This window comes from Callospermophilus lateralis, unplaced genomic scaffold (genome assembly GCF_048772815.1).
Source record: "Callospermophilus lateralis isolate mCalLat2 unplaced genomic scaffold, mCalLat2.hap1 Scaffold_112, whole genome shotgun sequence".
Classification (NCBI taxonomy): Eukaryota; Metazoa; Chordata; class Mammalia; order Rodentia; family Sciuridae; genus Callospermophilus; species Callospermophilus lateralis.
In genome coordinates this window covers 4,254,144-4,376,039 of record NW_027511460.1, presented here as the reverse complement: position 1 = coordinate 4,376,039, position 121,896 = coordinate 4,254,144, and the positions used below count along the sequence as shown (strand labels likewise).

At 39.5% G+C, this 121,896-nt stretch overlaps 1 long non-coding RNA gene and 3 pseudogenes across 1 annotated transcript; all 4 read left to right on the top strand.

The window, feature by feature from the left end:
• The first annotated feature begins 289 nt into the window (after positions 1-289).
• Positions 290-61,647, top strand: LOC143640078 (semaphorin-4C-like; annotated as a pseudogene).
• A 9,476-nt stretch (positions 61,648-71,123) lies between these two features.
• LOC143387564 (small nucleolar RNA U13) lies at positions 71,124-71,232 on the top strand (annotated as a pseudogene).
• A 30,944-nt stretch (positions 71,233-102,176) lies between these two features.
• On the top strand, positions 102,177-108,587 carry LOC143387510 (uncharacterized). Its single transcript, XR_013089855.1, has 3 exons — positions 102,177-102,294; positions 103,133-103,235; positions 108,518-108,587. It is a non-coding gene; the product is annotated as an uncharacterized LOC143387510 (long non-coding RNA).
• LOC143387528 (ubiquitin carboxyl-terminal hydrolase 21 pseudogene) lies at positions 104,212-105,616 on the top strand (annotated as a pseudogene).
• Positions 108,588-121,896: the final 13,309 nt, after the last annotated feature.

Below are 121,896 nucleotides of genomic sequence, written 5' to 3'. Positions count from 1 at the left end.
CCGGTGTGCTTCAATAAAGGTTTGATTCAATTATATGTGAGTGGTCTAGAAGTCAGTTTATGAAACCTGGGACAAAGCTTTAACTATAACACTGGCATGTATAAGAAACTTAGCAACTTCTGCCTTGTGGTGGTATCAGGCAGAATGCAGCTGTTTACTTGAACAAACAGGTATGGTCACTCTACCTCAGCAAATAAACTCAAAATGGAGAAGCTCACAGCAAACTACTGCTTTGCAGAATGGAGTAAGAAAGGTTTAGGCACAGACTGAGACAGGTGTTCTATACACCATGGAGTCATTAGGGCAGGCACAGACTGACAGCTGCTGTTCTACACTCCATGGAGTAACTCAGAGCAGTCACAGCATGAGAACTACTGTTGTGTACACCATGGAGTCACTCAGGGTAGGCACAGCCTAAGAACTGCTGTTGTGTGCACCATAGAATCACTCAGGGCAGGTGCAGCCTGAGGACTACTGTTCTACACACCATGGAATCACTAGAAAAGGCACAGCCTGAGAACTACTCTTTTACACATCATGGAGTCACTCAGTGCAGGCACAGCCTGAGAACTAATATTTTGTACACCATGGAGTCACCAAGGGCATGCACAGCCTGAGAACTGCTGTTGTGTACACCATGGAGGCACCCAGGGCAGGTACAGCCTGAGCACTGCTTTTCTACACACTATGGGGTCACTAGGGCAGGCACAGTCTGAAAATTAATAATTTATTATTACCCAAATTAAGATGTGAATTACAACTCTGAATAGGGAACACTTGGAATTTAGTCTTTGAGTGACTCCTTTAAGCACATTTTGGTGGCCCTAATGGGGAGAATCATAGCCTCTGGAACAGGAGTCCACTATATTTTTCCTTTGCTAGCAAAGCAAAAACTTATTTTTCCTTTTTCTCAAAACCATGTTCTCATCATTGGATTGGAATCAGGGATCAGGACTGAGCTTTCAATAATAAAATGCCACTAGGCAACTGAACTCCAAAAGGGGGGATATGGCTGTTTATTTTCAGAAGTATCTTTGCTTTGTTAGTATAAAAAAAGGATATTTTAACCTTATCACTAAAAGCTACCCCACTGAATTAATGTTTTAGTGCACTTTACTACCTAAGAATATACCTACCCTAGTTCTTCCTTGGAAACTACATCAAGTGCCTGAACTAGAAAGAAAGTTCCCTTTAATTCTGGTGAAGTGCTCAGATATGCCCAAGAAATTATTGCTACATTAATATATATATATATATATATATATTTAGTTGTAGATAATTTTATTCTATTTATTTTTTCTATGTGATGCTGAGGATCAAGCCCAGTGCCTTAAAATGAATGTTTTACAATGCATATTTTTCTGTTTTACTACTCATTTGGGTGTGAACAATCTGTTAATCATACATAATTTTTGAGAAACCTATAGGATCACTTAATAAAACCCAAACAAACTCATTATGCAATACTAAACCTAACATTACCACCAGAATGGGAGCTATTTCCAATCCATGCCTGTATATTAATATGAGATTACATGTACACTTAAAACATAATTCATTTTTTTAAAAATTTGTAAGAAATACATTATGTATAAGTCCTGAGTTATATTCATGAATCAACTGGAGAAAAATTAGTAAACATATATATTTCCCTATCAAAACACCATAGTTATCAAAGTTTTTAAGAGGTATAGTGAAAAAAATGCATGTTATCTGATATTCATATTCATTTCATAACAGTAATGTGACTGACAGATAATTCAATATGAATCCTCAACTTATGTTAATACCAAAATTGAATTTGTAGGACATTTCAGTATACCTATGAACTCCTATGTGTTTCTTGAGTAAAACATTGAATATCCAATGCCAATGGTGACTGTAGATTTTGTGTCTTCTTCATCTTCTATATTCTGCCATTCTCCATTTAAAAATACTAATAATCATATAACATATGAGATACATTTCTATATCTCAGAACTTATATATTTTTATCAAATTTCATACATATTTTCCAATGTGCCTGCTTATGGATTCTCATTGGGGGCTGACATTATCATTCACTACATCACTCAAAACCTACTGTGAAAGATAATTCATTATTAAGCCTAAACTCTTTGTTCTCCCCAATAAACCTACATACTGTGCACATTTAAGTGGATGTTGACTAAGACATTCCATTATTAATGGTACACTTACTGTGTCATCATTTATTGACTTATAGGATACATCATTGCATCGCAGAATTTATATATATATATACACACACACTCTCACATACACATACTATGTATCCAAATTCCCCACCTAATGTCCTTCTGTGATTCAGATCATACATGATGTTATGTTTTGGTCTAATTTTTTCACTGATACATTCTTATGTATATTCATGTTTCCCAATACTGGTATTTTTCCTCTAGAATGACTCCTCACCCAACTCAAAATTTCATGTTAACTCTAAGTTTTTTCTATTAACTCAATTGAATTTCACAGTATATATAGAGTTGATGTTGCACGATCTCTTGGCAAAACCCAAATAACCTTATTGTACAATACTAAACCTAATATTACCTCAAGACTTAGAGCTATTTTGAATCCGTGCCTCTACATGAATATCAGATTCCATGTGTATTTAAAACATAACTTAAATTTTCCTGTTTAAATTTGCATGAAATATATTATGTATTTGTCCTGGGATACATTCAGAAAATCCTTATAATATGTCCCCATTGAGTCATGTGCTAGTACCAATTTTCAGCAGCTAGCAAGAGCCAACCTTTAACTTTTCATGAATTTTACAAATCAGTGTTAAAATATAGTCATTGGGCTGGGGATGTGGCTCAAGCATTAGCCCGCTCGCCTGGCATGCGTGCGGCCGGGTTCGATCCTCAGCACCACATACAAACAAAGATGTTGTGTCCACCGAAAAATAAAATAAATAAATAAATATTAAAAGAATGCACTGCTGATACCCTTCATCTTTAAAAAAATAAAAATAAAAAATAGAAAATAGTTATTATTTGAAATTAAATTATGACCCCAACATTTGCGGCTGATGAGCAAGCACGTTTGGCACAGTGTTTGCTGCAAGCTGACCTACCTCTGGAGCACAGGCTTGGACTTATATGGCTTGGGATCGGATGTCCTCACTTGGTGCTTCTGAATGCCCTGGAAACCCAGTGCCCAGACCTTCCCGCAGGGATTTGAGGACTCAGCCCCACCCCCACCAGCGCATCTCCAACCTAACTGCAGGGCAGCATCTTTACAGCTCCATCACGCTGCGGTCCCACACTGGAGTCCTGAATACCAGCAGCCACCCTACTTTCCACCGCCCTAGCAGCAGTTGGCTTACACTCAGTCCGTGGATCCCTACTCACATTTGAGCAAAGCCTATGCTGCAGCCATTAGCCCCCTGCACCAGCCTGTGGCCGCCAACAGTCAGCAATGGTCCTGGCCTGGCCGCCAGAGTCAGGAGGGGGCCGCCCTGCCTTTACAACTAGGGGGCCTGGCCGGCCTGCTTCCTCAACTCTCTGGGATAGAGGGAAGTGCTGTGGGCATCCTCGGGGATGCCTACAGCCACCCAGATCTGCTGTTGCCCCACATGCACACCCTGAATGCTACAGGCCTGGCAAAGAACCTGGGGCTCCACAACATGGCTCACCAGATAGAAGAGGTGAAGAATGTCAACCCAAACCTGCCTGGGCATGATCAGATGGTAATCTGCAAAGGTCCCATTTTCCATGGCTTAAAACTCCCTGGGTCTCCCCTGTCAGAAGGAGCTGGTGATAGCCCTGATGAATCCTATAAATCTCCTGCTCGGGTTCTGGGAAGATTGTCTCTCTTCAGCTCCACATCCAAATGTAAGTGACTGTGGCTGAAGTGCAGAGGTGATTGTCACTTTCTGAATGCTTAAAGGCCTCTCTGCTGGGAGGTGTTTTCAAAAAACAAAGCCCCAAACTGGCTGATAGTTGTGGGAAAAGTTGGACAAGACTGGCCTGAAACTTCCAGCTGGGAGACAGAAAGCTGCTCTTGTGATCCTCCTGACATTCTTGGTGGAAGGAAAAGCTGTTCACTTTGCTTGGGGCTTTGCATATGGCTGTGAAGTGGAGTTTTCTGGTAAGCCAGTGGCCAAATATTTAACCAGGCCTTACCTAGGAGAGTAAACCAAGATGGCAACAAGAAAGAATAACACTGTGGGAGGTCAGCAAGTTTGTAAAGAATTCACGAACCTTCTCAATCAAGACCAAACACACAATGGCAACAAAAGGCACTCCCTGGTCTTAGAAACCTACAAACAGAACTGCTTGTCTTATTTTAGCCTAATTACCCACGGGTTTGGCAGCCATGTCATCTGTACTCCTGTATCTGGGGTGCGGAACTACATCAAAGAAGCCCTGATTCTCATTGACAAATCCAATATTAACCCCAGAGACCAGAGTCCAGCAGATTCTAATAAGACTGGAGAAAATGGAGAAGCAGAGGGAGTAAAACGGAGGTGAGCACAGGGCCAGAGGGAAAAGGACAGAGGAATCCATCTCCACTGGGACAGACTGGAGGCACCCTTGCTAGGGGAGGAGATTCCAACCCCTCTTATCCAACTATCCAAAGTCCTCTGTCATTTGAGGCATGCAGGATCTTGACCTGCCCTCTGGGATCCCTGCGGATTCTCTAGCACTGCAGTGTCTGTCCTTGAACACATTATCCCAAGGTGACAAGTATTGGTTTTTGTTTTGTTTTTAATTGTTCAGCCTTTATTTTTTGGAACCCCATCCCTCCTTCCTCTGAAAGTGGTGCTACAGAGTTTTAGAACCTTCTCATAAGTTCCCCAGGGCTGACAAGAAATCATATGCCTAGCTGTTGAAAGTTTAGATTAATGATATTCAGATTATCTACCTACCTCGGTGATGGTGCACTTCAGGAGGAGGCAAAGGTACCATGTGCTCTGCTGCCAGTGAGCAGGTGCTACATTGGGGCAAACCCAGTGCACAGAGGGGCCTTCTGGTTGTAGGAAACTTGTAGGAACAATTTCTACTGACATTTCATTTTTATTTTGTCTGGTTTTTTTTTTTTTAACTTTGTAAGTTAACTCTTTAAATGGGTGACTCTTTGGAGTGACACATTCCTGTAAGGAACTGAAAGTTTTATTTGCATATTTATTTCAGATCTTGATTTTTCAAGTAAACTTGAAAAGGGTGAGAACTAAGCATCTGCTGCTGCCTGTCACCCCGCAAACCCCTGTGGAGTCTCTGTATTTTGAGAAACAGTGTGTTGAGTGTACAGACTTATTTATACATAGTTTAATGGGATCTGTAAATACTGGTGCACTACTTACAAGTTTTTGAGAAATAGGATTCGATTTTAATATTAACTTTTAATGGTGGTGTGGTAATTTATAACATGTCTTTAAATTTTATTAATCTGTACACAGGGTATGAAGAAGCAAGAGGATACACAGTTTTGTTCTTGGTTTGAAAGATTCTGTTTAATCAGGGATCTCTGTTCAGAAAGCAATAACTTCATATCTCATTCTTGTGAGGCTCATTCACTGTAAGGTGAATGTGTGTTATACTTGATATGGATGAAATGGAGGTTTAGAATTGAACTCCCTGCATGTAAATATTCCTCAAAGCAAAGTGTGCATATGATACCTGTATAATAAAAGTATTCTTGATAGAATATGTGCAAAAATAAAAAAAGTAAAATTAAATTATGTAAATGTGAAACTAATCAAATCATATTAAAAATACAGGTAATAAATTATCAAAACTCACCACTTTTGCTTTTTTATGGTGTCTTGCTATGTTCCCTGCACTTCAGGCTGTTTATGTGTCTTCTGTGTGTGTGAGATAGAAGTGTTCCGTGGTGTGTGATTTTGTGCCTTCCAGTCACTTCACACTGACTTGGCCATGATGGGAATAGTTATAATAGGATAATTACAAAGACTGGAAACTAGGGTTTTTATTTTCCTTATTAGTCTATTGTCCAGCAAAGACTAATAGGCTTATGACCAAGATGGTTCAAATTCTAACCTCTTAACTAAAAAAGAAATGAGAGAAGGAAGGAAGAGGAGAAAGGAGAGCTTCTCCCATTGTGCTAACCTTCATATGTTGCTTTTCTCTGCAGACATCTATGATGCTCTGCTGGCCTCTGCCTTGCCTTGGGTGTCCTTCAGCAGCTCTTCAGAGATGTTCAGTAGCCATGGCCTTGGCTTTGCAAGTCTAAATCAGCGAATGGTGAGTCAGCTGTTGTCTCTGCTCCTTCATCAGAGAGAGCTTACATCTTTATTTCTGTTCCTATAGCTCAAAAATTAATTATTTGAGTTTTAATGAAATTGAAGAAATTGGAAATTTCATGTTTTTTTATTTTAAATTTATTTTTATTTTATTTGGATAAATTTCTTCCTTATTGGTTGCCAGTAAATACTCATAAAGTAAATTTAGTCAGAATGAAATTATTGGAGCTATTCATTATTTCCAGTTCTACCAAATCTTTTTAGTTTGAGAATAGACTATGAAAAGGTTACTATTCCAGTGAGCTGATCATGAAAAACTAAAATATGTAAATAAGTAAAAGAGCCAATGTCAGAGCCAATGGGATTAGTCAGCAGGCCACCACACAGTATCTCTGTGATGAAAAGAGTCCATGGCTGCCTGATGGGCAATGAGCACCATCCTGGGACATCATATGAGAGGAAGCCAGGGGAAGGTTGTTCTGAGAGTAGGGTATTCCTTCCCAGGTAGTATGAAGGAAGCTGTGAACTTGCTTTTTGGAGATGTATCATTCCATCTTAGGACTCCAGTATCATTGAGTAAATTACTTTTTTCTGTTGCACAAATAGTAGTTTAGAGGATTAAATAAGTTAATACAATTAAAGATAAATCTTTCTACAAAATTCTAAAGAGGTAGACTGATTTTTCTGTGAAAGGTTAATTAATTCATTCAGGAAGTACAATTTAAAATGAGCTCTACCCCTTCTAAGTACATCATTGTAAGTATTGGTGATGTAGCCTGGAGTTGAGTATTTGCTCCCTTTATGTAATATTCCAAAGATCTGGGTGAAAGTACAGCCTTGAGTTTCTTTATCCCTTTAAAATCAAGCATGATGCTTAGTTTTCAGATACATTGATAGGAAACAGTCAATACAAGAGGAAAACCCAGAACGTGATATTTAAATATAAAATATTTAAATTGCCCATGATTGTCCTCTCTCATTTTTTAATTGTGCAGGAGCATTCTGTGGCCTGAGAGTTAGACTTCAAATCTCATTCAATATATTGTAAAATATACTGTCATTGAAACCAGAGTTCATTTATTATTTACATTATCAAATTAACATTTTTTGGTCTGGTGATTAATCCAATACCATATTAACACCTAAACTTTTCAGTGGTTGCAAAGATTATAATAACTAAGTAAACATTCAATTTTTTATTTTATTTTTAAAATTTTTAAAATTTATTTTTTAAATAAATGATAGCAGAAAACATTACAATTTTTATTGCACATGTACAGCACAATTTTTCATCTCAAGTTGTATATTAAATATGTTCACCCTAATTTGTGTCTTTATACATGTACTTTGGATAATGATTTCCATCACATTCCACCATCCTTGATAACCTCCTGCCTCTTCCCTTCTCCTCCTACCCCACTGTCCTATCTAGAGTTCATCTATTCCTCCCATGCCCCCCCTCCCTACCCAACTATGAATCGGCCTCCTTATATTAGAGAAAATATTTGGCATTTGTTTGGGGGGATTAGCTAACTTCACTTAGCATTATCTTCTCCAATACCATCCATTCACCTGCAAATGCTATGATTTTATTCTCTTATTGCTGAGTAATATTCCATTGTGTATATATGCCACATTTTTTGTCCATTCATTTACTGAAGAGTCAATTCAATTATTTTAAAAAAGCCCAATGGTCTTGCATGTTGTGTTTCTGATCTGCAGAGACAAAAAACTGTTATGATTCAGATTTCCCTGCAGTAGGTACTTTGGAGGTCATAAACATATAGACGAAAAAGTCTTCTAGTTTCAAATCTACTTATTTCCGTTACTAATAATTTAAAAAAGTTAACAGCTCAGAATATGATAAGTAGTCATTACAAAATGGTAGTACTAAATTCACCATGTATATTTAGATTACTTTCACTGCATATTTAAGTTAATTTTTCCTAAGAGAGTAGCATTCAGCTGATTAGGTTTAGTGTTTATGGTTGCAACTCTAATTGCATGTAATGTGTGTTTCAATGAATATTCCTTGATATTGCTACCAAACTTCATGCTCATTCCTGAAGTGTGATTTGCAAAGCTTAATGTATCAATACTTCTTCTGAAGGATTATTTATGTGTTTTCTGTTTTATGTGTATGATTTTTCTTTTGTACTAATGCATTTTATTTATTTCTGTATTTGTGTTGTTTTCTATTGATTTTTGAAAAGTAATAAAGTATTTCTTAGCAACACTTTTATGACAAATAAAGGAAAGGGGTCTTATGAACTGACTGGGAAGGCTGAGTATCAAAGTCTGGGCAGGTTCAGGTGTTTCCAGTGACCAAAGACAGAGAGGAAGTTCCCAAGGGGCTGAGCATCAAAGCAAGTGATCTTGTGGCCATATTTGAGTCAGTGATTTTTTTGAGTTTCTTACTGGAAGAGAAAAAATATTGTAGCGATAGTAATGGATTTGTATTATCATTCAACATAGAATTAAATGTTCTTAAAGTTCATTTATTTTTTTATTTATACATGACAGTAGAATATATTTTAACATATAAAAGCAGAGTACAATTTCCCATTCTTCCGCTTGTACATGATGTGGAATTACATTGGTCGAGTATTCATCTTTGAACATAGGAAAGTGATGTCAGATTCATTCTAGAATCTTCCCTATTCCCATTCCCCTCCCTTCCCTTCATTCCCCTTTAAATAATCCAAAGTACTTCTATTCTCCCCCTACCATAATGTGAGTTAGCATCCACATATCAGAGAGAACATTTGCCCTTTGGTTTTTTTTTTTTTGGGGGGGGGGGGGCTGGCTTATTTCACTTAGCATGATAGTCTCTAGTTCCATCCATATATTGGCTAATGCCATAATTTCATTTCTCTTTATGGCTTAGTAATATTCCATTGTGTATATATAATACATTTTAAGAGTTTATTTTTAAAAGCTCTGCTTGTGGTGATTCTTCTGGAATTCCCATTTAAAGCCTGAGGGTAGGTTCCAGGTATATATTTAATAGAGTGGCCCTGACATGATATGCCTTACATTTTTATTTCAAAAAACATAAACTTTTTAAAAGTTAACATCTCACAATGCCTCCCCTAAAGTTTTTTAAATTGATAGATTTTTTAAATACCTTCATTTTGTTTATTTATATTTATGTGGTGCTGAGGACTGAACACAGTGCCTCACACAGGTGAGGCAACCGCTCTACCACTGAGCCACAACCCCAGCCCCAAAATTGATAGATTTTAAGAAGTAAAACTTATTCCCAATTAAGAAAATTCATGTCATTAGATACAGGTAAAATTCATTTATTTAAAGAGACACTTTTTATTGTTGTTTACTTTCAGGACAAGTTTAACTGTAATTAAATATCCGTCAATTTTAATGCCTTGAACATGACTATCTTTTTGCACCAAAATATTTTCCTCTTTAATTAGGGATTATAAGTTTACTTATTTGGATTCCCCATTAAAGAAGTACTCTCAATTATAGCTGACCAGAAATGCATATCTAAGGCATTGTTACTGAGATGTATTTGGACTGACATGGTCCAACAAGAATCATATTCTTGCAATTTTTAAAATTATCTATTATTTTTTAATTAGTTGCTCATGACAATGCAATGATCTTGACATATCATACATTTTAATCAAATGGGGTATAATTTCTCATTTTTTCAAAGTGTACAGGTTGCAGAATCACATGAGTTATATGGCCAGGTATATACATAAAGCAACACTAGTGACTATTTTATTCTTCTGCCTTTCCTATCCCCCCTTCCCCTCCTGTCTCCTCCCATCACCTCTCTCTACACAATCAAATGTGACACATTTCTCTTCCCCCCCTCACATCATCATACATGTATTTTGTATAATGTGAGGGTCTTCTTCCACCTTTCGTGCAATTGATACAGGTGAAATTTCTAACAAAATTGGATTTGACTGTTTACTTTGTTGCCATCAAAATTAAATTTGTATTTTCTAAAATTAAGAGTTAGTATGTTTCATATAAAAGCATATTGCTGAATATGCATTCTAAATAAAAAACATGCTATAATATTAATTTTCACTTTTTCTTTTCAAAATCGTTCTTAAGAAACTTTCTACTCCACATTTATCCAGTTAAATGTTAAAAAGTAAAAAATAAAAAAAAAACAACACAAAAAACTATCTCTATATAAGATTTCACTCCACATTTTACTTGTTCATAAACTCTAGGGACCATAGATAAAGCTGACTTATAGCATTCAAATGCTGGTGCCTTCCAGCCTCATTGGCACCTTCTCATTCTGTCAGTCATGGGGGCTGTAGGTGCAGACCTAGATATCAGAGCCATGATCTTGGCAGAGGTGGTTGAAATTGACTAGAAAATCATACCAGTGTTTTTTTTTTTTTCTTTTCTAATTCCCCAAGTGCTTGCATAAATGCTCTTTTACAGGAAAGGACTGCTTTGTTCATAACACAGATGCTGAAATTTTGAGCTCTAAAGCTGAAAGTGGCCACGTGAATTTGTGATCCCATTGGAGACAGTGGAAATTGTAAACTTCTTTGATTGCAACTGAATCAAAAGTGGCATTGAGAATGCAGTATCAATTTTTGTTTTTGCAAAGCAAAAGTAGATAGAGACATATGGAACTGATTTGATTGTTCCTCTTTTCCTTGTAATTCTCAGCCTTACCAATGCCATTGAATATGTGTCCACAAAACATGGACTGCACTCATCTGCCTTCATTTCCCTTTATCTAATCCAAAATACTTCTATTCTCCCCTTACCCCATTGTGAGTTAGCATAAGCTAATCTGTGTTATGCATTCTGTAGAAACTGTACTTTGAATTTTGTATTTTAACATTTTTACCTCATATGTTTGTAGATCCAGGAAAATATTTGCCTAATACTTCCAATACTAGTCATTGCCAAGCATTTTATAAACTCTTGTTAACGCTAAGATACTTATTTCTCACTTCCATACAGTTAGTAGTATATACATTTATGTTATGGGCATCAGGAAGATAAATAAGAAAATAAAAATGATTAGATAAGGGAAAATATTTAAATTTGTCCGTAAGATACTAAATAGCTTTTTACAACATGAATATTTACAATTTCAATTCTGAAATTTCCCAAATAGTGTATGATATAAAATTTATTGGCTTTTAATTCAAGAAATGTTTTTTAAAAACTTAAAAGAGTAAATGATAATTTAAAATATCTGAAAGTATGTCAATCTCTGATACAAATAAGAATATTACTAAATATTCAATGTGAATCTTACCCTCATATTTTTTCCATAGAACCTAGGTTTTTTTTCTGTTTTGTTATGTTTTGTTTTTTATTTTCATCATTATGCACAGGCAGATGCCTAATGGAATTGGCCTATGTTCCATCAAGTAGGTCAATTCAAATCACAGCAAAGGGACTTGCAAACTAGATTTCTATAAGATGAATGAAATACAGGGATGATTTTGCCTTTGCACATCAGATATTTAATTCTATTTACTTTTTTAAAAATTTTAGACCTATGAGGGCAAAGAATTTTTTTATTTTTAAGCTAACATTATGTTTTGTCCTGAGATAAAAAGGGTTTTTTTTGTTTGTTTGTTTTTAACCCTGCAAGATGCACTATGGGTTGAAGTGCTGTGGACAGGCCAAAGGTAAAAATGTGTGTTTTCAATATGTTCATGTGCTAGCACACAGCCCTTTCTTGGTAGTTACATAGCTTTATTTAGTCAGCTTTTACAAACTGCAAAATGGTAGCATGGGGAAGCACCTTGAATCAACAAGGTTTGTACAGAATCTTCCCTGGAGTAATTATATGGAAGGTAAACATTCATCTGCTCTTGTTCTTTTCTGCTCCTCCTCTAGTTTAAGAGCCTCCATATTCTTTATAGAGCTTAAGTTACCAGATGAGATAAACAGAATAAACCGGCCAGGTTTGTTGTAGTCAGCAGCCTTCGGAGAGGCAGTGTTAGGTGTGACTTTGTCTCCAACTATGTCAAATTATAGAAGTATCCTCAGAATCTGGACTCTGCTGGACTCAGTTGCCTGTTTTGGATGGTTGAACACTTTCCAGGAATTCTTAGACTTATTAGTGCTGTTCCTTCCTTGCAAAATGGTATTTGGATGCACAGGACAGTCTCCTGCCCTTGTGGAACTGTATAATAGGAGGAGACATCATGGTATACATCAACTCCTCATGCTGGTCCTTGGCTCTTGCTTGTGCTGAGGAAGTTTGCCTGGCCTTAACCCTGAAGACTAATTAATTACATCTTCTCCTGAAGCCTGTGGTGGACTTTCTAAGTGTTTCCAGGGAGCAGTCATCATCCTGTGCTAAATGTGTCCCATGTCATTTGGCTTTTTGCTGATGGTGGGGCCTCCCTGAAGTCTGTGAGTTTCATTTATGGCCTGAGCAGAAAGTCAGGGCCTGAATTATGTTTACTTTGCCACTGTCATGTTGACCTTATGTGTAGATTCTGTTAGACTCAGCTTACTTCTTTGCCTCCTTTTGATGACCTTTTGATGGAAATTCTGAGTCACTCTGAGCCAGTGGAAAAAAGTACTGATTGCTTTGTCCTGGCAGGTTAGCCTCAGAACTGACCTATCAGCTCAGCTGCAACAACTAGTCACTTTGTCCAGTGAAACCACAGAGGGCATGGAAAATGAAAGCTTTACATGACGAGGGAGTGTAAAACCCGGAACTGCAGACTGTCTCTGACTTGGCATGGTCCAACATGTGATTTTTCAGCTTTACTATGGTGTGATAGTGATTTGCATTCTGTAGAAACTGTACTTTGAATTTTATATTTTAACATTTCTTGGGCCACATGATCTTATATTAAGTTTGAACAACCTGTCCTCTATAGCATATTGTGGTATTTGATAGGTTAGGTGTACTTAATGCATTTTTCCATTTATAATGTTTTTAGATGATGGGTTCACCACTTTGCAATGCCATGTTAAGTGAAGGAATATTAGTATTTGGAAAAGGGTGGTAATGGCTGATGACTACTTTGCCCCTACAAGATCATATCCCTAAATTCCATAGGGAAACAAAGCAAAATCCTGCTTGTAAGTTTCTCATATTCTTCTGACTTTTATAATCTTCTGGGCCTTTGTTACTGAGCAAGGAGTGTGGATTTACTTTCCCACCATGTGTTAGGCATTTCTTTCTCCTGAGCAGCCCAAAGTCATCACATCCTACTTTCCTCTTTTCTGAATTGTTTATACTCTCCCTAGATTATCTGGGACTTAATAGTACAATGATCCCTGGCAAACAGCAATAACTAAAGATGAGGAATGACAATTAGAGCAGTTTGTTTCAAAATTATTTCTGTGTATATGATCTGTGTGATTAGTATATCATGGTGACCACAATTTTTCCTTGAAAGTTTTTTAATCATCTTAGAGTAAGTAGTACCTAAGGCTCACTTGGTACCTTCCCAAATGTTGCTGGGAGGCCTTCTTGGGACCAACCACATTCTAACCTGGTTGGGTAGCAAATTCTATTTCTTTTCTTTTTCAAAATAACTATTCTTATTTTTTTAGCTTCTTATATTATTCCTGATACACTGCAGTACATTGAGAATATTAGTGTGTGCTCTCTTTATAACCAAGGTGTCTTTGTTTACTTAACCTGTTTATGAATGAAATGCTTGTCCCTATGGAGGTGTATTTTGCCCATAGCTTGCCATACTTTCAATGGCTCCTCATCCATGCACAAACAACTGCTTTGCCTCTTCTGGGGAATGAGAGATTCCCCTTTTCCCCATTTAGGGATCCTGGTAAAAGGCCTACCAACAAGGAGGGCCTTCATTCCTGGCCAAAGGCTGAGGTTGAATTAGCGACCTTTCATGAGGCAATTTGGATCACTACAGTGCATGAATCCTTTTTAAATCAAAGCACATGGGATTCCTAAATAGCAGGTCTAATTTGTGGCATAGCAATTGCTCCAGACTAATGGAATGTCTCATTTTGCTGAAAGTTAGTGGAGACCTTCCTGAGTAGGGGTTGACTATATTACTGTTTCTGGGACTCCCTCATCTCTCTTCCCCATAATCATTGAAGTTTGACTCCTATGATGTTGCTCCATGGAAATAAGGTCAAATATCACACTACGGGGACAGATGCCCCCTCTTGGAATGTTCTTTATCAGTGGAATTCACCATTTGTGAAACTTGGACTTCCTCTATTTTGCATGTGTATTAGAGCAATATATATCCTATGACAGGGAATCTACTTGTGCCTCTTCTCTCCCAAGACCCTCACAGCACATTTACAAATTGCAGGTAATTAACCTATCATAGTATCCTTAAAGAAAATGTTTTTTCCATCAATGGGATTTCTTTCCCAGAATCATTTGGCAGACCATACCAATAAATAGAGTATTTAGTTCTCATAAAATTATTTCTGAGGGCCTCACCCTTGAATTTCCTGCCATGGATGTATACTACATTTAATTTTTGAAAAAAAAATAGTGACTAACTAACTTCATTAGAAAAAGTAACAGAGAGCTTTCAGCATTTGGGGTATCTGGCCTCCTGCTTTGCTGGGCAGACTACTAATTGTTATGAGGACAACAAAGGGACATACTACTGTTCTGATCTCCTGTGTGGCAATATGAAGTCTTATGTATTGAGGTAACTCAGAGGACCTCTGGAAGATGCACACAGATGCTTTCATTGACCCTGATCAGATCTCTGAAAAAGACCTCACAAATGTGAGGATTTTACATGATAAAATCAGCTTGGTGGCATAACTTATTCATGCATAAATTACATACTGTATATATTCAGATTGTCTATAGGCTTTCTAAGCAATTCTAACTTTATTTTTAATGTGAAAAGTTAGCAGAACTGTTTTAGAATTTGTCAGTAAAGAACTTCCAACAACTAAGACCTGAAAGCAACAGATCAAAACAGATCTTCAAAATGTCATGGTGCCTCTCTGGCCTCTTTCCTTTCAACTTGTCCAGGAGACTGTGCACATGAAAAAACAGAGTAACATACAATAGTGGTCATTTTTTTTTTTTTTTTTTACGTAGGAAGAGCTACATAAGTGCGTATCAAATGCCAAAAGGCACTGGAAGCTGTCGCTGGGGATTGTACCCACAAAACTTCAGGAAGCTAGTGGTGACCTCTCAAGCTGAGTTCCCAAACCAGGCTCCTTTGCCCACCATACAGCATGCTAGTCACTGAAATGAGTTTTGTAAAAGAGCAAGAGTTTATCCATAAGGTAGCCAAACATGAAGATGGGAAGCCTAAGTCTCATATTGACCTCCTGAGAACAGGGTTTGAGGACTTTTATGGGATATGGAAACAGGGTATTTAAGGCATGGGCATGATTGGAGGTGAGGTAATCAGTGGTTTTTATAGGTGTAATTAACATTCATGGCTCTTCCTGGGTTGTGTGTTCACAAAATGTCAGCATTAGCATGATATGAGGGTGGAGCTTTGGCCTTTTAACATCAATAGGACACCCATTACATACCTGAACAGGCCCATGGAAAGAGTCCTTTTTAAAAAAACAAACAAAAAACAAAACAAAATGAAAAACAGCCTCCTCATGCCTGAAAAGAAACCTAGGTAACGATTATCATTTTAAAGCCTGTGCCAAAGGTACTGGCTACAGCAAGGCTAGTAGGAGACTAATATTATTTTGCTAAACTGAGTGACCTTCAGAGTTAGTGATTTTTAAAGGGAATGAAAAAAAGTAACTAAGCAAGGAGAATAGGGTCTCAGAGTCAGAGAAGTACAAAGGCTTGATTAGTTTAAGTGAGAGTAGGCTAGCTGTGTTTGCTATGGGCAAGTAATTGTCAAATTTAGGGTTCTTTCTTCCCTTGAAGGCTTGGGAGAAAAATTCTTCTGATGATTAAGTTCTTGAGAATGACCTGAGTGGGGAATAGGAGGTTGACCTTGATGGAGCCTTTGTGCTTCAGAAGTTACATATTTACTATTGTAGGTCCTTCTTTTACTATATGCCCAAGGGATGATTGTGGCCCATCTAGCAAGGGTTTGATTTTAAATATACTTTAATTGCCTCAGTATTACTGACATTTAATGAACATCTCAGATTGACCAATATAAACATATTTTCAATTTATTTTTGAGTTGCTTATTTGCAGAGCCACTATCGAGTATGTATGCATTTCATTAGAAACTGTTTTACCATTAGGTTTCCGAGTGTCATTTTTTTTAATTATGGATGCACTTTTTGGGAAATTGCACACCAGCTCAGGCTTCTGGAAAATTTCAATAAGCATGGGGAAAGGAGTCAGAGCATACCTCGATGGCTTTGGGATAAGACTGCATTTTCTTCACCCTGGTAGCTAGAAAGCTTGCATATAGATAACTGGAATTGTTCACTGAGGAATCAAAGCTAAAGTAAATACTTTTGTAAATTCCAGGGTTATGTTCAAAATCTCAGGTGTAAATCCCAGAGATCTCCGAGAGAGTGAGCAAGTAGCATGCATCCAGCTGCCGGCATCTTCATGTGAATACTGCTTATTCTTTGTCCTCCAACTCACACTGATTATCTAGAAACCCAAAAGAGACACTTGTGAATTCAGATGCAGTTAAGTGAGGAAAGAAACAGAGCTGGTTCCAATGCCATTAGAAAAAATGTTAACAGTGATTTGGGGGAAAACTTACCTTGGCTACAGTTCCAATTTAGTATTTATTTGAGTGACATTGGGATGCCCTGAAGTTGGGCAAATCTTTTAATTTATCTGTGCTCTCATGCTTGTTAGTGCTTGCTTTGCAGGCACAAGGCCCTGGATTCAATCCCAGTACCACACACACAAACAAAAATGAGAAAGCATTCACTTATTTTCACCTTTCATCTCTGAGTATTTTTTTTCTCTTGAAAAAGCTGACACTCCAACAGTCTTTAGGGCAGTGTATTCACAGGGGCCACCAAAGCATTGATCAGTGTAATCATCTTTGGCCCGAATAATGAAGGCAGGGCAAGTCGTGAGCTTTTCACATGATTGTTGCTAGTTTAGTTTTCTTCATCATCTCATCTTCTTCTGCAAATTATTCAGTATTTTTTAATTACCTCCTGAGGAACCTGTAGTAAAGCTGGCAATGACTGATGACTAAGTCATGGAATTGCTACAAATTGCAGCACTTGGTGTGACCTCTTGATGTAATTGCCATGAGGGCAGCAATATCTGGTGCAGGCAGCCTGACTGTCTTTCATCAGGTGGTTGTACCTGGAGGGGAATTATTAGGCACTTCACACATCTTCTTATTGTATCTTCACACAATCCTGAAATAAACTTATCCTAATTTCTTATAGGGGGGAACAATGTTTCTGTGGAAGATGGCTTCCCAGACTTTTGAAGCTTGCTCTGTGCATTTGGGGCCCTGTGGACATGTTTTTATTTCTATAAATAGATTTTTGTTGTTGATGCTTTTGTTTTGTTTATTCTGCCAAGCTTTCTTTGAAGAGGCTGAAGATGGTGAAGAGGAGGCAGGAGACAAGTAGCTAATGCTGTGGGCAGTGGGAGAGCAGTGGTGACAGAAATAGGTAGTTTACAAAATTTAAAAAAAAAGTTGTGTTAATAAGATGTTCATTTCTTCTTACCCATGAAGAAATGCAAGATACAACAGTGTGCTACACAAAACATTTTCCAGAACTCTTGCATAGAACAGTATTTTCCCAAAGGTACCATAGTAAAAACTGCTTTTCATTTTAAATTTGTGCATCTTGTTTGAAATTTCAGATTAAAATGTAAATAGCATATGAGATCTATGATATCACAGCATAGCAAGAACATAAAACTAAAGAAAGAGAATTATAAAAGAAACAAAAGAAATTAACATAGCTGAATGCCTGGGGGATGCCAGAACCCATGCTCTGTACTTTTTGCACATTTATTCACCAAATTCTCACATGGGCCCTGCTATGTAAGAATAAAGAAATTGTGTGAAAGATGACACCAGTTGTACAGTGTAACACAGATCATTATGAAGTCACAGGCCATCAGCTGCAGGATCCACACAAAAACTGCCTTGTCTGAGCCAGCAAGGGGGATTCATGTCAGAAATGCAATTGTGACTGTGAAGTTAAGATGATTCAGCACGGGGATCCTCTTCCTCATTGCACACGGGAAGCAGTTTCTCTCAATGTAGACAGGGGCATAAAATGACTAAAACCTTTCATGGATGTTTCTATGAAATTAAGTCAATGTCTAAAACCATTTACTGTATTTTAGTTCTCCAAGAAATGACAATCCAAAAGGATTGTTTTTTGCAGGGCTATGGGCCTGTACAGGGCCTTGTGCATGCTAGGCAAGTACTGTACCACTGAGCTCTACTTCCAGCCCCAGGATCAGTGCTTTAAGTTCCCTAAAGATACCATCTACACCACATGACACACCCACTGTTTTGAAATTAATCACAAGGAGATACTCACAGAGGTGAACAGATGGTGTGTGCAAACTACTTATTGACTCATTCTTTTTTAAAAATATTTTTTTAGTTGTTGATGGACCTTTAATTTATTTATTTGTATATGGTGCTCAGGATTGAACCCACATGCTAGGCAAGTGCTCTGTCATTGAGCCACAACCCCAGCCCCCGACCCCATTGCCTCATTCTTTACAATCATTATTCAGCTCATGTAAATAGATGAGCACATGACACATCACTACACCTTTGTTTTATGGAATACTGGAATATGCAGGCCTTTTCTGTTAAAAGAATGAAGTAAATATACTTATTGATAAACAAGCTTGAAGAAACTTTTGGTAAAGCACAGAAAAACAAGGTACTACTGTTGGGAGCTGCCACATAGGAAATGAGCACCCCTTAGCCTTGAGTGATGAGAATGTGGAGAAGTGGCAAGCCAGCCATAGGCTGTGTGTATGTAAACTATGGACATTGAACACACAAAGTGGACTGAACTGTTGTTGTCCCTCTGTTCTTTGTTCTTTTCACTTGCTCTGCCATAATCCCCAAACTCATGAGATGGGTGTGGCCTCCCTAGATGTGAGTCAACCTGCTGACAGCAGAAATCATGAGGCTAGATTCAACCCCCTGAACCCTGACCCTTTGCCTTATTTGAATGTCTTCTCTCCAATAAAAGGGTTAATCTCTCTCTCTCTCTCTCTCTCTCTCTCTCTCTCTCTCTCTCTCTCCCTTTCTCTCTCTCTAATTTCATGGACCCCTAAGGTCAGAGGAACCATCACAGGATCCAAATAAAAAGGTATTTGTCTGTCTCTGTGTGGTTATTTCATGCATTCCAGTTCACCTGGAGTGACCTTGAATGTTTAGTTGTGAGATACATCATACTACATTGTGCAACGATTTGAAATTCTTGGGATTAACATATATACTTTTGTGCACATAAATATATGGAGTATTTCTGGAAAAATATTTAAGAAATTATTAATGGAATTTTTTTTTCTGGATATAGAAGTAGAGCTAAAGAACATGAAATTATTTCCAGTTTTAAATAACATGCAGGAATTGCTATTCAATTAAATACTAGGATTTGAAATGAACAGAGAAAAAAAATACTTTAGAGAATTTTTAAAAATTATGGCATTCAATTTTCTATTTTAACCTTTTTTAAAGTATGTAGTTCAGTTGTGTTAAAAATGCTTACATCGTTAGGCTACAGAACTCTGGAACTTTTTTAACTTGCAAAACTAAAATTCTGTACCACTGAATAAAAATTCCATCCCTTTGTCTTTTGGAAGCAAACTTTCTTCTTTGTTTTTATGATTTTGAATATTTTAAATACTTTATACCAAGTGAAATTATACAGTGTATATCCTCTTATTACAGACCTATTTTGCTTACCATATTATCTTTAAGGTTTATCCATGTTACGGCATGTGATTACTTTTCCATTTTTTATAAAGCTGCCTGTATTCTACTATATGTACAGTCCACATTTTCTTCATCCATGAATGTGTTCATAAATATTTTGGTTGTTTCTACTTCTTGGCTACTACAAATAATGCTTTGGTGAATATGGGTTTACAAATATTTCTTTGATATCTGACTTTCAATGTTTTTGGGATATATACTCAGAAGTAGGATTGCTGGGTTAGAATGTAGTTCTTTATTAAATTTTTTTGGAGAAACTTTCATGTTTTCCATAGTGGCTGCATTATTTTTCTTTTTTATCAACCACACATATGGATTGTAATTTATGTGCACTCTTCCCATAAAATTGTTTTAATTCATTTCCTTTACCCATTGAAATATAGTAAGTAGTTCTTTCTTATCCATGTTTCTCTTTCTGTGTCTTGTTACTATGGTCAACCATTTCTTAAAAACACTAACATTTGTTTTTAATCTTTGAAGAGAGAGATACCACAATCACATACATAACATTTATTACATATTTATAATTGTTCTATTTTATTATTAGTTGTTGATAATATCTTACTGTTTCTAATTTATAAATTTAACTTTATCACAATTGTGTATGTATAGGCAAAATTTATATTATTGGGCATCCTCTGGGGTGTCCAAACTTGGATCATTTTGGGATGAGGGGACAATTGTACCCTTAAGATGTGTAGGGAGAAGAAGTCTTCCATAGACCCTAATTTCTTGTTGCATTTTCTTGTTGGATTTCCCAGAAACACAAGGCTCTGGCTGAAGCTTATCCAGGCAAGGTGTATTTGAAAGAATAATCCTGAGAAGTGAGGTGCTGTTGCCCCTCAGATGAAAGTCAGGCCTTCTGCTGCTGTCCTTCCTGTGACTCAGGATTCCTCTGCTGTGGAGCACCCTGCTGTGTGCACCAACACACATGCTGCACTCTGGGTCATTACTTAGGGAGGCCCAGGGAACCCACATGATCTTCACTGAGCCTACTCTCCTCTGTTGTGGGATGTTTTCTAAAATCCTGCCACTGTCTAGAGAGTTTCCTGGATTGGCAGAACTAGAGCTTCCTTCCTAAGCTTTCCTTTATGCTTATAAAGCACTTTCAGTTGTTTTCTTTTCTCTGGGTCTTCCACGTTGATCTCTTCCTTCAAATTACACCTTTTGCATAAATTCTGTCACATATAGCATGTATATGATAATGGCTAGAAGACATTATTTCTACACTTTTTGCAAAATTTAATGAATTAAAATTAATTTGATACATTTAAAAAACTCACTGCTTTTATAAATTATTGATTAAGTGATGATTTAGTCTTGAGTTTCCTTCATATCAATATAATCTAAATCATTTATCTCTGCAGTGAATATATTCCTAATACAAGCTCTTTGACAAAAAATAAAAATAAATACCACTGCATTTAAAAATAAATGTTTTTGTTATAGTACCAGGGATTGAACTCAGGGGCACTCTACCACTGTGTCACATCTCAGCACTATTTTGTATTTTATTTTGAGACAGTGTCTTTCAGAGTTGCTTAGCACATCCCTTTTGATGAGGCTGGCTTTGAATTTGCAATCCTACTGCCTCAGCCTCCTGATCTGCTAGAATTACAGGTGTTTGCCACTGTGCCCAGCTACCTTTTTAAAAATTAAATTCATACATTATCATTATAAATAATATTAGGGTTCATTTTGACATAATTATACAAGCATGAGTATAATTTGCTCCAATTCAAGCCCCAGTACTCCTCCTTTTTCTCTTCTCTTCACTCCCATTTCTTTTTTTCTACTGGTTTTCTTCTACTTATTTATCATTTTGTTAAAAATAGTCTTAACAGATAAAAATAAAATATATTTCTACTTGAAAGATAAAATAACAAGTCCTCTAGAGATGTATCTAGCTATTAAGTCTGATATGGTGTCTTCACAAATACCGACAAGGACAGCTCCAGGACAGCAGCATGCAGCTCACCTTCTGTTCATATCATAAGTACCCTCTGCTCCCTGATTTATGATTTTCAAAAATTCCTTTAATTTTTTTTTTAAGAAAGAATACAGATCTTCCCTCGCTAAGAACTGAGGGAGAGCACAGTTTAAAAAAAAAGTATTAAAAAATCAGGGCACATTTCTAAAACTAAGCTGCAAGCAAAGAAGAAGGGAAGACAGAAGAAATGCCAGAACTTGTCCTCAAAATATGTCTGCAACACACTGAGCAATGCTCAAAATAAATTACATTTTCTGTGCATCAGGGAAATGAAAGTTTTTTGGTTTGAGCAATTGTCTTCTATTTTATATTTGTTTGTTCTTTTTGGAAGTTTGAATTTTAAAAATTCTATACAATAATGTATTGCAAAAAAGTTTTACAGCTATCAAAAAGATTCTAAGACATGAATACGGGGACTGGGGTTATGGCTCACCAGTAGTGTGTTCACATAGCACAAGTGAGGTGCTGGGTTTGATCTTCAGCACCATATAAAAATAAACAAAAATAAAGGTATTGCGTACAACTAAAAACCAAATATTTTATAAAAAGAAGTGAATACAAAATTTCTGTGGTAATATTTTTTAATCTGTGCATCCCTAAGTAATGAATGAAAGAGTTAATTAGCTCTATCTTCTTGAAGTAGATCAATAAGTGTGTACAATCAATTAGCTTTCAGCAATATCCAGACTTTATTGATACACCTGCCTGTCAGTCAGAGCAATGAATCTTAAAACTGAAAGGAAAGAGTTTTGTCTCAGTTTCCTAGGGGTCCTGTACCAAAGTACTAGAAACTGGGTGGTGTGAAATGACAAAAATTTATTCTCTCATAGTTCTTGAGGTTAGATGTCCAAAGACAATGTGCAGGAAGAGATGTGTTCCTCTGAAGGTTCTAGGGAAATATCTGTTCTTAGTTTCTGATACTGTCAGCAATTATTGGTGTTCCTTGGTTTGCAGATGCATCACTCCAGTCTGTCATCATGTGGCATTCTATTTCTGTTACATCATTGTTTTAGTCAATGGTGCTTCACTGTGACAAAACAACCTTAAAAAAACAACTTAAAAGAGGAACAGTTCATTTTGGCTCATGGATTTAAAAGCTCAGTTCATGGTCAGATAACTCCATAGCTCTGGATCTGAGGTGAGTTGAACAATATGGTACAAAGATGTGGCAGAGGAAGTCAACTCAGGACACAGAAATAAGGAAGAAGGGGGAGAGGTCTAGTCACCAGGGGAAAAATATGAACTCCAAAGGCACATCCTCCAGTGACCTACTTCTTCCAGCCACATCTTGCTGTGCCTAGAGTTATCACTCAGTAAATCCATACCAATGGATTAAACCACTGATTAAGATAAAGCTCTCACAATCTAATAATTTTATATCTCAATATTCTTGTATTGTCTCACAAATGAGCTTTTGACTTCATGTCTAAAACATAACATTCAGCCCAAACCCCTAAAAGCTCATGTCTATTTCACAATGCAAAATAGACTTCAGTCTATTTTAAAGAGACCCATAGTCTTAACAGTTTTAGCATTATCCAAAAGTCTAAGTCCAAACCCTCATCAGAGATTCAAAGCAAACTCATGAAAGTTTTTTTCCTGTAAAGATCAAAAGTAAGTCACATATAACCTATATAAATTTGCATAGAGTAAATATTTCATTTCCATAAGAGAGAAATAGGGACATAGATAGAAGGGATGGAACCAAACAAGAACAAAATCCACCTGAGCAAACAAGTTCTGAAGCTCCATGTCCAATATCTGGAACACATGGCACCACAATTTTTCCCAAAGGGCTTGTATAACTTCACATCTGGACTTGCTGCTTGTAGCCCACATGGCCTTCCTCTTTGATTTTTTTTCTGATCTGTTTCTACAGTTTTCCTCAGCAGATGCTCCATGTTACTAACACCCTTGAGGATCTCCAGTGCAGCTTTGGCTTCCTTCTTAAATATTCCTGTATCATGTCTCAGGGCTAGCCCACTAACTCTAAACCTACTGCACTTTGCTGGTCTCCCAGATCTTTCTTAGAAATCCCAGTGGAAGCCTTCATGACCCTAACTTTATCATACTATATTCCTTCATTAAAAAAGCACCACATGCTTGAAGCCAAGGTCTGCCATCATCTTGAGCAGTACACAAACCTCTTACACTATTGGCTACAGCAGCCTCTGAGTGCCTGGGCAATTGAGCATGATGAAACAACTTCTTAGACCCCCCCCACCCTGTGCAAGAAGAATCTGCCCATGGCTTCTTGTCAATGAAATTTTTGTTTTACATCCTTGAATCTGAAATGGGTATGCTCTTTCCAATTTCCAGGATGCCCTCAGTCAATCTTCCTGTTTTCTGTATGCCAATTACTTAGCATCTCTTTAGTGACTATAAACTCTAACAATCACAACTACCTTAGTCTTAGTTTTATTCACACCTTTCTGGCCAAAGTCCAAGATTTTGAAATCTGTGTGCTTTGCTTTCTGTTTCTGATTATCATGATAAATTGGCTAAATTCCACCAGCAATATCCATGCCACCACCTGAATGCTGTACTTCCTTGAGATTTCCACCACCAGATTAATTTAATCACATTTAAGTGTCACAGAAAGTCTCAAGGCATGGGAAAAATATAGCCAAGTTATTTGCCAAACTATAACACTAATGGCCCCTAGTAAAATTTCCAATAAAATCCTCCTCTACTGAGACTTCATGAGCCCAGTCTTTATTTTTCACAGTTCTATCAGCATTCTGGTGTTTTAAACTCCCAGGAGAATCACAAATTAAATTCTGTTTACAGTATTCTAAAGCTTTTCCAGCTTATGTCTCTAAACTTTTCAAAATAATTCTCCAGAAAACCAGCTTTGTAAACCACAGGTTCACAGCAATGCCCCACTCTCATTACTGATTTCTCTTTTAGTCAGCTTTGTTTCACTGTGATCAAAAGATCTGACAAGAACTACTTAAAGTAGGAAAAGCTAATTTTGACTCATGGATTCAGAGATTCAGTCCATCATTGGACAACTCCATAGCTCTGGGCAACAGTGAGTTCTTGCTCTCATGAGATTAGATTAGTCAAAGGTGAGGAAGAGGTGAGGCCAGAGATGAGGCAGAACATTATGGTGGACAGGCATGGGAGAGGAAAGCAACTCATATCATGACAACCAGAAAAGGGAGGGATAGAGGGGGTTGGTATTTCTGATTTTTTCCCAAGGGACAAAATATAAATCCCAAAGGCCCACCCCCAGTGTTTCCTTCAGTCACGTACTACCTGTCTACATTTACCATCTAGTTAATTCCTATCAGTGGATTAATTCACTGATTGAGTTAAGACTTTCATAATCTAATTATTTCCCCTCTGAACTTTCTTTATTGTCTCACACATGAGCTTTTCTGGGACACCCCGTACCTAAACCATAAGAATTCTTTTCTATTTTTGTTTTTCCTCTTCTTATAAGTGCATTGGTTATACTGTATTAGAGCTCCCCTTAGTCACCTCACCTTGATTATATCTGCAAAGACAATTTTTTTTTTCAAATAAAGTGACATTTAAAGATTCCTGGAGTTGCTAGGGTTGAAAATATTTTGTCCTCACCAAAACTCTTGTTGAGACTTGATCCTCAGTGTGGTGGCCTAAGGCCTAAAAGGTGATTAAATCCTTAGGAGTAATTAATGCTTGTCTTGCAATAGTGAGTTCTTGCTCTCATGAGATTGGATTAGTCAGTGAGAGAGGGTTTATTCTAAACCAAGTGTTTTGCCTCTTTGCATGTACCCAGTCATCACTCTCCCAAGTGATGACATCCTGCATGTTATAATGTAGCATAACTTTATTTTGTACTTTCTAACCTTCAGAATTATGAGTCAAAATGAATATCTTTTCTCTATGAATTATGTGGTCTTTGACTTCTGTCATAGCAATAAAAAGAATAGATTAAGGCAAATTCTTAACAACATGACAACACTTCAACATGATAGTGGTCACTGTAATGGTTAATTTTATGTGTTAAGTTGACTAGGATAAGGAATGCCCAGATAGTTGTCAAAATATTATTTAAATATATATTGGAGGTTGTTTTTGAAAGAGATTAGCACTTGAATTGGTAGACTGAATAAAGAGGATTGCCCTCAACCTCATCCAATCCATTTAGGGCCTGATCAGAATGAAAAGTTGTAGGAACAGCAAGTTTCCTTCCTGTTTGAGCTGAGATGTTGGTATCCTCCTGCCCTTTGACATTGAGGCTGGTTCTGAGGCCTTTCGGACTCAGATTGGACTTAAACGTTTGGCTTCTTGCTTCTTAGACCTTCAGGCTTAGATCTTGCACACAGCAGACTGTGAGACTTCTTGGCTTTCATAATGTTGTATGCCATTTACTAGAATAAACCTCCATATATCTTCATCTGTTTTATCTGTTTTATGTATCTGTCATCTGTCTGGATTTCCTGTTGATTCTTTCTCTGATTAGTCTTGGAAAATATAGCCAGGAAAGACAAAGGTGGCATAAGTGATAGTTTTCTAAGAGAAGAGGTATTTTCTCATTTTGTTTGATTTGTTTTTTAGAAGAGACGAAGAACTAAGATCTGAGATTTAATAAGAAATTTATTACAAAATGCTTTTGGACTCTTCATCAAACAGAATGTGTGTGTGCATGAAAGAACAGCAACTCTGAGGGTTATGTGGCATTAGATACAGAAAGGAAGCCCAAGTTTGAGTCAAGATGAAGAACAGTGGCATATAATATTCTGTGTATCAGGCTTTGTTTTAATCATTTCAATAGTGCCCAAGCATGAGGACAGTGGCCAGAGGTGTCCCGGGGCATTGCTCGTGTGAGGATGCTGAGTTATGTCATTTTTCTGGGCTCCTGTTCATAGATGCCTGTCACCTTTGTTCAAGTTTTCACATAGAAGCAAAGATCCCAAACTGTGCAGTGCCTATATGGTTTCTGTCTTCCTAGCAAGGGTGAGACAGAGAACAGGCATGGTTTCCTAAGTTCAAAAGGCAGCATTGAGTAAGCATTCAGTGTTGGGAAAAATGCTTTCTTTGTGATTGATGCAGGCAAAGAATCAACAAGGCAAAGGGAGAAAGGATGAATTGAGGATACAGGTGAGAAGTTGGAGGGGTATTACCCACCTTTAGAAGAGGAGGGAGTCCACCTGATTTCTGCAGCCTTATTTCACTTGGCCTCCTAGCTGGTGATCAAAGAATATGCCTACACTGATTCTTATCTATTTATAATTCACTATATAATTCTCAAATGCCTTTTTAAATTTATGTTCTCATGTAAGTTTAATTTGCAGTTGAGTTTGCTTCGTTTTTGCTTTCTGCTTTGTTTTCTTTCTCCTGATTTTAGCTTTATTATTCCAAGTTATTTCTTTATTCAGGTACCATTTTACTGATTAACACCATTTTATTCTGCATGCCAGAGGCTGATTTTGTAGTCTTCATATCTATTTCATCTATTTGGCATCTCCATTTTGTTCCCAAGGGATCCAGTCTAAAGGTCATTCACCTGGGAAACTCTGCTCTCAGTGTTCTATTAACTGGATGATTTCAGTTGTAGGTGCTTTCAATCAAAACCAACTGACTGTAGTTGGTTGGTGTAACATCCAAATCATAGGTTAGGAGGCTGTAGATCCTTACTTTTCCTCTCAGTGGAATCCTGGGTGTGAAGATTTCTGGGTTTTGTTTGTTTTGTTTTGTTTTTTGGTACCAGGGTAATTTCACCACTGCGTTATATCCTTATCCTTGTTTATATTTTATTTTGAGACAGGGCCTCAATAGGTTACTGAGGCTAGCTTTGAACTTGTGAACCTCCTGAACCACTGGGATTACAGGGGTGTGCCACTGTACCCAGTGATTTCTGTCTTTTATTATTCATTAGTTTAAGATGGAAATATTTTAGTAATGGCAATATGTAGATGAAATAGTGGGACTCTTACTGTGTGAAATTTTGATAGGTAGAGAAAATCTTGTTTACATCGCCTGGTGGGTATGTAGGATGAATACCTGTGTTCCACCACTGGGTGGCTTCATATGAAGTGTAATGGCAAGTGTCCCGATGGCCTGCAAATGGGGATGAGGACAGATGGCAGAGGCCCAGAGTGCACAAGAAGTCTCTACTTGTGTGACCAGGTGGATGGGGTCCCATCACCACAGGAAGTTTATATGCCAGAAGCTCTAAACTTCTTTCCGTATCACTAATCACTGTGGGCTTCACTGGCAATCTTCACATTAATGAAGATGTTCCTTTATTTGTTTACTTTTTTATGGTGGTCAAATACACATAATTGACCATTTAAAATCAATTTTCAGTGAATAGTTCATTGGCATTAAATACATTCTCCTTGCTGTTTCATCATCACCATTATCTATCTTCAGAATTATTTGTTTTCCCAAAGGGAAAATGCATAGCCATTCAATACTGACCTTTCTTTTCTGAGCTCCTGTGAGTACCATCATTCTTTCTGTCTCTATGAATTTGGCTACTCTTGATACCGCATAAAAGTAGAATCATATGGTATATGTCATATCATGATTGGTTTATTTCACTCAGCATAATATCTCTCATGTTAGAGAGAGAGAGGGAAAATATATATTTATCTATTCACTTTATTTTAATTAATTTTGTCAGCTCTTGGTTTAATTTGTTCTTTGTCCAGGCACTTTCTGTATAAAATTTTGGCATGATATCTTTTTATTTTCATCAACCTCATTATATTTCTTTTGCAATTTTTTTCTTGGCTCATTGGTAATTTATTTCAAGGTATGTTGTTTTATTTCCACATATTTGTACATTTTCCAATTTTCTATCAATCACTACTTTGTTTTTTTTTCCATTGTGATAAAAAGATACTTTGTATGATACAGATACTTTGAATTTTACAAAATTCATTAATTATTCTCTTATGATTTATGGTGTTGGAAAATGCTGCATGTGCATTTGAGAAAAATGTATATGCTTATTTTTAGGCCGAGTGTTTTCTATATCTTGTTCGGTCTAATTGGTTGATGATATTGGCTAAGTTCTTTTAATTCATTTTGATCTTATTCTATTCTGTCCAGTATTGAAACTGTGCTACTGAAGTCTCTGACCATTCTTTTGGGTATATCTAATTTATGTTCAATGTTTGTTCTTTTCATATTTTCATTTTATGTTCAGTGTCAATGATTTCTATTTAATTGAAGGGATTTAATGTTTGCTACATATATATTTATTATGATCTTTACATCATTTTGGTCAATAGATTATGTTACTATGTTATTTGCCTCTTGAAACAATTTTTGGCATAATCTGTTTTTGACTGCTCTTACTAATAACCATGCCTGGCTCTCCTCCAAATTTCATAAACTATCTTGTGTACTTGAGTCTTAAGTGAGTTCCTTGTAGGGCATTTAGATCAATCCTGTTTTTTTATTTAAACCATTACAATAACGTGTACCTTTGGATTGGATAATTGAACCCTATTTTATTTAAAGTAGTGACTTCTACTGATGGCCTTACAATTGTGTGTGAGGATACCGGGGATTGAACTCATGGACACTCAACCATTGAGGCACATCCTGAGTCCTGTTTTATATTTTATTTAGAGATGGGGTCTCATTGAATTGCTTAGTGCCTCAGTTGCCATTTGGTAATTTGTTTTCTCTGTTTTACATTTGTTTTGTTTAGTGGCTTTCTTTGAGTTTCTGTTGTCCAGAGCTTTTTAGACACTTCTATTTTCCCTTAGTGTAATTTCTGTAATTTTTTTGTAATTATCATAGATTTCACATGTAACATCCAAAAGGTAAAACAATCAACTTTAAATTGATACCAGCTTAATATCGTCACATACAAAACTCTTTAGTACTGCTTCCTTCATTTTTATTATTGGTGTTACAAATTACATCTTCATGTATTTTTTTACCCATCAACATATATTTATAACTATTTTATGGCTTTGGCTTTCAAATATTATAGGGAAATGAATTGTAGCTATAACTAAAATTTCAGTAATTACTGGTGTTTAATTTATCCATGTCCAATTTATCTACAGCCCAAGTGTGCCAGAGTAGTAGGATGGGTTACAGACAGACCAAAGAAAGTGACTGAGTACAGTTTGGAAGACATGTGGTTCACTGGAGAAAGCTTGTGAGAGATTAGTGACTGCTGTAAGAATAGTTCAGTGCTGACAGGCTGACAGCAATTCTGCCCCTCACAGTACTTTTCTAGCTAATAGCTCTTTTCTCTCAGTGTTTTGTTCACTGGTGGCTGGCTGGACAAGTGATATATATCTATTCCACAAAGTTCTCTTATCCATGTCTGTCCCCACTCAGAGAAGGGTTTTTATTTTCTACTTTTTTGATATGTTAGGCTGCAGAAGCAGTGAGGTCATCAGCGTTAGCAGGCTTAGCCTGAATAGATCCTGAGGAGCAACTCTCCTGATGTATATGCAAGAAAGTAGCTTTCTACACATAGAACTGTTGTTGTTCAGTTTCCAGTGTGCAAAAAAGAATGCCAGTGTCCTTTGAGACAGTATGCATCCAGACTTTCCAGTTTAGTCTTAATTTCATTATTCCCTTAACTTGCTGAGGTATTTTGGGAACAGAGAGGGGACATTCAGGGACATAATGTATCATTGAACCTCTTTGCTTTAGAAACAATGCACCACGTACTTAAATTTACTGGAGAACTTGATACTCTTATATTGCTTTGAGTTACTTGTTAGTATTCTTTTATTTCAACTTGAAGAACTCTGTTTAGCATTTTTTTTTGTAGGGCAGGTATAATGAAAATGGACTCTTTCAGCCACTGTTTATGTGAGAGAATGATTCAGAAGAATTGCAAGTTCAAGTCTATCCTGGTAAACTTAGTGATGACATGTGACTCAAAATAAATTCCAAAAGGACTGGGCATGTTAGAATACTTTGTTAGAAAACTGGCCTAGCATGAATGAGGACCTGTGCCCCATCCTCAGTGCAGCAAAAAAGGAAATAAAAACAACTTTTTCTAGTAAGTCCAAAACCTATGATTTCAGGAGATTTATTTTGTTCTTTTGAGTAGACCAAGTTTTATTGTTTCTTTGCTTGTTGAAAATTGAGCATTAAAGAAAACAGCCACGACACTAGTTCTGTTCATGAGTAGACCTCACTAGCCAGCCTCCTTGAAGGCTTGTGCCTTCTGAGAATTCTTATGCAATATCTTCCCTACCTGTTTCTCTCTCTTGCCTCCTTTGCATGCCTGTTTGTGCTTCCACCCTGTTTGAATTTCCCTGGGAGTCTACCCTATCTTTTTTTATAGGGACTTTGAGCTGCCCTATCATATTCCTCAGTCAGTGGTCTCCTGCTTTAGGCATCTGTAGTTTCTATAAGAATGTTTTCCATGAATTCTACATATTACTTCCAATGGTTTCTCCTATTCTGAGCCACTTTTGGCTCTTTGAGCGCTTAAGTTTTGTGCTTCAGGAACCAATTGCTCAGGCAGAGTTGCAAATTATTCTCTGCTGTCTCTGGGTTGTGGAAGTAACTGAGTATCCATCTGCTGTACTCCCTAAACTGCAAAGTAGGGCAGGGGCAAGTAAGAATGAAAAAAAAAATTCTTACCATTTTAAATTCAGCTTCTTTTAAAATTTCTATTATTCTCCTATAAAGTTCTTTTAGTGTTTCTAGTTGTTCAATGTTTCTGTTAGAGATAAGGGCCTGGAGTTTACTTGTCCACTGTCTCATTGCCATTATTTTTCTTTATTTTTAAAACCATAGTTTTAGTAGCAAATCTGTTGCAAAAAGTGCACTGTGTATATTTTAGTAATCTATATTTTTTATTTGCCTTTTTTCATGGTTTTAAACTAGAAACAAAAAATATAGATTCCAGTCAGTGATAAATGAAGAGCATTTCTGTTTTGCCCAACTATCATGTACAAAGAAGGCTTTGGGGGCTGCATGTGGTTAATATCACTTTTACAGAGAATTAGTAGGCTGTCCTTAACTGAACCTGCTTCCTCCAGACAGCTCTGCTCACCAATGAGAGACAGCTCAATTCCTCCAGATTCTGCTAGAGACAGAACATGTTACCATTGAGACTTCAAGGGCACTGAAGATTCTCAGTTACCCAACCCTGAAACCCTTCTCTTCCCCATCTGTGCTCATTTTCTAGTCTTTCACTTACATTTTTTATCCAACTTTCCCTGAGGTGTTTATGCTTGTGAATTTCACTCAGGGCTAAGTGAGGCCATTTCATGGACTCACTAAATAAACTGTATCTTTTTCTAAAATTTTCATTTTATTATTTATTTATTTTTTAACTTCAGTAATGAGAGTGGAAGTAACTGAGGGTCCAGCTCTAGTGCTAGGACTCTAGTGCTTCACCACTGCTACATCCCCAGCCCTTTTCATTTTAAGAAAGTCATGCTAAATTGCCCAGACTGATTGTAAACTTGTAATCCTTCTGCCATAGCTACATGATCACTTTTGCCGGGCAATGTTGTCAAACCCCAGTGGCACTAACAAGCCTCAGGTCCAGGCTTCTGGCAACTGTAGTTAAGATTGAGGGGCCCTGTTTGGGGTGGCTTCTCAGGTCTTGGTCCACATCTCTTCCCAGCAGATACCTGGAGTGGGAAAGGCAGGCTCTCCTGAGCAGAAGAGTCTGACTTAACCCTCTGACAGGTTGTTGAAGGACAAGGGGCTCAGGGACCTGGACAGGCTTTGCAGGGCCCAGGTGATGAATCCAGTTGACACATGAGGCAGAAAGAAGGCTGGCCTGCATCCTGCCCCAGGAGGAAGAGTGGTAAACACCATTTTGATATAATTTTTGGGAAAGAAGATAACACAAAAACACAAAATGCACTTGTGCTCCAGGAACTCAACTTGGAACTGAAGAAGCTTCACAGAATTGTATTCCAAGTGAAAGGGTCTCTGTTGCCACCCATTCTTGATTGTTCATTATCTCATCTTCTGATACTATAATCAAAAGCAGTGTCCTATTCTCTTTTTATAAAACACCCCCTCACTCTGCCTTGCTCCCTGCAAGCCCTTCCTTCAGTCCCCACCTCTGCAGGACCCCTTCATGAGTACCAATTCTACCTTTGTCCATAAAGCCTGAAAGATTCCCATAGCTCTGCATTGCTGTGGGATATGGACTATCATTCTTATTTTGGTATTAAAGAGTTGCCATAGTGTGGCCCTAATTCACCTGCCTGGACTCAACTTTCTCTTCTCTCACTTTCCTAAATAACAGTGAAAATCCATATTTAATTCACAAAAGACTGAAAAGTGGTGACTAGATAAGCATATGATTAATTTTGTAGCTCCTAAGAGCATATGGATCACTTATATCTATTTTAAGTAGGTTCGCATTTAAGCTGCACACATACTGTCTACATCGTGGGAAAATCATGCCCCGAAAAAGATGTTTCTGGCAGCGATGGACCATGTATACTATCATGGTTCCATAAAATTATAAGGAAGCTGAAAAATTCCTACTCACCTAACAATGTGGTAGCTGGAGTACTGCAATGCTTTACTTACATGTCAGTGGTGTTGCTGTTGTAAACAAAGCTACTGCTCTGACAGTCTATAAAAATGTGACATATACAAGTATACAGAAAGCATAATGCTTAAGAATGATAATCACTGTGTTACTGGATTATGGAATTACTATACTATACTTTTTATTATTATTTTAATGTGTGCACCTTTTGCTTGCTTTTTAAAAAGTTTACTGTATGACCTGTTAGGTCAGCAGCAGCCTCATACAGCTCCTGCTTATCATTTTTCTTGATTGCATCAAGTGGTCACATCAAAGAATTTTTCTATATCATCCATTTGTGTAAATGCACTCTGTGATGTCAGAACAATGATGGAATACTCTGTGACACATTTCTCAGAACATGTCCCCATCATGTACTGACACAGGACTGTGTTATGATATACCATAGTATTGTAGTTAATCAAATTTAGTAAATTGAGGCTTAAAAATCTATACAAGTATGTGTTGAGCAAAGGTAAACATAAATCTCTTCATAATAATAGAAAAGTGATAGTAGGAAGTCTGATTGTCTTTTTAATAAAATATACCAAAATTATATAAATGAAATTACATTCACTTGGGGAAAAAATGTCTTTTAGTAAATTGTAAACACCAAAAGACATAAGGCAGGCATGTGCACAGTTTTAGTTTTATATTCACTTATGTATGAGTGAATATCTTCAACACATCTTTTATAAAATTATTTTGTGTTTTAAAAGAATGTAGCAAAAAGATTCCTTCTGCTTAAATTACTTGATGTGTCAATTCCTCATTTAGTGCTTTTTTTTTCTTTAAACAGTAGGATTAGTAGCCATAAACTGTAGCTGATGAGCATGAGCACCAAGGCAAATGTGGGATTGTAAGTAAAGGTGGCAGAGAGAACCTGAGTCATGGGGAGCCAATGCCCAGGAGACTGCTTCCTGATTGATACCTTACTCGATATCTGAGAATCAGAATAATCTTCTAGAAAGACTATCTAAGAAAACATCTAGCCTTCCCAAACTGCATTTATTTGGAATTAAAAAACTCATTTCCTGCTAATATCAGTTTTTTCTTTCTTTTTTTTTTAGTCTCCACCTTATTTTTCTTGCACAGACCAAGAGGTATTAAACCTTACTCCCTTATTACTCAGCACAGTTCCAAAACATACCCACCTTAGTTCCTGTAAATTAGGGAGGTGAACTGTTTTCTGTTAGCTGATGGTGAACCCAGCACTCTACTGAGGTCCCTAGGTGTCCACCACCAGCATGTGGAAATTCAGGCCTTGGAGTACCCAGCTTCTGGTGCTTTAAAAACTCATATGTATTTATTACTGTTACAGAAGATGACACTTCTCTTTCTGCTGTTGTTTCTTCTTTCACAGTGTTCCTCCTTTGCCTTATTACATGAGTCCTAGACAATGGTAGTCATGTGTAAAACACTATCTCATCTTCCCTGGTGGTGGGGAAAGGAGATGGGTGTCAAGGAAATCATGGTCATATCTATTTCACCCAGGAAAGAGATTAAGAGATTAATACAAAGTTAGAGTTACAACAGGTCAGGAACACTTAGATCTTCTGGCTTAAAATATAAAACATATATGTGTATATAATATATATATATATTGTGTATATAAAACATATATGTGTATTTTGTTTTTATATAAAACATATATATATATATATATATATATAAAACTTGTTTGTATATAAAGTTATATATATATATATAACTTGACTACTTATGAATTTGCATGAAATAAGCTGACATAAATAGAAACAAGTTATATTATAAAATGTAAACATTTTATGCTCCAGGAACCATTTGTCAATATATGAAAGTAATATAAAATAATATATATCAAAACTATTATAGGAATGCTATATTCACATCCATTTTAAGTAATTTTTTTTCATAAAGCTTGTACAAATCATGGATTTTACATCGATGACATTTAGTCTCTGGGACTCTCTTACTTACCTATCCTCTCAGTGTCCCCATTCCAAGAAAGAAATGATTACTTTTTTTCTCTTTATTTTCTCTTTCATCATGATGAAAATGGTTGAATAATTCAGACACAATATATTATTATTGTTGTTGTCATTATATCTCTAATTAACAAACCAAAGTATGATTTCTTTTATTCTCTCCCCACTAACCCCTTCAAATTTCATTCACCTTCATCTACATTCCAAAATATTTCATCTTTGTTTTGAAATCCATTTGTTAACTTAATTAGGTTGGAGAATGATGTGTTAAAATCAGCCATATATAGGTTAAAATCCATGGAATATGAATTATGTGTTCCACAAATGATATTTATTATTATATAATTTATTAATTGATGAGACGTATATGAAATAATTACCTAGTAGATTATACCATACTATGGTAGGATTGTAGAAAGAAATACGACAAGTCCTTGCTTCAATAATCTTTCTATCGAGTGGACACAACAGGGATGTGAGCAGGATATTGCCATATAATCCATGTTATATAAGAGGATGGTTCAGGAACATAACATGTTTGTTGAGGTTTTTTTTAGTGGTGACTACATATGCTGACATTTCTCCTTCACACATCTGACTAGCTTAATTCCTTTAACATTGTTTTCCCTCTAATTTGAAATTGGCTTATTTTCAAGTGAATTGTCCTGTTCCTGCCTGCATTTATACACTCTCTCACAAACTGTGTTAGTTAGCTTTCTGTCACAGTTACAAAATACCTGAGAAAAACAACTTAAGGAATGAAAGGTTTATACATTGTTTCTGGATCTGTGTTAAATAAGAGCATCATGGTGAGAGGTGGAGCAAAGCTGTTTTCCTCATGGCAGCCAGAAAGAAAGAAAGGGAGGGTGGGGGGAGAAAGAGAGAATGAGCACATAAGAGAACACAGAAGAGGAAGGGGCTTGATACAAAATATATCATTTGAAAGCCTTCCCCAGTGAATTACTTTCTCCAATTAGGCCCCACTTCCTAAAGGTTGTTCCACCTCCTTATAGGACCATAGGTTGGCAAACAAGCCTTTAGCAAATGGCCTTTGCACAACATTTTATATCTAACTCTTAAGAGGCCTAATCAAACCTATATAACTTTGTATCCTCTATGAGTGTCCTCCTTTTTATTCATGGCATTTTTCAGACTACTGCCTCCATCTCACAGTGTGGGGCAACCTCTAAATTCCCATATCCCTTGCAAACCCAAGCATACTTTTATCTTAACATGTGTAACAAATTGTGAAAAATGAATACAGAAGCACTAACTTATTTACCCAAAGAAAAAACAAGTATTTAACAGTTGAAGGTAGTAAATAAAGCCTGATGCCCAGAAGTTTCTCCATCTAAAATGTAGAATTGCTATATCCAAATCGTTCTCCTTTGTAGGAATGGGCAATGTGAAACTAAACTCGTGGCTGTCAGATATGTTGAGCAATTTATAGATAATACTGACCACAGGTCACATCTGGTTTTTTTCCCTTGGCTTTCTTAACAGCTTAATCTCACTGAAGAATAATTGTGCACATAAGTTTAGTTTCACTATTACTTTTATCCCTGGATTACAACCTCAAGTTAGAGTTCTTTGAGGTAAACATCAATTTTGTTGGTGCTCTAAGGGAGTCATGGTTGGGTTTTGGTGGTGCTCAAGGAAAAAGGCAGAGTTGTTAATCACCCTAAGGAGTAAAAATCTGCTGCTATAATAGAGCTTTCATATGTTTAGTACCTTGTTAACATATTGGCAATATGGAAGAACAAGCTTGCTCCAGAGAGCAGTAGACCACTAACTTTTCCAATTACTTCACAGATGACTTAAGCCATAAATTAAAACACTTAGGTGGGGCAGAAAGAGAGTTTATTTTGAATTTGAAAAAAAAAAAAACAGAATGTAAAGAAAGATGTTTTGAATATGATGGAAAAAATCAATGCCTGGGTTTTACACTGCTACATGACTCAGACAGACGAACTCAAATACTCCAGAGACCAAGTGTCTCTCAAGGAGTACTTCCCCATCTAGGTGGTTAATTAAGCCTTGCTGAACATCTACCAGGAATTGTGGTGACCTTCCTTTGAGCAGGTGACAAATGTTCATGTTTGGAATAAAATTGTTAAACTTTACACTGTGAAGGGTAAAGCTAATGGAGAAGTGTTGTGACAGTTCTGCTTGTACCACTATCCAAGTTTCTGAGGATCATATTGCTGGAAAGGACTTAAGGGATTGGATTCAGCTACTACACAGTTAAGACTTCTCCCTTCCACATTTCCCATGAGTGATTCTTAGTGGAGGTGTTAAAAATGCAGGCTCTGAAGCCAGAATGCCCTGGTTTCATCATTTCTGGGCAAGTAGCTTAATTTTTCTGTGCTTCAGTTTTCTTAACTATATTATAGATCTGATAAAATGGAAATTCTTGTTGCATATTCTTTGCAGGGTTATTGCAAAAATCAAGATGATCAGTTAACTCCAAAGCATTTAGAAGACTTCCCAGATATAACAAGAGGTTTTACATATATTGGGCACTGCCATCATCTATTGTGTGATCCACATTTGTTGAATTTAAAATTAACCCCAGAGATGTTTATTATTTGGATAATCTGTTTGCCAGTGCTCTTAAGTCTATGACCAATCCCTTCAGTATAGCTAGGAGGTGGCACAAAAATAGTAGTAATAGCAAAATATTTGTAGTCAATTAAACTTGAGTTTGAATGCTTGAATGACATAAACTTATTGACACTGTTTGCTTCTAGTAGAGAACTGATAATCCCTTTACAGAGTTGATTGTCATTAAAGACAACATATGCAAATTACGCAGCCCAACTGTCAATCACTGATTAGAATTTCTGTAACATGTGGCAAATGGACTCCATGATTTTTCATCTAAAACACAAAGGTTTTTGATCTCTTTCTCCCTAGTTGAATTTATAAAACAAAGCCAAAATGTCACAATTACTAATTCACTTTACTAAATAGACCAAAGGAAATTGTAGCATCACTTTTTTTCACTAACATGTAAATTTGTAGTCCACTGACTGGAAGGGGCTGAGTACATGAGCCATCCAGTTGACAAGCACAGCTGTCCTTTTATGTCCAGATTATCCCACAGCTTTATGAATTAGGACTGAATAAAAAAGGCAGGAAGTGAAGTGCAGTTGAACTTAAAAGCTCCATTATGCTGCTACTTAGAACAATAAAGTGTCTGACAAAATAGCCACAATCACACTTAAGATTCTAGACTGCTGTTTAAATAGTAAATACTGCTGCAGAGCTTAAGAAAGGCACATCATTTTTGTTTTTGTTTTCCCAAAGCAAACTAAATCTAGCTCAAGATCCTCATCCCCAGACTTTTCAGTAAGTGTAATATCACTGTTTACAAATCCACTTTTTAAAATAAAATCTATACAAAGCTTGTAATTGAGGCAATAATTTTGCCATGTGCCTTTTTGTAGTCTGTATTGGAACATTTACAAGATCTCCTGAAAATCTTTGTGCTCCAGGACCTAGATGTCTCCAGTATGGTAGCCACATGTGGGTGTTGAGCCCTCAATATGAGGCTGGAACAGCTGAAGAACTGAATTGAAATATATATATATATATATATATATATATATATATATATATATATATATATATATATATATTGAATTATACTAATATATTATATATTATATATAATTGAATTATACTTATATATTATATAACTGAATTATACTAATATATATATATATATAATTGAATTATACTAATACATTAGAATAATTCAGTTTTCAGCACCACATATTAAAAACATAAATAAAATAAAAAGGTTCATCTACAATTATAAAAAAGATTCTTAAAAAACTGACTTCACTTATTTTTTTGAAGTTTTAAAAATGTAGTTAGCAGAAAATTAAAGTTATATACATTTATCTCATATTTCTATTTGACAGTACTATTCTAGAGTTTATGAGATGAAAACTTTATCTAACTTATTTCTTTCTGACTTAGGTCCAGGCTGATGTTAGATGATATCCTGTGTACAACTAATAAGTTGCAAGTAATTTCTATGCATAACTAAAATGCAAACCAAAAAGTTTCAATTGTATGGTTCTGTAGGGTATTATATAGTTTTGCAGCTAAATTTGTAGATATTATTCATGTTTTAATTTCCTAACAATTTAACTAAATTATCTGATGGTTGTACTAAGCAGAATTTTGTTATAACTCAAAATTTTGATTATTTATTCTCTTCCAGTTTTCTAGCATATACTGGAAAGAATAATTAGTCCTACCCCAAGCCTGGTGGCTCACACCTGTAATCCCAGTAATTTGGAAGACTGAGACAGGAGAATCACAAATTCGAGGCCATTCTCAGCAATTTAGTGAGGCTCTACCTCAAAATAAAATATAAAAAGTGCTGGGGATGTGGGTCAGTACAAAAAAAAATTAGTCCTACTGATCAAATTATACAATTAATGTAAACTGAAGTGTTACTCTGTAAACTATTTATGTGTGTATCTGGAAATAAGTTTCATTGAATTGTCTTGCGTTGATTCCCTAAAATCACAGTTTCAGGAACTGAAAGTACTGATTATGAGTAAAAACTGTTTTCTTTTTACATTATCTGCTCATGTGTTTATGTTAATAAAGGCAAAGGAACTGTAATATTTTTTTAAATTCCATCCCTAAAGAAAACTTTGCAAAGGTCCTCATACCAGTGCTGACCCCAGAATTGCCTTACTGTGGACAATGTGATATATTGTTCTCTCTATCACATTGTCTAAGAAAGAGTCTTGCATGTTTTATTTGTGATATTTTATGAGCTAAAAAAAAACCTGAAGCCAGTTCATAGATGTGTTACTATTTCCAGGTATGCAGAACTCCATATTTGTAGCCTTCTGGAACACTTGCTTTGCTAACTTTCCCTCCCTTTTTTGTACAATACTGGGGATTGAACCTAGGGACCCTCAATAACTAAGTTATATCCCCAGTTCTTTTAATTTTTACTGTGAAACAAGGTCTTGCCAAGTTGCTGAGGCTGGCCTGGCACTTGCAATTCTCCTGCCTCAGCCTCCTGATTTTGTATCTTGTATTAAAATCTAAATTCCATTTCAGCACACAACAATTTTTGCATAGTTGACAAATAGAACATAAAGTAAGTTCAGGCTGTGTGTGTGTGTGTGTGTGGGTGTGTGTGTGTGTGTGTGCGTGCACGCAAGCGCACATGTATGCAGACTGGGATTAAACCCAGGGGCACTCTACAACTGAACAAACCTTTTATTTTATAATGTGAGACAGAGACTTCTTAAGTCACAAAGGCTGAACTCAAACTTGTAGTCCTCCTGCCTCAGTCTCCTGAGTAACTGAATTTAATGCCATGTGCTTCCTGACCAGCTAGGCATCTTTTGTAGGGGTGGGTACTGTTCTCATTTTTGTATTCACTTGTCTAGAGAAATATTTAAGTGAATATTTACTTCATGATACATTTCCAATTATTCCAGTAATTATCTGAAGCATGGACTAGGCTCAATAGCAAATAATCTCATTTATTTAGAGGAAATGCATAATTCCAAAAATATTTTGGAGATATATTTAACAACAAACATATGTCCTCAAAAGAGACTTGCATACATTAAGCTGCTTCCCTGGGCTCAGCTGGCACCCCATGTCCCCACGTTAGCATCTCACACTCGCCTACTAGCACTCGCTTGGGGCTGGTATAGGCCTCCTGGGCATGCATATGCATGGTCCATGGCTGTTACTCTATTTTGGGCCATTGAAGAACGCAACACATTTTATGGCTTCATAAATTTCAACACATTTGACACTGATAAATACAAACACTATGAAATAGCAAAAAATTGAGATTTAAAATGGAAAATATCAGACCACCTTCTGCAGAATTTATGCAAGATACACAACATTCTCCTGATAGTAAAACTCAAAATGTTACTATAGGTATTTTCTGAGTAAAAGGATATATGTTGCTAAACTCTTTGATCACCATGGTTTTTTCCTTGTGGATGATAGCACCCCAATGGATGCCATTGTAAAATAACTTCTTGGTATGTATTAAAATGTGGAAGGTGCCATTTCCATGCACTGTAAAGTCTGCCTTGATCTAATGTCCACTCAAATAGGCCACATCATAAAGCATTATGGAAGGAGAGCAGCTGAGACTATTTCCTGGGTCCAAATCTGTAGACCCAGCTCAGAGATCAGGCCTCAGCAGAAGGATTTGGTCATGAAACAAACCAGTGTCTGGCTGGATATGGACCATATTCAGCAAAAGATAGGGAGACAGAAGAATGGAGCACACTAAGCAGCATCAATCTTCACCAGACTTCTCTTAGGTGGTATTTCAACAAGCAGTGTGGAAAATCAAGACAATCAGAAACCTGAACAAGGTAGTGATGGTGACATAATAAATGGAGTTCCACAAGGTGATGGAATTGGGGCCTTGAAAAGCTGAATACCATCAAAATCTAACATTATATCACCCATAGTAATTCTTCATTACACACTTCACAGTTTTAAACATTTGAATGTAACTTTATTAAAACAACCAAGTAATCTGCTTTGAGGAAAAGCAGTTTTAGCAGTCCCTCTTTAACAAGGACTAATATTTTTGCATGAAATAAAAAGTTGTGATCAGAACTGAAGAAAGAATCTGGGAATAGAAAACTCTGAAAAGATTTAGAAAAATTTCTTTCAGAACTGCCACAGTCTGGCTGGACAAGAATAACCGAGCCGCCACAAAGCCTTGTAGGTTCAAACAGCAACTACTTTATTTCAACTCTCATTGGCACTGCAGTCACGTTTTTCTGCCAACGCCACCCACGCAGCCCTTCCAGAAACCCCCCACATCAGAAATCCTGCCTCCGGCACTTCCCCAAACAATGGGAACTCTCCTGGAATCCCCACAAGAACTCCAAAGTAGCCGGTGCCCCGAGGCATCAAGAGCCGCCCCATTGCCTGATGGTAAAGGTCAAATATACAATACAATCAAGCCAGCATCACAGCAATTATATATAGCTTAACTCAAATCATCATCTAAATTGTTTGCTGGCATCACCTTTCAAACATTCCCTCAGGCAAATGCTAGGCGTCATTATGACTGACCTGGCTCTCAACACAGAACAAAACAAAATTTCAGATGCTTTAGTTGCTTTCCCCCTTAGAAATTTATCTGAACAAGAAAAGATCCACTAGAGTTTCAGTAACTCAGAGTCTGAGGTTTGAGCAGTGACATGAAGGGCCTGATTCACTTTTGTCTGAATTAAACCACAAAAACACTGTTATCAACTTACTTTCAGGTGAAAGTAGCGCACATTTCACCATCCAGAGTGTTGCCCAGTCTGTGTGGTGCATTTTGTCCTTCTGCTGATAATTATATTCACTGATGGCCCTCAGAAGTGTATCTAATAAGAGATTTTGATGTTCTTATTTTTTATTTACACTGTGACCCCAGCAGATGCTCCTGCCATGGATCTTTCCAAATGGGATACTATTCAATTTAACCATTCTGCCTTTTCTCTTTGAAATATTGTTGTGAATTTCACTATATGAAGTACTCAACTGATTTCCTTTCAAAAAAGCATGATTTACAAGAGAGAACCTTTGAAAATGACATTTAAACACTGTTTCATATTGTAACACCAAGTAGTACATTGCCAGGGAACTTTTATGGATACTATAGAAAACTTAGGAGGCAGAACTGTTTTCTAAGTTGGAAGATGATTGGTACTGCTTACTCCGGGTTGTTTTCCACTTAGTTTTTGTGCATACTAGTCTCAGTGGCATTCCCAGTGTTCTCATGTAGCCCTATTGTCTGCTTTGGGGGCTTGATGCAGACATGCCGGCCACACAGAATATAAATTTTCTGGAAGCCTTGTGCCAAGGAACTTCCTTTTTGATATTACTTAGGGACCAAAGTATCAGAAGGCTATTCATTACTGGGTATCCCAGTCAGTAAAATTAAAATTTTGTTTTCTTCCATGTATGAACAAACACACACACACACACACACACACACTCACACATACACACTCACACATACACACTCACTGTTGGGCTTTACCTCTGCAAAGAGCAATCCCACATATGGTGGCTTTAAAAAGAAATAATATCAATAGTTTTCATGGTCTCCCTGTACCAATTTGGATTATTAATTCTGTGTAATCACACTGAAGACATTTCAGTGAAAGTCGTTAATTTTGAGCTACAGTTGTTGGCAGTGACAGCACTTAATTGTTGAGTGCCTTCTTTCTTAACCTTCCTGGAACACAGCCAGGTGTGTGATGCACAATTGTCAGAGAAATTATTCATATGCTGCTAAAAAAAACCTGGTTTTTGTAATTAAAGAATATTTTGTAACCACATTGGTTACTTCCCTAAGAAGTGAACACTATCCATCCATCGTAACCATGCTGTCCTCTCCTAGTCTGAATCCTGGACAGAGGTCCTTTTGGAAGGCAACACCAGGCAATGCTTTTCTTTTCTTTTTTTTATTGTTGGTTGTTCAAAACATTACATAGTTCTTGATATATCTTATTTCATAATTTGATTCAAGTGGGATATGAACTCCCATTTTTACCCCGTATACAGATTGCAGAATCACATCAGTTACACATCCATTGATTTACATATTGCCATACTAGTGTCTGTTGTATTCTGCTGCCTTTCCTATCATCTACTATCTAGGGGGTAGAGAGAGAAGAAGGGAGGGGAGGGGGGGAGGGGGGATAGCAGGCAATGCTTTTCTTCAAAGATAAGGTGAATGTGTGAGGAAGACTGAATGCACAGAGCTGCCTTTTTTCAAAGTTGTAGCAAGACAGGATAAATTGTCCTTGGATTGAAACATGACATGAATGGGAACTAAGGCACAAGTCAGATGGCCATATCTTTATGGGCAATTCTTTCTGCAGTAGACTCTGAGCGGGCAGGATCTTGCCAGTTTCTTAAACCTGGGGACTAGATCAAGGAAAGCAGTGTATTCTTGTCCCTGAGGCAAAAAAAAGCTAAGAGCTTGGTGGAAGGAGGACCATTCCATGTGCTGTTTCATGCTGAGAAAATACGAAACACTTGAGCTGTGCCCAGGACTTAACTGCTGTGACTCAGGGTGAAACTTGTAAAGGCCAAGTCCTCCATAACTAATCTCAGTGGATGCCAATCCATATGCCCACCTGCAGCAGATGGTTATGTCCTGTAGCAGAATGAGTAGATGTTCTTTACACCTCGGCTCATGCCATATTCTGGCCCCTCATAGTGCACAGCCATCTGGGGACTTGGTCAAAACTTTTGGTAACCACAGGGCTTTTCTCTAAGTTGCTTTTTTGGGTTGGCTCCTCAACTTTCCAGCTAAAATCACTGTCATAATCACTGTATGTAAGTAGTTGACTAAATCAGTCAGAAGACACTTTGGATTTGTTGAAGGCACATTCCTTCAGATTCCCAGATGACTAGTGCTATTACATCAAAAGAATTTCATAGCAACAAGATTAAGCTTACTGGGAACATGTGTATGAACCAGAAAATTTCTGGGTCTAACACATGGAAAGTTCCTTCTTCAACAAATAAGTGCAAACTCCATCCAACAGGAAACCACAAAATACACAAATCTTCAAGGATTGTAACTTGGAGTCCAGGTAGAGACCTTCCTTCTATAGAAAATGAAGGAGTACATTTCAGGTAGAGTGATTCTGCTAACTTATGGGCCTGAAATACCTTAAAATATACACCAAAAGCACTTCCACTAGGATTAAAATTAGAAATAAATATTCATAGGTGCACTTCACTCAAATCATCAACCATCAGGAAGAGTCCCAGAGCTGAGTGTCTAAAAAGTATGCTCCTCTAGCATAGAGAAAATCATGGTGTATAAAAGACACTAGAACACTGTTCTCAACAACAGAGAGGGTTGATGGTAAGCCATGCTTCATTCACAGGCACCCTTGCCTGTGCTGAGTGGTGGCTTTAATTTTCTGTAGAATTTTCCAGTTATAAGCTTGAGCCTTTCAACTTCCCCATTTGCCCCAAACTCACCTTGCTACTGCTTACTAAGGGTTGTTTTCCACTTAGCTTTTGTGCAGACTAGTCTCAGAAGCATTCCCAGTGTTCCCATGAAGTCCTATTGTCTACTTTGGGGGCTTGAAGCAGACATGCAGGCAACACAGACTGTAAATTTTCTGGAAGCCTTGTGCCAAGAGTACCTTGAGTCTTTGCTTTTATTGAATTGCCATCCATGACAGATGAGCAGTGCACACTTTTGGTGTTTTCTAGAAGGAACCACATGCTTCTTTTCTTTTTCTTATTTTTATAGCATTTAAAAAGTAATGATTACCAAACTTCCCCCGACCCCCCCCCCAAAAAAAAATTAATGAATAGTTCTTGTCAACTAAAATGTTCTAGTGAAGCTCACTGCTGCTCTTCCATTTCTTCTTAATTTGAATGAACAATATCTCTACGTGCAATTACTATGGGGTGTGTTTAAAACATGGAACAATTTGCCCATACTCTGAAGGAAGTTACCTCCTTATCACATGGAAGAACTGTCATAGAAGAGTAATGCAGTATTATATTAATAATTTGCAGACTAATAATCTGCAATCATGAACAGATTATTAGTTTTAAAAAATAAATGGTTAATCAGTCTTTGATCATTGTTTTGATTTTTTTTGTTGCTGTTGTTTAAATGTTTCTTATCATACTTTTAAAGCTGACAGAACTGATTGAATGTTGATTATCTTGAAAGTATTTTGAAGATAGCTTTACAATGGCCTGTAAATTGTGCATATATATGTAGATTGATACATATTCTTGATTTGAAAATATGGTATATTATTACTGGTTTTATACAAAATACTGAATAGTAAAATTGTATAATTACATAATTAAAAGTATTACGCCCCAAAATGGGAGTGGCATAAGTTGAGGAGTCTTCTGAAATGTTATTCAAAAGCATAACCTGATTTTATTTTAAATAATAATCATTCATTTATTATAATCATTAAGAAAATTTTTTACCTTTTCTCTCTCCAAAAAATTTCCATTCCTTCTTAAAAAAGTAAATTTTCATTTTTATAGTTTTTATACCTTCCCTTATTATTGGATAGTGATAAATAATTTATTCCCTGCTCCACTGAATATTCTAGGGTTTGATGAGAATACATTCTTGAAAGAAATAAAAATATCAAGTTATTTCACTTACTACACTGTGATGAATATGCTCCACAAATATATGAAATTTTACCAACCTGGGGAAAATAGCCATAAGCAGTATGAAACAATTTCTGATAAATTAGAGAAGTGAGGAGAAAAAAATATCAATTGTTAGAACATTAACTAAAATAGTCAAGATAAACATTTATATTCAAAATTTTAAAATTCCTCAAGAAAAAAAAATTGGATAGGACCAAGAAAAATAAATGAGTCATTTTTATAGATACTTCTATTTGGTTAAAAGTTAAATTCTTATCAGATGTTTTCCAGAAAGGAATTGGAGGCAAACACACATAATATCACCAAGACCCTGAAACTTGGCTCATCACCTATCAGCAAAATTCATTGTAGTCTAACATTTTTGGAATAGTTAAAGAAATTTGACTACAGTGAAAAATTTGCTAAAATGTAAAATTTGTTTAATGCAACTACAGACTTGTTATTCCCATGACACTACTGTTCTCTTTGATTCATGTGCTTACATTAACAAGAAAAAATGAAGTTTTAAAACTCATTTAAAACAGTATATTCTGTCTGGGTATGGTGGTGCATACCTGTAATCCCAGCAGCTTGGGAGGCTGAGACAGGAGGATCACAAATTCAAAGCCAGCCTCAGCAAAAGCGAGGTGCTAAGAAACTCAGTGAGACCCTCTCTCTAAAAAAAAAAAAAAAAAAAAACCAATATATTCCATCTTACTCCATTTTTTTCTAATTATTGAGAAAGTGGATATAGCATTTTAATATAACTCAGGATCTTTATGAAAATTAGTAGATATTTTACTTGTGTTGTTTCACCCAGTACATTTGTGAAAACTGCAATTTAAGAATAAACATTGAGGGCTGGAGATGTGGCTCAAGCGGTAGCGTGCTTAAGCATGCGGCCCGGGTTCAATTCTTAGCACCACATACAAATAAAGATGTTATGTCCACTTAAAAATAAAAAATAAATATTAGAAAATTCTCTCTCTCTCTCTCTCTCTCTCTCTCTCTCTTTAAAAAAAAGAATAAACATTGATGTTCAATTTTCTAAAGCTATCTTAAAACAAAGAGTATTGTGCCGATAGAATTATGAGAATTTTCTCAGGGTTCATGGAGAGACTTACTAGGCAAGATATATTAGCTTTCTGATCTCCAAAAGACCCCAGGATTCATCAAAATTAATTTCAGTCAGCCACACTGGTTCATGTCTGCAATTGCAATAACTCTGGCGTGAGGCATGACTATTGCAAGTTCAAAGCAATGTTCAGCAACTTATTGAGGCTCTGAGCAACTTAGAAAGACCGTGTATCCAAATAAAAAGTAAAAAATGGGCTGAATATGTGGTTCAGTGCCTAAGTGCCCCTGGGTTCAATGCCTGTTACCAAAAAAAAAAAAATCAGTTTAAAACTACACTTAAGACACAACTATCTTCATCATTTCATCATAATTAGTTTCTTAACAAATAAACCTAACAATTGATAACTGTTTTTATTGTCCCACAGGAAATACTTGGCAAGAATTCTTCGGGAAAGAAATGTCCTTATAAATGTTGCAAGAAATCCTTTGATACAACATAGTTCCCCTCATAGAAGACAGGTAGAATTGTTTTATGTGTGACCAGAAAGCAATTGTTGAAGTGTCCCTTCCCACAATATACATTATAGAAAGAAAAAAATTTAAACGCTTAAAAACACCCTGTTGAAACTTTCTTTCTGTTATACAGTGCACTTAATGTTTTTCAAGCTTTAAATATGAATAGGAGAAATCTTTTTCCTAATGTCTGTGATATTATGAGATTAATATTTTTAAGAGGATAAAATTATATTTATAGTGTATGCTATATGTGTATGTCCAAGGCCTTGTGTTAAATCTCTGTCATCAAAAATGTAAAATAAAAACAGAAGAGAGATGGGCATGGTGGCACACACCTGTCATACCAGCCTCTAAGAGGCTGAGGCAGGAGGATCATGAGTTCAAGGCCAGCCTCAGGAACTTATCGAGGCCCTAACAAATTCAGTGAGACCCTGTCCTGAATAAAATATTAAAAATGGCTGTGGATGAATCCTGAAATCTAGAAGTCACAAAGTTAATCTGCAGAAATGCTAAACCCAGGGGCTAAATGTTTGTAGACTATGTAACTCAGGAGGTACCTGAGGACCCAAGGTAGATCTGATAGGGATCCATGCCAGGGCTCAGGACAGGGAGTAGGACACAGTGCTGCTTCCAAGGAGCTTTCAGTTAGTGCAGAGTGCTTCAGCCCTGGCACTATTGATATTCTGGGCTGTCCCAGCTGTAAGACATGGCGTGTGCATTGCAGGAGGTTTAGCAGTGTCCCTGTTATCTACTCACTTGATGGTAGTAGCACCTCTGCATAATTGTGACAAGCAAAACATTGCCATGTGTATCCCCACAGACAAATCAACTCTATCATAAATGACTGTCATAAGACAAAATATTGATAATCACTATTAACAAGAACTATAATATGCCAAGTAGTGAGGAATTTTAAAATTCTCATGGAAAGATAACATCCATGGAAATTTCTATATCCTGACAGGCACAGTGGTTTACACCTGTATTCCCAGAAGTTTGGGAGTCTGAGGGAGGAGGATTGAAAGTTTGAAGCCAGCCTCATCAACTTAGTGAGACCCTAAGCAATTTAGCAATACCCTGTCTCTAAATAAAATATATAAAAAGGCTGGAGATGTAGATCAGTGGATAAAATGCCCCCTGGGTTCATTTCCTGGTACAAAAAAATAACTTGTGTTTCTTGCTGGTCACAGTGGCACATACCTATAATCTTAGCATCTTGAGAGGCTGAGGCAATAGGGTGACACATTTCAGGCCAGCCTCAACAACTTGGGAAGACCCTGTCTCAAAATAATAATAATAAGAAGAAGAAGGAGAATCAGAATAGGCTGTGGATACATCTCAGTGGTAGAGCACTTGCCTAGCATATGCAAGGCCCTGGGTTCCACCCTCAATACTGAAAAAAAAATTACATATCCTAGGTGATACTTATAATCAGAAGGAAAATGATAAGCAATATCTATACTGTTCCATGACTGTGAAACTGCTCCCAATTGTATTGGGATTCAAAGATGACCAAAATCTATCCAGCAGGATATTTTATTGAATGCTCACAATAGTCTTCCAAATAGTTATTATAGTATGTACTGAGTGGAAAATAAACCAGAATACCCAGAAACATTATTCCTTTCAATATTACGATGCTGAGGTTGATGCTTAATGTCTCCAAGACTCACGTCACCATCACCACCACCCACATCCACCAAAATAATACTATCTATGCAGGGGACACACATATGTATCAACTACCTACTGTTCTAAGGTCATCAAATTATTTAATGCTCATAAATCCCTATGGTATCATTCCATTTTACAGAAGGATAAGAGAAATTGGAGATTTAGCCAAAGTTAAAGTATTATAAATTGGTAGGTGAGGGATTTTTCACTGCATCACAAAAGTGATTCCTCTTTCCAGCTGCACACACAGGGAGAGAGACATTCAATCCTCATTATTAATAGTTTCTATCTGTGCAAATTTTCCTACCCACCAGATTTAATTTGTAACCTCAAAAATCAATGCTCTTGACACTTTCATGGTCCTTTATGAATACACACAGAGCCATAAAAACTTTTAGCCACCAAGTGTGCATGTACCCACCTAGATCATGCCCCACCTTCTTATTATTTTATGGTCACTATCAACATCAAGCAGCATTGATGGTGCAGGACTGAGTTATGCAAAAGACATAAGACAGGCTACAATTGGGGGCATGCGAGATGACCATCAATAGATAAAGCTGCCTGGGCATCACTGATGTGAGGCTAAAATACTGACATGACAGTCACGTTACCCAGAGTGAGAAAGATGTCAAATCCTTTCCAGCAGCTCTTTTTTTTTTTTTTTTTTTTTTTTGGAGGGACCAGGGTAACCCGGGATTGAACTCAGGGGCACTTGACCACTGAGCCACATCCTCAGCACTATTTTGTGTTTTTTTTAGAGACAGGGTCTCACTGGTATGCTTGGCACCTCACTAAGTTTCTGAGGTTGGCTTTGAACTTGTGATCCTCCTGCTTCAGCCTCCTGAGATGCTGGGATGACAGGCTTGCACCACTGTGCCTGGTCTACCCTGTACACTTCAGGGTAAGAAACTATCACAGGTGAATCTGTAGGCAGCTGTGCACCCTTCAGAGGTGCAATAGTTCTACCCTTTGCTTCAGGCCACTATAACGGTCCACCATTAGGTAGAGATAATCCCTGGACACCACTGCCCTTTTCTTCCTGACCATGTCCATCCTCTGTAGTGTATGCCAGATGGATAACACAACCCAGATTGATGTAGCAGAAATATCTACAATGATCCCACTGAGAGAACAAAATATCAACAAAGAATGTGTCCTACATTGCAGCGTCCTGATGGTTCACAGTGAGAAGAAATGCCATTTCTTTGCCTAGAATGACCAAAGGGAAAAATAATCTTCAAATTAAGACATTTTCATTTTAAAGGCACTGATCTACATTATTTGGTGACAAAAGGAGCACTCCTATTAAGAAGAGGGCCCTAGGGGGTAACTTGAAAAATAACTCAAAAGTGTACAGTTGGGGTGGAGTATGAGTGTCTGAGTGATGGAGGGGGCTGGGAATGTGCTAGGGGTGGTGGTGCATACCTGTAATTCCAGCAGCTCAGGGGGCTGAGGGAGGAAGATGTCAACTTCAAGGCTAGTATCAGCAATATAGTGAGGCTTTAGGCAACTCAGTGAGTCCCTATCTCAAAATGAAATACAAGAAAAGGGCTGGGGACGTGGCTCAGTTGTTAAATATCATTGGGTTCAATCCCTGGTACAAGAATAAAATAAAATAAAATGGCTTATATAGTGTAAACAATGTGATAAAGGCAAGTGTTTGGTTCCTCAGAATTCCACAGTGGCTGATTCCAGGGAGAAAATTAGCCATAAGGTAACACTTAAATATGCTTTTGGAGGCTCTTGTAGACTCCTGTATGAAGAGAGTGATGTATGCTTGGCACAGTCTGGGGAAAGAGGGATGCCTGTGGGAGAGAAGACACAGCCAGGAGGAGTGTGTGGCTTTCAAGGGGTAATTCTGGACACTCAAAGGGAGTGAGGAACCTATTTCTCCGACCTACAGCTGCACCTGCTTCCAAATGGGACAGAGCAAGAGGATTAGGCAAATTTAGCTCTGATTTAGACTGTGCTCTTGTGTGACTTTTTCTAACTTAAGGAAACTTCAGATTAGCAATGTTGAAATTTTGCTGAGAGGTGACAGTATAGTTTTGAGTCCACAGCATGAACCCTGAAGCCAGGCTGTGTGGGTTCCCATGGAAATTCTCTCACTAACAGCTCATGTAACCTTGGGCTAGCTTCCTGAACTCTATGAACTTCAGTTTTCTCCTTTCAAAAGAGGTTCTATGCCAGGCATGGTGACACACCAGTAATCCCAGCAGCTCTGGAGGCTTAGGCAGGAAGACTGCAAGTTCAAACCAGCTCAGCAACTTAGCAAGGCCCTAAGCAACTTACTTAGCAAAACCCTGTCTTTAAATAAAATATAAAAAAGAGCTGTGGAAGTGCATCTGTGGTTATAAAAAAAAAAGAGCTGGGGACATGGCTCTATAGTTAAGTTCCCCAGGGTTCAATCCCTGGTACCCCCCCCCAAAAAAAAAAAAAAGTTACAGTGATGTTTAAATGAACAAATATGCCTAAACCACTTAGCACAGTACCCATCACACAAGGGTTATTAATTAGTTGTGTGAGTTTATAAGTTTGTACTGGGTCCAAAGAGTCATATGCTAACATGTCTACCCAATTCCAAACTGAGTGTTATCAGTCATTACAGCAATAATTTGTTATACGTTTATCAGCATATGGCACATCAAGAATTTTAATATGTAACTAACACAGACTAGTTTATGTCAATTCTTTGCTTTTCTATAGATGACATAAACTTTTAGAGGTTGTCCCCTAATCCTCAACCCACTAACCAATACTCGTGCTCTTCAATCTACAATAAAAGGATGCCCACAGGAAGTTAAAAACATTGTATTAAAATGCATTCAATACACTTAACCCACCAAATATCAAATCTCAGCCTAGCTTGCCTTAAACAAACTCCAGTGGTGTGAGTCTGCTGCAGAGCAAAATCACTGATGCCATACCTCTTTTTGTTGCGAGGGGGTACTGGAGATTGAACTCAGGGGCGCTCAACCACTGAGGCACATCTCATCCCTATTTTGTATTTTATTTAGAGACAGAGTTGCGCTGAGTTGCTTAGGGCCTCGCCATATTGCTAAAGCTGAACTCGAACTTGTGATATTCCTGCTTCAGCCTCCCAAACTGCTGGGATTACAGGTGCAGGCCTGCACCCCTGTGCCCAGCACAGAGCTCAATTTATAACACAGTGTTGTAAGGCTCATGGAATTCACTGAATATTGAACTCAAAGTGAAAAAAAAAAAAAACAGAGTGGTTGCCAAGATCTGGTCTCACATCACTGTAAAGTTGAAATATTTTAAGTCAACCCATCATAAGGTGGGGGCCATCTCTATTTATGGAGTGCTATCAATCTGTCTAGCACAGACTCGCTCATTATGGGGTACAGAAATATCCTGAAGGTCCAAATAACAATCTCCCTAACATATTTCACAAAGATAAAGCCATGAGGAAGAATCAAACTCACGCCCACTCCCTGCCCATCAACCTCTGCTCATCTCTTAGCTTAAAGGAAGAGCAAGCAGGAATCTGTCACCAGCTAGCTGGGGAGCATTGCTTTCTCTGGAATCATGCTTAGTACCACCAAACTTTATCAGCTACTGTTTGTTTCCTCCCCCAGGAACCTCAGGTCTTTTCCCAGATAATGTGGATAAATACAGCCTGGCCCTGAGGCTGTATCATCTGCTGCTCTACCTGTACTCCTACTATATACAAACCTAGCAAAACCATCATGGATCATAGGAGGGGCACACAGAACCCCATTCACGATCTGAGTAAGAATGTATCAGGACTCCAGAGTAAAAATGTATCAGGACTCCAGAATGTGTCAAATTGCTTTTTCTACCACTTTCTACACTGGGGAATATTCATTTCACCCTTTTTAGCTGTGTCTTATGATGTAAGCTACTTGAAATTGTGCATGATACATTAATCACAATATCTAAGGATTATAGAGAATATATTCTTCTAAGCACTTTTTCTAACTCCTCTTTGCAACCCTGTGAAGTATGTTGGTAATACTCCACATGACAGGAGGAAAATCTGAGCTTCAATACATTATATTGTGGGCTGGCATTGTGGCTCAGTGGTAGAGTGCTTGCCTAGCACAAGTGAGGCACTGGGTTCAATGCTCAGCACCACATAAAAATACATAAACCAGATAATGATATTGAGTTCATCTCTACCTTAAAAACTATTTTAAAAAATGTCTCTAGTAAGACTCTAACTCACACAAATATGCACATAAAATGTCTCTGTGACTTAAAACTGCTTCCTAGCTGGGCATGCCTGTAATCCCAGCAGCTCAGGAGGCTGAGGCAGGAAGTTGGCAAGTTCAAAGCCAGCCTCAATAACTTAGCAAGGCACTAAGGAAGTCAGGGAAAACCTGTCTCTAAATAAAATAAAAAAGGGACGGGGCTGGGATGTGGCTCAGTAGTTGAGTGCCACTGAGTTCAATCCCAGGTACCAAAAAAAAAATAAAGAAAGAAAGAAAGAAAGAAAGAAAAAGAAAAAAAGCTGTTTTCCAACTCCCTTCCTCTTAGGTAGTGAAAAATTTCACATGTATTAGAGATAACTTTTTTCCCACTTGAAAAGTGGCTGCAGCATCCTTCAGAGCAAAAGTACTTCACCTCCCCAAAAATGTGCAGGCATATACTAGATTCACTAGGAATCTGTGCCTCAATGAAACCTGAGGGGGAATGTGATCATACTTTCCAATTCACAAAATGTTTTTATGTCATCTGCACAGTCAAATGCAAAGAAAAAAACTGAGAATTATCCACACAACAGACAGCAGGCTTTGGTGTGAAAATCCCAGCTCCTATCCCTGCCCCCCCCAATAAAAATTTATGGCAAGAACTTACATCAGAAACTGCAAGATTCTTGCTGAAACTGTATATGCTAACCATGGATAAACTGAAAAGTGATGACATGTCTAACCATTTGCTTAAAAAGTCACCAATCTTGTTTGTGTTTACCAGGGGCTAATCTGCAGGGTACATCAGTTGAGGTCACATTGACTTTATACACCCATGTGTAGAAGTGGAATTAAAAAGTTACATTTAGCTGGGTGCAGTGGTGCACCCCTGTAATCTCAGCAGCTCTGAAGGCTGAGGTAAGTGGATTGCAAGTTCAAAGCCAGCCTCAGCAACTTAGTGAGATCCTGTCTCTAAATAAATAGAAAAGGGGATGGGGATATAGCTCAGTGGTTAACTGTCCTTGGGTTCAATTTCAGGTATAAAACAAAACAGAAAAAAACTTGTTTAAATATGTGGATTGATAAAATAAAAACAACAATCATTCTTCATCTTTGAAGAGGGGAGAATCCTTGTAAAAATGCTAAGCAGAGTGTTTGTGACGGGTGAATAAGAGGGGATTTTCTGGCTTATCAGACCACAGTACAATTCTGCCCAGAAATTCATTTTACCAATTAATTAAGAGATGCTCAGATATTGTGAAAACAATTTCCTAGAAATGGATATCAGAGAAAACAGGTTTGTAGCTGTAACTCCATTCCACTTCTTTGAGGCACAAACTTCTGGTACATTTTCTCCAGGACAAGCACTACCTAGCATTCTAGCTTTTAACAAAATGATTCCAATTCTCTTTATGACTATGGAATTATAGAAGAAGGGAATCAATAAATCTTAAGTAATATGCCAACAGGTCATGATCATGTATAATAAGTTCCTGTCTTCTATTTCAGTCTCAATTTATGTTAGGTTCTTAAAAAGTGTTTACAAATATTTGTTTCCAAGCCAAAGGGACATGACATAAGCCCCCCACCCCCAGCTCCATCTGTTGGTGGTAGACAGAGTCTTAGTTCTGTGGCAGGCTTGAAAGTTTCTTTCTTTATAGGATTCATGATACTCTGATTGATATATTTCATTCAGGGTACCCTCCCCTTGCATCACTTCAACTCTCCCTCTGACCCCTTTGTCTATACTACAGTTATGGTATATGCAGTTTCAAATATACCACAACAAAACCCACTATTCTATATAATTAGCATACACAAAAAATCCCCCCCCTTTACAGGGGATTGAACCCAGGGACACTGAACCACTGACCCACATCCCCAGCCCTTTTCATATTTTATTTAGTAACAGGGTCTCACTGAGTTGCTTAGGGCCTTGCTTTTGCTGAGGCTGGCTTTGAACTTGCAATCCTCCTGCCTCAGCCTTTAGAGTCACTAGGATTACAGGTATGCACAACCACGCCTGACTTGGAACTATAGTTTTTAGGAGAGGGATCAAGGTACTAGAGTGCATGTTACAAGAGCAGCCCCTTGTTCTTCTTTTGATGACATACTTCGGTGTGCTCTCATTTCTAGCAGCCCTTACTTGCAAGGCTTTATGGAATCAGCCAGGTTTTGACAAAGCCATTACCTAAAGTCACCACCAAAAGGGAAAGGAAAAAAAATTCCAGTTTGCTCTTTGCATTCCCAGGATTATCCCTTGCTCTGTTCCATGTGTTCTCTGGCTGAAAGGCTGCCCACAGAGCAACCTGCTTTATAATTCAGAGACTGGGGAGGCTTCAAGTTGCAAGTCACATATTAACAAAGAGGATTTATCTCATCACTGCAGCCCAACAGATGCAAACAAACTTCATACTTACAGCAGATGCTATAAGTGTGCTCCCAATTTGCTTTTTTGCTATTGGTGCCTAATGGAGAGTAGAAATAATGCCACCAATATTCTAGGGTCACACTACCTAAGGATTCAAGCAGGCTGCTGGGCTCCATCTCCAATGATAAAAGGATGGGAAATAAGGAGGAGAGAAACATTCTGAGCCTGTGCTGTCTGATCTCTGCCACAAAACTTCAACCCTGCCATCAGCTGCAAACACGTATGGGCACTGGAGATCCAGTGAGATACTGTGATATTCATTTACTTGTGTGTGGGAAGGGTGGATGAAAAGCTACACATATTTAGAGTTTCAACAATAATTTAAAAAGTGGCATGACATCCTTGGAAAAAGAACTCCTTGCCTCTAAACTTAAAAGACATGGGAAGACAATTGCTTAGAATAAATCAATTTGGATGGGTAGAGCCACTCTGGAAAGCAATATGGAGATTCCTCAGAAAGCTTGGAATGCAACCACCATTTGACCCAATTAAACCACATGGTATCTCATCAAATAGTGTGCCCCCAGGCCTTCCCAACCCCCATCAGGATCAGCAACTCTCTCTTCCCTTCTATGGCACTTACTGGATTATGCCATGATGAAGTACTATGGGACTCCCCCCAAACATACCCATGTACTTGAGCTTAAACACAGGGACACTCTATGAGCTGCATTCCCATTCCCTTTTCAAACTTTATTTACATACAAGTTCTTACTACGTTGCAAGGGCTGGCCTTCAATTTGTAATACTTCTGCCTCAGCCTCCTGAGTGACTTGGAAGACAAGTGCCAGGGCTCCTTGCTGGTGGCTAGGGGCTTCTGTCCTCTACTGAAAGAAGCTTCCAGAGGATGAGGATCAAGGTTTCCCACAGGGTATCATCCTTCTCTGCATCTACTTATGACATTACCATATTCCTTGTGCACTAGATCTTCTGGGAGGCACCAGCTGAGAAGAAGATCGAGTGTTCTGAGAAAGGGAAGAGCAACCATGTGGATGCTCAGGCACTGCTGGCCTCCTGGGCCTCACAGGGCACTCTTCCCTGGAGTACTGTCATTTGAGGGCAGACCTCTCTTTAGCCTCGGCACTAGTGGCCCTCACCTAGGGGTCTCACTGACTGATCCCTTTATCCCCAAGATGGAGTGTTTCAACTGCTTCTGCTTCCTGCAGCCTTACAACATCTCCCATCTGTATGTCTGTGATACCTACGTCTTTTAGCCCAAGTGCACCTACATTGTGAGTGCTGCCCCACCCTGGCTGCCTGCCACCCTGGCCTCCAGTATGGGGTCCTGCCCTCATGCTCATCCTCCTGACTGGCTCCCTCTGCCTCTAGAACATGCTCACCTTCACTTTGGAGCATGAAGATTTTGATGACGGGAAGGGGAATTGTCCCTATGACCCAGCTAAGGGCACACTGGCCTTCTTGTAGGTGAGTGGCTGTGCCTGGTTTGGGTGAGTCCCTTGGAACTTGACACACTCTGGGGTGTCTACACCTTGTTTATGGCCTGACTATCCTTCCATTTCCCACAGATGGTGAGTTGTACTCAGCCACCCTCAATAACTTCCTGGGCACCCAGCCTGTCATCCTCCAGAACATGGGGCCCTATCACCCCATGAAGGCAGAGTACGAGGCCTTATGGCTCAACAGTGAGCAGGGAGAAGGACTGGGGAAGCCCAGGGTGGGAAACCTGTGAGGTCCTTGTCACCTCATGACTGAACCTCCTTGCCTTGCTGCAGGGCCCCACTTCATTGCCTCTGCCTATGTCCCTGAGAGTGTGGGGAGCATCACAGGGGATGACTACAAGGTGTACTTCTTCAGTGAGAGGGTGGTGGAATACGACTGCTGTACCAAGCAGCTGCTGGCCCAAGTTGCCCATGTCTAAAAGGTATTGAGCCCCCAGCATGAGCCCTGGGAACCCTGTGGGCTGGGCAGCGGCTGACCCACTGCATCCCCTTGATATCTGCCAGAGTGACATTGCCGGTGCACGCACACTGCAGAAGAAGTGGACCACATTCCTGAAGTCACGGCTGGGGTGCTCAGTGCCCTACCAGCAGCTCTATTTCAACCAGCTACAGGCTATGCACACCCTGCAGGGTGCCTCCTGGCACAAGACCACCTTCTTTGGTGTATTTCATATGTGATGGTGAGTTGGCCAGGAATGCTGGGGTGGGGATGAGCAGGTCTTCAGGTCAAGGGCAATATGTGGGTGGAAGGGCCTGAACCATGCTGTCCTATAGGGACATCCAAGTGGTCAGTGTCTGGAACACTGAGTACTTGCCCCTTTTAAAGGCCCCTGGGGAAAGAAGGCAAGGCCTTGCCTGGTGGCACCTTAGATCTGCCTGCTGGTATATTCTTCTGCCCATGAGCATTTTCTGCTGATCCCTACATTCCTGCAGTCTCTGGAGCTGGGGTGAGATGTTAAGGTGGGCATCAGACCTGACCCTTGAGATCCCTCTCTCATTGCAACAGGGGTAATGTGGACCTTTCCTCAATCTGTGAGTACCAGTTGGAAGAGATCCAGTGGGTGTTCCAAGGTCCCTACAAGGAGGGGGACATGGTGGGGAATCAGCAGGTCAGGCCCAGAGCACCACTGGGGACTAGGCAGAAACCAACCCTGGGTTGTTTGAGGAAGTGCAGAAGTGGGGTCAATACACTGACCCAGTACCCAGCCCCCAGCCTGGTTCAGTGAGTCCTTTGGGCAGGAAGTATTTCCTGTCAGTTCCAGTGGCCTCCTACCAGCTGATAGCTCCCCTGTCCATACCCCTACCCCCACAAGTGCATCAACAAATGGCACCATCACCATGGTCACACCAGTTCTCTGGAGCTGGTTGACAGAACCCTCATCTTTATCAAGAAGCACACACTGATGGACAAGCAGGTAGAGCCTTCATGGGGCCAGCCCCTGCTCATGAAAACACCAACTTCACCCACCTGGTGGCTGACCAATTTACAGGATTTGACAATGCCACCTATACACTGCTGTTCTTTGGCACAGGTAGGTAAGCTCTTGGGTGTGTCTGGGGCTGGGAGACACCCAAGAGCCTCATTCCCTGTCATTGACACTCCCTTCTCCAGACTTTTCCAGGAGATGGCTGGCTGCTCAAGGCTGTGATCCTGAGGCCTGGGGTCCACCTGATTGAGGAACTGCAAGTGTTTGATAAGGAAACTGTGGAAAGCCTTGTGCTGTCACCAAGCAAGGTAGCTAATTAGACTCCATGCACTGCCATTGCACCCACTCCACCATCCCCAAATCAGGTTGGCATGGTTGGCCAGTTCAGCACACCTAAGTCAGCTCAGGGCAAGCCTGGGAAGTCAGGGTGTGTGCTGTCAGGATTGGCACTCCACAGGAGCATTATGTATTCCCTGGTCCCTGCAGGGCTGCATTCCCAGAATTAGTCCTGGAGAAAACTCATGTTTTTTTTTAGACACCTCTATGTGGGTCCAGGACTCTGCTTACAGCCTCCTCTCTTATCCTCTCCATACTCGCCAGACTTCCCCAGCTTTGACATATTTTTGGTGCCCTCCCAGCTTTGGTTTCTGCCTAGTCCCCAGTGGTGCTCTGGGCCTGACCCGCTGATTCCCCACCATGTCCCCTGAAGTGTTGTCTTTTTCCTTAACCCTCATACACATTTGCAGCATCCTCTGGATGATGATTTGTTTGCCTTTTGCAGCTATTATCACTTACAATTGTTTCCCAGAACATGGAGTAATAGCAGAAAGAATATGGGGTTGTGTAAACACTCAGATTGGCAGTTACCATTCAAACAGAGAACACCTTATGCTGTGCTGGTGCTATTGTGAGAGCCAAGGGCACTGGAGGAAAATGTTTCATGCCTTCTGTGTGTATAGCCTCCCTGTTTTCTTGAGACTTGCACCTTCCTTTGCAGTGCTGTCTTCTGCCTCTTCTTCATGTGGACACCTGTCCTGCTTGTGCTCCTTGGGGTCTGAGCAGCCCTGGGATGCATGTGGCCCTACCAACCCTCTCACTCCTCTTCTCCCACAGAAGCTGCTCTTTGCTGGCTCCTGCTCTCAGTTGGACCAGCTGCCCCTGGCAGACTCTTTGAAGTACCACATCTGTGCAGAGTGTGTCCTTGTGTGGGACTCCTACTCTGACTGGAGCATCAACACTAGTCACTGTTTGTCTGTGGCCAGCTACTCTGGGTGAGCTGGGTTCTGCAAGGGCTGAGACCAGGAAGGTGTGTGGATATGGTGGTTGGAACCACGCTTCTGATACCCCTTTCCTCTGCCAGATCTCTACTTGTTCAGAACATGGGGATCTCAGATACCATATGCTTTTGTGACCTTCATGGCACTAAGAAAGGTGAGCTTTTTTTGTGTTCCCCTCCACTCCAGATGGGCTGTGGTCCTTAGGTGTATTTTCCACATCACACCTCCCTGGCCCTTGGTCTCTTGCACTGACTCTGCTACCTTCTCTCTCTGTTGCTACAGTCAGGTGAATGCTGAAAAACATCACAATGGTAGTGGGCACAGACTTGGTACTTCCCTGTCCCTCTCCTCCAAGTTGGCCTATGCCCGCTGGATCTTTGAGGGCCAGGACCCACCTGCAGACGAGCCAGGCTCCATCCACTATGATGCCCATCTCCAAGCCCTGGTGGTGATGACTGCCCAATATCACCATGCTGGGGCCTACAACTGCTTTTCAGAGGAGTAAGGGACATGGCTGGCTGTTGAGGGGTATCTTGTGGCTGTGATAGTGGGCCCCTCAGTGACCTGGAGGTTCAGGCCCCCATGGAATGCCTATGGCTTATGTGGCTGGCTGTGGTTGCCCTGGGGGCTCTGTGCCTGGTGTTACTGGTTCTTCTGGTTTGGTTGCTTTGCCAGCGGCTTCAGGAAAATCTGGAAAAAGATATCAAGGCAGCAGAGAGGATCCTGTTGTACCCACTGGAGTTGCTCAAAGAATACATCAGTCCCCTTTCCAGCTCAGAAACAGAAGAGTAATTTTGAGATCCTGTTGGATACTAGTAATTGGATGATCCCCTCTAGATTGTGCCTGGACACGCTGGGGCCAGCTTGGAGTTTGGTCCCTATCTGCACCTCCTGGCATCCCAGGCCAGCCCCTGCCTTCTTGAACACCTCTTTCTAGGGCCCTCAGGAGCAGGCCTAAGGGCCTGTGATTTTGTTTAGAGACACTTTTGGTTGTTAAAATGGCAGGTGTTGTCTACATCCTTTCATGCCCAGGTCAGCTCCCACCCTAAGGACTGTTCAGGCTCAGAAGTTCAGTTGTGCTGATGTTGAGAAAGAAAACTTGCCCTGTCCAAAGCAGGGCCCTTCCCCTTCAGGTTGCTCTGACACACCTCTCATCTTGCTCTCCTCAGAACACTGTTGTCACCTGACTCCATTTTGTTTCTTTGTTTATGTATTTTCTAATTCCACAATGATAAAGATCTTTTTCAATTGTATTGTGTGAATTATTCCTCCTTCAAATGATACCTTTTCTCTGGGGTCATTTTGCTTTATTCAGATGTATTATTTTTTGTACTGGGGACTGAATCCAGGGTTGCCACATCCCAAGCCCTTTTTTTTATATTTTACTTACAGACAGCATCTCCCTGAATTCCTTAAAGCCTCACTAAGTTGCTGAGATTGTCCTTGAACTTGCGATCCTCTGCTATCAGCCTCCAGAGCTGCTTGGATTACTGGTGTGCAACAAAATATGTGGTTTAATTGTTTAATAACAGCTTAATAGTTTTTTTTTCAGGGAGAAAGCTGTCCTTTCCTGCCCCTACTCTAGTTATAGTTTAACTAGTCATAAATCTCTAGAATGACAGGTTGTTGTTGTTGTTGTTGTTCAGTCCTTTGGAAATCTCTTTTATCTGCTTGTGTCTGCAGCAGTTGTTAAATCTTCTGTTAATCTGATTATTAATCTTTGATGCATAATGTTCTTTTGGGTTTCTTTTAGATGTTCTCTTTTTTATATATATTTTAATTATTGTTATTTTATTTTTGGGTTTTGGTACTGGGGATTGAACCCAGGGACACTCTAACCCTAAGCTACATTTCCAGAATTTTTATTTTTTGTATGGGGTCAGGTTCTCACTAGGTTGGTTAGGGCCTTACTAAGCTGCTGAAGCAGGCTTTGATCTCCAGATCTTCTTGCCTCACTCTGAGTCATTGGGATTACAGGAATTCACCACCACACTCAACTTAGATTATAACTTTTAAAAATTGCTATATTGTAAATATACATAATCATAGGATTCATTATGCCACATCTGTACATGCCCATAATTTGGTCAATCTTGTATATAATATTCTTAACTTGGGATTTTTTTCTCCCTGGGTTTAATGTAGATTTCAGTCCTATAACTCCAAGTTGATAAGTCAGTGTGTCTGATTTTGTGAGGGAGTTTCTGCTGCTTTTATTGTCTTTGTACCTCTATTCAAATGGTCCCTTTTCTCACTTTTATGTTTTGTTCATTTGTTACCTTATCAGGGAGGCCATCCCTGCCCACTGCATTATAGCCCTTCACTGACTTCAGAGCACTTAGCACCACCATTATATGTACATACACACACACACAGTTTATGCACACAGATATATTTCAGACTAAGCATATATTTATGTATAAGATACACATATATGCATTATTCTTACCTTTCCATAAGCTCCTTGTAAGATCCATATAGTATCATGCTGGCCTGTAATCTCAGTGACTCCAGAGTCTCAGGTAGGAAGATTGCATGCTCCAGGACAACTTGGACAACTTAGTGAGGCCCTGTCTCACAAAACAAAAAGGGCTAAGGAATAGTTCAGTAGAAGCACACCCCTGAGTTCATTACATTAAACAAGTTTCTTTAATTTTTCAAATTATTATTTGCCCAAATCTACGAGTTGGAGGTAAATATTGATATTTAGTATTTTATACTAATTTGGGAAGATAATTCTTGACTCTTATTTTATAAGTCAGAAGAAAGAAACCAAGCTTAGCTTTTCAAAAATGGGTTACCCTGACAAAAATGAAATTCTAAACTTGCACTTGCTTCCATTCCCCGAATAATATAAAAGAATTGATTTTACAAGAAGTACAAGAAACCTGAAATTCCTTGAAGCACCAGTTTAACAAATTGATCCCCACAATAATTCTGAAAATATTAATTTAATTAAGGCAAATAATTGTGTCTTGTCAAATGGGAATATTGGACCTCTGTTTGTTTATTGTTTTATATTCCAAGGGGCTTCAAAGAAATGTACCAATTTAAAATCTTGTTAATTAGCCATTATTTAATGAGATTAACTATCATTATTTTGGAATACTAAATATAGTGAAAATAATAGCTGAAGAATATAACTATGCTAAGCAATCAATAACTTGGTTTATTTATCCTAACAACAATGCAAATTTTATAAAGAAAGACAAGAATTAAAAAAAAAACAATGTTTGTCTGTTTGTTTTCCACAGATACATCACCATGTATCTGTGGAACACAATGCTGGTTAATGTTCAAAACATTTATTGAATGATTGATTGATGGATATAAAACCAATCTAATCATATGGAGGACCTATTTCCTCAACATTATTGTTAATTTCCTCCAGGTTCCATTGGGAACATAGATGCTGATCGTTATTCCTAAAGAAATTGAGATAGAGAACTGGTTAGAAGAGGATATTCATATCTTCTGAATTTACTGCAAAATAGTTTCACTGATTTACAATAGCTATATAGTGAATGAATAAAGGTATGGAAAGAAATGTTACTTGCTGAGAATGAATAACTCAAGGTGCCTTTCTTTGTTTGGGGCCAAGCTCCAGATAAGACATTTACTTTCCTCAACTAAAAGTACCATGAGTTTTTTTTCCAAAAATATAATTTATGAAGTGAATAACTTCAAATTTATCAGAGTTCATATTTATCTCAAATATATATATATTAAGGAGTTTGGTCAAGGTCAATTTGGACAATCAAGGAAAGAAGTACCACCATTGACAAGATGTGAACATACACTTTTATACAAACCCATTAGAGATGCCAGCAACACTGTACTTTTTTATCACTTTTGATATATTTCTTCCACTGTATGCCCCAAATATGGCTTTACTTATATATAAGGAAAAAGCTATGTCTTTGGATGCTATCTGGGTTAGTGAAAGTTGAATCTTCCCTCTGATAAAATGACTTAAGCCTGAACATTGGTTGATTCACATTAAGCTATAACCACGGGCCAATAACATCAAGAGAGTCTCCCTATCACATGTTTCTATGCTTTTGGTTACTCATCAGCATCTAATAGGATATCATTACAGGGAGAGAAGTCCTGTTAGTTTGAACATATTTTGATCACTATACCTGAAAAAAAGATATGATCACTTGTTTCTTCTACATCACAGGACATGATTTTTCTTCCAAGCTACCTAAACATGTCCACATTTGCTTATGGTTTCCTTATTCCTGAAATGTGTGATTCTAGAATTTAGCTGTGCCTAGTAATGGGACACACTACCAATGGAAAGAAAACATAGCAAGACCCACTCAGTGAAATAAATCAAGGTGCCTTTCTTTGTTTGGGGCCAAGCTCCAGATAAGACATTTACTTTCCTCAACTAAAAGTACCATGAGGTTTTTTCCAAAAATATAATTTATGAAGTGAATAACTTAAAATTTATCAGAGTTCATATTTATCTTAAATATATATTCAAATTTACTTTAGTCCAATCAGTATGAAACAACTAAAACTTCCACTAATTATGTGCAGATAAAATAGCCAACTAGCTGATATTTTTAATCAATAAACTCCTTGGGGATAGTTACCTATTCTTTGTAAATTTTTATTTCAATGAAAAAATTATCACTTCAAATAATAATTTCAATAAAATAATTTACCAAAAAAAGTACATACAGATCCGAAATCACTTATACTAAATAAACATTGGAAACAAGATATACTCCATAACTTTGTGTCAAAACACAAGTGATACCAAATTGACCTGAAGCAATTTACAGTTTATAACTCATTTTCAACCCCCAGCCCTATGTTGCAGCTCTGCCTACAGGAGTGTGTCTTCCCCACCACACTGGGTAGGAGCTAGTGCTGACAGTTAGGGCACCATCATATTTGCAGAATGCTTTATACCTGATCTGCCTCCACTCATGTGTTTCATGCCTTTTCCCTGTCCCCACAGAAACTGCAGGTCAGGGAAGAGTATAGAGCCACCTTCAGTGAGATCAGTAAATCAGGGTACTGGCTGCTGTCAGAGATGGAACTGCAGGTGTTACTCATCATTACCAAGTGCTTTGAGGACATGAAGGTGGCTGCTTAAGCTGTGGATGCCAAGAATGTGGGTGCCTGAGTAGCCCAATGAGTGGGCACTGTGGGAATCTCCCAAACTAGGTAGGGCCTTGCCCCTGACTGCCCACCCACTGTTCCTTCCCCCAGGACACCCAGATTCTCATAGAGGTGCACAAGTCAGGTTATGCCCGCCCTGGTGATGTAGAATTTGAGGACTTCAGCCAGCCTGTGATCTGTGCACACTCAGAAAATGGCCTGGACACCTGCTCAGATGGAGAGCCTAAGTTCCAGGGCCCTGGCCATAGTTGTGCCAAGTGCTGGCCTTTTGGCAGGAAGAGCAAGGTGGGGGCCCAGAATGTTGTGTGAGAAGACAGTGAGTGGGGACAGCTGAGGCCCTAATGAATTGAGCCCAGCCACGGGAACGCTGAGTCCTGGACCATACTTTTCCTCTTTGCTACGTTCCTGGGCTGGAGGGAAGGAAGGCAAGTCAGTAGCACATTGGCCTGGGAGTCCCCTGAGACTGAGGAGGGCAGGATGTTGTCCTGTGGCATCTGTCTGCTGATGCTCGGGATGCTGAGAGAATTTCTGCTGGTGGAATTCGTGCTGGACTGACAGTTTGTGTTCCTTTCTTTTAGGAGTGCCCCTAACCCCAGATCTCTATCCATCTGATGGATTCTTATGCTCTATAGTTTTGGTATTTTTTGTTTGTGTGTGTGTTTTCAGCATCAGACATACACCCTTACACCACCGGTTTACATCTTGGACAGCTCCTGACTCCCTAGTATGCCTTAGACACCTCCCACTGGCACCAGCCAGTCTGGTCTTCAGTCCTCTCCTCCTAAGCTGTAACCCCTGACCTTTCCTGCCTTCCACAGCCCTCTATGAGTGGCATGCCACTTTGGCCTGTGTCTGAAGACTTTCTTCATGCAAATGCTTCCTGTACCTCCTTCTAAACTGAGTCCAGAAAGCCCAGTGGACTATAGCATCCTTGTTCCAGCCCCTAGACCTAATAGTCAAGGGATGTAGGAGATGGGGTAGAGAGAGGTGTGACCTCTTTCTCTGAGTCTAATGTCCTCCTTGTTACCTATCAGATTTTGTGTTGCCCTTACATGTATTTTCTGTGTGATTATGCATCTTGATTTGGGATATTATTACTATTTTTTATTTCTTTTTTGCTTTTGCTCCTCTGCATCCATACTTATGTTTATCCTTCTGTCCATCTTCATTTTCTGCCCTTGCCTCCTCCTTGCCTGTCCCCTCCTGGACCCAGCTGGTAGTCACGCCCCCCCAACCCTCTTCCCCCTAGAGGGTGTCATGTCCTTGGCCTTGCCTAATGGGTTCCCTTACCAGCTATGTCTATGATCCCTTGGTCTTATTGAGTGAGATCAGTAAGTCAGTCAATCTGTGGCTATCATCCTTCCAGATCCTTCCAGGAGGCCATGGGGGTAAGTGAGGACTGTGGGAGGAGGGATGGCACTGGCCCCCCCATCAGCAAGGTGGTGGACCGTAGGCTTGCTTTCTGCAGCCAGCTGGGTCCCACTCCTTCTTCACTCTGTCTATGACCATGCTCCCAAGATATTTGGAAGGGGAGGAAGGTGGACTTGAATCTTCAGCAGTGTGCAGCACCTGGAAGCTTCAGCTTCAAAATCCCAGACTCAACCCTCTCTTTCCTTTGCAGACTGTGGCTTCAGAGGATTTTAGCCACTTGCCCCTGGAGCAGCAGAGAAAGCGGCTATAGTATCAGTTAGAAGAACACAATCAGGAGCTGCAGAAGAGGTGAATCAGAGGTAGGGCCTGGCAGAGGGGCCAGGCAGGGGACTGAAGAGTGCCATTGGGTTATATTTAAAAGAATGGTGTGCTCAGCAGTAGAGTGCTTGCCTAGCAAAGACAAAAAGTAACCATAAAATATTTACACTCAAATGCACCCAAAAATGTCACAGAGACACCAGCAGGGAGGTTTTATAGGTGATTCTTCATGCGCCTGGAGGAAACTGTTGCTTTCGCTCCCATGCAAGGATTTCTAGCAAACAGAGTGAAAGCTGGCAGCTTATTTAGAAGGCTGGGAAACCTGGGTTCCCAAATCAGTGAGCAAGAATTCAATGAAATTATGGTCTCATTTTTCCTCACTTCTGCTTTTAGATACAAAATCCTGACAAGAAAATTTAATGATGTACTACAAAACAATACATGGCATGGTGGTGTTTGTTGGGTGCCACAGAACTGTATGCTTCATAGTAATCACAAGAGGAAATTTTGTGTTATGTCTCCTTCACCAGAATAGGAAAAGGTTATTTTTTAAAGAAAAAAATACATAATCAATTGGGCATTATCCCAACAATGCAAACATGGTTCAATATCAAGAAGTCTTACAGTCTAATCCATCACATTAGAGAGCTAAAAGGAAATAAAAGCATATGGCTAACTATTTAATAATTCAAACATTTAAATATTAAAAATAAAAATCTGCCAGGTTAAAAAGAAAATCAATCTATTTTGGATATTGAAAAACTATCTATTTAGATAGAAAAACTATCTATTTTGGATATTGATTATATCAGTATAATTTCAAGGAGTATAACACACACACACACTCATAACAAATACTAATATATTATTAGTGGCACAGAATGTTAACTTGAGGCAGCCCTGCTCATGTGGGGCAAGGAGTATATAAAAAGTCTCTGTAACTTCCGTCAATTTTTCTATGAATCTAATTTTTTCTCTTAAAATTAAAAAAGAGAGATCCTTATATCTCAAGACATAAAATAAATAGTATCTACATCTTGCTCAGAAAATCTTTAAATATGTGAATACTCTAAATTTATGTATACAAAATTAATACTTAAATAAAAATTTAGATCATTGAATTATTCTGAATATAAATGAAGTTAAATGTAATATATCCTTTGTTCCAGTTATTTTACTCATAGATTTAAGTTTAGAGCAATTCTTGAAAAAGTTTGGAAAAAAAACATAGACATGATCACTTTATTTTGGCATTGTTCACAGAAATGCCAGAATTAGAGATAATCAGGAGAAGTTGGAGACAATGTTAAGATAATTATACTGGATTTGTACAATTTTAAATGTATAAAATTGAATTATAGCTATAGTAATTAAGCACAGAAGACTTATTTAGTGAGACATATTTATATTTATCCATGTACATACATAAAACTCATTAGAAATCTGCATAAACAGAGAAGTGGGCATTAGGGATGAAGGATAAGAAAAAGGTGAGTTAGGAGAATAGCATGAGACAAAATGCAGAAAATCATGAGATGACTCCTGTGCACCTGAGATGAACACAAAAGAGAAACAACTACAAATTTATTTACCTAAATAAAAATCATTTCACCATTTATTAATCATTTTATCCTATTAGGAAAATAAAGTATATACATTTATTTGTTTATTATTATTGTTGTACTTAAGATGGAGAAAGAAAAGAATGAAAAGACTCTTTCTCAAGGCAACTCAGAGAGTGGAAAAGCATAAATAAAGCAATGATCATGGATGACTTCTTGAGTAATGGTTCATCACCATTTTCTCTCATTAGAGTAAATACAAGAGGGAAAATGTTAGGAAATTAATAAAAGTATAAAATCACCCCAGAGGAATAATACACAGTGAAAATAATTCTTCTATTTATCTCTAGTGGCAAATGTCAAGGAATTATTTTACAAAGAAGAAAAAAGGAGGAGAAATATCTGAATTTTCTTTGACGGATTTATTTTTCTATTTTAACTTGATTATGCAGCAGAAATGGATTTCTCATTTTGAAACCAACAAAGGGTGGCATTTTGGCCTTCTCACTCTGACCTTGTGTGGATTTTCTATTTGCATATTTCATCTCAACTGCAGAATTTTTCAGTATCAAGGACTAGATACACAGCAGAGCTGTGCTGCTTAATGTATCATCTGTTCACAATGGTTTTGCATAATGGCTCTAAGTTGCTTAGAGATGTGCACTTAATTGCAGCAATCCATACAATACTCTGTAATGCTCCACACCTTAATTAGCATATTAAGGGGATGCAAGGAGAGGGAAAATTCATCTAGATGTTAAAGGAGAATTCACATAGTTTTTCCTCAACTGATATGTCATAAAATATTAAATGACATTTCCTTTACTCTTAAGAACTTTTTGAAGAGTAAAGTATGAATAAATTCTACACATCTTTTGCCACAGTGGGAGGGGAATAGTTTATTTAAAATAAGGGCAAACTGAGGAAAAATTATCCTATCCTAATGTCAAATTTAATGCATGTGCTCTTTACCTTGGCTTTCAAAATAAAAAATTAGCATAAATATCTGGACATACTATCTTAATAAGAACATCATTAATTATAATATTCTTTAAAGATCACTGTAGAGCCACAGTTGGTTTTAATTTCATATTTAGAAATATCAATTTTAGCTGTTTAATTTGATAAGGTAAAACATATAGAGAAAAAAACTATGATGATAACACAGAATTTTTTATTAAAATTTTCAAATTTATTAAAATTTGTCTATGCTCAATCTTTGTCAGTGCTAGATTTTTTTCTATTTTATAAAAATAAATTTTAAAACATATTTCTGATAGGATTTAAAATGCAAACAAGTAATATTAAAGATACACCAAGATATTATTGACATATAGTGTTAGCATCTCTTTGAGGCACTATATATTCTAAATAATTTTTTATTTTATCCAAGTCTCAGAACTACTTTATGATGTAAATATTTTTAAGCAAAATTCATAGAAGGAATCTATGGCCTCAAAAAGGTTAAGAAACTTGATTGGACATAAATACTAAATGGCACAAATACTAAATCTGGCACTGACAAAGACTGAGCAGAGATATTTAGTTTGATTCTGAGTACTGAAAGGAGAATAGCAATAAGGATGGTCATAATCGAGAAGGACATGGAAAAGTTTATATAACTTCCTGTTTTACACTACAGTGCATACTTCAAGTGAACTTCTCAAGAACATTTAGTTTGAAATATATGTTAGAACTTCATACATGTCCATTGATAAATGAAATTGATAACTGAATTATAACAGAATGAAAGGTTCAGAAAAAAATGGAAAAAATAGCAGAAAAAAAGTATTCAGACCATTCTTTTAGTTATTTTCCTGACATCAAATTTCTTTGTATATCATGAAGTTATGATATGATTATGATAAAATTATGATATGACTCAATTTGTTATACTAACCAAGATATAATTGCATGGATTTTATGACCTATATAAAAAGAATTAAACTTTAATCATTTATTTCATCATGACAACAATCTTTATTATAACTTATAAAAATAGAATAAATATACTTTTGGTTTATAAGTGTGATGATTATTGGGTGTTCATGTGGCTGGTGTGGGAGATGTGCCTTGCTCTACATCTTGTCACTACATCTGCACATTACTTATCTGTTGTCAAAAAAAGCCTAAGGAAGGTATTTTATTAGGTAAATTTAAACTCCTTTCTTCTCTCTTGAGTTCTTATTTCTTTTTAATAAGTGATGTAATTCCACTTTACTCTGATCTCTCCTCCTGGGATCCATGAGCCACCCTAGAAATTGTCTAAAAAGAACAAAAAGAATTATCTTTCTTATTACCTTTGAATACATATCACATACAGTCCTGTTCAATTTTCAATTTAACATACTGTCTTGTTCAATTTTCAATTTTTTTATTTTTTTTTTTACAATTCTATACCAACTAAAGGATGAAGTCTAATTCTAAATAATGACAGATCTGAACTTTCTTGATCTCTTTACCCTCTTCACATAATTCCAGTATATTATATTTTCACTTCCCTGAACACAGTTGCTTCAAAATATGTTCAGGCCTCATCTCCTGGATGAAAATTTACAGAATAGCCCTGAAAAACTACCCTAAATTGTTTAATTATTGTATTTTGCACATAAAAGTGAACACAAATTTTTCATTATGTGGATTCACCATTTTCAGAATGTTAATAGTATTTGTATGAAAGTCAATGATATTTTTCTCTTACAAGCATAAATACCAAAAGAAATTGATAAAAAATTCTTTAAAATTATTAAGATACCAACTAATTAAAACAAAACTAATGTTTCATTTACACTATTTTTATTAAACAGATGGAAGTCTGATGGCTTTGACAAATAGATAACATAGAAATCAAGATTCAGTGAGGGAAGGAGAGAAAGAGAGAAGCATACAGGCAACTTCACATAAAAAGTAGCTTTGAAGGCTGGGATTTGCTCGCCTAGTATGGGTGGGACCTGGGTTCGATCCTCAGCACCACATAAAAATAAAGGCATTGTGTTCTGTCAATGTACACCTAAAAAGTATATATTAAAAAAAGAGTAGCTTTAAGTACTAAAAAGTTAATTTTTAACCAATAAATCTCTAAGACAACATGGATCTGAAAGTTTTTATAATTCTTACACTTTTTAAAAAAATTCTAAGTCAAGAACTTTCACACACACAAAAAGAATTCTGAGCTAGAACAACAACAACAACAAAAAACTTTAAAAAAATGTTTAGGAAAACTGAGAGCTACCAAAGTTTTATATTGCACCAGAGCCAGTAAAAATGTGTTCAGGACAGCAAATATTTTAGTATATGAGAAGATAAATCTATGCACAACATACAGAATTAACTTCAGTTTCACATAATTCACATATTGTTATTGTTTGTTGTGAAGCTTTTAAGAAATACAAATATCTTAAAAGAAACAACTGAACCTTACCAATATAGTAAGAATTCTTGCCAAAAATGAACCTATGTAATTCTAACTCTTTAAGTATATTCTTTGCCAAAAAGAAAAGATGTATACTAAATAAGATTTATTTAAGATTTCTAAAGTTAAATAGCAAAAATGCAATTGAATAAGTGATATTCTAAAATTGTTGGATCTTGAAATATGCATCTTTTTTAACAAATTGAATTAGGAATAATGAGATTTTAGAAAAATCTTATCAATTTTAAGGAAGCTTGCTACTTTAATTTAAGTACCTTTTAACTGAAAAACTTGACAACTCAGAGATGTCACATGACTCAATTATATGCATGTTTAAGAACTGTATCAATTCAACACACACTCATTCAAATGCACATTTTACTGAGCACTATACCAATATCAATGGAGGTCATAAAAGCATTAAAATACTGTTGCTATTATGGAGGATTTTATAGTCTAGTTGGAAATTCAAGACCCTAGAAATAACAGCAAACAAAAGGAAGTGCATAAAATTGTAGCTTAAAAGAGAGTCACAATATTGGTGGGTGCTTAAACAACATTTTTGGCTATGAAATAGCTTGAGTATGGCTTCATTATTGCATTAGCATTCTTCAAATATAATACCATGCATAAAAAGAGCATAATTTCATTTGGAAAAACAACAACAATAACAAAATAATGGAAAATAACTTTATTCCCAGAGAGTGTTATTAAGGTCAAAACACCGAATAAATGAATCTATACAAAGTATTCTTTCATGTAAATGCTAAAATTAATTAAAACAAAAAGGTCATGTTTAGTAAGGGGAAAGACACCAATAAGTTGTAAAAACATTAAAACTAACATGAATAGAGAAAATCATCAAAGAACAGCATTTGTTTTGATAAAAAAACCAGTTTCTCCAATTAATAATTATTTTGAGTTTTGGTGAGTGGGGAAAAGTTCCAAATATCAGAGCTAAGGAGGAACTTTTTGATAGCGTCATCATTAGAGAGAAATGAGGAAATCACAATATGCGACTCTTTCATTAGAAAGGCCTGGGGACTCATCCAACCTGAAGGCAATGGAGGAGCCTCTGCCCTGCTAAATGAAACTCTCACAGCATTCAGATCTCACAGATCTTCTCTTTTCATTTTCATCCATTTTGCATCTTCTTTTTCTTTCTAATCTCATTTCTACTAGAATTTTAGCTTTTCCAATGAATTGTCTTACTCTTTCCATCTTACATATATGGTTTGGTTTCTTCACTGGAATTTTGGTTTTGCTTTTATTCTAAGATGCATTTCTCTCGAATTTATTTCTTAGCTCTAAATACTACTCTCAGATTTTAAGCCCAGTTGAGCTAATTTTCTTTTTCTTTTTTTTGCTTTTGATTTCTATATCTCCTATCAATATATTTCTTCTGAATTTAATGTCAGAAAAGTTAGGGGGTAGCCTCCATTCTGCTTAGTCTGAAATATTGACATTTCCTCTTGCAAGCTTGTGTTTTTCTAGTGATCAATACAAAAGAGAAAAAACAGCAGAAATAATAAATTGATAACTCATTGCTATAAAATTTAAGTTCAGTCTTAAAACCAGTTCCAAAATAAAAATATAGTGACATAAATATGTACAAAAGATTTGATTTTATTATCATATTTTAACTGACTCATGTTTTCATCTAAAATATTTTGAGAGGTTTCCAAAAAAATCAATCAAAGTATACATTTATATTAACATCAGAAAACTCTTTCTCTCTATTTAAAAAGATGTCATCCACTCAAACTAATTTCTACCTCTAGTGTGGTGCCTTAAGGCCATCATATTCTATAGTCCTAAGAATAAATTTGGGATGCTTTCTTGAGAACTTTTAAATACTAGAGATATATAGAAATAATTTTGGCTTTGAGCAAAGAAGCCTATTCTTTATTTTACTCTTTAGAGAGTACAATTAGTCTACATTGCTTTTCCCCTAGGATACTATAATTTTGGCAACTCTTCCATTCATTGTTCTTACCCAAGGTACACGTGGGCCACAGACTTTGAAATAGAAACATATGCTCCATTTGAAGGACAAAGGTATGTCCTAGTCTAATCTCAGTGAAACTTACAAATATGGGGGCTGCATCAAGAAAATTGGGCAAAAAACTTGAAAGAAAATAAAAACCATTCTCAGCTCACTAATGGAATGAAGAAATATATTTTTGTGTTTTATTTTTAAAATGGGGACTATCTCATAATCTCTGAAAACCAGCACAATGTCAGAAAAAAATTATTGCTTAATAAAACCACAGCAACAATCACAGCTTACCAACAATAACTCTGAGGTTTATTTTTACCCTTCTCTAATCCAAAGAGTCTCTCTTATTTTTGGAGCATAGTGCTGTCTCTGGCTAATACAAGTTTCCCTAGCCAGTGTCTCTCACAGGCAGATAATCTAAGAATGGCAGAAGGCATGAAGAAGGCATGAAGGAATGAGGAGGAGGAGGAGGAGGAGGAGAGGGGTATCGGGAGGAGAGGGGATACAGCTTTAGTTTTAGGCATTTGCTGAGATTGATAATTCTAAAATCTGCAGAGCACTCCTGTGGGCTAGAAAAGAGATGATGATGTAGTTTCAGTCTAAAGGAAGTCTGGCAGCAGAATCATGCTTCTTTAGAAGAACTCAGTCTTTTCTCATAAAGCCTTCAGATGATTGGATCAAATTATGACAGGTATTTTGTCTTACTGAAAATCTATTTAAATATCAGCCACATCTAAAGAAATCTTCATAGCAACCTCTGTAAGGGAATTTCATCAAAATTTTGAGACTTATTCAAGCCAAGTTGACACATAATGTCAAGCATCACACTTCAATGTAGCAAGCAGTAACCACATTTCAAGGCAAATGCAATCAATATATTCTATACTCTTGTATAGCAGAAAGTATATTCAATTTTCTCAAAAGTAGGTGGGAAAATTCAAATCATTGGATAATGAAACCACCTTATCTTAATGTAACTAAATTTGATTAAACATTTTTATTGAACATTTTGGTAGATATTCACCTCCTAAAATTAATTGGTGCATCCTTTATTACCAGAAAATAGGAGGAAGTATGTGTTACAATAGTTTTCCTTATTTCTGTAATAAGCTTTCTTTATCTTAACAGAATCAGATAAAGTTTGGGAAGTCAGGAAATGTCTCACTCAGAAGATCCTATTTAAGATTGGGAATCACATAGGGCTATATGTTCATTACACTTTGGAGGTGGGTTGACACAAACTAATATCCTAATAAAGGAAAAGCTTATACGTAGAATCTGAGGCAATTGTGAGCCAGCAGGAGATGGGGATAAAGAGAAAAAAAAGAGCCTTTCCACCACTCCAATATTAAGAAAAGGAGTCAGAGCAGTGGAAGGTGCTCTGGGAAAAGCTACAAAAACCTGGATTTTCGTGAGGTTTTCTTCTTTGAGGAACCAAATGTCTTTTAGGACCTGTCTGCTTTGAGCACCACTTCAGTGACTTCAGATCATTACCCCTGCCCCAGGGTTTACAATTGTTACCTGCAGATAATATCATTACTAGAATTATAATGAACAACGTTCCTTTTTTGAGAGAGAGAGAGAGAGAGAGAGAGAGAGAGAATTGAGAGAATTTTTAATATTTATTTTGAGATTTTGGTGGACATAACATCTTTATTTTATTTTTATGTGGTGCTGAGGATCAAACCCAGCACCCTGTGCATGCCAGGGTAGTGCTCTACCACTTGAGCCACATCCCCAGCCCACCAATATTCTTTTTTTACATTTTTTAATATAAAATGTTTAAATAATTGGAAAAGTAGGAATAATATGACTACAAATACCTGTGTTCCTGCTTCTTGGCATTTAGGATCTTAAAATTTAGGACAACATTGCTTCTAAGCCCTTTCATTAGGCAGAACAAGGAAATACATTTGAAAAGTCATGAATTCTTAGAATGTCAAATCAAATTTATTTTTTTTATATTTTTATTTTGTCTCTAACAATGAAATCTGGGTTTCTTATAACAATAACATGTAACATGATATATTCCAACAGGTTTGACTTTGATTCCGTTTCTTTAAATTTATTCTCTGTTCCATTATAGGTAATAGTTTATATTTATTTTGTTTTTTTTATCATTACTTCTTTTTTAATATGAGTACAATATACATGTATTCCTACTTACTTTTCCTTTTTTAAAAAAATGTTAAAATATAGCTGTGACCCCTGCTTGTAAATATAATTATGGATATTTTCAAAATATGGAGATAAAAGGCATGCCTGCACATCATTGAAAATGACTTACTTATTGCTGCTTATACAATTTAGTATTTACCTTTGGTCTAACAATTTAAGACAAAATTACTTGTTAAGAATTTGTTTGCTCACTTATATTAAAAGTAGTTATCATGATTGTAAGGTTTATAATTTTATGGTTCTACTTTTAAATTATGCATTGTTTATCTGTCTTTTAAAAATTTTACAGATTGTAAATCCAGGTTGCTTCTGGATTATTATTAAACAAAGTGAATTGGACTATCCATAATAAAATACTGCAGTGAAAGACTTTTATAACAGCTTGTGTCTAGATACAGAAATAAAGCCATGCATACTGGAAGAGGGGCAGTTATGTTCTATATGTGCTTTATTCACTATGTCTTGGAACACTACTCACAATGTAGAATACTTTGTCACCTAAGGTGTTAGGATTTTCAGCACAAGGTAGAAGATAGCCATACAAAGACTAGTTGTGTAAGATCAATGTTGGGAAATTGGAAATGGCAAAACATCCAAATCCAGGCATTAGAGTCATAGTCTAGGGTATTGGAATGAGAAAATTATATTAAATCCTCAGCCAGTGTAGACACTTCAGCAGAGGGCTTGGAGTTCTCAGTCTAGTGCTGACACCTCCTTTTTGGTTGCTTTAGACTTAGGCCCAATGCATGCTTCTGTATTTTGCTTACACCATGTTATGGCCTGCCTCTTTTTGACTTCTTGCAATATCAGTGCCCATTGTCCACTGTGTGATGCCTCAACCAGCATAGCCAAACTAGTAGTTTCCAGTGAGGGACAAAGAGGGATGAGAAAAATAAACACACACACACACACACACACATGATTTTTAGGCTTTGGATTATCTGTTGAGTATGATGACTCTGTGTTTCAGTCAGGATGTTGAGGAATGTCACTTAATTGGAAGTGGTTCCCCTTAAGAGAAGCTGGTGGAGGCCATCCCCCACTCACTGTCTTGACAGGGTCACAGTGAGAAAAAGTGTTGGCAAAGCCGCTCTCCCACTGTCTTGACAGGGTCACAGTGAGGATGAATGCTGGCAAAGCCATGCTGGTTGGTGGGTAACCGAAACCATGAGTCCCTTTTTTATGTAATTGGGACTTTGTATTTTCATGCTTATGTTTCTCACAGGAGGCATAGGTATGTCAAATGCCAAACAAATTAAATTTCTGATGGCTAGAACATAACAGGTAGTTCATGCCTTGGAGACTGTTCTACCACCACTCAGCATATTTAGGACAAAGTAAAAGGCTATTATTCTATCTTAGTACATTGTGGACAAACCTAATTATGGACAACAATCATCCTCTGATAGGTCATGAGAACTAGTGCACCTTGACTGAGAAACAAACTCTTTGAAAACCAGTGTACCTTAAGTGAGAAACAAACTCTTTGAGAACTAGTGTACCTTGACTGAGAAACAAAGAAACTCTTCGAGAAAGCAGCTCAACCAGTTTTATGAGAATAAATTTAGAAATTAATTAAAATAGCTTTATAAGACACAGTTTTAGAATAATGTAAGAAATATTATTTTATTTAGATTCTTAAGTTTAGAAATTCTTAAGTCTTTAGTTGTATAGGTTTCTGATATGTTTTAAGGATGATTCATATAAACTTTAGAATATTTTAAATATAAGATTTAAAGGGACTTTTTTAGATGGGAATTTTAAATTAGAAATAAAGTACAAGTGTACTTTAGGTTAATGATTGATTAAGAGACTTAGAGTCTGTTACGTAGTTTGGCATTAGTTAATAATAACATATCTTGGGAAAAATAGTAAATCTTGGGGAAATCTGAAGAATGTAAATTAGTGACATATTTTATTAATTGATTCTGTACTTTTTAATAATTATATAACTGAAGGTCACATCCTGGAAAAATGTAAATTAATGTACCCTCAATCATGGTTAAGGAAATGTCATGTCTTGGCAAAGTTTTAAATTATATAATTAATGACGCATTGTGAATCTATAATAACGAGAAAAATTGTAATAAAAGGGGACCCAGAGAAAGCTGCATTAGCTCCCTCTCTGGAGATTGCTCAAACAGAACGACTCCTGTCTCATCTTTTCGCCGATGCCACTCATCCTTCAGGACTCCCTGGACCCCGCTGGGGCTGGACCCCGGCAAGAAGCTGCAAGTATTTATTCATTCGGCCCCTCAATAAGAGTTTTTGAAGACTTACTATGTGCCAGACACTGTGGTGGGTCCTGGAAATATAGCAGTAAGCAAAACAAATAAAAATACACATCTTCATAGAGCCAAAATTCATTTGTGACAGGATGTAAACAAATTTAGAGGGTGGAAAAAGCCGTGCAAGTGAATGGAGAGGATAACCGTGTGGTTGCAGTTTTATATCAGTCTCACACATGACATGACTGACAATCATTTGTAACCTTTCTGATTTCAGAAGTTAAAGCAATGCATTTTTAAATTTTTACTTTCTAAAAATTTTCCTTAGTTAAGGAGTCACAATGATTTTATAGTACTCCCCGTAACCTGTGGTTATATGTTCTAAAACCCCAAGTGAAAACCTCTGAATATAGGTTGGGTTTTTCCATGTACATTAATATTTATGATACTTTAATTTATAGATTAGTCACAGTAAAAGATTAATAATAATATGTAAAATAATAATAATAATACACTTTAATAGTTTGCACTTTGGGGCCATTAATGGTTACTTGAACATAAGCACCTGCAATATCAATTCTATAATGGATATGGTTACTGAGTGACTAATGGGTAGGTGGCACATGCAGCATGGGTATACTATACAAAGGAATACTTCATGTTCTGGTCTTGATGGAACGAGATGGAAGGAGATGGTGAGATTTTATCAAAATACTCAGAATGGAGCATAACGTAAAACTTGTGAATTGTTTATTTCTGGAATTTCCTATTAATATGTTCAAGTTTTATTTAACCAATGAGCACTGAAACTGTGGATGAGGGGACTACTGTAGTAAGAAAAACAGTGGAACAGAATCCGGGAGACCTGTATTCCTCCTGAAATTCTTTAACTTGGAGACAGTGTTTAGCTTAGCAGGTCCAGATGGTGACATCTCTCCTCTTCAGTAAGGTAAAATGTAGGCTGAGATGGTTTCCATAGGGAACTTTTGGTCCAATTATGTGACTAGAGATTCTTGACATCAAACATAAAAACCAAATCTTCCTTTTCTTTTGTAAGTTTGTGTGGTATATTCCCAGGAGCCAAAGTGGTGGTGAAGGGCAGCCTCTCTCTTCTCCACCTTCCTTCCTGGAAAGGGCATATGGGTTTGGGCACTTTGCTTTGCATCTCCTGGAGCCTTCACCAGCTGTTCTCTGTTGCATTTCCTCAGTTTTCTCCTGTGATGGGTCAAGTCCATTTGGGAAGGGTGGCTGCAAGAAAGACAGTAACAGGAGTAGAGAGAAATACTTATCTTCCCAGAAGGGTAGGTTGCTGGTCCGGCCTCAGGTTGCAGAGATCAGATTGTGTGCTCAAGTGTGTGTTCCTTATTCTCCTGCTTATCAAAGTGGCTTAAGGTGGAGAGAGAGATCATAATGAGCTGGTAACTGGGTGGTGACTGAGTAGTCTTCACTGACTCTGGGGCCACATGTCACATTTACTAGAAAACATGAGCAACAAGTTAGTCTCAGCCTTTTGTGATAATGTTTCTGATTTCCTTCTCAGAGTAAAAGATTGTCAGTTTAATAAATAACTATGAGTACTCTTCTATTGAAGGAGGAACAATACCAAGTAAACTTCAGTTGCAATAGGAAGGGTCTCCTGAATAGAAAGAACAATGTGACAGCAGAAATTTCCAGATATTGGGGATTTATAGGTATTTAAGAAAAAAGTAGATCCTTCTCCAGCTTGTAATTTTGCATGTTTATAACCACAATTGTTATTAAAATAACTTGTTTTTAGCTCTTGGGGACTTTTTTTGTAATTTGGTATTTTGATCTAGGTGTATTGAGACAGGAGAATAAGATGATGAAATTAGGCAATCACCTTTTCCTAAACTTTATGAGACAAAAGGTGATGTACATATAGGCATGATGAGGATCCAGGGAAGGGACTAGTTCACATTGAAATAATCTGGAAAAGTGGGCTGTCATTTGCCTTAATCTGAAGAAAAAAACATTGTACTTTTTTGGTATTGGTTTTGTTTTGTAGTATTGAACCCATACATGCTATCCTCAGCCCATGCATGCACTCTATCACTGAGCTGCATACCCACCCCCAGCCTGATATTGAACTTATTATCCAATCTCAGTATTTTATCTCTTGCAAAATTGGCAAATACTAATTATTGCAAAATCCATCAATTTACAGAAACTTTCATGTAATTATGGTCTCATACCAATGTTGATATTTAAAGATCATAAATAGAATTTCTTCACAGATTTGTTCATTATGTCTCAACCACCAAATCCTCATTGAAACACTTTTTTTAAAAAAAATTTGGGGGCTTCTTTGTTGAAATTTTCATATCAACATATGCTCACCATCAATTTATGTACTATATGTATATTTGTGCTTTTTACATAAAAATAAATATTTTTTTGTCATTCTTCAAGAAAGAGCTTTTGCCTTGCCTGTAGTAGTGCCATTAGAAAAAAAATTTTGTATGTGTTTTGTTTTACATTAAGCATAATAATTATATAGGTATATTTTAAATGAGTATATTATTCAAAATTTTTGTTTGTAATGGAACTATCTCTGTTTCACTTTTAAGAATCCAGGTTGATGTAGAATATTTTATGCAGCTTCCCTATAGAGCAAAATAATTCAGACAGTATTGCACAAAACTATTCTGTGAAGACAATGCTGAAATTGTGTAAGTACAGCTTCTTCAATAGTTTGAATCATTAAAAAGTCTTATATTAAGTGTTTATTTGAAATCTGTTCCTTGTCAGGAATGCTAAGAAATTCAGAGGTCTCTGTTCTGCAAAAAGTGGCTTCTGAGTCACTGCCAAATCTGGCTGTGCAGCGGAGTCCCCTGGGATGCCCCATCTCCAGAGGCTTAAGTTGGGGTGAGGGAATGAAGAGAGGGCCTATGCTGCTTGCCCTTTCTAGTATTTTTTAACTTATAAAAAGTAAGAAGTTATGTATGAAGAAAATATACAACACAATCATGGCAATGAAAGGTTTATTAACCAGGCATGGTGCTACATGCCTGTTGTTCCAGCTTCTTGGGAGGCTGAGGTAAAAGGATCAGTTGAGCCCATGAGTTCAAGGCCAGCCTGGGCAACATAGACCCTGTATCAACTAAGCAAAAACCAAATATTTACAGTATTCCTCTCCAGACCTGTGTCCATCCTCCTATGAGGACTTGTGGTCTATTAAGCATCTCAGTAAAAAGATTTATAATTTTCTTCTAGATCAATAAAAATTTTTAATGTATTATAAATTTGCTGTAGCTATTATGAAGGCAATGTTTTTACCTATATGTTTTTTCCTAACTGGTTATGATGAATACATACATAAAAAAACATTTATTTCTATATGTTTATTTCTTATTCAGCTACTTATTAGTGCTTCTATTTATCACTTGCTTCCTGACTGGAAATTTCTAGTCCTGCCTAAAGCCCACAGGTCCCATATGTTAATGTTTTAATTTCTCTGATTGTCTAGCTTACATGATTATCAGCAAGTCACTAAGTTGTAGGTTTTATGCTTATATTCTTCTTGGATGGATCAGGAAGCTGCTGTCCTCCTACAGAGGTTGAGTCTCTATGGGGGGTGACAGTCCCTGGCAAGGTAAATAAAACTCTCTTTTGATTTCTAATTCAAACTTACAGTGTCTCCTGGAGTGCCTCTCCATAATACTTCCATTCCAGCAAATGCCATAATTTCATTCTTCTTTATGGCTTAGTAATAAGGAATATATATTTTTGTTACAATGTATTTTTACATATTAATTAATACAGCTTCATACATGTTCTTTTAAAATCCCAACATGATTTGTTTAAAAAATGAGCACTTTGTGCAAAAACTATAAAGTTTTTACATTAATAAAATTCTAAAAATATATAAGAAGGAAGAATAACAGAAGTACAGAGTAGACTAGAAGTTACCAAAAGCTGCAGAAAGAAGGGGGGAGAGATGGGAAAGGTTGGGAAAAAATAAAATAATAAACATCCCAAAGTCATTTTTAAATGAAGAAACTTCACCAAGTGAAGCAAAGCAATTTATTGAATAACTTTTTTTTTAAAGAACAATTCACAATCCAGCAGCACAAAAGTAGAAGAATAGGGCCACAGGATCAGGAGGCATTTACAAACAGAAAAGAGATGTGAGGTACAAAAACAACTCAACTGGTTACAAAGTCAGCTTTTCAGGTTGCAAATTGTGTTTGTCTCATTTGGTCAGTTCAGACCTCCCTACTGTGGTTGGCTGGGACTCTCTGTTAAAAAACAATACTCTTAGTTTCATTTCAATCCTCTAAATACTAAAATAGATTGCAAATGAAGGTTCATTTCACAGTAGCTTTGCGGGTAGGAGAGCAAGAGAAGGATGATGTGTACACAGAAGACATGGAGCCACACTATCCCTCCAAGACTCTCTGTTTGCACATGGAATTGTAACCAACAATCCAGGAATTTTGTTTAAGGAAATTAGACCCAGATGAGCTTCTGAATTAATCTGACCTATCCCTAACTAACTGCCAGTCTTGATGGCAAAAATGTTGCAAAAAATGTTGCAAAAATGTCCTCAGATATGTAGAAGACCAACCTCTAGGGAAAGATGAATTGGGTGCACCTGACTTCATCACACACCTCCGCCCCAGGCAAACCATGCAGATTTCTAAACTGTTACATAGTGTTTATGTTGTACCCAGTTCTCTGTTAACATTCAGATAGTTTAGAAAATGCAGAGACACTTCACCCCACCCCTCCAGGCTCAGGGGCATCACCCCCTCCTTCTCAGAGGGAAGTGGTTATTTCCGTGGCAGGCCTGAAGGTCTCCAGACGTGCATAAGGCAGCTGGCCAGGGGGTCATGGTGCTGAGGACTTTCGTGGCTAGTGAGCATACAAGCATGCCCAGGTCTCCTCTCCCAGCCTCTGCAACTGACTCTGCACTCAGGTCTATCACCGCGGGCAGCATGGACAGCAGCCAATTAGTGCACTCTGGCTGGCTGAGGAAATCACCCCCAGAGAAGAAGCTGTGACTCTGTGTGAGTACAGGCGGGTACAGGGGTGCTGGGGAATGGGCGGACAGTAGGTGGGGCCAGGCGCCTTCTCTACAGACCCAGCCAGTCTCCCTGGAAACGCAGCCACTTTCAAAGTTCACATTGAGGGTTTTGGAGGCAAAGTGTGGATTTCCAGGGCGGGGTGCCATAGTTACCACGGAAGATCAGGCTGAAGTTTCAGCAGGGAGCAGTGTTCAGCCCTCTTGCCCATGCCCTTGTGGTTACCTCCAGTGCTTCACAGCTGCTGTTGGCCCTGTGCTTGGACCATTCAAGTTTGTTATTTAAGTATTTTTCATCCTGTGAGCAGGGCCTTCTAGTTTTATCCTGAAGCCTAAGCTCTTTAAAAGGGGTAATTGTTTTATACCGTGGTAATTTCAGATGCACACTGAGACAGAATTGGTGGGGAGACCCCTTGCAATTTACCTAGACTTCCTGGGTGAACTCATCTTGAAACCCCGTGTTGTGGCCTCATCAGGTGCTGACAGCAGCACAGTCAGGGTGCAGAAGGCCTCTGGTGTTGAGCAGCTGGCCTGTCTCCCTTTCTTTTCACCTCTGTTCCTCCCAGTCCTGGCACATCCTTCACCTCTGACAGCCTTGAAGTTGTCTTCTGTGTCTGTGACCTGGTCATCGGATCAGTGTTGCTTCAGTGGACTCAGGTGTTATGTTTCCTTTCAGAGAGTTTCAGCATGAGACTCTGGTGACTTGTACAAGCTGTTGTGAGTCAGCAGTGTATTTTCTCTTTGTTAAGTGGTATCCTGGTCCATGGATATACCAGTCTCATGCCTTGACCATTGACCCACTCATCTTAGTTCAGGAATACTTATGGCAAAGTACATTGAACACATTCCCTGTGACTGTATTCTTTTTGAGCATAATGCCCTTGAGTCTTGCCTTTTTCTTTTAGGATTGTTTGTTTTTGTTCTATGTTGAGTTTTGGGAATATCTTATACATTCAAAACAGAAGAACTTTGCTGAAAGTGGAGTTTATATATTTTTTTTCTTTTTTATTTTAGTGGGGAGGGGGATTGAGAATTGAACCCTAGGGCACTTTACAAATAATTTACGTCCCCAGTATTTTTTTTTATTATTTTTAAGATGGGGTTTCAGGAAGTTGTGGAGGCTGTCCTTGAATTGAGTCTTAGGCCATCCTCCTGTCTCTGCCTCCCACATTTTTGGAATGGCAGGCATGGCCACCACATGCAGCTTGCATGTTCATTCAATCTTTAACTTATGTTTTTATCCACTGAATCAGGGCTTTCACTGAACAGAAGTTTATTAATTTATTCCTCTTCCCTTTTCTAGGTTTCATTCCATTGTCAAATGTGGGAATGTTTTGCTTAACCATAGGTTCTAAAGATTTCCTCATTTACTTTAGTTTTGTTTTCATAAATGTCATGGTTTGGGTCTAGAATGTCCCCCAAAGCTCAGGTGGCAGTACTGAAGTTTTAAGAGGTGAAAAGTCTGGATTATAAGGGCCCTGACTTCCATCAGTGAGTTAACCATTCTAATAGATTAATAATTTGACTGGAGCAGGCTTGTAGGCTCATAGTAGAACACCTGCACAGCATGTGTGAAGTCTTGGTTTCCAGCTCCAGTATCAACAATAAAACAAATTAATGACTTGAATGGAAGTAATGGGAGGTGTTGAAAAAGAGAAGCACATCAGGTTGTCTCTAGAAAGTGGGTCTCAGGCTGTGGCCTGGAAGATTGTAAGGTCCCTTACTGTCTGTCCATCTTTCTCTATGCCTGCTTTCTGGAGGCCAAGAGCTGAGCACCTTTTCTCTTTCATGCCCATTCACCAGGAGGTTTCTGCAGTAGAGTTGGCTGACCACACTCTGCCACCATGAGTCAAAATAAACCCTTGCTCCTCAGAGTTGCCCTCCTCAGGTATTTTGGTCACAGTGACGAGGAGCTGACCAACACCCTGTGCATCTGTGTTGTGCTTTCTCTCAGGTCCATGGCCCACTTTAATATTTGTATAAGGATCGTGACTTAGCTCATTTCCTTTTTGCTAGTGAATGATACCTGTTGCCCCTGATACCCATTGTGGACCAAGCTGCCTTTTCTTCACTGAATTGCTCTCTTGGCTTTGTGCAAAGCTGTCTGACACATTTCTCTGGCTCTCCTGGTGCTCTTTTTCAGTCTATTGACCCTGTGTCTCTACCTCTGTCATTGGTTATAGTTGGTCTTTATGCCTGTGGAGATGGGATGAGTCTGGAAGTCTGGTGGACCAACTCCTCAGCTTATTTTTGTTTTTAAACTATTTTAGCTGTTGTCATTCTTGTGCCTTATCAATACAAAGTTGGCAGTGATGTTGTTTTTGTCCAAAAAGTCTTGATGTGATTTTGATAGGGATTTCTTTGCTCCATGTTTCCTGGTCCTAAGTTTTTCCTACATCAAATGGTGTTGTGGCTTTTGCCTTAATCATCAAACTAGAGTTATAAGACCTGTTGAGAGGAGTGCTTGTTATGTCAACATACACTTCTGTTTGTTAGGTGCTTTCTTCCTGCTAGTCCCTCCTCTCATCAGTCCTTTCTGGACAGAAACTTCTTCTGACTCTTCCATGGAGCAGGTTTGCTGGTGGCAAGTCATCTGTTTGCCCTCACTGGAAAATGTCTCCCTTATCTCTTCATTCTGAAGAGTATTGTCAATGGATGGGGAATTATGAGAGCTCTTATCTTTTTGAAATTGAAAAATGTTTGCCATTTTCCTTTGGTATTCTTCTTTGTGATGAAAAGTTTATTGTCATTCAAAGGAGTGGTACTGTAGAAAATAGTTTTCCTGTGAAGAGGACTAGAAAAATTGGGCCATATGTGGAGACGACCATTCCATCATGTCAAGCCTGTGTTGTTTTATTCTAGGATAGGAGAGGTTTGGTGCCATGAGCAGACTGCAGGTTCCACACTCCCTAGCCTTAACTTAGAGACCCAGGAGAAATGTTGAAGCACTTGGCATGGTGGATGGTGACCATGACTGGAATCCCAGCAGCTCAGAGGCAGGAAGAATACAAACCCCAGGACAGCCTGAGCAACTTAGGGAGACCCCATCTCAAAATCAATTTTAGGACACAAACCTTTGAAGTAATGAGTGAATTTCTTACTTGTTTTTACTCCTTCCTGGTGGGATTCAGGCCTGGAGGAGACGCTGGTTCATCCTGAGGAACAGCCAGGAAAGCAGTGACCCAGCTGTCCTGGAACACTACAAGCATGACCAGTCCAAGAAGCCCTTGTGGATCATCAACCTGGACCTCTGTGAACAGGTGCATGCATATGTGACCTTTCATGAGAAGGGGCTACCAGGTGGCTTTGTGTTTGACATCCAGACCAGGGATCGAACCTTTTACCTTGTGGCACAGACAAATATGGACATGCATAAGTGGGTACAGAGCATCTGCCAGGTCTGTGGCTTCCAGCGGCTGGTGCAGAGCAAAGGTACAGAGAAATTGACCTTCTCTGGAGGCTGAGATGGCTCTTATGTTCCCAGAAATTGAACTCAGGTCCACTGGGCCGCTGAGCCATATGCCCAGCCCTATTTTGTATTTTATTTAGAGACAGGGTTGCACTTAATTCCTTAGCCCTTGCTTTTCCAGATGCTGGCTTTGAAATTGCAAACCTCCTGCCTCAGCCTTCTGAGCCAATGGGATTACAGGGTGTGCCACCATGCCCATCTCCTCTGTGATTATTATAGTTGAAGAAACCTGGGGTGCTCCACATCCACCTTGGAGAAGACAGGTGAGGGAGGAATGGTAATTTACTTTTGGATTTTGATGAAAAGTTTCTTTTTGGAGTGGTCAGCCAGTCTGCACATTGTAGTGACATATAAACAGTTGTATGAATGTACTAAAAATAACAGAATTTTATATTTTGAAATAGTGGCATTTATGACATGTGAATTACATATAATTTTTTTAAAGAATTTCTTCAGGCTACTGAACACCAACATTTTCAGGACTTGGGACCTGCTGGCTGGACTGTGCCCTGAGCAGGTAATCTTCAACTCTGCAAAAATGCAGAGTTAGGGAGTGAAGAAGTACAAGGGCTGCAGTCATACCAGCCCTTCTTGCTGTAGTACTGAGGTCCTGTGAGTTTTGAAAAGAGGGAACTGTGTTTTCATATTACACCAGGCCTTAGAAAGTGGGTGGGCAGGTGGGCCCGGGGTCAAGTGCTGCTGTGGAGCGCTGATTCTCATCTTCCTTGGGGAAGCATCATGAGCCTATTTCCTCTATCATTTCATGAAGAGTATCTCAGCTTTTCATTCAGTTTTAAATTACCTTGTGTGATCTGTGTGGTGGGAAGCTCCTTGGTTCTCCATGCATGTCTTCCACCACGTTGTATCTGATGCTGCTGCACATCTGCTCAGCTGACTCCAAAGTTAGTTGATTTGGGGACAGCTTGGTGTAGGGACAGATGTCAAGCCAAACAGTATTTGTTAGTTCATTGCCAGGGCAGGGACACTGGCTTGGGTACCAAGGGCTCAGTGAGGTGAGGTTTTACACAATCAGGAAGATTGGTAATGGAACGATTGAGTAGTTGGTCAGTATCATTGTCTTCTACAGAGTGTATTCCCTTGGGCCCTTGGATTCGTGTTCATGAGGGGATGTTCTGTTAGGTAGCTGCAGGTTCAGTTACTACATGGAGGACATTAGTGGCATGTGAGAACTTCAGAATTCTGAGGTGTTTCCAGAAGAGAGCAGGTGATATGTCCTCCTTCTCAGAGTAGAGTCTAGAATGTTTCCCTTTAGCAGCTTCTTTTTGTGATGCTGGGGATTGAACCCAGAGCCTTGTGGATGTGAGGCAAGTAATCAATCAACTGAGCTATATCCCCAGCCCAGCAACTTTCTTAAAAAGTGCACAGTGGCTACAAAACCCTCCACCTTGTCACCACTCATGTTTCCCAGCTAAGCTGGGAGTTCTGAAGGAGTAAGGAGTCAGCATCTGACCTCTGTTCATGGAAGAGCCTATTTTCTTAATGTTTCTGACACAAGTTTCCGGTTTTCTATTAAGGTAACTGTACTTATTCACTGCCTTACTCTGAACTTTTGCAGAGCTGAACATCTTTCTATTGGCCTGGGCTGTGTTTTCATAGGTACTCCACTTTCTTTGCCTCAAACTCACTTGAGGAGCCCCCTTGCCTGGCTTGGCCTGAGGAGAGCTTTCCAACATCTTTTCTCTGGATCCACCCCTGTGGTTGGTGAGGAGAAGCCTACACTCACACCATCCCTCCACAGTCACAGAAGGATGTGAGAGCAGCCCTGCCTGGAGCTTCTCCCTGAAACCAGAGACATAATATAAATCCAACTAACAAATTTTAGAGCTAGCCAGGACTGACTCCAGGACATATAGCTGGGTGACAGTGGGATTCTGCCTCAGCCAGCTATGATTTTAAGTTGTGATACCTGGCCTCTTTGAACCTGACCTCTGCCTGAGTGCATCAGCCTCTTTGTACTGGAAGCTCCCCCTGAAACCTTCCACTAGGTCCTGCCCTGACCCTGGCTCCCTCCTCACTGACCCATTTGGCTCAGCATTCTGAGGTGAAAATGCTGAAAATCACATCACCTCCCAGAGAATATGAGCAAGTCTTTGACAGAGGTTCTGACTCTTTCTGTAAATTGGATCAAATACTCTCTGGTCTCACCCAATGCTTCAGGCATGCATCATGGGGTCTTTAGAGAGCTAGAGTTGGTATTCCTGAAAGATGGTTCTGTGGAGGAAGAGAGCCTGTATCTCTCAATCCCATGAGACACTTCCTGCAAGGTCCCAGCAGACACACCCTGGTATCATTCATTTCTTAAGGGATACACAAGGACCCACCACAACACTTGTTTCACTGAAAAGATTTTTTGTGGCATTTGGGATCTTTTTTGTTCACAAAACTTTTGTCTTGGGGCTGGAGTTATAGCTCAGTGGTAGAGCACTTGCCTAGCATGTGTGAGGCCCTGGGTTCAATTCTTAGCACTTCACATAAATAAATATATAGACTAAAGGCCCATCAACATCTTAAAAAAATTAAACAATTTGTCAATTCTATTTTTGAGATGGTCTCTTCAGGTTTTACCTAGGCTGGCCTGAGCTTCTGGACTTCAGCCTTCCTTCCACCTTAGCCTCTTGAGTACTAAGACAAGAAGATGTTCCTCCTCACTCAGTCATCTATTTTTAAGCCTTTGAGCCAACCCTGTATTTTTTATTTTTTTTGCCACTTTCCAGTTGCTCACATAACCCACAAAAAACACCCAAGATAAAGCCTGAAGGATCAAGATGAGATTGGGAGGGACACAGTTTGAGTTCAGGTAGCAGGAAACAATTTTCTGACAGCTCTTCCCTTTGTAAAGAGTCTGGGAATGATGCTCACAAAGGAGAAACAGTTACCATAACAAATATGAAGATTTCATATCACATGTGGGGTTTGTTTCTGGGATTGTTTTGGAGAGTGCTTTTCTGTCTCTGGGGTATTGCAGGGATAGGCAGGAGGGACCTAGATCACATACACAGCAGGGTACATTCTGTGACCTGGTTGAGGAGGCTTATTAAGCATAGCTGGTATCAATATGGGAGTCCTCCCTGCCTAAGGCTGACCACACACCTTGGGGCTACTTCAGAGCCGAAAGAGATACATGACCAAAGAATTATCATGCTTGCATGGAGGGCAGGAATATGTAAGATGCAAAGGTGTGCCTTGGTGTCACCATGATTCTTAATATCTGTCCTTCTGAGGACCCACTTTAGGACATGGCCACCTTTTCAACTGTCCTTATTTTTTTTTTTTGGTACTGGGGATTGAACCCAGGGGCACTCTACCACTGACTCATATTCCCAGTCCTATTTTGTATTTTATTTATATACAGGGTCTCACTGAACTGCTTAGCACCTTTAGGTTTCTGAGGCTGACTTTGAAATCTTGCTCCTCCTGTCTCAGACTCCAAAGTCACTGGATTACAGGGGTGTGCCACTGTGCTTGGCCCCACCTCTCCTCACTTTTTATGCACAGACTCCCTGACAAATGATTCCTCAGCCAGTCAGCACTCCATTCCATCAAGACCTCAGCTGAACTGCTCATGTCAGCAGCACCTCCAAGAAAATAGACGCTCCACCCTAGCACACTGCAGGAAGCCTACGCTGATCACATGCAGCTCCTCTGTGGGGGAGGAAGGACAGCCCAGAAGGTCCTCCAGAGCCCCACAGGAGTTCCTCCACCAGTACCTCCACTTGGACCAGTGTATGAGCCATGGCCCATGGAGTGCAAGGTAGGGATAATTGTCAGGGGCTCCTGTGTCCCTGCCTTAGGGCTTTAACATGGGACAAGCATGGTTCTGTGACCACACTACCTTAGGAGCGCCTTGGCCCCTGATTTATGGCTGTAACATGGGACAAGCATGATCTCATGACTACACCAGCCCAGGGGCTCCTGTGTCCCTGCTTTATAGCTGTAAGATGGGATAAGCATGGTCCTGTGATCATATCATCCAGGGGCTCCTGTGTGCCTGCTTCATAGCTGCAAGATGGGACAAACATGATCCCATGATCATACCAGTCCAGGGGCTCCTGTGTCCCTGCTTTATAGCAGTAAGACGGGACAAGCATGGTCCTGTGACCATACCACCTTAGGGGATCCTGTGCCCTTGCTGTAGAGGTGTAACAGGACAAGCATGGTCCCAGGTCCACACCAGCCCAAGGGCTCCTGCATGCCTTCTTTAGCTATAAGATTGGACAAGCATGGTCCTGTGACCACACCAGACCAAGGGCTCCTGTGTCCCTTCTTTACAGCTGTAAGATGCGACAGGCAGGGTCCTGTGAACACACCAGGCCAGGGGCTCCTGTGTGCCTGCCTTAGAGCTATAAGATATGACATGTTTGGTCCTATGACCACAAAGGCCAGGTGCCCCTGTGCCCCTGCATAAGCTGGAACAAACATGTCCAGTGACCACACCAACCCTGGGCTCCTGGGCTCCTGCTTTGCAATTGTAAAGCCCAGAGAGAAGACATCTCTTCAGGTAAGCACACAACAGAATATGATCTAAATTAACCTTCACAGTTCCTTGGCAGTAGCAAGTGATGATTGGGTCCCTGAAAATGTCCTTTTGTCAAGAATTACAAACACATCAGGGTCTGGAGTTTCAGAACTGAAAACAAAACCTGGCTGCCTTACCCTATGCTGGTAGAAACCAGTCCTACCTTGCTTCTGCTTAGAGCTGTGCCATTTCTTGTAGTGACTGGTATCCACAAGTGCTGTTTAGATTGAAAATATTTAAATTTAATGAAATTTAAAGTCCAGAGTCTGTCCAGGCAGAATGGCTTATATCTTTCTTCCCAGAGGCTTAGGAGGCTGAGGTAGGAGGATGGTGAGTTGAAGCTAGACTTAGCAACTTGACAAGGCCTTGAGCAATTTAGTGAAATAATGTCTTAAAACATAAACAAATGGCTGGGGAATGTAAATCTATGTTTAAGCACCCCTGGGTGCTCTCCCTGGTATCAACAAATAACATAACATAAAATGACATAACATGCTATAAAATAAAATCTTGAGCCTCAATGATAACAGCCACACTTAGAGCACTTGGTGCCTCAGGTGGCTTGTTCCACCTGCATGGACTCCCCGCCAGGAATAGTCCTCTGTTTTCCAGCCCCAGCTGCCTCTCACAGGCACTGTGCCTATAGCCTGCACACATTTATATTTCATTTTATTCCCATTGTTTGAGCAATAAAATCCACGGAGCTGCTTGGCTCTGTCAAAGCTAGTTCTGGTTTGCTCCCAGAGCCAGCAGATCTCAAGTCATGCTTCTTATTAGTTGACCTAGAAATATTTAATTTATGTTACAAAGATTAAGGCAGATTGAGGTGGCTCACTTCATGTCATCTGTGGGAATGTTTTCATACACAATCTTTCTTGAGCCACCAAACCCTGGGCCTTGATCACATTTCACAGACAGCAGTGTCCAGGGCAGGGCAGGTTCCATTGCAGCATGGTCTCAGGTTGGGGATTCTGGCTCCCGGAGTAGGGGCTATACCTTATATTTGTCCTCATTTTACTAATTTGTTTTGAGACAGGGACTCACTGTTGCCAAGCCTGACCTAGGATTTAAAGTCCTCTGTGTCAGAACCTTGAGTAACTGGATTACGCACACACACCACTGAATTCAGCTTAGACCCCATCTTATGGTACCTGATCCCCCCGGAAGAACCCTGCACCTTTCTTCTGATGGTCCACAGCTCAACCTCCAGCACTCATGGAAAGGGGGGCTAAGTCCAGGACGAGAGGGCCAGCAAGTTAGGGCCCCTATACTAGGCAGCTCCCTGGTCCTGTGTGGAGGGTCACTGGGGCTTCTGCTCAGTCATGGTGAGGTCCAGATTCAGGTTCTGTCATTGTCTGCAATTTTGTTCACTTTGTCAACTCTTTGACCTCATCTTCAGAATGGAAAGAGCTAATGCAATGCTTTCCCAGGACCATCAAGTAGTCCATGACAGATCAGTCCTGTGTCCTGCTGTTCTCAGGCTGTATCCTCTCCCATTAATCGCCAAGGAGTGGAGAGTTCCAGGTTTTAAAATCACATTTCTATACAAGGTACTTAACATTTATGCCTTGAAACTAATGTTCATGTCATGCCCCTGAGGATTTGTGGGATGCTCCTTTTGATGCAGGCAGTTGGGGGTCCTGAGACCCACCTTCCTGGGAGTGACAGACATCACTGTTAAGCTTGCTGCAGATCACACCTAGTGCAGAAATGCCAACACAATGTTGGCACTGCACTACTCACTCTTGAGACCCTGCTCATGGGTAGGGCAGATGTGCCAGTGTCCCTGCTGGAGCAGGAAGTCAGGGCCCTCTCTGTGTCTGCTTCCTCTGTAAACCTCTGTTAATCTTTCCAGCTGGAATTCACCTCCTCTATGGATTACCCTAGCCAGATTTTTTGAGACAATAGTGAACAAACCCAAGGTCTTGTGCATGCTATGCGAGCATTCTACTGCTGAGCCACACCCCAAGACTTTTTAAATTTTTATTTAGGAGAGAGGGTGTCACACGGTTGCTCAGGCTGGCCTTGAATTTGAGATCTTTCTTCCCCAACTCCTTCAGTAGCTTGGAATACTGGTGTGGCCCCTACTCTAGCCAGTTTTGATGATCTTTCAGAGAAATTGAAACTTTCTACCCGGTATTATGGATTTTATGTTACTGTTACAGCTCTGGGAAGATAGGAACTCAGGACAGATGATAGATGAATGATAGACATATGGTCCATGCCATAGAAGGAGTGTGGCAGAGGACCTGTACCTACACATTGGTGGGCCCAAGGACTCAGTCTTTCAGGGTTATCAGATGCACTAGCAAACTAGACATTAAAAAGAGAGTCTTCTAGGATATAGAGTAAGATAACACACAAGTAGATGGTTGGTTGGGAAGTTATCTCAGTTTTCAAAACTGTGTGAACAGTAGAGACACCAGGATGCCCAATCTTTAAAGCTGGGCTATGATTCATCCTTCTTCAGAACCTAGTGAGGAATCATCCCTGATGGCAGGGGGCAGATTGCAGATGGCAAGGGACACACCTACATGCATGATAGCCACTAAATATATTCACCTCCTCTTTGAGTGAAATGACACAACCTGTGGTGAGACTTCAGGTGGTGAACCATGTGTCACAAGGGAAGACCCACGAAGAGTGCAGTGTGACCTAAAACAAGCTACATGTGTAGGAGCAGCAGGAGGCTGTCCCCTGCCTGCCATATGGATGTTCCTGTTTATGCTACCCTGGGCTCTGTCTCCTGTTGCTGCCTTCCTTATGCTCTAGCATAACATGCAGAGTCTTGTTCTTGACATGATTGCGATTTTTCTCTGATTCTGCTCTTTGAGAGCAAAACAGCCCCCAGGGTCCATTACCAAGCCATACAGCAAAGTCTGGGACAAAGATTAACTGGAACACCCAGGCAAGACAGATACCAGACACTCTCCTGCAGAAAGAAAAATGTCCATTCTCCAAAGAATTATGACAACCCAGAGTCCACACAGCATGCCAAACACAGGATTCAGGACAGAATGCAGGCTTTCCCAAGATACAGAGATGCAGTGATATGAAAATAGTTCTTAAAGGAAGGGTCAGAGGCCAACCAGACTCCAGTTGTCAGACGCTCACTCTAAAGCCCTGTTTAACAGCACTCCACATGAGAAAGGAAAACACTCCTGAGATTAATGGAAAGATGGAGAAACCCCCCAAAGTCTGTTCTGTGAGAGGACCCTTAAGGTATGTAAAAACAAAGATATTCTGAGGAGAAAGAGAGGTGAGAGAGATTCCAGGAGATCTGCCTTGAGGGCATGATCAGGGTACTCTTCAGGCAGAAGCAGGGGACCAGAAGGAAAGGTAGCCCCAGGAGTGTTCATGACATAAGATGGAGAGAGCCCACCTCCTCTAAGTCCTGCAATTCATTTAACACATTGTTTTGCATACAGGACACCTATGAAAAGTGAGCAACATATGCATCATTGAAGGTCACTTTGAAATAAACACTGTATTCTTAGAGTTCTCTTCTATTGATAAAAGTAATAGGAGAATGGTGGCAGCATTTGAATATATATATATATATTCTTTTTCCATGTATTTGGAAAATACATATAAAAGGTATATATCACTAGCCTGTGATTGTAATGCACTTGTGTTCATTTCATTGAAATATTCACAAGACTGAAAATCTAGGGGACTTAATGGATTAAAACATGTGTGGAAAGCAAAATTTATAAATTATTGAGTGAGGCTTCATCTGGTTTCCTTTCTTCTTGGCTCCCTCACCTTCTGCAGCCACATGAGGCCCCTGTGACACATTGTCCATTTATTTCATGTAACTTCATGTCATGTTCATTTTTTTCAGTTCTGGCAATTGAATCTAAAGGAGCTTGACCACTGAGTTATACCAAGCCCCTCTTTTATCATTTTTTATTTGTTCTTCTTAGTTATACATTATAGTAGAATGTATTTTGAAATATATATATATATATATATATATATATATATATATATATATATATATATATATTTAAAAGAACTTCTCATTCTTCTGGTTGTATATGATGTATGATTACATTGGTTATATAATCATGTATGCATATAGGACACCCCTTCTGCATGAATTTTGAGACAGTCTCACTATATTGCTGAGGCTGCATTGAGCTTGCAATCCTCATGCCTAAGCCACCTGAATGCTGGGTTTATAAGTAAGACCACTATGCTTCAGCTTGGGGATCTTCATTTTATGAGAGACTCTATTGGCTTCAAATTTCAAAACTAATTTTCTTTTGGCATGAAAAGAGTTCCATTCTACAGCCTCCTGTCCCCAGTTGATTCTGATGGGCAATCAACATTATTTTTGTTCTTAATTCTTTCTCCTTCTGAATTACTTTAACTTCTTTATAAAAAATAACCTTTGAAGGGCTGCTGTTGTGGCTAAGTGGTCGAATGCTCACCTAGCATGGGTGAAGGATTGGATTCGATCCCCAGCACTACATAAAAATAAGTAAATAAAAGTAATGGTAATGTGTCCACCTACAACTAAAAGCAATATTAAAAAGTAAACTGTGAAAAACATAAAACAAGGTTGACTATCGTAATCAGTCACAGATGTTGATGTGTGCCTGGGACATAAGGAATGCAGAGGCCTAGGGAAGCCAGTGAAGCCAGGGAACAGAAGTGGAGCTTCCAACCATCAAGGGCTCATGTTGACAGAAGACAGCACTGGCCTGCACGCCTGCCTGTCTTCTTACACACTGGTGGCTACTTCTCTATGTGACCTGAGAACTGAGGAGTTTCCACTAGGCAGATATTCTGTGGGTAGGCCTGAGAGGCCCTGGCCCTCTATAAACAGCTGCACCTTGGTATGTTTCTGAGATCTCAGGTGCATCAAGACCCTTGAGGCCTCCAAAAGCTGAGAGATGCTATTGTGAATATTGACTTTCTTTCACACAAACAAAATCCTATTAAGAATCCCAACATAAAGGATAAAAAAAGAGACCTGGAAATCAGAATCTTATGTTCCAGTTCCCCAAACCCATATTGAAACAAAATTCTTGTGAAGCAGAATAAATTATGTAGGGGAAGGAACAAGGTTCCCAGAGGGTGCTGCCCAGGAGAAGGACTGGATAATGTGGAACCTGACAGAGTCTTGTGTATTTGTTCTTCTTTACCACTTGAGTTTAAAAAACAGTGATCCACACCTTTTCTAACCTAAATACAGTTCCCAAATGGGAAACTTTGCTTTAGATTTTTACATTTTATGGAGAGGTATTTATCCCTCTGAATGGCTCTTCATAGACTGTAACTCATGATAGAAAATAGATCTGTGGCTTGGTTCAGACATCTTCTAGTGTACTGAATTCTAGCCTGTGAGCTGGATCCTGTGAACACTTAGAGGTGGCAGTGCTTGCTGGATGCTCTCTGACACCATATCAAGTTGCTTTCAACCTCTCAATATTTGCCTTCCAATGTGTCTCCTCCATGTGGTCTAACAGAGCAACCAGGTAGTGTGAGTGGCTAGGGGAAACCTGCTATGGTGCAGGAAAGAGTGATCCACAGTGAGCAATCTTGCAGTGTGAGGGTTGTGTGGACACCCTTTTGGAGTGCAAAGATGACAGTGTGAGGGGTGTTTCTAAACCTGCTGGGGTGCAGAGAAGGATGATGCACAGTGAGCAAGAAGACAGTGTGTCTAGACCTACTGGGTCTAGACACATCCCACACACTGCCTGCTTGTGAGAAAGCAGTCAGTGTGAGGGGTGTGTCTAGACCTATTGGGGTGCAGGAAAGACAGCCACAGTCAGCAATCAGATAGTGTGAGAGTTGTGTCTAAACCTGCTGAGGTGCAGGGAAGTTTGAAGGTTGTGTGGACACTCTTCTGGGGTGCAAGGGTGTCAGGAAGTGTGAGGGGTGTGTCTAGAACTGCTGGGGTTCAGGGAAGGCTGATGCACAGTGAGCAAGCAGGCAGTGTGAGGGGTGTGTCTAGTCCTGCTGGGGTGCAGGGAACATTGAGCCACAGTGAGCAAGCAGGCAATATGAGGGGGGTGTCCAGACCTGATGGGGTGCAGGGAAGACAGCCACAGTGAGCAAGCAGGGTGTGTGGGATGTGTCTAGACCTGCTGGGGTACAGGGAACACTGAGTCACAGTTAGCAAGCAGGCAATTTGAGGGATGTGTCTAGATCTGCTGGGGTTCTGGGAAGACAGCCACATTTACCAAGCAGGCAGTATGAGGGGTTTCTACTCCTGGTGAGGTGCCGGGAATACTGAGCCACAGTGAGCAAGCAGGCAATGTGAGGGGTGTTTCTAGACCTGCTAGGGTACAGGGAAGACAAGCACAGTGTGCAAGCAGACAGTGTGAGGGGTGTGTCTAGACCTGATGGGGTTCAGGGAAGACAGCCACATTTACCAAGCAGGCAGTGTGAGGGGTGTCTACTCCTGGTGGGGTGCAGGGAATACTGAGCCACTGTGTGCAAGCAGGCAGTGTGACGGGTGTTTCTAGACCTGCTGGAGTACAGGGAAGACAAGCACAGTGTGCAGGCAGACAATGTGAGCAGTGTGTCTAGACCTGCTGGGGTGCTGGGAAGACAGCCACAGTGAGCAAGCGGGCAGTATGAGGGGTGTGTCTAGACCTGATAGGTGCAGGGAAGAAACCCACAGTGAGCAACCAGGCATGTCTAGACCTGATGGGGTGCAGGAAGACTGACACTTAGTGAGCAAACTGGCAGTGTGAGGGGTTTCTAAACCTGTTGGGGTGCAGAGAAGACAGCCACAGTGAGCAAGCAGGCAGTGTGAGCGGTGTGTCTAGACATTCTAAGGTGCAGGAAAGACAGCCACAGTGCACAAGCAGACAGTCTGGAGGTGTGTCCAGACCTTTTGGGGTGCAGGGAAGACAGCCACAGTGACAAAGCAGGAAATGTGTGGGCTATGTCTAGACCCACTGGGGTGCAGGGAACACTGAGCCACAGTGAGAAAGCAGGCAATGTGAGGGGTGTGTCTAAACCTGCTGAGGTTCAGGGAGGACTGAGCCACAGTGACCAAGAAGGCAGTGTGAGGGATGTGTCTAAACATACTGTGGTGATGGGAAAACAGCCACAGTGAGCAAGCAGGCAGTGTGAGGGTTGTGTCTAAAACTGCTGAGATGCAGGGAAGACTGACCCACAGTGACCAAGCAGGCAGTTTGTGGGATGTGTCTAGACTTGCTGTGGTGCTGGGAAGACAGCCACAGTGAGCAAGCAGGCAGTGTGAGGGATGTGTCTAGACCTGCTGTGGTGCAGGGAAAACAGCCAAAGTGAGCAAGCAGGCAGTATGAGGGGTGTGTCTAGACCTCCTGGGGTGCTGCAAGGAAGACTGACCCTTAGTGAGCAAACAGGCAATGTTAGGGATGTGTCTAGACCTACTGGGGTTCAGGGAAGACAGTGACAGTGAGCAAGTATGCAGTGTGTAGGGTGTGTCTAGATCTGCTGGGGTGCATGGGACACTGAGCCACAGTGAGAAAGCAGGCAGTGTGAGGGGTGTGTCTAGGCCTGCTTGGTTGCAGGGAAGACAGACGCAGTGAGCAAGCAGGCAGTTTGATGGGTGTGTCTAAACCTGCTGTGGTGCTGGGAACACTGAGCCACCATGATCAAGCAGGCAGTGTGACTGGGGTGTTGAGACCTGTTGGGGTGCATGGAAGGCAGCCACATTGAACAAGCAGGCAGTGTGTGGGGTGTGTCTAAACCTGCTGAGGTGCACAGAAGACTGATCCTCATTGACCAAGTAGGCAGTGTGAGGGTTGTGTCTAAACCTGCTGGGGTGCAGGGAAGACAGCCACAGTGATGAAGCAGGCAGCGTGAGGGGTCTTTATAGACCTGCTGGGGTGCAGAGAAGACTGTTAGTGAGCAAGCAGGCAGTGTGAGGGGTGGGTCTAGAACTCATGGGGTGCAGAGAAGACAAACACAGTGACCAAGCAGTCATTGTGAGGTTTGTGTCTAGACTTGTTGGAGTGCAGGGAACACTGAGCCACAGCTACCAAGCAAGCAGTGTGAAGGGGGTGTCTAAACCTGCTGGGATTCAGGGAAGACAGCCACAGTGAGCAATCTGGCAGTGTGAGTGGTGTGTCTAGACCTGCTGGTTTGCAGGGAATACAGCCACAGTGAGCAAGTAGGCAGTATGAGATGAATGTGGACATCCTTTGGGGGTGCAGTGAAGACTGACCCTCTGTCAGCAAACAGGCAGTGTGAGGAGCATAGAGACACCTGCTGGGATGCAGAGTAGGCTGACCCAGCTTAACAAAGATTCATGGGATGGTGAATCAAACACTGGCTGAGTGTCCAGCTAGTGGATGCACCTTGGTATGTTTCTGCAATTCAGGAGAAACATTCCACATGTTTTGAATCATGGGTTTGCAGTTGTATCCTTGGTTGAGAGAAAGTCACAGATGAGCAATACATGTCCCAGGTAGACTTCAGAGCTGCCAGGCCTCAGCCAGCTTCCTCCAGTCCAACGGGGTGAATGGGGCTTTGACAACCCCTGATTCCTTTTTGGAGTCAGTTCTGACCTTCCTTTCTTCCTCTTTCAGGAGTGACAGCTTCTCTCAAAACTCAAGAACTTCATTCCAAATGAGGAGTGACATGGCCAGCCAGAAGCTTTCCCAGGGCAGTGGGCACTGTGTTAGCTGGATCTGTGGTTATGTCCAAGACCTCTGTATCCAGTCCAAGCCTCAGAGGCATAGCCTGGACTTCAGATGTCTCAGTGGCAGTTTCTCCCAGTACCTGACCTCCAACAGCCAGACCACAGGCATTCTCACATGTCCTGAGAGACATAGGGAGGATTCATCCTGCTGCACAGCACTCAGAATCACACCACTCTCAACCTTCCAGATCCTTAAGAAATTCATGATGGATGGACACCACAGCACCATGGCAGCAGCTGCTTCAGGCAATAATGTCATGGCTACCCCATGCCAATCCCTCAACACAAGCCAGGTAGAAACACCTCAGCAGAGCTGTCCTTCGCAGGACCCTGTGGTCAGGAAGAAGGATAGATCATTGTCTTTTGCTGCCACCATACCCAGACACAGAGACTTCCCTGCAGTGGACAGCAGCTTCCTTCCACAATGTCAACCCTAGCTAGGTCAGGGGAGTGGGAGGAAGGACAGGGTACTCACAGTTTGCTGGCCTTCAGCACCCAGGCCCCAGGATGACTTTAATCCACCTGTGGTTACTGACATTTGAGATGCAGGCCTTCCATGCCACCCCAGCTATTTCTAGGAGAAGTTTCTGCTCACTGAAGGAAACAGGCCCTCCTGGTTAACCACAGAGCAGTGTGTCACAGGCTTCATTGTGGCTCAAATCATAGCATTTCATTCACTTATAAATCAAACCAAAGACTCAAAAGAAAATCTACCTCAGCCCAGATTGCAGCCAAATCTAGAAGTACTCATACAACAACATGAGAAATTAAGGGTAATTTCTGAGACACTTACCTCTCTATGGTTAAGTCTGAATTTCTCTTTGAGGTCTTTCCTTCCACTGCCACTGGTTTTCCCTGTGTGCATTCCAGGTCTGTGCGCTCCTCATCTTCTTGATGCAGGAACAGTATCAGGTCCTCCCATTGGCACTCCGCCTGAGAACCTGCGAACCTGCACAGCCTTCTTTCTTCAAACCTGCTGCTTAGGAGAGTTGGGCAGGACAGAGCTTCATCTCCCCTTCATATGAGGCCTGAGATTAGGACACATATTTAGCATCCTCAGAGGCAGAGATGACTCATCTGGTTTGGAGCTCTGTGCTCATGCCCCTGGCCTGGAACTAAGGCAGAGGTTTTTGAAAACAAGCTCCTGCCCCACCCCCCCACCCCCGCCCCAGAATTCACCTCCAGCAGGGAAGATAAAACACACATAATATAAACCTGTGCCCATGTTTTTAGTATGGCTTGTGGGGGCTGCACAGGCCTCAAACTGATGTTGCCCACTGTGCTGGTCAAGCTGGTTAAGCAGGATTGTAGAGTAAAAGGGGGAAGTGAATGAGAGAAGGCAGAAATCAAGAGGTCTCTGTAGATTTCAACTGGGGCAATTCCTGTATTTAGGAGGGACTTCCAAACTCTCAGTGCTGCGGCAGAATGTGTCAGAGGTGAATCATGTGCTAGAGGATCAGAGCCTGTGTCCTCTGGAGGACTAATAAGACCCAGAGTGACTGAAGGGCATGGAGATGGTCCATGCAGAACCAGCTGGGGCCACGTTGGTCTGGTTTCCTCTGTCACAGATACCTTCCCTAAGGCCTGCAAGCACTTTCTACGGGGCATGGAGAGAGCAAGACCCTCTGCTGAGTCCAGGAGCCTTGGAGCTAGCATTCACTAGGTGAGTGGGTTTTGAATGTCTCTGCAGACTGTTTGGACAGGTGTAAGTCCACACCCCAAGAGCTGTAAGTACATCCCCACTGCTGGGAGCTCCCTCAAAGGATCCTGTCTGGGCTCATACCTCAAGTCAGAGCCCTGGTCAGTGCACAGTCCCTAGTCTGTAAGGACTGAGGCACTGGCACCTTGACTCATCTGATGGTCAGAGCAGGAAAGCCTGGGTGGTGCTACTCCCTGCAACAGCCTCATTCACAGAGTTTCAACTAGAATAGGAATGGTGCAGCAGAGGATGAGTCAGGTAGAAGGCTCATATGTGTACCAAGGTGACAACAAGCCAATTGGTGGACTGAGTACTGTGAAATGCCTGCTTGTATGGCCAGGGCTGAGAAGGCAGCTGAGCTGTTCACCTCCACTGCAGCTTGTGACCTGTGCTGAAAGCTTCTGGGCATGCACCATGGCCCAGAGCCCACCTTTCAGGGACAGGACTGCCCACATGATAATTCCCCTGATCAGCTCTGGGAGGCTGGCAGGGCGTTGTGAGGCCAGAGGCACATATATCCCATGCAGTCTGCAGCCAGGGCTGTCCATGCCCAATGGACCTCAGGGCTGGGTGGACCCAGCCACTAGGATCATTTTACAGGAGACTTATCCCAGATACTGGATCCAGGAAAGCTGAAAGAGACTTAGACAATTCCCCTATTCCCATTCCCACTTGTCTTCCTGCCTGGTCTCCACATGCTCCACAACACAGTGGTGGCTATATTGACTTGAATACAGATTTTAACCTCCTCCTTGTTTCTTCTGGTCAGTAAAGGCTGTTTCTTACACTGTCTTCTCTTCAGCCAGCAGGAGTGGATGTGGGTCATCTGAATCATGCTGCATCTGAAGATAACTACCGGCCCAGGAGCACAGAACCGTTCACACTGCAGGCCATGCAGAGAACAGGTGGGAATTCCCATAATGTCCGTAATCCCAGGAACCCAGAGAGCCCTCATTTTGGCTCTTATAGCTGCTCATATGAAGCGCTTCCATCACACAAAGGTCTTGTAAGCTATAGTGAGATCCCACCACCCTATGTTGAGTATATTCTCAAGCTAGGCTGGCAAGGTAAGTCCAGTCTTTCCCTGTCCCATATCTGGAAAATACGCAGGCTCTGTTGCTTTATTAGGTACCATATGGATCCTGGACTTGGGGTTTGGACATTGGGTAAATCACTGAACCTCAGTCGTGTTTCTTATCTGTGAAATAGGGAACATGCCTGCCCCTAGATTTGTGGAAGGAGAACCCCAGTACAGGAACTGGGTCACTGCAGTCAGATATGGCCACTGCATGAGCCAGGAGGAAGGGATCCAAGCCCCAGGTCTGCAATTCCTTGTTCTGTAGGCCAAGGACTACTGACATGGGTCCAGGGGAGGAACAGGAGCAAGAGCACCAGCAGAAAGAGCCATGAGTCTGGCCAGCAGCCACTTAGTCCCAGTGTGTGAAGCTAAGCTGCAGGGCCTGTGGAGCCACCTTCCTCCAGAGTTGGTTAGCCAGCCTGCCCAGGAGGGTGGGGAGTGGTATCAGTGACCAGTCCACTTCAGATGCAGCCTCTTGATTAGTTTTATAAAATTATAAGCCTGGGAAGGAAAAAAAAAAACCTGTGGTTAAACCATGTGTCTCATTTTGGATCTGGACATGTGGGTACCATAAAAAGTAAGAAAAACATATTTGGTGAGAGACAGTGAAGTGGTTTGGACCAAAAAAGATGGCAGTGGTCCTTGCAGAAGGAGTTATCTGGGCAACATCTCTTGCCATAGCTGTTGTCTGGCTGGCAGGGGTTTGTGTGAAGTAAGGCAGGGGTGAACCTGAGCTAGAGCCTGGCCCTGTTTGGCCTTCACACCACCTCATGGTGGGACAGGTCCAGCCTGTGGTTTCCACAATGCCCCTGGATTCTAAGCACTGCATGAGCAGGACCTTAAAACCCCTGTCAATGTTCAATCCCACATGAGATCTAAGCTACAATTTGTACCGTGGGCCTGCAGAAAGGAGCACGGGAACTCAGCCCCTAAACCAAACTCTATGTTATGTCAATTTCCTCACCTGCCAGGTCCCACTGATGAATGGCTCAAGTAACTGGAACTTGGATCAGGACAGACCTTGGGGCCTCATCCCCTTCAGGCAGATCATAGGGTTCCCCTGCCTAGCTCACCACCCCCAACTGTGTTTCTGCCCATCCCATTCTGGACCAACTTAGCCCATTCCACATCTGCTCATCATGCACTACTTCTGGGCTCTGGTCATGTTGGCCTCCAAAATCTAGGAAATACATGCTTCTTGAATGCTGTGCTACAGTGCTTGAGCAGCACTCGGCCTCTTGGAGACTTCTGTCTATGAAGAGACTTCCGTAAAGAGGTGCCCGAAATGGGCCAGGACCAAGAACTTACTGAAGCCTTTGCAGATGTGATTGGTGCCCTCTGGCACCCTAACTCCTGTGAAGCTGTGGATCCTACTGAATTCCAAGCTGTCTTCCAGAAATACATTCCCTTCTTCTCTGGAAACAACCAGCAGGATGCCCAAGAGTTCCTGAGACTCCTCATGGAAAGACTACACCTTGAACTCAACAGACAAGGTTGCCGGCTCCACCAATCTTGGCCAATGATCCAGCTCCTTCTCCACCTCTCAGAGGAGAGACTCTGCTCAAAGAACCAGAGTTAAGTGATGATGATTGAGGCAACCTAATGTGGAAGCATTACCCGGAACGAGAGGATAGCAAGATTGTGGACCTGTTTGTGGGCCAGTTGAAAAGTTGTTGCATGTGCCAGGCCTGTGGGTATCGCTCCATGACCTTTGAGGGTTTTTTTGATCTGTCCCTGCCCATCCCCAAGGAAGGGTTTTCTGGGGAGAAGGTCTCTCTGTGGAATTGTTTCAACCTTTTCACCAAGGAAGAAGAGATAGAGTTGGAGAATGCCCTATTGTGTGACCGATGTTGCCAGAAAAAACAAAGTACCAAAAAGTTGACAATACAAAGATTCCCCTCAATCCTCATTCTCCATCTGAACCAATTCTCCACCTCCCAAGGCACCATCACGAAAATTTCAGTAGATGTAGACTTCCCACTGCAGCAAATGAGCCTAGGGGACTTTACCAGTGACAAAACTGTGAGCCCTGTTTATGAGCTTTATGCCCTTTGCAACCACTCAGGCAGTGTCCACTCTGGCCACTACACAGCCCTGTGCCAAAGCCAGACTGGTTGGCATGTCTATGATGACTCTTGTGTCTCCCCTATAAGTGAAAATCAAGTGGCATCCAGTGAAGGCTATGTGGTATTCTACCAACTAATGTAGGGGCCCTCCCAGTACTTAGGACAGCCCCTGTAAGCCCTGCCATCTGTGAAACCCTTAAAACACCCTTAAGTCCAAGGGTCCCCATTGACCTGAGCTATCTCTTTTTCTGTATTTTTATTTGGGGAGCAAGGTGGAGTGGATATAGTTCCCATTTTTAATTTTTTTTTACTAAAAGTACCTTTCCATCTGGAGGCTCCCTTTTCACTCAGCCCTGTGTACAGAGCTTTCCAGACTTCTGCCCATGTACAGCCCCTATAAACTCTGAAACTTAACTTTTTGTGAATAAATTAAGAAAAAAACATATTTGGGAACCCAAAGAACAATGTGAGGCCATGCCTTCTTTTCCCCATGTGAGGCTGGAGTGGCCATGAAGGCCTCCATGAATATATTGTGTGTATGCCTTTGTATGCTGTTGCTATTACTGGTCACTGATTTCCTGCTCATGTTCTAGCAAATCCAACTGACCTGGATTTGTGTGACAGCATCCCAAGCCAGCCATTCTCCCAGTCACCCAGGGTAATGAGAGCATCCATGTTTGGAGGGTTGGTGGGGAGTGACATGGTGGGGCTGTGGCTTACCTGAAGGTCAGGAAGGCTGGACATGAACCACAGCTGCTGTTGGCTGAAACACCTCCTGAGGCTGGGTAACCTGGTCTGTGAAAGGGACAGTTATGTCCCAGATCAGATCTTGATCTGGGATGGATGTTGTCCTTCCACAACAGCTGCACTAAGGTCTTCATTTCTTCTCAGGACCTTTGCCCCCCCTCCACACACACACACAGAGGATCACTAGTCTGCACCCAAGAGACAGCAAGGGAATGCTCATCCTTGCTGTGAGCCCCGTAGGGCCCAGTCCCGGTGGTTCTGCTCACTGGCCTTAGCCCAGGCTACCCATCCACTTTGGGGTAGAGTCTGGCTGCAAGTCCTTCCTGAGCACAGAGCACCATCATAAGCTGTGGAGATCTTTATTCTAGGATGCAAATGATTACTCAGAAAGGTATTTATCCTTTTCAGTGTTCTTAGAGAAAGGCTGGCTGGGGATTCTGTCACACAAATCCAGGTCAAAGAGAATGGGGTAATGCTAACATTAATGAGATTTATTTCTTACCCTGAGTGGAAGAACTTTGTGCACTCTATTTAAGGTACAATAAATCATAACTTTTTCCTCCATAATAGGTGAATCAGGGTACAATTACTAAACCTGTGTGAGTGCTGGACACTTTGATCTCTCATCATTCTGATTTTTTTCCCAAATTATTTATACATATCTACTGATCAAATTCAAAATTGAGGGAGACCCCCAACATGGTTCCAGTATGTCTCTATGCATAAGTTCCCACACTTCTTAACCTATGTGCTGCAAATTCTAGTCATTTTATTCCTCTGCAATCTAAGCCCCAGATCCTCAATCCGAGAGTCAACCTGGTCCCTCAATGTTCATTGTACAAATTGATGGCCTGGGAACTTTGAATGAACTGAGTAGATCATAAGGCTTCCTTCTTTTCTGTACCATGTCTTAGGAATTAATCTTTTGTTTCCTGCTACCCATTGACTTGAAAATTATTGTTTCCTCTATCTCTCCATACTCCCATTTTATGTGACAAGATAAATCTAGTTTGTTACCCTATATTGGACATAATTTGAAGATAGGGTTAGTTTTTAACTGTCTTCATTGAAGATGGATTCAAGATTGTCAATTTTATAGACATCTTTTATAAGGAAACAATATAAAAGATTATCATATTTAACACATATGACTGATGACTGAGATTATGTACAAATTATTTGACATAGACATGCTTCCATCTCTCTTGGGTAAAACTTCATGTGTTGTACAAGAACGTAAATACTTCAGAGTAACATAAACTATGTATTTTTCATTTTTGCATCCCACACATGATTTTCCAAAGCACATTGATCATATTCGGTGCCAAAGACTGTGTCAATTCCTCAAGTTTCTTTTCATACATGTCATGCATTATAAAATTCTTCCAAACACTTTGAATAAAAAATCAATAACAATATATTCAAACATTTAAAATTAGCTGTCTTTTTTCATAGATATTTTAAAATTAACAGTTTGAAATTTTACCAAAAGTGAGGTGCTATGTAACTCAGTGAGATGCTGTCTGAAAAGAAAATATAAAATAGGACTGGGGATGTGGCTCAGTGATTGAGTGCCCTTGAGTTCAAACCCTTTGTATCCCCCCAAAATGTAAAATGCTGTTTTCATATAAGTGGACTCTCCTAGTTCCAAAGCTTCTAAAATATTCAGGAGAGAATTTGTTATCTAAATACTAAGTGATTTTCTATAATAAACACAAGGAATGTTGTGTTTTTCCATCCTCAGATGATTTGTAAATCAGAATAGAACATTGACATTTTTAAGGAACACAATGATCCTTTACTGAACTACCTGCTCTTGTCTCCACACTGTCCTCCAGTTATAGAATACATGATTTCTATAATTTATTCTGAACTTTATTTGAAACTGCTAAGAACTATAAGTGCTTTATGTGATTAGCCACAAACTGTGAAATGTTTTTAATTTTAAAAGAGCAAGGATCATCCCTTAATAGAAGTTATAATGAATAATGATTTAAACTATAAGGAAAATTTGCTTGTTGTCAGCCATCCTAGAATTCCCCTCCTCTCCCTAACTTTTTTAACTTTGAAATAGTCATGTTAAAGAGAACTTTCAGTTTTTTAAATTGTTAGGGTTTTATGTAAATATCAATAACTATTCTAAGCCTGAAAATTTTCATGACCAAACAAGAAATACATTAAAAGTAGAAAAGTCTGAATAAGGTTCATTACTGCATTAATTTAGAAAGTATGTGGAAGACAGGAAAAATGTTGGTATTAAATAATTAAAACTAAATATTGCTTTTCTTTCCTACAGAGGGACACAGTCTTGTGCCACCCTCTTCTCACAGCTGATTCCTTTGTTGGGTTTTCCAAGGGCCTGTGCATCTTTTCAGCTGGCAGGATTCTGCGAAGGGACCTCTCCATTGCAGGACTCAGGTCCTGCAGTACTCAGGTCCTCTAGTGCCCCTAGCCAGGTGAGTCTCCCAGGACCCTGGAGACTGCTGGTATCCAGGTGGGAAAGGAACGGGGTCAGGGGAGGCAACCCTCCAAATCCTATACCCTCCTCAGTGTGCTTCCACTCCTGGTCTAGCATGCCTGTCTGGAGCTGGAATGGAGGGCCAAGTGAGGGGATGGGGCCTCCTTCAGAGGGGGCAGGGGGCGGAAGGGGCGAGGTGAGCAGGAGTTGAAGGGCGGGGACCTTGGAGGGGGCGGTGTCTCTGGGCGGGGCAGAAGCTTGTCTGCAGGAAGCAGTGCTTGTGCTGAGGCCTGTGCTGGCGGACCCACCCACTAACAGACACGTGGAGAGAGACCTTAGGACCCGGTCAGGCTCTGGCTGAGTGGCAGGAGTCCCTGTGGAAGGGACAGCAAGGAGGTTTCTGGAGCCAGACCCAGGGAGGTGGGTAGGCTAGCAGCGGGCTCGAGGTGCATCCAGGCTGAGCCACTTCTCCTGGTTGGAGAGCTGCGCTTTCCATGGAGTACCTGGTAGAACATAAAAACTGTGTAACTGTAGGTTTGGCTGCAGCTGAGGCTTGATGAAGTCTGTTGCATCTTTTCCTAGAGGCTGGTCTTCTGCATACCCATGGACATTTACATTTCTTTTTGTTTTAATTAGCTATACATGACAATAGAATGCATTTATGCACTTTGATATATCCCATGGATATTTTTGCAACAAGACTGGCATTAAATTGGGCATAGATCACATTCAGCCAAAAAAGGTCCTGGATTGCTGTTTATAATTCCATGTGGAAATAGTCTAGGAGATTTAGTGTGGCTCCATGTCTTCCATGTACACATTATTCTTCTGTGGCTCTTGTACACCAATGGTATTGTGAAATTAACCTTCATTTGCAATTTATTTATTATTTAGATACTGAAAGCCTTGCTAAAAGAATTATTTTGTAATTAACAGAGAATCCCAACCAATCACAGCAGAGAGGTTTTGTACTGACCAAATGAGGCAAACACCATTTGCAACCTGCAAAATGACTTTGTAACAAGTTGAGCTCTTCCTGCAGTTTGCATCTCTTTTATGTCTGGAAGTGCTGACTGATTCTGTGCCCCCTTTGTACTATTCTGCTCTTTTTTTTTAAAGACTGTTTGAATAAACTTTTTTATCTTGTGGAAGATTTACCATTTACCAGTGAAATTAGGATCTAATCTAAAAGTTTATTAATTTAAATATAATTGTATCTTTGATGTTTGAAATGAATTTGCATGCTTAAGAAATCTATTAATATTTGAAATAAAGCAAGAAGGGAAAAGTAGATCTGAAATAGTTAAGCTACAGAAAATAATGTTGAAACTTAGTCTTTAGCTTTCAAGACCCTATTTCTGACTTTGCCAAGTTTTATTCCTAATGTCATGCTGGTCACATTCACATTGCATGATTTATCATTTTACATGTTTTTGTGCTTGGGATTGGACCCAGGGCTGTATGCATGCTAAGTAAAGTAACAATGAGCTATACTTCAGCTCCTAATATTAATTTTTAAAAGATTCTGTTCATTTCAGCTATTATTGTTTTATACATCAGTGGTAGTTTCCAGTATCTTATGTTGTCCACAGTGGTTAGCAAGATGATAATATCACTGGGCTCTGAGCCATTGTTGCTGTTGTAAACAAATTGAAAAACAAAAATGAGAATTCATTCTAATTCAAAGCCTACAGGGCTATGGGGTGGAGCCAAAGTCTTAATTAACAACCTTATGACTCCCTGTAGGGAGGGGGTCAATTCCTGGGACAGGAAAACCCTGGAGGCAGGGCAGGTTTTTGGTAAGATGGAGGGCTCTCTGGCAGGCAGCAGAGCACCTCACACATGCCTTGGTCTGCTGCCTGCGTTCAGTAGGGTCGTGGTACCTCATCTGCCCCCATTCCAGCTGCCTCCACCACTTCCCGTGGCCCTTGTCTATCCCCATGTGCTTTTGTTCTGCCTGGACACCAGACACTCCAGAGGCAGGTGCTCTCACTTCATGGGGCTCACCAGGGCAGAAGGGGAACTGCCTCCCTGGGGCGAGAGAGCAGAAAACATTCTGGCATCTCTTCCAATGTTTTTTTTTTTTTCTACATGGTTCCCTGTCTTCTACCAGAACTCAGTACCACATGGGCTCAGCCTCTTCCCCACAGACCAGTGGGCTCCACTCATGCCCTCTGGATGTGTGAGTATCTGGGCTCCACTTTGTGCTTTGAAAATTGTCTCTTTAGTCTTTTGAAGGCCTTCTAAAAGATCAGGGGTGGAAAAAATGCCTTGTGGCTAGTTCCAGGGAGGCTGGATAAATGCTAGCTGGGAATATTTTTGCTCCAGCCTCACAAAGATGCCTCTTACTGACACATTGTATTAAAAGGGTTTGCCAGTAGAATTGCTTGCACTTCCCATCTCTAGAAGATTGGCAAGACCAAGCAGACATTTGTACTAGAGCAAAGAAGTCTTCTCTGAAACATCTATCTATGCAAGCTCTAAGGTCAAGGAGAAGATAGTTCAGGCCAATAAGAGGCCTTACAATGTCAGGTGACAATTGTGGTTCTTTGTCTTTCTTCTTTGCAGAAACAAATCCTTCCTCAGCCTTTCACCCTTCTGGACATCAATGAGCAATGGGAACAGTAAGTCTGGTTGGGCTAAAGGGTTTTAATAGGGATACCTCAGAGCAATCTTCATGGAATAAACTAGATTACTAGTCTGGTGTGAAACATTTCCCTGGAGACTCTTGTTTCCTCCAGGAAGCCATGTCACAGCACATGTGTGGATGTCTGGTAGTGAGGGGGGACATTAAAGTCTTCAATCATTGAAGAACAAAAATGTCTCACAAGCTTGTTAAAGAACAACTGAGAACTGTAAACACTTTTCAAAAGCAGTGAGAATACTTAATACAAAATTTCATCTACACTGTGCTCTCATCACTGATTTAACTCTCATCTTCTAGAAATGTCATGCCATCCAGTTGGTATAGGCATTTCTTCTTGTCCTACAGAACCACAGAGGTCAGCCAGAAGCTGAAGTCAGAGAAGGCTGCAGCCCTGCAAGCTGAGAAAATCTAAGGGTTTTACATCACCATTGGTTCAGAGAGCTTGGAGAGGAAGAGAAGACTGTCAAAGCCAGTAAGAGCCCTGCTTGTGGGTTGTTGCTAGGGGACTTAGGCCACCCAGTTTGGTCCCCATCCTTGGTGCCAGTGGGGATCCAGCTGGTTCTAAAAAGTGCCTGCATGAACCAGCACCTGTCAGAGACAGTTCACTGCTGCTGTTCCTTAATGGTACTGATCACTCATGGTTATGTTCAAGACAAAATGAGAACTATAAAAGCACTTTAATAAAGGATTGAAAATGCAGAATAAAAAATTATATTCTGCACCATTGGGAAGGCCAGTGGGATAGTGAATTTTTTGGGTGGAAAACCCTCCTAGGTTCTTCACTAGTGGGAGTCCTGGAAAGACCAAACCTTTTAATGGGAGAGATTTAAAAGCCATAACAGATCTGATGAGCCTTTTAGCTGTGGCAAATAACTAGGGATGCAGGGGTAAACCCCCAAAACCAGGTGGGTCCATGTAGCATATTGTCTGCCCTTCAGAAGTATCCAGAAGCTGCATTTTTACAAATCTTGGTTGGGTGGAAAGAAGACCACATTTTCAGAAGTGCTGTTGGAAACACTATAGAACGCTTCTATCAGACCTGTCTTCTGTATGGACCTGGGGGCTTTCTCAGGAGTACTGATCTCCACCCTCATTATGGAATGTGCACACTGGTTTTCCCTTCTCCTGTTTTCTCTTCTCCTGACGTAAAGTCTCCCTGAGCTTTCACAGCAGTAGCCATGACTCTCCAGAGCAATGGTTATGTCTCCTGGGCATGGTGTTACCATTTTTTTTTTGCTTACATAAAATACAGTTTCCTAATTTTTTTCACCTTCTTGGATTCTTTAATACAATTTTTGATTTCAAAAGAAAGGCAGGATTCATTATAAAGTATACATTATATGAATCAGAAGTATATGAGGCAGCAGGATGAGAAGTTCAAGGCTAGCTCTTTAACATAGTGGGACCATGTTTCAAAATTTTAAAAAGGGCTCAGTTTTAGAGCACTTGTGTGGCAACCTTCATAACAGGGGAGGAGGAGTTTAGTTGAATTTAGAAAGTTGGGAAATTGCTTTGAAAAGAAAAAGAAAAAAATTCACCCATACTATCTCCATCTATAATTAAGCAAATTATTATTTTACTTATTTTTCTCAGACTGCCTTGAAATGTTTGAGATCACACTGAAAAAAAAAAAAATCTATATGTGTGTGTGTGTGTGTGTGTGTGTGTGTGTGTGTGTGTGTGTATATATATATATATATATATAATATATATATATATATATATCTAATTCTTTAATTTTTAAATGGAAAACAAGTACACTTTGAACTAGAAAAAGCATATACAAGGAACCTGGAAGATTTATTTTTCTCCTCTTCTGCTTCCTTTTGTTCATTGCATGTGTCTATTCGTGGGTCCCCTGTAAAACTTCCTCTCTTCTGTTTAGGCTCAAATGAGTGTTCACTATTGAAAGCATGAGTACAAACTTATGCATTAAACAGAAATGGTCAAATTTGTTAATGACTGCCTAAGGAAATTTTTACTTTACTTTTTCATGCTGGGGATTGAACCCAGAGGTGCTGAGCCACTGAGTCACATCCCCAGCCAATTTTTATATTTTCTTTTGAGAAAGGGTGTCACAACATTGCTGAGGCTGTTGATGAACTTGCAATCTTATGCCTCAGCCACTCGACCTGCTGGAATTACAGGAATGTGCCAATGTGCTTGGCTTGGCTATGCAATTTTTTAAAGTTCTGATAATGGAATTTTAAATATACTTTTTGAAAGAGGCCACATTGAGGAAAATATATTGAAGTATGTGTGGGCAACATGACAGGATTTCAGGATTTTCTTCAAAACAATGCATAAAGGGGAAAACTAATTGAGACAGAGATGAAATAAAATTGGCTACAAGGTGATAATGGACTGAGCTGGGTGGTTCAGTATTCCTCCCCTCTACTTATGAGTTTCTTTAAAATATTCCATCAGTATAGAAACAAATAGACATGGAGACAAGTGTCAGGGGGAAAAGAAGATTATGTATTCCTCTCAGTAACATTCTTTTTAGCAAATTAGTAATCATTTTCTTTCTATCTGAGATGGAATCTATAAAATCAACAACAATTTTGTTGCATGTATCATGGTTCAGCGACTTCTCCATTGAAAGCCATTTGAATTCCAGGTATCTTTCCCTATAGACGCAGGGCTGACTGCCTGACTACCATGCCTTTTTCTTTTCTTATGTCTGCTATGGAGGGTGGGCAGTTGAGGGAAGCTCAGATGGAAGCCCCAGGCCTACAGAATGCTAGGCAAATGTCTCAAGACTGAACTTTGCCACAGTCTGGCTGGGCAAATAACCAGGCAGTGACAAGCAACTTAGTTCAGGTAGTGGGGACTGCTTTATTGCCGGGCAGCAGAGGTATATATACCCATCTGATTACACAGAGCTTGTCTCAATTAGCATCATTTAGATACAGTAGTCAGCCAATAAGGAATCTCCACCATCTTACTGGCTCCGTGGTGTTGGCTCACAAACCACTCCTCCTGGTAAACTGCCAGAGGCCATCTTGACTTGTTTGTGGCCCTAAACAGAACCTTATACCCAGCATCCACTGCCCCTACTTGCAAGTGACTTTCAGGGCTATGGTATGGTGTCCTTTGTGAAGGGAGCCCACCAGTGTTGTGCAATGTTTGTGATAGTTGGTAGCAGGGAAGTGAGCCAGTTTTTTTCTTTCTGGGGCCATGATGTTTCATGTCACAGGGAAGCAGAGACCCTCAGGATATGGACATAGAGCTTCCATGTTCCTGACAGACATGGCTAATAGATTGCTGTTCTTTTCCATATTGGAAATCAGCCTCTTCTTCCAGCAGCCCCAGGCTGTCAGTAGCAAGAGTTGTTTGTTTTTTTCTTATTAAAATTTTATTTTTATTTTTATTTTTTTTACATTTGAATCAGATGGGATATAATTTCTCATTTTTCTGAGTATACAGATTGCAGAATCACATTGGTCATGCAGTCATATATATACACTCAGCAATAACAATGTCTATTCTGTCCTTCCTTACCCCCTACCCCTCTCCTTCCCTCCCATCACTTCTCTCTACTCAATATAATGTGACACACTTCTTTTGTTTTTTCCTCACATCATCATACATGTGTTCTGTATAACGATGAGGGTCTCCTTTCATCTTCCATGCAATTCCACTTCTGGTTCCCTTTCCCCTCCCACCTCTCTTTCCTATCTAGAGGTAATCTTCATCTCTTGTTCATCTTCCCTACCCCACTTTGAGTCACCCCCCTTATATCAGAGAAGACATTTGGCATTTGTTTTTTAGGGATTGGCTAACTTCGCATAGCATCATCTGCTCTAATGCCATCCATTTCCCTGCAAATGCCATGATCTTGTTATTTTTTAGTGCTGAATAATATTCCATTGTGTATAAATGCCACATTTTTTATCCATTCATCCATTGAAAGGGCATCTAGGTTGGTTCCACAGTCTAGCTATTGTGAATTGTGCTTCTAAAAACATTGATGTGGCTGTGTCTCTGTAGTATGCTCTTTTTAGGTCTTTTGGGAATGGACTGAGAAGAGGAATAGCTGGGTCAAATGGTGGTTCCATTCCCAGCTTTCCAAGGAATCTCCATACTGCTTTCCAAATTGGCTACATCAATTTGCAGTCCCATCAGCAATGTATGAGTGTACCTTTTTCCCTACTTCCTTGCCAGCACTTTGTTGAGGGCCATGATAAAGTCAAGATGGCACCTGGCACTTTGCCAGGAGGAGTGGTTTGAGAAGTAAAGCCAGCGAACCATTAAGATGATGGAGATTCCTTAATGACTGACTGCTGATGTTAATTAAGTTAAGCTGTATGTAATTATTAAGATGATGATGATTCCTTAATGACCAATTGCTGTATCTAGATGATGATAATTGAAACAAACTATGTATAATGAGTTAGGTATAAATACCTCTGCTGTCCTACCAAAAACGGCTCCCACGGTTTCAACCTTCACAAGTTGCTTGTCACTCACCCCCCGCCCCGGGTATTTGCCCAGCCAGACTGTGGCAGCACTTGTTGTTGTTTGACTTCATAATGGCTGCCATTCTTACTGGAGTGAGATGGTATCTTAGAGTAGTTTTAATTTGCGTTTCTCTGATTGCTAGAGATGGTGAGCATTTTTTCATGTATTTGTTGTTTGATTGTATATCCTCTTCTAAGAAATGTCTGTTCAGGTTCTTGGCCCATTTGTTGATTGAGCTGTTTTTTTTTTTTTTTGTTGTTGTTGTTGTTGTTGCTGTTTAACTTTTTGAGTTCTTTGTATACCCTAGAGATTAGAGCTCTATCTAATGTGTGAGGGGTAAAAATCTGTTTCCAGGATGTAGGCTCCCTATTCACCTCATATAACATTTCTCTTGCTGAGAAAAAACTTCTCAGTTTGAATTCATCCCATTTGTTGATTCTTGGTTTTAATTCTTGTGCTATAGGTGTCTTATTAAGGAACTTGTGGCTTAAACCCATGTGATGGAGATTAGGGCCAACTTTTTCTTCTATTCCTAAATCCTTGATTCATTTTGAGTTAACTTTTGTGCATAGTGAGAGATAGGGATTCAATTTCATTTTGAGCATATGGATTTCCAATTCTCCCAGCACCATTTCTTGAAGATGCTATCCTTTCTCCAGTGCATGCTTTTAGCAGCTTTAACTAGTTTTAATTTCGTGGGTTGGTCCCTGTGTCCTCTATTCTGTACCATTGGTCTACCAGCCTGTTTTGGTGCCAGTCCCCTCCTGTTTTTGTTACTATTGCTCTGTAGTATAGTTTAAGACCTGGTATAGTGATACCATCTATTTCACTCTTGCTGCTTAGAATTGCTTTAGCTATTCTGGGTCTCTTATTTTTCCAGATGAATTTCATAATTGCTTTTTCTATTTCTGTGAAGAATGCCATTGGGATTTTGTTCGGAATCACATTGAATATGTAAAGTGCTTTTGGTAATATGAACATTTTAATGACATTAATTCTGCCTATCCATGAGCAAGGTATATATTTCCATCTTCTAAAGTCTATTTCTCTCTTTAAGGTTCTGTAGTTTTCATTGTATAGATCTTTCACCTCTTTTGTTAAGTTGATTCGCAAGTATCTAATTTTTTTTGAGGATATTGTGAATGAGATAGTTTTCCTCATTTCCATTTCAGAGGATTTGTAACTGATATACAGGTATGCCTTTGATTTATGTGTGTTGATTTTATATCCTGGCATTTTGCTGAATTCATTTACTAGTTCTAGAAGTTTCTTGGTAGAACCTTTTCAGTCTGCTATGTATAGGATCATATCATCAGCAAATAGTGCAATTTAAGTTCTTCTTTTCCTATAGTTATACCTTTAATTTCTTTAATCTGTCTAATTGCTCTGGTTAGTGCTTCCAGAACTAGGTTGACTAGAAATGGTGAGAGAGGGCATCCCTTTCTTGCTCCATATTTTAGAGGGAATGCCTTCAATTTTTCTCTGTTTAGAATGATACTGGCCTGAGGTTTAGAGTAAATAACTTTATAATGTTAAGGTAAGTTCCTCTTATCCCTAGTTTTTCTAATGTTTTAAACATAAAGGGATGCTGTATTTTGTCGAATGCTTTTTCTGCGTCTATCGAGATGATCATATTGTTCTTATCTTTAAGTATATTGATGTGGTGAATTACATTTATTGATTACTGTATGTTAAACCAGCTTTGGATCCCAGGGATGAATCCCACTTGATCATTTTGCATGATCTTTTTGATATGTTTTTGTAACTAATTTGCCAAAATTTTATTGAGAATTTTTGAATCTATGTAAATTAGAGATACTGGTCTGAAGATTTCTTTCTTTGAATTGTCTTTGTCTGGTTTTGGAATCAGGGTGATGTTAGCCTCACAGAATGAATTTGGAAGTACTCCCTCTTTTTCTATTTCCTGAAATAGATTGTAGAGTATTGGTATTAGTTCTTCTTTAAAGGTCTTGTAAAACTCTGTTGTATATCCATCTGTTCCTGGGATTTTCTTGGTTGGTAATCTTTTGATGGCTTCTTCTGTTTCCTCACTTGATACTGGTCTGTTTAAGTTGTGATCTTCCTGACTCAATCTGGGCAGATCATATAACTCAAGGAATTTTTAATGCCTTCACTGTTTTCTATTTTATTGGAGTATAAGGTATCAAAATAATTTCTAATTATCACTGTATTTCTTTAGTGTCTGTTGCGATGCTGCCTTTTTCATCCCATATGCTAGTAATTTGGGTTGTCTCTCTTCTTCTCTTCATTAGCATCGCTAAGAGTCTGGGAATCTTATTTATTTTTTCAAAGAACCAACTTTTACTTGGGTCAATTTTTTCAATTGTTTCTTTTATTTTGATTTCATTGATTTCAGCTGTGATTTAATTATTTCTTGATTTCTACTGCATTTGCTGCTGATTTGCCCTTCTTTTTCTGGGGCTTTGAGATGTAGTGTGAGATCATTTATTTATTGACTTTTACTTTTTTTGAGAAATGAACTCCATGCAATGAATTTTCCTCTTAATATTGCTTTCATAGTGTCCCATAGATTTTCATATATTGTGTCTGTGTTTTTATTTATCTCTAAGAATTTAAATTTCCTCCTTGATGTCTTCTGTAACCCATGGCTCATTCAGTAGCATATCATTCATTCTCAAGGTGGTAACCCCAAACTGAAATTCATAATGTTGATGGGAGAAGCTAGCACTTGCACAAGCCCTTTCACAAAAGGCACAGTGGTAAGCCCTGCCATCCATGTACAGTGTATGTGACTGTTCTCATTATAGTGACTTGGGGGAGGCACTTATAGATGCAGATTTAACTTTCTGGAAATGACTGTCTAGGCAGAGTTATATCCTTGACTTTCTTACTAGAAATATTCCAGTCATTTAAACTGGTCACAGTTAATTCCTACGTGCCCCTTACAAGAAGATTCTAGAAAGACAGTGGGTACATGAATAGATGTCTATAAAAGGACTACGATGGAGATAAGTAGTTTCAGTGTGAGAGCTTGGTGATATTTCTTTGTAGAATATTCTTGAGCTCTGTATTAAAAAAAAATAGAGCCAGTTATCAGATAGGTGATATGCTAGCTAGCCACTCATTTTAGCTTTCAAGTCATGTCCCAGTGAATGAGTTTGTAGTAAGATTATATAATATACCCCTCATTCACTTTGGTTTAATCCAGTGCAGATTCAGTGTTCTAGCCTCAGGAGTTCTGTTGGCTTAACTTCCATAGGATGCAGAACATAGCTTATGCCAAGATTGAGTAAGAGTGATGGCTTCACTGTGTTTTTTCTTAATTTACTCTTTTAAAATTTCAATTGCTTAAGTCTCATTGACTGATTATTAACCAGACTAAGTATTTTAAATATTTTTAAAGTAATTAGTCTCCTGTGAATGGCCTGAAGAGTCAATAAAGTGGAATATTAACTTTATTTATTGGAAAAAGTATTTTTGTTGTGTGCTTCTTCCTTTATAGGTGAAAGATGATGTTTCTGGTGGCCTTTGTTTAATGGACTCACACAAAAGTGGGTTGTTAGCGAAGCTATAGGTGTGAGTTTGAGAATGTTATTAAAGAGAGGACCTAGGTATATTTGAAGTCATGGACAAACAAGTGGGTCCCACATGTGCCCTAGCTCCTTTGAAAAGACCTCAAACCCTTTTTTGGGTCATGCAGACAGTACCCTAAACCTGCCCCATCACAATTCCAGTGTGTTAGCTACTTCAGGAGCTAGCCAAACCTGTCTATGCCCTTTTTCAGTCCTAGGAACACCAGGTGCTGGTGTCCATTGAGAACCTAGCCTGTCACAAAGGAGAAAAAAATATAAACATTGCACCTCTTTCCTTCTGTGGTGGTGGAAATAACCATAAACAAGTCAGATGACTATAATGTAAGCCCTAAGATTTGGAAATTAACAATAACAACAACAACAAAATCTACGAACAGCTCCACTTTGACTACCTTAACAGTCTTGTGACTTGAGCAGGTTTATTTAAACTTTCTGAACCTGTTTAGTACTTGTGTAACAGCTTTTTTTCTGGTGTAATTCACATACAATCTATATCACTCATTGTGGACAATTTAGTGATTTTTATTTTATTATTTTTAGTTTTGTCATGGTACTGTGGGTTGAACCAAAGGCCTCATGCACACTGGCAAGCACTTTACCACTAAGCTAAACCTAGACCTAGTCCTTCATTGCTTTTTAGTATATATTTGTCCCTTGGTATCCATAAAAGACTGGTTCAGACATTCTTGCAGATACCAGAATCTGCAGATTCTCAAGATCTTTATATACAGTGACTTAGTATTTGCATGTAACCTACACATATCCTCCTATCTACTTTAAGTCTTCTTTAGATAACTTATAATACATAATACAATGTAAATACAACAGTTGTTTAGGAAATAATGACAAGAACAAAAAGTCTATCTGTATTTGATGTAGCTATATTTTAAAAAGTCTTTTCCATTCCTGGTTGATTAAATACATGGGTGAGGAATCAGTGGATATGGATTCACAGAGTTGTAAATCCACCACCACAATCAGTTTTAAATTATTTTAGGAGGCAGATGGGGAAAGGTTGACCAAAGGGTACTAAGTTATAAGTAAGAAGTTCTGGTGTGCTGTTGTGCAGTAGAGAGGCAATAGATGACAATTGTGTACTATATATCTTAGGAAGAAAGGATTTTAAATGTTTTCACTATAAAGAAATGATGACTGAGAAGATAGATGTTTAATTAGATTTTCATTACCTTCATGTACCCCTCTGCTGTCACCACACACAATTATGTCACTTCCCCCTAGCTGTAGATAACTAATCTACTTTATGTCATTATGGATTTGCCTATTCTGAACATTTCATATTAATAGAATCATACAATATATGGTCCTTTTGTGACTGGCTTTTTTATTTAGCATGTTTTATTTACATGTAAGCAGCATGTATTGGTACTTCATTTCCTTTTATTCTCAAATAATATTCCTTTTTTAATGACTATGTGACATTTAATTTATCTGTTTATTAGTTGATGGACTGCTATGGTTTTGGCCTAGAAAAGTTCCCTGAAAAGCTCATGTTTTGAAAGCACGATCCCTAATAAAGCAAGAATCAGAGATGGGGCTTTTAGGCAATGATTAGGGCTAAAACTCTGTTAGTGCATTTATCCATTTAGTAGATTAATGGTTTGTATGGACTACTGGGTGATAACTGTAGACAGATGGGGCATAGCTAAAGGAAGTAGGTAACTGGAGAGTGACCTTAGACTCTATTTTGTCCCTGCCTCTCCTCCCTCCCTGGTTCTTGGTTACCATCAGCTGAACAGCTTTCCTCCTGTCATACCCGTCCACCATGATGTTCTGCCTTACCTCAGGCTCAGAGAAATAGAGCCAGCCATCCATGACTGAGACCTACGAAACCAGATTAGTTAGAGAAATCTATGAAATCTCTTTTTCTCTCCAAGGCTTATAGATTCTAGAAACAGATAAAACATGGTCTTGCACAACAGATGATTATAGAAAGTACTTGGTGTCCCTGTGTTTCTCAGACCTCTAAGATGTCTCTGCTTTTCCTAACCATTAAGTATGAAACAGAGAAACTCTGGTTTTGGAAAAAACTATCCTTCCTCATTTTATTGGAGGTAAAATCCTGGCCAAAGTCACACATGTTCTTCTCTAGAGTACTGTACTCAGCTACTGGTTAAGTGGGTGAGTCAAGATTGAGGACTTACAGAATTTTCCCTGGATTTCGGAGGGAGAACTGCTGGATTGTAAGCCCCAATGGTGCCCTGGCTCTAAACCACATACTATTGAACTCCCCTCCCGCACAGCCAGCAGACATTTCCTGACCCAGTGGAGGCAGAGGACTTTTAGAATTTAGAGTGCTCAACTCCCAGCTAACCAGCTGGGTGCCTGTCTGAATGCATCTATTCTTGCCAGCTTTAGTTTGTGGGGATAATCCTGAGTAAGATTGCAACATGAGATGAGGGCAGGGCAAACAGTCTTCCCTTTAAGTCCTCTACCTGTTAGGGGTAAAAGAAATGGGTAGTTTTCCCTGTATGTTCATTTTTAAGCTAGTCCTCTTACCCCACAACCTTTGG